The sequence below is a fragment of the Pelodiscus sinensis genome, chromosome 26 (assembly GCF_049634645.1).
Source record: "Pelodiscus sinensis isolate JC-2024 chromosome 26, ASM4963464v1, whole genome shotgun sequence".
Classification (NCBI taxonomy): Eukaryota; Metazoa; Chordata; order Testudines; family Trionychidae; genus Pelodiscus; species Pelodiscus sinensis.
In genome coordinates this window covers 21,454,293-21,578,730 of record NC_134736.1, presented here as the reverse complement: position 1 = coordinate 21,578,730, position 124,438 = coordinate 21,454,293, and the positions used below count along the sequence as shown (strand labels likewise).

Below are 124,438 nucleotides of genomic sequence, written 5' to 3'. Positions count from 1 at the left end.
CCCCTGGGAGTTGAACCCAGGATCGCCTGTTTATGAAGCAAGTGCTTTAGCCAGCTAAGCCATGGTGCCCTCCGCCAAAACATTTTTACAATGGTTCTGTATGTTTCCAGACAACACCTTTGACTCCCAAAATGCAGCCATTCCCCACTTCTCTCCTGCCTTCCAGCCCTGGTGGGATCTGGCCGCCTGGGCACAGAAAGCTACAGCTCAGTGGGCAGGTGGCTTTGGCTTCCTTGCCCATGGGATGCTGTTGCAGGAAGGGCTGCTCAGCAGGGTTGGGGTTCTCCTGTTGAGGAAGGGAAGAGGATTTGTATGCAGACTGGCTAACCTAGGCTATGTCTACACTCGCGGCTTGTTGCGCAAATAATATGCAAATGCGGCTAAGCGTGGAATATCACTGAGCCTCATTTGCATTTTTTCAGAAGAGGCTCTTGCGCAAGAAGGAGCGTCTACACTGCCCCTTCTTGCACAAGAAAAACCTCTTGCACAATGCCGTTCTTCCTGAAAAGTAATGTGTGTAACGGCATTGCGCAAGAGGGGTTTTCTTGCACAAGAAGGGGCAGTGTAGATGCTCCTTCTTGCTCAAGAGCCTCTTCTGAAAAAAATGGTGGCTCATTAGGTATGCAAATGAGGCTCGGTGATATTCCACTTGGCTGCATATTACTTGCGCAACAAGCCACGAGTGTACACATAGCCCTAGTGAGGAGGCTTTAAAGTAGGTTTGATGGGGGCAGGTGCCCAATGCCCACAGGTAAGGGAACAACATGGAAACCCGGGAGATTGGTTAGAAATGGGAGAGAGCAGGGGCTGTAACCTCAGAGATAAAGGAGGGACGCGGCACCACTGAAAAGTAAACTCTAATCTGTGTCTTAGACTCTGGTATAGACACACGGGAAGGATGGTTACAGACACCTCCCTAGGCAGAAGAGGTGCCTGAGGCTTTTTAAACAATTAACAAAATCATCCAAAGCGCAGCTGGTTTCACACACACTCAGCCTCACCCACAGCTGGGAGGCAGTTTGCAGGGAGCTGAAAAGAAACAGAAGAGGGGAAACTGGAGCCTGGCAGAACCAAGTCTTGGGATTCTTCTGTGTCCAGATGTGCTAAGCAGCTGGCAGCCAAGTTCCCAAGTGCTGGTCTGTTCCTGCCCTCCCCAGGCAGGTGAATCCCCTCCGCTGGGTGTTACAGGCTGGACTTTGCCTGCCTGACTTTTAGCCAGGGAACTGCTCACTGTGAGGCAAACGTGACACCCCCTGCCCTGTGGAAACCAGCCCGTTGCCTTATGGAAGAGGAAAGGAGCCCCGGGAAACACTTAGCCCCTGGCTGGCTCGGCCTGTGAAAAAGAGAAAGCAGCAAACATCTAGCGCTGGAGAATGTGGGTATCGATCCCACTGTCTCTCACATGCGAAGCGAGCGCTCTACCACTTGAGCTAATTCCCCTACCTGTGAAGAATATTTGTGCCCCATCCACCTTATTCCAGAGCTCACAACGTCCCTTCTGATAAACCCTCATCTAAAACTCAGCAAATATCCAGAGAAGTTGCAGTTCCCTTTACAAGACTCTGCACAGCTCAGTTCCAATCAGCCGGTCTTCCCTAGAGCCCGGAACATCGACCGCGGCAGCGTCGCTCTTACGCCCAGTGTAGACACGGCCTTAGAGTGTCACAAACCAGCCCCCGAAACATTCCTGGCTAGGACCAGTCACAGTCTGGGCTCAGTGAGGGTCCGTCCTACCTGAGACGTGTGTGACACAAAAGCCTCCTGTTCCCTGCCCAGTTCCCAACACTGGCTGCAGACCCAGCGATATTTGGTGCCTTGGCTGCTGTCCCTGCTGGCAGGGAGCTGTCCCGCACCTGCAGTTCATCCGCCTCCCGGAGAGGCAGCAGCTCTCTGAGGGGGAGAAGCTGGGGCATTTCCCTGCATATGTAAAAACCATCACTGCCGGCCCGGGCTGGGCCAGTGCGCTGGTATCCCTCATGTCTGGAGCATCCCGCCAGGGAAACCTGAAACCACATCAGGAGATAAGGGGTCAGGGTCCCCCCCAGCAGAAGCTATAGGAAATGGGCTACCTCTACTTCTCCATAGCAGGAAATACTGGACAAGGGGTCCCTCCACCCCTCCCCAGGAGGAGCTATGGCACCAGGGGACCCTCCACCCCCCTGCAGGAGCCAATGGGGGCTCACACACAAACAGGTGCACACGCCCTCAATAACGGTGCCCAGGACAAAACTCGCTCTGCTCCTAGAACAGGAACAGTGACTAGCAGTGAGGCCCCTCCTTGGCAGCACCATATCAGATGGTTTCTTCTCGGCCTGGTGCCTCCTGAATGCTGGGAGGAGCTGTCTGGCCCGAGGGGCTGCAGTTCCCTGGAGAGAGGGGCTGGCTACACCTACCCTGCAGACTTCTTGCTCAAGAACTGTTTTGTGCAAAAGGTCTTACACAACAGTGTGTCCACACTCCCATGTGCTTTTGCACAGGAGAAGTGCTTTTCTGTAAGAGCGCCCATGGCAGTGTGGACGTTCTCCTGCGCAGGAAAGCTCTGATGGGCATTTTAGCCATAGGGCTTTCTTGAGCAAGAAACCCCTCTTGGCTCTCCACACTGCCTCCTTGTGGATGAGTTATTGGGCAAGAGGGCTTATTCCTCGTGGGGAGAGGAATAACTCTTGTGCAAGAAGCCCTGTTTTCTGATGCTGTACTATAAATGTACACGTGCAAGAACGTACGTGCAGTGTAGACGCTGTGCAAGTTTTTGCGCAAGAACATCTGCTCCTGCACAAAAAGCCTGCAGTGTAGATGTAGCCCTGGAATGTAGACATAGTCTGAGAGACACGAGGAAAGGAAGTGGCCAGAGCCTCCCCCCAGCAGGCTGGTCCTCAACAGGACGGGCACGTCTACACAGCACCCTCACCTCGAAGTGAGCTGTGCAATGTGAGCGGCTGCCCGGGCCCCCAGGGGAAGGTCTGTGGGGAGTTTCCAAGGCAACAACTACAAAGTTTCATAATCTACACTCATGTGACTGATTTATTCCTCCACTAGCAAGTGTCTCTGAAGGGATGAGAAATGCAGGGCCCAGGTGCAGGGAGCCGGGTCACATTCTCCTGCCTGAGTCTCAGTCCTGGCTGAAGCCTGGCTACAGAGAAAAGAGGCCAATGCAAACAGCCCCATGGCAGCGAGGGAGTCAGTACGTGGGTGGGTGGAGCAGAGAGCTGGGGGCAGAGCTGGGCTCTAACTCACTAGGGGTGCGTCCCATAGCTCAAGATAAGTGATGCAACTGGGTAGCTTATTTCAAGTCAATTTTGAAATAGCTTATTTTGTAATTTGGCGCTGGTTACACAGCACTTAGTTCCAAATAAATCGCTGTTCCAAAATGCCCCTCACTCCTCGCGCCATGAGGTTTGCAGGGACGTCGGAATAGTGAGCCCGTTATGGTTTGAAATAAGGAGCTTGCTCTTAAGATGTGTCTGTGTGATATGAGCACCACGTCCCCTAAACCTCCAAACTAGCCGGCCCACGGGTGTCAGTCCCACAAGTGGCCCTTTCAGAAAGGAGCCTCAGGACGCCACAGAGACCTTGTCGGGTCTAGAAGAAGATGGGTGGAGCAGGGGATGTGTTCACATGCAGGGGAGTTAGCTCACATGGGAAACCCCTTACTTTGTGTGCAAAAAGTAGTGGGGTTGATGCCCATGTTCTCCAACTGCAGCTTTGTCCTGGTTCCTAGTTTTCACTGCTGGGGGCTCAGTGGCCCTCCTACCTGCTTTCCCAAAAGAGACAGACCTGGCTCCCCTTTCTTTTCCCCCAGCAATTGCCATGCTGCAAAGCAGAGAGTGGAGATATCAACAGCAACAGGCCATCTGGCTCTGTGGTGCAATGGAAAGCATGTTGGACTTCTAAGCTGCACTGGTTAATGTGAGCCCAGCTAGACATTCAAAGGCTGTGGGTTCAAGTCCCACCAGAGTCACTTTAGCTGCTTCCTCATTTCCAGGGTGCAGCTTTTACAGACCAGTCAGTCCTTGGGCTGACACTGGGGTGGGCTGGCATCCAGGCAATTCCCAGCAGACCCCATTAAGGGTGGAGGGAAGGGCTAGGACTTGGAGGTCGGGAAGGGGGTTGTTCTGAGAGGCTGCAGGTGCCAATAGACCCTCCATGTCTCCTACCAGTGCTGTGCAACACGCAGGCTTGGCGCTTTGCTGGAAAAAAGCACCAGTCTAGGCATGGATCTTTTGGAAAATAAAACCTTTTCCAAAAGATCCCTCAATCCTTATTTTAAGGGTTTATTTTCTGAAAGATCCGGCAAAGCTCCAAGCTGGAAAAAAGCGGAAGCCATTTTTATGCAAATGAAGCGAGGGGTATTTAAATCCCTGCATCATTAGCAATTGCGATGTGTCTAATTTGCATCCCTTTTATGGAAAAGGGATGCAGTCTAGACACAGCCTTAGTGTAGATGTAGCCTCTGTGAGTTACCAGCAGTGGGGCTGTTAGTGTCGCATCTAACTAATTGCACCATTAGGCCATGTCTTCACTCAGGTGGAGATCACTGCTGCAATCCATTTTCCAGAGCTTGATTTAGCAAGTCTAGCTAAGCCTCACTAAATCAAACCCTTAGGGCACCTCCTGCTCTTTGCTACTATCCTACTCCCACTGTGAGGGCACCACCAAGCTCAACTGAAGGTAAAACCAACTCCAGATACATGTTGAAGAATGGTGGGAAGAAAAAACCCATTGACCTGGCAACAAGGCACCACTGGGAGTTGAACCCAGGATCTCCTGCTTACGAGGCAGGCGCTTTAGCCAACTAAGCCATGGTGCCCTCCTTGTAAGCAGCCCTAAAACTGTTCTACTTTATGGTGCCAGACACCCCCTTCCCATTCCAAAGTGCAGCCGTTCCCCATTCCCCTCCAGCTCTTGCCATGACTCAAGGTCTGCGCAGCCCAAGACATTTGATTGGCAGCTGGTACCCAAAACCTTTGTGTCAATTGTAGCACCAGGCCCCAAAAGGCACAGACCCAAGGCAGCCGCCTGGTCCTAAGGCCGGGCCTGCAGCCAGGGGGAGGGAGAAGAATCTCTCCTTTCAGCTGGAGTTGAATCAGCCACCTAAGGGCACTTGCTGAGCACCCGCTACAGGCCTCTGCTCTGCCAGCTGAGCTATGGAAGGTGTCTGGGGCAGGCTGCTTTGCCCAGGTGGCCCTTGGACGAGTGCCAGGGCAAGAGCCCCCCGAAGGGGCCGGCCTCCCAGGGGAGGGGCAGAGGAACCCAGCAGCACAGGGGTGTCACAGGCGCTTCACCCGCAGAAGGACCCTTGAGTGATCCAGGCAGAAACGCCGCGTCTCGCTCCCTGCAGCTCCCCTTGCTGCCCTGGCAGGCGCTGCCCCTTCTCCCACCGGCCTGGGCCTGGCCTCCCTCCCCGCCCGGCACCACAGAAAGCCCCTTGGCGTGAGCCTGGGCAAGCCAGAGGCCTCAGGCCTGTCCCCTCTGAGGGGCTTGTGCCTCGGCCTCCTCTGCCCTTGGTGCCGGCTCTCCCGGCTGCCCCTGAGCGCTGCTGGCCAAAGGAGGCAGCAAGGCAGGAGAGGGGGGAGGAGCAAGTCTCGCTGAGGCCGACAGCTCGGGCTCAAGCCTCCAGCCCCAGCACAAAACCTTCAGCTGGGCCCGTGTGGCTCCCTCCTGCCCCCGCACACGCTCACAGGGGGAAACGTGCCCCATGTTCCATCCCCGCGCCAGGCCTGGGCGATGGGCTCAGCCCTCGAGCAGCCCACAGGGCCTGTGAGGGACGGACTGAGAGCAGGGCCCCACGGACACCCCCCGTCCTGCCCCACTGGCCTGCGTGCGGCGCTGGCACGGGACAGGCAGGAACGGCAGCCGGGGAGAAAGCAGCTTGGACTGACGGGCGAGTCTCACTTGCTGACCAGGCCCTGGGCTATGGGGCCAGCCTGGGCGGGGAGGAGACAGGGTGTGAAGAAATTCCAGGTGGGCATGAGGTGACCCAGCCCTCCCCCCATCATTTTTTTTCTTTTTTGCTCAACAAGTTTTGCTGCTATTTGGGGGGCAGGGGCATGAGGGTTTTTCACAAATCAAAAAGGGGGGTGAAGGATAAACTTAACTGTGGTCAGTATGACCCCTGCTGTTAAAGTCTGGTCTTTGTAAAGAGGTTCGTGCTTGAACACAGGGATACAAAAGGAGGGGACAGGTGAAACTGGTTTGAACCTGTTGTAAGGCCTGCAAAAGGACTGAGAGGGGACAAATGATGACTGGAGGGAATTTGGTGCAAAGGGGCCTGACCTGTATATGCAATTGTAAGTGGTCAGTCAAAGGGGGGTAATTACCATGTAAGAAAGTACAAAAGACCTTGCCTTTTGTTTGGGCAGTGGCAGAAACTTTGCAGAAACTTTTTTTCTCCTGAGTATCCTGGAGGTTTTTGCCCTGGAATGCATTCCTGAATAAAGCTGGTTGCTGAAGAAGGGTGTCTGGAATTGATTTGGTAGGGGTTTTGGGCCCCCTTCTGAACCCTCGGATTAAATTCTCCGTCAGGGGGCGTGATGCTGAAAAGTTTGGGAACCACTGCAAGGTGACGACCCAGCAGGGACTAAAAGTGAGTGCTCCAGGTGAGGCTTGAACTCACAAACTCAGCATGTCTCCTACAAGTACTGCCTTATAAGTACTGTGCACTGACCCATTGCACCACTGGAGCAGATATTTGAAATTCTTCTTCAAAGTCCTTAGATTGAAAAAGTCAAGACTCAGAAAGTGGAATTGAAGTTTCTGCCTGTGCCCTTGTTCTTTCTTTTCGCAGGCAGAGCCAGGGGGCTCCGCACATCCAGAGACCCCTCCCTCTTCCTCTCTGGTCTCTGAGATAACCCACCCTAGTGGGGCACAAAGCTGCTGGAGGCCAGAGCACTAGAGATGAGTTGTAAGTGGGTCAGTGCTGCCTTTGCACGTGAGAGGTAGCAGGATTCACTCCCATCTTCTCCCACCTGCTCGCTGGTGCTGAGGGGCCAGCCCCTTTCCTGCTGCCCCAACTCTCATTCCCACAATGCACTTTGTGCAGGAACCATTGGTCTTTGTTGCAAGGCATGTGGCTGGGAGCCAGGACCCTTCCCAAAGTATACAACTCCCCCGCCCCCCGTTCTGCTCACGCTCTCTGGCTGCTTCCAGCATGGGCTGAGCTCAGGGGTCAGATGGGCGAACTGCCCTGATGCTGTGATGGCATCAGGCACCTTAGCAGAAGTCTGCTCACAAAGCTCTAATGGGCCTCAGACAAGCAAAACCCCCCTTAGTGAACCTCAGGGCAAGGAAGCCAAAAAGCCTGGAGCACAAGGACCTCCCAGCAACTGCCGCAGCCTTCCGTTATTTCAGAGTTACTTCAAAATAACGGAATTGCTGTCTAGACTCTTGCATTGTTATTCTGGAATAACGGCCATTGTTTCAAAATAACTTTTCTGTGTGGACAGAACCTCTGTCCTGCCCCAGTTCTGATGCTTTCTGGACAAACTCCATGTTAGGACCAGTCACAATCTGGGGTCAGTGAGGGTCCGTCCCACCTGAGATGTGTGTTCTACAAAAGCCTCCTGTTCCCCACCCACTTCTCAATACTGGCTGCAGACACTTTTTTTCATATGGGCGTGTAGCTCAGTGGCAGAGTGATTGACTGCAGATCACATGGTCCTTGGTTCAAATCCATGTGCCCCCTGCAAGAGTGTCTATTTAACAGAGACATTTCCTTTGTATGTGAACTCTTTGAATGAATACAAACCTGAAGGCTACATCTATATGGCAGGGTTTTTGCTCAATGTTCTTGCACAAAAACGTGCAGAGCACAGCACGAGTGTTCTTGCATAAGTAAATTTGCACTACAGCGTTGGAAAACAGTGCTTCTTCCAGAAGAGTTATTCCTCTCCCCATGAGGAATAAGCCCTCTTGCACAAGAGCTCTTCCACAAGAGGGCAGTGTAGACAGGCAACATGAATTTCTTGTGCAATAAACCCATAAGGCTAAAATGCCCATCAGAGTTTTCTTGCACAAGAGAGCAACAACACTGCCATGGACGCTCTTGCACAAAAGCACATCTCTTGTGCAAAGCACTTGGCAGTGTGGACGTGCTCTTGTGGAAGATCTTTTGCACAAGAACGCTTACGTAAAACAGTTCTTACACAAGAAGGCTGCAGTGTAGACGTAGACATCGTGTTATGATGGTGTTTAGGTCAGTAACTGGGGCCACTAAATGCTGCTTGTGACCTGTAACCTAGGGATCCATGTTGGATCCCCTCAGGCACCGGCCACTCAGAGACTGGTCAGAACTGGATTTTTCTGCCAACTGGCACGAGGATTCCTGACAATAAGCGGTGGAACAGCTCTGCACAAGAGGGTTTTTTTGTGCAAGAAGGAGCAGTTTAGACAGCTTCTTCTTGCACAAAAGTCTCTGCTGCAAAAATGATGGCTCATTAGGTATGCAAATGAGGTGTGGCAATATTCATCCCCGCACCTCAATTGCGTATCTTATTGTACAACAATGTGTGGTGCAGACATAGCCAAGGAAGCCAAACCCTGGCATTACCAAGGATTTGCAGCAAACCAGTATTTCACCAGCGGGTCCCACTGAGGTCGTGGTGCAGAATTCAGACTCACTTGCCGAGGAAGGCTCTAGAATCTTCCTGCTTTGCACAAAATTTTTTAAACTTAGACAGAAAGCAGAGGGGCCATGTTTACACTGACGGGTTCTTGAGCAAGCAATATGCCAATGAGGCTAAGCGTGGACTATCACACTGCTCCTTCATGCACAAGAAACCCCCGTGACAATAAGCAGCGGAACGGCTCTGCACACGAAGGCTCTGTCTGCACTGGCGGCTTCTTGCACAAGAACACGGCCACACAGGGCTGCTGACGCAGGTGACCAGGTGGTTGGCAGCAGTGTTGTGGGCCGGGCACATGCCCCAGGCCTCCTGGACATATGGAGCCTCCCTCTGTGGCTTGGGCTGGAGGAACCTGCCCCCTGCAGGGAGCCTTGGGCCAGCCACTGCAGCAGCAGGAATTTGGGAATCATGTCACCCCACTGGGGCAATAGAGGGAAGAGAAGGGTTTTCCCTGCCATTAGGGAAAGCAGGCCAGGACAAGACCCTTTTAGCCACTGGGGCTGTGCAGGCTGGAGCCTCCTCCTATGAGCTCTCTGCTCTGCTTCCTGCAAAGGTCTTTTTGTGTGTCTCTGCTTCCCTGTCCATAGCAGGCAGCTAAAGGCAGGGTGAGGACAATCACCACAGCAAACATCTCAGTGGACAGCATGGGGCTTGAACCCATGACTTTGGTGTTATTAGCACCATGCTCTAACCAACTGAGCTAGCCAGCCTGCCAAGACTGAGCTCACAAATGGCCCTTTCAGAAAGGCACCTCCAGCAGTTGCCGGGATGACTGGAGCTGCCAATGGCTCTTCTCTGACAGGGCCACTAGTGACTCACTGTGACGTGGGCTGGCTAGTCCAGCTGGTTTGAGGTGTCACGGAAATCCAGACTCAGGGTTGGAAGGAGAAAAACACTTTTATTAAGAGCTGTGGGAAGTTTCAAAAGAAAGACTTCCAAAATCAAATGTCCATGGTAACCTTATATACGTTCATGGTTGCACACAAAATAGAATAGACATCACATAAGCTAGTGACAGCGTTACAATTGGCTTAATGCTTAAAGCTACTTTTATCTCAATATGCAGAGATAAACTTAGTTACATGGGTGTTAGTCTCATCCTTGCAGCAGAAAAGCTAGATCAGGCTGGTTTTTGTAGGTTCACTATCTCTCACACACAACGCAAGGTCACGTTCAGTCAGTTGCATACACACTTCACATTGTTCCTTTTAACAAAATACATTTTCCTTCTCAGAGGCTTGGTCACGGTGGCTGGCTGTCAGCATGGCATGTCACCCCTCCCGTCACACTTTGTGCCAGAAGAACAAAGCTTGCAAAGGAGTTTGAATTCCCTCCATCTCCCCTTGCTGCAGCAGTAAAAGAAATCCTGAAACTGGCCCCTTCTCCTGTCGCTGGAGAGATGGAAATGGGGCCGTTCCTTGTGGGGAAAGAAGTGGGTGTGTCTGGAGGGGGATTTGTGCTCAAACCTCCCCACAGACCAGAACCCCCCATTAGGGGCAAGGAAGAGCCTTGAGTCGGGCACTTGAGAACTCTCGTTTCCTGCTACCCTATGATGGCATATTAGGAAAGCTGTTGTACACAGCCTGGCTAGCTTAATTGGTAGCACATGAGACTCTTAGTCTCAGGGTCCTAGATTCAAGCCCTATGCTGGGTGATGCCCTTCTTTAACTCACATTCTCAGCTTTCAGGAGGCTTTTAGAAAGAAAAAGTCTAGTCCTAGGGCCCAGCTTTAGTAGAACCAGAGAGAGAACCAACTGCAATTTCCATCTTCTGAGGAGAAGGGAAGGGGATTTTCTTCTCCTCAGTTCTAGCCACATCAGCCCAGGGAGGAGAAAAAATAACCCTCCGCCCGCTGATTGTCCCCCGTCAGCTTCTGTAGCTTCACCTCCTGCCACAGCAGCTCCAGCTTTGAGCTGCAAATCTCAAGGGCCTGGTGAGGAAATGAGGAGCTGGCGGGTCGGGTTAGTGGCTTCCATGAGAACAAGAGATGGAGAGTTCACGAGGTGCATTCCCCTACCCCGCAGAGCAGGGTGTTAGAAAGAGCCAGGAACAGAACAGTCAGACAAGTTCCACCCCCACTAATGTGTGTTTCTGTGGTGTAGTGATTTTCACAGTTGCCTAACATGCAAAAGGTCCCTGTGTAGCCAGTGCCAAATTACACAAATTACAAAATAAGCTATTTCAAAATTGACTTGAAATAAGCTACCCAATTGCATCGCTTATTCTGAGCTATGGAACACACCCCTAGTGAGTTAGAGCCCAGCTCTGCCCCCAGCTCCCTGCCTCACCCACCCACATACTGACTCCCTCACCGCCATGGGGCTGTTTGCATTGTCCTCTTCTTTCTGTACCCTGGCATGTTTTTCTATGTGCCTCAGTGGCCTAATGGACAAGGCACTGGCCGGCTAAGTTGGGGATTGTGGGTTCAAGTCCTGTCTGTGATGACAAAGAGTTTACCTTCTTCTGCTTTCTGAAGTAATTGGCAAGGATGCTCCACAGTTGCTGTCTCCCTTTCTACAGGAGCTGTTCAGACCCCTCACTAGCAAATGCTGGTGTTGGGTGCAGATCTGAGCACTAAAAGCCCAGGTATTCAGAGTGAAGGGGAATGTTTTGCCCTAGAAGACCCAGGAGTAACAGGCAGAGAAAGGTGGTTGTGGCAGAGCAGGGTCTACCTGGAGACAAAGTGGAGCTGGGGGATAAGAAGGCACATGACAGACAGTGTGTAGTCAACCTGTGGAACTCCTTGCCAGAGGAGGCTGTGAAGGCTAGGACTATAATAGAGTTTAAAGAGAAGCTAGATAATTTCATGGAGGTTAGGTCCATAAAAGGCTATTAGCCAGCGGATAAAATGGTGTCCTTGGCCTCTGTTTGTCAGAGGCTGGAGAGAGATGGCAGGAGACAAATCGCTCGATCATTGTCTTCGGTCCACCCTCTCTGGGGCACCTGGTGCTGGCCACTGTCGATAGGATACTGGGCTAGAAGGACCCTTGGTTTGACCCAGTACAGCTGTTCTTATGAGACTCCGGGGGGGGGGGCGGGGGGCGGGGCTAGTTATTTGGTCTGGCAAACTGACAGAAAATCCCCAGGCCCTGAGCATGGTGCAGGCGAGGGCCATGGGGCAGTTTGCCTGGTGGGGTTTGGGGGGTGGAGAAGCTGTGAAGCTCTGTGAGTGGATAAGGTCCCTGGCTGAGCTGCGCCCCCTGCCGTGTGTGTGACTCAAACTGTCCCATGTCCCCTTTTGTGTGTCTGTTGCGCTTCTGTTGCACAGAAGAGGCCTCCCCTGGCCACCCATGGAACTGCTGGTTCAGGAAAAGGCTAATTGGGGAGGAGTGTTGGGAAGAAGGAAACCACAAGCGAGAAGCACCTGATGCCCACAGACACTGACTCTCCATGGCTGCAGGAGCTGTAGAGGTTGCACCCTCAGGCTCTCTGAGCACGGACACCCCCAGGGAATCACAAGGGCACTTGGCGCTGGCTCTCCTGTCCCAGCAAGTGCAGTCAGAGCCCTGCCTTGCCAGTGCCAGTCACAACAGCCTCTGCACCCGCTCCAGGCTTGTGGTTTCCTTCTTCCCAATGCTTTTTTGCGGAAAAGTGCGTCTAGATTGGCACGGACGCTTTTCTGCAAAAGTGCTTTTGTGGCAAAGCGTCCGTGCCAATCTAGACGCTCTGTTCCGAAAATGCTTTTAACGGAAAACTTTTCCGTTAAAAGCATTTCCGGAAAATCATGCCAATCTAGACGCAGCCTGGGTGAAGGGGGATGGTATTTTCCCCACCAGGCCTTTGTCCCTCGGAATCCTTGGGGATGCTGGGTTTTGTCTTGTTTGGTTTTCCTTCTTCCCTCCTCACTGGAGTGAGGGGGCGATTCTCTCGCCCTCACAGTGGAAAGTCCTGGCACAGAGATGGGATGGGTAGATGCTCTGAGAGCGAGTCCCTGGTCTGTTTGTGGAGAGAACTTTCACCCTTCCAGCCTTCTAGATTCCACCAGGATGGCCGAGTGGTTAAGGTGTTGCGCTTAAGCTCTAATAGATGTATGTCTGTGTGGGTTCAAACCCCATTCCTGGTAGCTTTGTATTTTGGAGAGACATTAGTCTGAATGGTGTTTTGTCCTGCTGTGAGGCAGGGGGCTGGACTTCATCTCTGAAGGTCCCTTTGGCTATGTCTGCACTGGCGGTATCTTGAGCAAGGGTTCTTATGCAAGAACACGTCCACCCTGCCATGTGCAAGATGTGCTTTTGGGCAACAGCATCCATGGCAGTGTGGATGCTCTCTTGTTCAAGAAAGATCTGATGGCCATTTTAGCCCTAGGGCTTTCTTGCACAAGAAACACCTGTCCTGTGTCCACACTGCCCTCTTATGCAAGAGCTCTTGAGCAAGGGGACTTACACCTGTTAGAAAAGAGCGAAGCTCTTGCACAAGAAGCCCTTTCTTACCACGCGTTACTGTAAAACTTCTTGGCTATGTCTAGACTACATCCCTTTTTCAGAAAAGGGATGTAAATTAGATGTATCGCAATTGCTAATGAAGCGGGGATTTAAATCTCCCGCGCTTCATTAGCATAAAAATGGCTGCCACTCTTTTTGTTGGAGAAAAGTTTCAGTCTAGACGCTGATCTTTCAAAAAATAAAGCCTTTCCCAAAAGTGCAACCTCTGCAGCTCCTGCAGTCGTGGAGAGTGACTCTCGTCCCCCCTCCCTTGGGATGGGCAATGGCAACAGGTGGCGGAGCTGGGAGAGAAGTCCCAGAGAGCAGCCCCATGACTAAGCTGGCCAAGCAGCTGCTGGGTGTGGGGGAGGTGAGGGAGGCAGCTCCCAGTGGTGCCTGGCCAATGTGTCTGCTCTCCCAGCCATCCCTCCCTACGTAGCTGGAGTTGGCCATGTCCCCACAGCAGGAAGCCGAAGGGGGCAAAGAGCAGAAGTGCTGGAAGCTGGTGGGGGTGGCCTCTGGGTCTGATTTAGTGAGTCTTAGTTGGACTTGCTAAATCAAACGCTGTAAGATCGATTGTGGCCATTCATCCCCAGCTGGACGTGGTCCTTGTTCTTCTGCAGGACACGGCCAAAGGAGAGTAAGGACGAGCCAATGGGCATCCAGATCAGATCATACCCTTGTTGAATGGATGGAAACAGAAACCAGACACACACACAGAGCCGGTTTGAATTGGTTCCAGCTGAGGGACGGGTTTGTCTGGTTTATGTGCATTGGCACTAGAGCACATTAGGGGTTTATGGTCATTTGAAGAATCCCTGTTCAATAGAAATCCAAAGTGTGACACAGCTGGAGATGTAAAAGTTTCATTTCAATTGATGAGCTTTTTAAGGGGGCACTTGTTACACCCCCAGAGCAACCATGTGTTTGCATCCAGTGTTGGGAACTGAGCAGGAAACGAGGCTTTTGTGTAACACACATCTTAGGTAGGAGGGGCCCTCACTGACCCCCAGAGTGTGACTGGTCCTAACAAGGGATTTGCCCTGAAAGCAGCAGAGCTGGGGCAGGACAGAGAGTCCTGGGAGACAAAGCAGCTGGAGGGAAGCCAGGAGAGCAGAGGCCAGCCTGAGAGCTGAGAGTCAGAGGTGCCCACTGCACTTTCACACCACAGGTCCTATGGTGTAAGGGGCAGCACTCAAGACTCTGAATCCTGCAATCTGAGTTCAAATCTCAGTGGGACCTGCTGGGGCTCAGCTGGTTGTGACAAGGTTCAGGTGCTTCAGCTTCCATGCACTGAGGTTCAGCAAAGAGAGTTTTGTTCCTCTTGCTGGGTGTCTGAGGCCCCCTGGAGCTCCATCTCCAGACTGAGCAGGCGGGCGGGAAGGGCCTGATGCCATCACAGCTGCAGGGCAGGTCACCCACCTGGCCCCTGAGCTCAGCCGGTGCTGGAGGCAGCCAGACAGTGTGAGGGGGGGAAGGGTCCTGAGTCCTGGCTCCCAGCCACACACCTTTTCACAAAGACCAAGGGCCCCTGCACAAAGTGCATTGTGGAAATAAGAGTTGGGGCAGCAGGAAAGGGGCCGGCCCCTCAGCACCAGGGCAGAGGCAGGAGAAGATGGGAGTGAATCCTGCTACCTCTGCCATGGCTTGGCCCAGGAGGGCTGGGGTCTAACAGCTTTTCACCCCAGCTTTGTGGGAAGCCAAGTAGGTGGGACCCAAGCAATCTGGATGAATTTGTTTTAGATGTTTTATTTTCTTTGTGCACTAAATAACCGTCTTGTTACCTTGTGACAGCAATATTTTATAACCGGGACCATGGTTATTTGTCTGTGTGGCACACGGGGATCTCACAGGGGTAGAACATTCTGACTGGAGGGTCCCAGTTTGTCACCATTTGCTGTCCTGAGCCAGGGGGTGGGGAAAGGAAACAGGCAGAAAATGTGGATGGGGCAGAACAAAACAGCCTGTAAAAAGGGGAGGAGAAAATCTGCCAGGCTCTGTCCCATGAGTGGGGACTCCAGTCACCCAGCCTGGGCCCATCCCTCACACAGCCCTGAGGCTAGGGCCCCCCTTCACCAGCTCACCCCTTCCCTCCCTACATTGTGTTGGGAACAGGTTCCCGACACAGGATAGTTCGCAGCACAGAGCAGCCCCTGCAACAAGGCCACAGACCTGGCACTCCTGCCCCTGTGACTGAGTCCCCTCCATGGGCGGAAATTCCCTCAGGGCAGGAGATGCCAGGGCACTGCCCTCTCGCACGGAACTCACTGGGCTCCTCCACTTTGGGGCTTCTCTCTTGCCCCTTCATTAATCCTCCATCCCCTTGTGATCTGGGCTCTTCCATTCCTGCTGCTGTACCCACTCCCTATCCCTGGCCACTGTAGTTACCCTGACATTGTATCCACACTTCTCTTGTCCCTGCACTCCACAGCCTGCACCCTACCGCCCCTGCCCCACACTTTGCATCCCCCCTGCCCTAGTCTGCACTCCTTCTGCCCTTTACCCCACAGCTTGCACCCCTCTTCCCAGCCCCACTGCACACAGCCCACACCTGCTGTACCCCTGACCTACAGTCCCCGCAGTCAGCAGCCTTCTCTTCCACTACCACTGCTGCTGACTCTCCCACCCTTATCTGACCCTCTCCCCTCCCACAGCTCATTGGCCTGGGGCCGGGAACAGAGAGGAAGGGCGGGGGGGGGGGGGGGGGGGGAAGCAGGTGATGTCTCTGGTCATCTCCATGGGAACAGGCCTAGGGTCGGTGCTGGGAGGGGACAGTCTGTACTGGGGGGGGGGAGGGGAGTCACTAGTTCCATCTACATGACAGCCTGGGCCCATGCTCTGAGATTAACCCCTCAGCAGTGGATTTAGGGGGTGCAGTGAAGACCCCTCCCACTGACCCCACATGGTGCAGCCCCTGCAATACCCCCTCCCAGGGCAGCTGGAGAGGAGTCCCAGCTCATTGTACCGCCATTCCCTCCGGCGTGGGCCGGGGCTGGGCAGATGGTCAGGGGAGCCGTGTTTGCACCATCATCGAGACCAGGACTGAAGAAAGGGCACAGCATCCCGGAGAAGGTGCCGGTGAAGGTGAAGAGATGGGACCTGTCAGTCACATTGTAAAACGAGACCTTGCCCGCCTCGTAGTCCAGGAAAACCCCCACCCGGCTGGGCCTGGCACTCACGGGGAGGGGGAGCAGGGGGGAGGTGCCAGCCTCGTATTCCCCATCCCTCAGCAACACAACCCAGTATCCATTCTCAGGTGTGTATGTGACCTCCCCCTTCCTGCTCACAGATTCCCTGCAGATCCCCAGGTCCCAGTCAGTCTTGTCTCCCACCTCCACCTCCCAGTAACGCCTCCCGCCCGTGACCCCCTCGGCACCCAGCACACAGACAGAAGTGTCAAATCTCTCCGGGTTGTCGGGCAGATCCTGGCGCGTGTCTCCATCTCTCACACGTTTCCGATCCTCAGAGAGGACGAGCCAGGGATTTGCTGTGTCTGGATCCAGAGTCATGTCCACTGGGAAGAGTCACAGAGTCAGAGTAGGACAGGGGCTGATCCCTGGGGTCAGAAGGAAAGTAACCTGCCCCCCCATTAATCACTGGGCGGAGTATTGTCTGAGGGAAGTGAGGCCCCCCTCTGCCTGTGAGGGGTCAATGAGCAGGGTCAGGGCAGGAGGGGGTGGAGCGGGAAGGAGACAGTGCGGGAGTGGAGGGAACAGGCTGCTGCTGGGAGAACAAAGAGGAGGGGCAGGTAATGGGGCAGAGGGGAGGGGCAGGCACAAGTACAATGAGGGACAAGAGCAGTCGGCTACATGAGGACAGAGGAGGATGAAGGGAGGGGACTGCGGGGGGTGAGGGGAGGGGCAGGCATTGAGGAGAAGGGGACAGACCCCACGGGCACAGGGAAGCCAGGGTAAGGTCAGGCACTGGGGAACTAAGGGGTGAGAGGCAATGGGGGAGTTCCAATGGGGCAGAGATAAGAGGGACAGGTGATAGGGCCCAGGAGATGAGCAGTGGGACAGGTGCCAGGACCATGCCGGGGAGGGGGGGGGGAGAAGAGAGTAGGTAGCCACAGGCAGCACAGAGTGAGGCAGGAGACCTGGGTAAGAGGGGCTGGCTGGGGCAAGGACAGGGAAAGAGAAGGGGCAGGTGCCAGACGGCTGCAGGGGGGTGAGGAAGGGGCAGATGCTGGGGGGCAAAACGGGGTAATGGGAGGGGTGGGCACAGGGGGAAGTTAAGAGGGAAAGGAAGGCCAGGCACCAAGGCCATGGGGGAGAGACAAAGGCGGAGGGGCATCAGAGATCAAAGAGGGGGAGGAGAAGGGGCGGGCAGCGAGGCACAGAGCAGGGAGAGAAGAGGGGCTGGCACCAGGGGAAGGTGCAGGTGACAAGGATACAAAGAGGGTTGAGGGGTAGGGCAGGTGCTAGTGGGTATGGGGGGGGGGTGAGGCAGACCCCAGAAGACACCAGGGCAGTGAGGGAAGGGGTAGTTATCAAGGAGGAGGGGCATGATAGGTGAGTGCCAGAAAGACAGAGACGGGCAAGGGAAGAAGCAGTCTCCAGGGGGTCTGGGTGGAGGGAGAGCTGCAAGGAGAGCAGAGAGGAGAGGGGCGGGCACCAGGAGGCAGAGGGGGAGGAAGGGAGCCAAGAGAGGGGATTGTGGAAGGGCAGGCCCTAGGGAGGCAGAGGGGTGAGGCAGAGATGGGGTGGGGAAAGGGCCTAAACCACAGGGCCCAAAGGGGGGCAGGGAAAGGACTCAGGCAGGCAGAAAGGCAGAAGAGGGGGCAGGCTCCAGAGAGGCAGGGAGCTCACACTAGGGGACTAGAGGGGCAGGAAGGGAAGGTGGCAAGGGGAAAGTTGCAAGGAAGGGGCAGGCACCAGTGGGTGGATGGAGGTGGGGAGGATAGGGAAGGGTCGTGTGCAGAGGGGACCAAGGCAGGAGAAGAGGGCAGAGTGGGGGATAGGTAGGGGAAGGGAGAGGGGCAGGCTGATGCTGGGGAGGAAAGGGGAGGGGCAAGTGACAGGAACAGGAGGCCATGGGAACAAGAGGAGCAGGCACCATGAGACTACAGGATGGGTGAAGGGAGGGGCAGGTTCCTAGACCCTTCCAGTAGGGTGTAACTGCCCTGAATTTCCTCAGCATGTTGTCTACAGGCAGCTCCCATTGGCCGGTGTCTGACTAATGGGATTGTGCTGGGGAGAGAAGGAGCACCTCGACCCCCCATACCCAGGCTCACAGCTGTTCAAATGGAGCCCCTTGTGGCGTAGTGGGGAGGCTGTCTGCTCTGTAACCCGGTGTCCCCTGCGTTGTGATGTGAGATTCCCACTGACTCACCCACGTGTGTATTAACCCAGACACCTAGGCTGAGCCTCCCAGGAGGAGAGACAAAGGGAGGGAGGCCCAGACCAACACCAGGTTTCCGGGGAAGGGGCAGTTTTTGGCTGGGAAACATGAAAGGACCAACCTAAGCTGAGGGCTAGGGGTGATAGACCCCTAACCCAAGGGGGCTGAGGCATCCTGGCCCTGGCTCCTGTAACCACATCACGTCTGTGCTGTATCCTGGAGAAGCAATAAACCCTCTATTCTACTGGCTGGCGGAGTCTGTTCTTGCTGCAGACGGGCTGCAGGATCAGGGGGTACTTGACACGCCGTCACACCCCTCAAGGTCACAATGGCTTCTTTTCTTGGCAGGGGCAGACAGGGAATCTGCCTGAGGCTCCCCGCTGTGTCCACAGGCCAGATCTGGCAGTCTCAGGGGTCGGAGGGCTCATCTGGCCGAAGGGCTGAGTAACATTGCAGGACCCTCCCCACTGCACACGGGGACAATGGGGTGCAGGGAGCCCTGGTTCCTGCCCCACAGTGGAGCAGCGGGAGTAGGATGAAGGGGCCTGAGCAACGCTCCCAGCCAGAGTTCTCTGACCTCTCCCAGCCCCCCTCTGCCTCCGCTGTAGTTTCCTCTCCCTGCCCCCCTCACTGCCACGTGTCTGCCTTTGCCCCTGGGCTCCGCGCTGGGCTCTTAGGGGAGGAAAGAGGGGGTTCAGCGGGGGAAGATCAGGGTCAGATGGTAATAGAGTCACACTCAGCAAATCACTAACCTAGCCTCACACTGGGCAGTCAAGGGGCCCCCAGTAACACACGGGCCAGGCCCCTCCCCAACCCAGAAAGCTCGGCTGGCCTGGGCTAACGGGGCTGTGTCAATGCTGAGGGAGGCCACCCACCACGTGCACCTGCAGAAAAGCACAGACCTATTCCCTGGGACCCATCTGTGCAGCCCCTAGAACATGGGCCCAGGCCAGGCCTCCCAGCACTTGCTCAGTGGCACCAGGCAGCAAGCGGTCATGGTGTTGGGGTGATGGGGCCGGGTCAGATCCCTGGCAAGAGCCAGCAGGTGGGTGTGAGCAGCAGGCAAACTCCCCAGCACTGAGTGCATCAGCCTCCAGCTCCCGCCCAGCTCCCAGCTGGGTCCACGTGTGACCTGGGGCCCCAGGCTCTGCCCAGAGCCCCCAGCCCCAAACAGCTGCACGTCCCAGGGGCTCCACTCACCTGCAAATCTGTTCAGAGCTTCCCTCAGATCAAGACAAATTTTATACCCTCGCTGCAGGTCAGTGCAAATGGCTTCAGGTCCCTGGAGTTTCATGTTTTCACTCCTAGGAAGCAAACGTCCCAGCATCATCAGCTGCCCTGCGCCGGCATTGCCGCAGGGCCCCAACCAGGAATACAAGGGCAGCAAAAATGGGACATGCACCTGCTCAATGTGCTTTTCACGTCCTGAAAGGAGAAAGAGAATCGATGCTCTGTGTGATCACCGGGGGGCAGAAGCAAGAGCAATTCCCGATCTGGGCAGCAGCCTTTCATCTAGAGAATGGATTCACCCTCCCAGGCTTCACTGTTCTGTGGCAAAACCTCCTGCACCGCTTTGCATTTACACTTAATTTATTGTTTGTAGGTCAGACGGGAATTTAGTTAAATGTTTCTTCCTCCTAGGGACCCCGCCCCCATATCCGTGTTTAGCGACTGGTTGAGGCCAATGCTCTGGAGTCACAGCAGGGATGGGCTTAGCCAGTATCATTTTTGCACCAAACATTTAATCTTGCAGGGCTCCCCTGGATGGTCTCCACGATTCCCCTCCCACCCAAACTGCAGCGTCTGGCACTGAGGGAGCCCTTGGCCCGATATTGTCAGTCAGGAGCCCACAGAACAAGTTTACTCTAAGTCCGGGGTGGGTAATAATTTTTGGCTGGGGCCCACTTCAAAAATATTTGAAGTGTCCTCAGGCTGCCCAGAAGGGACAGGGCCTAAACTGGAAGGGCAGGACCAGGCCATGATGCTTCTGGGCTTCCCACCCACAGACCATTATTGCTCCATGGGTAGGGGAGACCCTTTGCCTCCCTTTCCCACTAGGCACCCATGCCAGGGCGAGAAGAGGCTTCACACACTTCCCCACCTCCAGGCCTGATTGGCATGGGGGCGAAGGGAGCATGTGAAGCCTCCTCCTGCTCCACCCCTGCCCTGAAAGGAGCATGCAGCACTTTAAAGTGCCTCATGCTCCTTGCAGGGCAGGAGGAGGCTTCGCGCACTTCACTGCCCCCAGACCAGTCAGGGCCAGGGGGTGGGGTAGCTGTGCAAAGCTTCCTTCACTCTCCTCCCGCTCTGCGTGAGTATACGGCACTTTGAAGTGCCATGTGCTTGTCGCAGGATGGGGAGTGGAGAGGGTGGAGGAAACTTTGCACGCTCCCCTCGCCCCCAGGCTCTAAATGGCCTAGTATCAGGTGAGCAGCAGGGCCTCTGCAGGGCGGATCAACCCGCTTGGTGGGTCGAATCCGGCTCGCAGAGGCGCTTTTGCCCACCCCTGCTCTAACTCTTGGGTTCCAGGCCCATGGATCCGAGCTGTAATTCTGGCTGGAGGCAGAGTTTTGACGCCATCTCACCTTCAGCAGCTCAGCAACCAGCTGCTGACACTTCCCCTCGATCTCTGCGATCAGCTGCTGCAGGGAGGCACTTTGCTGGGAGAGTTTGGTGACATTTTCCTGTAGCCGCTGCAGAGTCTCCCGCTCCTCCTCCGCCAGCCTCTGCAGAAGCAGCTGCTCCTCCTCCCTCAGCAGCGTGTGCAGCTTGTTAAATTCACCCGCAATCATCTCCCGCTTCGCCTGCACTGTCCTCTGGAGAAAGGAAAGGAGAGAGGAACCCACAGGCCAGTCCCAAGTTACAAACGGGGCCTCTGCCCGTGAAGCAGGGACTGTGAGGTTAGTGTAAAGTCTGGGAAATGTACCATAAAGGGCTGGTTTTAGCTCAGAGTGAACAGGGCCAGTCCTGTGGGGAGGTTGTCCAGGGTGCTAGGTAAAGCTGCAGACTGTTATAGCAGGCGACATGGGATGGGCACAGGGGAGAGGAAAGAAATTGAGAGAAAAGGAGAGATGTACTGGGGGAGGGGGGGGGAACACAGGGCTGGACACTCTCTCCTCTGCCCCCCCGGGGTCCTGTCATAGCAAGATGTGGGCGATGCTCATTCTTGACAACCTGCTCCAAGGGCTGCATGTTCAGCATCGAGGGCTGGTGCCAACAGCCCCGTGGGTGCCGTCCTGGGGCTCACATGGGCATCGGGCCCTCGCAGCATTGCCAGGACTGGCTTTGGCCTCACCCAGCCTGACCATGAGCCCCATGCCCATGTGCCCAGCGACCAGCCAGTGTCCCTGTCACACCCTACACCCTCAGCAGGGATCTCACTGTAACAGGCAAGGGAACCAGAACGGACGTGTTGGCCCCTGGGTTCATCTCCCAGCAACAGACAAGCCCGGGACATAAGAACAACCAGGCTGGGCCAGACCTAAATTCCAACTAGCCCAGGGTCCTCTCTGCTGACAGGGGCCAATGCCAAGTGCCCCAGAGGGAGTCAACAGAACAGGGAACCATCCAGTGATCCCTCTCGTCACCCATTCCCAGCTCTGACAGAGGCTAGACACACCATTCCTACCCTTCCTGGCTAACAGCCATTGATGGACCTAACCTCCATGAATCGATCTAGTTCTTTTTTATACTCTATTAAAGTCCTGCTCTTCACAGCATCCTCTGGCAAGGAGTTCCACAGGTTAACTGTGTGCTGCATGAAGAAAAACTTCCTTTTGTTTGTTTTAAACCTGCTACCTATTCATTTATTTGGTGACACCAAGTTCCTACGTTATGGGAACAAGTAAATAACTATTCCTTACTCACTTTCTCCACATCATTCATGATTTTATAGACCTCTATCATATCCCGCCTTAGTCTCCTCTTTTCTAAGCTCAAAAGTCCCAGTCTTTTTCATCGCTCGATGCAGGACCTGTTTCAAACCCCTCATCATTTTTGTTGCCCCTTTTCTGAACCTCTTCCAGTGCCAAGAGATCTTTTTTGAGATAAGGCGACCACATCTGCATGCAGAATTCAAGCTGTGGGCGTCCCATGGTTTTATACAAAGGCCATAAGGCATTCTCTGTCTTATTGCCTCTGTATGTCTCATTGGGACAGTAACAGGAGCAGCAGAAGGTGACCAGGATGAGATGGCCATGTGGCAGCAGAGGCTATGAAGTGGCCGAGCTCTGCCTGGGTTTACTCTGACCTGACCCCAGCTCTGCTCACTCAGGGGGTGTCCCCGCTGCAGTGGGGTGCCGAGTGCACCATGTGCAGACATACCCCAGCTAGTTTTGATTTACCAGAGCAGGTTCATAACCTCATCCTGGACCTTTCAGCTACTTCATGCCTGGAAGTGCTGCAGGGGAAAAGGCTCAGAGACTATGTCTACGCTGCAGAGAGATTTTTTGTTTTTAAACGGCCATTTTTCTGAAAAACCTCCAGTTACATCCATGCTGCAATCGCATTCTTTCTAAATTAAATCGAACGAACAGAGGGTTTTTTCCCAGCACTGATAATCCTCATTCTACGAGGAAGAAGACTTTTTGCAAAAGAGCTTTCACAAAAACGTGTGTGTGGACGGGGAAGGTGGTGTTCTTTCAGAAGAAGAGGAAAGAGGAAAAAGCCCTGGTGGCCACTCCGTCCATAGCAATCACAGCTGACACACGAGAGAACATCCATTCAGTCTGGACATTCTCTTTTGAAAAAGCAGATCGCTTTTTCGATGTGCTTTTGTTTGCAGACGCTCTCTTTCAGAAGAGGATTTCTTGGAAGATCTCTTCCGAAAAATGGCTCTTCTAAAAGAAGCCTGAAGGGTAGATGTAGCCAGGGAGATTAACCCAGATACCCACCTGCCACTCTGCGGTTTTCTCCTCCTCTTCACTTCTCAGCCCCAGGGCCTCTTCCAGCTGCTCCCTGAGCAGGCCCAGGGCTCCCTGGAGTTTCTCCTGCAGGGCATCCGGGGCGACAAACAGCCGTTATCTGCTTGTCTGGCAGGCGGCGAGCGCTGTACACACCGGCCGTACACGCACGAGGGACCCAGCCTGGAAGGAGGCAGCCACTCGGCTCTGCCAGCCCCAAAGGCATCCTGGGAGCAGAGATGCCCAGCTCCGAGCAGGGGCTCTGCCTACTGCAGCCACTCAGTGCAACTCCGCCCTGGTATGTTAGTGCAGGTGTCATGTCCCTACACATGGGCCAGAAGGAAAATGGCTGGGGAGCCTCTGAATGATCCCTCCAGCTAGAGGTTGAAAGGAGCTGGGGCAGGAACCTCACTGCACCGTGCCCCAGATCCAACCCCAGCCCCAGCTCCCCACTCTGCTCTCCTGTGTGTGCCCAGGCTCCCAGGGGGCCTCCCTCACAGCAAAAGCCTCTCACCAGCGCAGCCTCATTACCTGTGCAGTAGGCTGTGACGTGGCTGGAGACCGGCGAGGGACAAGGGAGCCCTGGGTCTGGGGGAGCAGAGACCTGTAATTGTAACTGCTCCTGGGCAGAGGTAACCTGGTGTTCTCGCCCCCTTGAGCAGCCTGTGATTCATTCGCCCAGCGCAGCACCGTGCCGAGCGAGGGCTGCAAAATCCCTGCTAACCCGTCAAACATCCAGTTAACCTAACGCTTCGCCAGTTAACCGGACTACACGGGACTTCACTGCTGGCTCCAGCCCCTGCGCTTCTGGGCCCGCCGGGAACAGAGGCTGCTCCAGCCAGGATGCCGAGGAAGTCCATGCTCCAACTCTACTGCACCATCGTCTTCCAGATGGTGGTGCCCAACTTCGCTGTGGTAGCAGAGCGACCCGGGTCCAGGTTACTTCACTTCCCCGTACCATGGAGAAGGGCGGCGGGGCAGAGCAGGCTGCTGGGCCACTTCAGATCCCACCACCATACCAAGTGTGGGAATGGGGGCCAACCCCTACTGTTGCCCCACATCAGGCTACCCAGTGACACTGGTTCATGTCAGGGTACAATGGGGTGGAGCAGGAATTGGGATGGGGGGGAGGGGTGAAGCAGAGGTAGGGTGCAGCTGGGGGGTAGGGGAGGTTGCCCTAGATCCCATCCAGGAGGGGAGGGGGGGCTTGCTCTAGATCCTATACCCCCTTGGGGACAGCCCTGGCTGTAGCATCAGCACTTGACATAATTAGGTTGACGTGAGCTGCCCATGTCGCCCTAACACCACAGTGTGAACCAAGCCCCAGGACCTGCCCTACAGAGCCTGGTCCCTACCTTGTACTCCTGGGCAGCCTCCTCGATAGGCACCACCGTGTGTGCGCGGTGCTCCCGGGACCTGTCACACACCACACAGATGGGGGCTTGATCCTCCTGGCAGAAGAGCTTCAGGGCCTCCTGGTGCCTCTTGCACCCTGGCTGCCCCTCAGGAACAGGCCCGGCCGGGGGACGCAGGCATTTCACCAGCTCCACCAGGTTCCCCAGCTGGTAGTTGGGCCGCAGGTGTCTCTGCAGGATGGTGACTCTGCACTGGGGGCAGGAGAACTTGGGCTCTGACTCCCCCCAGCACTGGCTGAGGCAGGCCCGGCAGTAGTTGTGCCCACACTCAATAGACACTGGATCTGTGAAAAATTCCAGGCACATGGGACATGTCGCCTCATCCTGGAAGCTCCTGGCCAGGTCCCCGGCAGCCATGGCCTCTCTGCAACCCGTCCCTGAGGGTTGGTTTTGTTTCCCGATCAAATGGAGGAAGCAGCGTAGCCTGTTCCAGCTGTTTGGTTTTTGGTTTTTTTCCCCCCCTCTAAGCAAGATGCACAACTGGGAGCCAATCACACTTGCTGGACGGAAATGAAGAAAGAAAAAAACACCACAGAAGTCAGCCCCCAGAAATGCACCAAGCTACGCAAGAAAACTCCCAGGCAGTTAGAGACACACAGAACCTTGCTTGTTTAAAAGTCTCAGGGGGGAGCCGTGTTAGTCTGTAACTAAAAGAAGCTTAAAAATCAACAAGTTTTCATGGGCACCGCCCACTGCTCTGGGTTTGCCGTCTGAGGCAGTGGGCTGTGTCACAAAAGCTCATGACACTCTCCAGATTTTTTGCTAGTCTCTCAGATGCTACAGGGCCAGGGGTTTCTTAGGGCACCCAGAAGCCGGCGCTGCTCCCGTTTACAGGCGTAGGCAGGAGCTGAAGGACTGTGTCCCCTACAGCGAGCGGGGCCTGGGGAGGGACTCTGAAGGGGCAGTGGGATTAATCCCCCCCTATAACCCCTCATGTTTCACAATCAAATTCTGTTCCCCTTTGCCCCCAATCATACTGGGGGGCTGCTGAGGCACGTGACTCGCCCCCTCATTAATGATCATCAGAGCCAGGGTCCCAGCTAAGTCAGGGCTGCCCCCCCCCACAGGGTGTTCTACTGCCCCAGGTGGGGAGGAGAATGGGGGTGACAAGGGCCCCCCCACCCCAGGGCAGGACCCAGAGCGGCCACAGACCCTGCTCCAGGCCCTCGTGTTCCCCTCCCCTCGGGCCCCACAAGCTCAGGCCCATGGGCCCCAGGGGGCTCTGTGCCCCCCCCCAGCTGCTGTGCCCCCCCTTCTGACACGGGCTGTGACCCGCTTTGTGCCCCCCCGGTCAGACCAAGGTCCCGCCCCGCTCTCACCCCGGGGAAAGGCCCCGTCGGGCCGAACTCGCAGCAGCGCCCCCGCTCCGGCTCCGCGGCACGTGCGGAACCCCCCGCGTCGTGACACGCGGTGCCGGCCCCGCCCCCTGCATTCGCTGCTGCCGCCCGGACCCGGGCGCCCAATCGCGCGAGGCGGGGGCGGGTCCAGGCAGCTCCGGGTCAGAGCTAAACCCCGGCGCGGATCCCAGACCGGAGTCACTGACCCGCTGCGCACGCGCGGTCCGACTCCTCCCCCCCTTCCTCTGCCGCGCGCCGGCCGGGTTTTCAGAGCGTCCCGCCAGCCGCTCCCTGCCCCGCCCGCCTGGGCGTCTGATTCTTTGGCGCGAATTCTGAAGGAGCCGTTGGGGCCGTTACTCGTCGCGCGCCTGGTTCTGCTTCCGGTCAGCGCAGCGCGCGCGGGGCGGGGCAGGAGGACTCGGAGGCGCTGAGGTGAAGTGTCAGATGGGGGGTTACAGGCTGCACTTGGCCTAGGAGCTGCTGCATGTGAGGCAACGTGACACCCAGAGCCCAGCCCCCGGCCTGTTGGGAAGAGCCTCGGCCTCTGGCTGGCTCCGCCTGGGACCCTCTTGTGCAGGAGCGGCTCTTTCTCAGTTTTTCAAGAAAAAAAACCTCTTGTGCCAAAGTGGTCCCTAATTAATTATGCAAATGAAGCTGTGCTTCATTTGCATAAGCTTTTGTGGGAAAAGGGTGTAGTATAGACATAGCGTCTCTCTTTTTTTCCCTCCTTTTTTCTTCCCCTGCCTTATTTATTCTTGGATCTAGACTCTAATACTCCGGTCATCTGACGTTCACGATCCCATCGACATGTTCTCTTAGTGTTTAAGGTGCTACTAGAGCAGTGGTCTCCAACCTTATCACACCCAAGGTCGCTTTTTAAATCTCTGAACAGGTGAAGATCTACCGCCCCACCCCTGCCTTGAAGCCCCGCCCTCTCTGTTCTCCTCCTGTCCATCACTTGCTAGCCCCAGCCCTTACTTACACCCTCTGATAAACAGTTTATTTTTAAATTATGCAATGCATAAAATCATGTGTTTATAGTTCTGAAATAAATGGTCTGGTTTTTATTAATCTAATTATACATGTTGTGGGGACAGAGTTCTGCAGCTGGGGAGCCAGTGAGTCCCCTACATCTCCCTTCTGCCAGGATTCTCCCCCAAGAGAAACCAGGGCCTGCCTGCCCTGGGACCAACCCCTCAGCCACCAACCCCTCAGCACAGGGAAGCCTCCTGCAGGGCTGACTCACGCCTCCTGTGCAGTGCAGGGAGTCCATGCTCCCTCCTGCAGTACACCTAGTGCACTTCTGGAATCTCCCACAGTGGCACTGAGCTGTAGGATTTCTGTCCATCCCCAGGTTAGCCCACACTACCTCCATTTTCACTGGAGGTAAGTAGTGGAGCTTCTTGGGGGTGGGAGGGAAATGGGGGCAGGGCAGATAGGACACCTTGCAAGCCACTGCTCAAGGCCTTGCCATCAACCTGTTGGTGACCACAGATTTAAACAGTTCACATACAATGGAAATCCAAGACAGGTGAATGTCTTCATTGAATCAACACTCTCACAGGGGGCACTTGGATTTGAACCAAGGACCACTTGATCTGCAGTCAACACTCTGCCACTGATCTACACCCCCATGTGAGAGCACTGTCTACAGCCAGTATTGAGAAGTGGGTAGTGAACAAGAGACTTTTGTGTAACACACATCTCAGCTGGGATGGACCCTCACTGACCCCAGATTGTGACTGGTCCTAACAAGGAGTTTGTCCTGAAAGCAGCAGAACTGGGGCAGGACAGAGGTTCTGTCCACACGGAAAAGTCCTTTTGGAACAATGGCCGTTATTCCAAATAACAATGCAAGAGTCTACACAGCAATTCCGTTAGTTTGAAATAACTCCGAAATAACGGAAGGCTAATTCCAACTTCTGTAGACCTCACTGTATGCAGAAAAATGCCTATTCTGAAATAGCTATTTCAAAATGAGGCGTGTGTACATGCTCCACTTCTGCTATTTCAAAATATCCCCTCCCCATTCTAAGTTATTCAACCTGGGGTTCTAAATCAAGGTAGCACGTCTACATTAGGGAAGCCTCCTCGGACTCATTTTGAGGTTTCCCTGCAATGTAGACGTGCTATTTTCAAATAAACTGTTCCAGAAGAGCTTATTCCAAAATAAACATGCCGTGTAGACATAGCCAGACAGTCCTGAGAGATGAAGCAGCTGGAGGGAAGCCAGGAGAGCAGAGGCCAGTCTGAGACCTGAGTGTCCCAGGTGTCTACCCCAGACCTTCTGTCTAGGTCCCATGGTGTAAGGGGCAGCACTAATGACTCTGAATCCTCCAATCTGAGTTTAAATCTCAGTGGGACGGGCTGGGGTGGTTGCTGGGAGGTCCTTGTGCTCCAGGCTTTTTGTCTTCCTTGTCCTGAGGTTCACTAAGGGGGGGTTTTGCTTGTCTGAGGCCCAGTAGAGCTTTGTGAGCAGACTTGTGCTCAGGTGACTGATGTCATCACAGCTGCAAGGCAGGTCGCCCATCTGACCCCTGAGCTCAGCCCATGCTGGAGGCAGCCAGAGAGTGTGAGCAGAACGGGGGGCGGGGGAGTTGTATACTTTGGGAAGGGTCCTGGCTCCCAGCCACATGCCTTGGAACAAAGACCAATGGTCCCTGCACAAAGTGCATTGTGGGAATGAGAGTTGGGGCAGCAGGAAAGGGGCCGGCCCCTCAGCACCAGCGAGCAGGTGGGAGAAGATGGGAGTGAATCCTGCTACCTCTCACGTGCAAAGGGAGCACTAACCCACGTGCAACTCATCTCTAGCAGCTTTGTGCCCCACTAGGGTGGGTTATTTCAGAGACCAGGAAGGATGAGAGAGGGGGTCTCTGGATGCACGGAGCCCCCTGGCTCTGCCTGTGAAAAGAAAGAACAAGAGCACAAGCAGAAACTTCAATTCCACTTTGTGCTTCTGGAACCATAAGTAGAACAGTTTTAGAACTGCTTTCAAGGAGGGCACCATGGCTTAGTTGGCTAAAGTGCCTGCCTAGTAAACAGGAGATCCTGGGTTCGATTCCCAGTGGTGCCTTGTTGCCAGGTCAATGGGTCTTTTTTTCCCATCATTCTTCAACATGGATCTGGAGTTGATTTTACCTTCATTTGAGCTTGGTGGTGCCCTTACAGTGGGAGTAGGATAGTAGCAAACAGCAGGAGGTGCCCTAGGGGTTTGGTTTAGTGAGGCTTAGCTAGACTTGCTAAATCAAGTTCTGGAAGATGGATTGCAGCCAGGATCTCCACCTGAGTGAAGACATAGCCTAATGGTGCAATTAGTAAGATGCCGACACTAACAGCCCCACTGCTGGTGACTCGCAGAGGCTACATCTACACTAGAAGTTTGCTCTGTAAAAAATATGTTAATGAGGGACGCAATTGCATGAGTCATGATATCATTTGCATATTTTCTGCCAATGGGATTGCTGTGCAAAAACAAGCAGTGTGAACATTTTTTCACAAATTCCCCTTTTCCCACAAGATTCTTATGCTCCCAAAAAGAGGTATCCTGATCTTGCAGAAAAAGGGGGTTTTGCACAAAAAGAAAACTTCCATACTACTTGTTTTGCACAACAACCCCAGCGCAAAACCAGTTTGTCAGAAAATATGCAAATGAGATCATGACTCATGTAAAAGAGACCCTCATTAGCAGGGCTCAGCAAATAATGTAATCTACTCACCCATGAATGTAAATAATTACATCCTGGAAGAGCTGGAGCAGAGCGATCTGCACATGCGCAGAACGATCTGCGTGTGCGCTGAGCGCAGAACCATTGCAAACCACGTGCCTGGCGAGCAGAGCTCCCCGCTGCTTGGCAAGCCCTGCTCATTAGCACATCTTTTGCTGAGAAAACTCACAGTGTAGACACAACCGGAGACTCTGGTGCTGGTCATGCAATAGAAGCACATTATGTTTAAACAGCTGCCATGTGAATGTACCTGAAAGTCACAAGGATCAATGATCTGTGTGAAAGGCAGGTGGCCAGTAATTAGAGCCCCATGTATGTTGTGTGCACAAAGGAAGGTAGGAATGTGCACCGAGTAGTCTGATAATGGTGTTTAGTGAAAAGTAATAGGTGTAACGGCGTTGCGCAAGAGGGTTTTTCTTGCGCAAGAAGGGGCAGTGTAGACGCTCCTTCTGGTGCAAGAGTCTCTTTGGAAAAAAATGGTGGCTCATTAGCTATGCAAATGAGGCTCAGTAATATTCCAAACTTAGCTTCATTTGCATATTACTCATGGAAGAAGCTGTGAGTGTAGACATAGCCCAGGTGTCCCTTCTGATGGGACTGGCAGGTTCTTCTCCCGGGTCTCAGAGTTTGGGTACCTTGTTGGCCTAGGAAGGGGTGTGACCAAAATACAGACCTCGCTGTGAGCAGGATTTGAACCTGCGCAGGGGAGCCCTATTGGATTTCTAGTCCAACACCTTAACCACTCAGCCATCACAGCTCTGAGACTTAACAGCTCAGGGAAACTGGTAAATAATTCCAGTGCCCAGGCCTGACGTCACCTGACAGAATTCACACAGCAAACCATTTCAACAATCATGCAGAGGAGTCCTGGCTGCTCTGGTCTGAGGCTGCCTCGGAGGTGAGTTCTGCTTCCACGTCTTCCCTCCTCCTTCTTGGTCTTCTCCCTTCCTTTCCCTTTTCCTCCTTCTTCCTCTTCTCTTTTCCCCTTTTCCTTCTTCTCCCTGGTCTCCTTCTTGGACCCCAGTTTATAGAGTGAAAATTGAGTCCTGCTTAACCAATTATTTTAGTTTAATGTTACTAACCAAAGCTAACATACTATTATGATTTACCTAACCAATCATACTGCACCACCTTTGTTGATTTCCCCCCAGCAACATTAATGATACAGCAGAGAGAAACAGTTACAATGCAGACAGCGATCACACAGACAAACAATAGGAAAGTGAGGAGAATAATCATAGAATGCCAATTGCACAAACACTGGTAAGCAGTTTTTTGCCAGACAAAATGCTGTTAACTAAGTTTTCTCTACCCATCCTGAGATCTGTTTCTTACTTGGTGACAGTGGGTGTCCTTAGGATCCAAGCCCCTTCTCACAGCCTAGTGTGACCCTATTGAAATGCTATTTAGATGGAATGTGAGCCCAGGCTTTACAGTTAATTGCTGCCTTTCTGCAGAATGGTAAAGGTTAGATTTGCTGAATAGCTAGAGGCCTTCCAATGGATACATATCGTTACGAAGAACCTTTCCAAGCACGAGGTACCAGAACCCACAAGCACAGTCAACACAACTGCAAAGGGACTCAAACCCTGTAGTTTTCCAACCCAAAGTCAGATGCTTTATCTTTTAGGCCACACGGTCTTGGCCTGTTTACAAATGGACTTTTTGAAGTGTGTAAGAAGGGAGCGGTCTAGCTAGGCCCCCCTCCCTTTGTTCTGCCAAAGCCGGTTGGGTGGGGTGGGGCTGGTTATGGGGAGGCAGAGTCCTGTGCCTGTCTCAGGGCTTCCCAGGGAGGCTCCTTGCAGCCCAGGAGAAGAAGGGGGCTCTGGGTGGAAGGAAACAAGCAAAGCTGGTCCCAGTGGGCATGAGCTGAGGCTCCAGTTCAGCGTAATTGAGTCACTGCTGGCTCACGTAGGTCCCATGGTGTAAGGGGCAGCACTCAGACTCTGAATCCTGTGATCTGAGTTCAACTGTCAGTGGGACTCGCTGGGGCTGGGTTGGTTGCTGCAAAACCCTCCGGCTTTATGAGCTTTGGGCTCCTTATTTACAAGCTCCCCAGAGAGAGAGTTTTGTGTCCAATGCCCCCTGGAGCTCAGTCTGATGCTGTGATCTGCCTGGCTGAGATGGGCTGGGCCCTAAAACTTAACCTGCCTGGAGCTTGCTGCTTACCCTTGTGGTCTCTTGTGTGGTCCCCAGGAGCTGCCAGGCTCTGACTCTTGCCCGCCTGGCGCTAGCAGGTACCCCCCCCAAACAATCTTTTAAATGGGTCTTTCTGGTCCCTCTCAGGGTGTTTTTCTCCTCAGCAGCGCACAAGAGAGAAGCTGTTGCCACTGGCCCTGCAAGGCAAGATGAGCTTTGCCTGCCCCCCTCAGCCTGACTCGCTACTTGGCCCCATTCCTGCTTCTCTTCCCAGTGGCCAAAAGGGGCTGAGGCTGCTGCTGACAGGGAAGAAGCTGGGAGGCAAGGTGCTGGCAGCAAGAGATTCCTGCTGCCTCTTTGCCCTGGGTCTGCCGGCCACCAGCCACCTTGACCAAACCTCAAACCAGCTGGACTAGTGAGCCCACATCACAGTGAGTCGCTAGTGGCCCTGTCAGAGAAGAGCCATTGGAAGCTTCAGAGACGTCCCTGCAGCTGCCGGAGGTGCCTTTCTTGAAAGGGCCACTGGTGAACTTCCCTTTCGTAGGCCGGCTAGCTCAGTTGGTTAGAGTGTGGTGCTAATAATGCCAAGGTGAGGGGTTCAAGCCCCATGCTGGCCACAGTGGTGTTTGGTTTGGTAACTTCCCTTCCTTTAGCTGCCTGCTATGGACAGGGAAGCAGAAAAAAGCAAAAATGTGAGCTTTGCAGGAAGCAGGGCAGAGATCTGGTAGGGGGAGGCTCCAGCCTGTACAGCTCCAGTGGCTAAAAGGGCCTTGGCCTGGCTTCCTGTCCCCAAAAGCAGGGCAACTGATGCCCAAATTCCTGCTGCTGCTTTGGCTACCTCAAGGCACCAGCTGGGGGGCAGGCTCTGGAGCCCAAGCCACATGGGGAGACTCAATATGACTGGGAGGCCTGGAGCGTGTGAGCCCTGCACAGAGGCTGCTGCTGGGGTCCTGCTTCAGTGGCCCAGCAGCTCAAGTTCCCCTGAACCAGCTTCTCCCCCTGGAGCCACCCCCCAGCGCTGCTGAGGCCCCTGATATGAAGCAGTGGGACCATCAGAGGAAGGTGCCAGCCTTAGCCCTTCCTTCCAGCCTCCACCCCCCTCCCAGGGTCTTTCCCCAGCCCCTCCCCAGTTCTACATTCCCCACATAAAAACCAGAGAGTTTGTTCTTTCAAGGGAAAAGTCCTGATTGTGTTACCGGGGGGGGAGACACAGAGGGCAAAAAATGAGGAGTAAAGTTAGTTGGAACCAAGGGGCTGGGTTTGAGCTACTGCAGAAAAAAGGACTCTGCCCCTGAAGCTGCCCTGTCCTCTCCAGAGCCCTTAGGCTGGCACTGGGGAGGCCTCAGTCCAGACAGTGCCCAGCCAAGGGGGAGGGAAGGGCTGGGGGATGTTCTGAAAGGCTGCTGGCACCATTAGACCCTTTTTTTAGCAGTGAGGGAGAGGTGGGAAAGGGGCCCTGAGTTAACCTCTTGGGTCACAGCTGCTGTAACATGTGGCAAGAAAGTTGACTAAGGCCATGAAAGTTGACTATGGAGTTGTTTGGTAAAAGTTGCCAGGGGCTTCCCTGGCTGGGAATTGAACCCAGACCAGAGCAATGATAGTACTGGATCCTAACCACTACACCATCAGAGACACATAAAGCACATCTCCTTGCTCACCTACACTAGCCTTTCACAGGCCATTTAATGTCCACTTCAGGATGCGGGGAGGGTCCATTCTCCCTTGCCCAGAGGGGACAAGAACAGCCAAATAGAACATCAAAGCAGCCAGACTGGGCCATGTCAGTTTGCCAGACCAAATAACTAGCCCCCCCGCTCTGGAGTCTTTGCCTCTCATGGGCCTTCTCATCCTCAGGCTCCTCTTTGTCTCCAGAAAGACCCTGCTCTGCTGCAGCCACCTCCCCCCGGCTGTCACTTCTAGAGCAAAATGCATCCCCTTCATTCTGACTTTGCACACCTGGGATTTTAGCACTCAGAGCTGCACCTGACACCAGCATTGGCTAGTGAGGGGTCTGAACAGCTTCTGCAGAGAGGGAGAGAGAGAGACAGCCACTGTGGAGCATCCTTGCCAACTGTCTCAGAAAGCAGAGGAATGTAAATTCTTTGTCAGGTGGGACAGTGCCAGAGACAGAAATTCTCCCTTCTAAATGTCCCTTCTTCAACTTTTAGCTCCTGATTAAGCCCCTTTGAAGAAGCCAGATACAAGGAAGGGCTGATCACACCCCTCTGAAAATCAGCTTTCCATGGGTATCGGTAGCTGGCTCCAAGTCATGGGACTTGACGTCTCGTCTAGCTCCCGAAACCAGGGAAGTGTCTCCCACCGCTGCAGCCTCCTGAGGCTCTATGGCCCTGTCTGTACAGCAGGGACAGCAACACTCACAGCCCCACAGGAGGGCCTCTGGCCTAGCAATGTGGCCCCCTGAGCAGCCTCTGATGTTCCCTGCGTGAGCCCCAGAACCAGCCCTGAGTGACAGTGGGGGAGGGAGAGCAGCTCCCACATGCCAAGGGGCTGGCCAGGGGCAGGACATGAGCCTACAAGGCAGCAGTGACATCACAAGAAACTTTTGCAGAACCTCAGCTCATTGGCTGGGAGGCAGTGACCTCACAGAGGGACCATGGCAACAGCCAGGTGGGACATCTCAGAGACCCCCCCCACTGCCTGGCTGCCTGGAATCTCCTTTGTGAGGTTTCCCCTTGAGGGCAGAAGGGATTGAGGGTCCCAGCTGGGAGTGTCTCTGTGGAGATTTCCCCTGTGGGGCAGGCAGGGTTGCAGGAGAGGCTGGCACTGAACCTCTGGGAGAGGCAAGAGAAAGGGCTGCAAACACCCGATGAGGATGGGACTCAAACCCATGCGTGCAGAGCACAATGGATTAGCAGTCCATCGCCTTAACCACTCGGCCACCTCATCTGAGCTGTTACAATTTGCTTCAAATCACCTGAAGTCAGCACTTCAGGGAACCTTTCTGCCACTTGCTGACTGGCCAAGGACACCCAGGGCGGGAAGGTTTTGGCTTTTCACAATGTTCCCTGGGCTGTTGTACAAAGCTCAGTGCTCGTAACAAACCCAAACACCCCCTGGCTACATCTACCCTGTTTTGTGCTGTTGCACAAGAGAAGTGCTTTTCTGTAAAAGCAGCCATGGCAGTGTGGACGCTTTCCTGTGCAGGAAAGCTCTGACGGGCATTTTAGATATTTGGCTTTCTTGAGCAAGAAACCCCTGTTGCCCGTCCACACTGCCACCTTGTGGACGAGTTCTTGCACAAGAGGGCTTATTACTCGTGGGGAGAGCAATAACTTCTGTGCAAGAAGCCCTGTTGTCTGATGCTGCACTATAAATTTACTTGCGCAAAAATGTGCCTTCAGTGTAGACGCTCTGCAAGATTTTACACAAGAGCAGTTGCTCTTGCACAAAAAGCCTGCAGTGTAGACGTAGCCCTGCAGTGTAGACACAGCCTGAGAGAGACAAGGAAAGGAAGTGGCCAGAGCCTCCCCCCAGCAGGCTGGCCCTCAACAGGACGGGCACGTCTACACAGCACCCTCACCTCGAAGAAAGCTGTGCAGTGTGAGTGGGCTGCCCGGGACCCCAGGGGAAGGTCTGTGGGGAGTTTCCAAGGCAACAATAGCTACAAAGTTTCATAATCTACACTCACGTGACTGTGATTTATTCCTCCACTAGCAAGTGTCTCTGAAGGGATGAGAAATGCAGGGCCCAGGTGCAGGGAGCCGGGTCACATTCTCCTGCCTGAGTCTCAGTCCTGGCTGAAGCCTGGCTACAGAGAGAAAAGGCCAGTGCAAACAGCCCCATGGCAGCGAGGGAGTCAGTAGGTAGGTGGGTGGGTGGAGCAGGGAGCTGGGGGCAGAGTTCAGCTCTAACTCACTAGGGGTGCATCCCATAGTTCAAAATAATCAATGCGCCTACAGGCAGTCCCTGAGTTACGTACAAGATAGGGACTGTAGGTTTGTTCTTAAGTTGAATCTGTATGTAAGTCGGAACTGGCGTCCAGATTCAGCTGCTGCTGATCAGTTTCAACAGTGGCTGAATCTGGACGCCAGTTCTGACTTACATACAGATTCAACATAAGAACCCCAGGCATCCCCAAGTCAGCTGCTGCTGAAACTGATCAGCGGCTGATTCTAGGAAGCCCGGGGCAGGGGCTTCCTGTAGTCAGCCACTGGTCATTTTCAGCAGCTGCTGACTTGGAGACACCTGGGGCAGAGCAGCTGGGGTGCTGCTGGGTTGGTCCAGTGGCCCAGAGCGGCGCTACGGGACCAACCGGCAGCGCCCCAGCTGCTGTACCACAGGCGTCCAGAGCAAAGCCGCGGAGCACGGGGGCAGCGGGACAGCCCAGACGCGCTGTGGCTATCCTGCTGCCCTTGGGCTCCGTGGCTTTGCTCTGCTTTGCTCCCCGTCCCCCTGGTCTGCAGACCGGAGGGAGGGGGAGCAGAGCAGAGCAGAGCAGAGCAAAGCCGCGGAACACGCGGCCAGCTGACAGCCCAGACGCATCTGCTTTGCTCTGCTCTGCATCTGCTGGGCTGTCAGCTGGCCGCGTGTTCCGCCGCTTTGCTTCCTCTCCCTGGAGACCAGGGAGAGGAAGGGCCCCATTCGTAACTGCGGATCCGACATAAGTCGGATCCGCGTAATTCGGGGACTGCCTGTATTTTGAAATAGCTTATTTTGTAATTTGGGGCTGGCTACACAGCACTTCGAAATAAATCCGCATGCAGGGACGTCGGAAGAGCGAGCCTGTTATAGCTTGAAATAAGGGGCTTGCTCTTAAGACGCGTCAGTGTGATATGAGCACCACGTCCTAAACCTCCGAGCTAGCCGACCCACAGGTGTGAGTCTCACAAGTAGCACTCGCAGGGATGTTGTGGGCTCTGGAACAAGGTGGGTGAGGCAGCAAAGCCTTTTGCAGGCTGGGGAATTAGCTCAAGTGGTAGAGTGCTTGCTTAGCATGCGAGAGGCAGTGGGATCGATGCCCACATTCTCCAATTACAGCTCTATCCTTTAATTTCAGTGGCCCCCTCCCTCTTCCTACCTCCTCTCCCAAAAGAGACAGACCCTCCAGCAATTGCCATGCTGCAAATCAGAGAGTGGAGATATCCAACTCACCAGCCCATGAGGCTCTGGGGTGCAATGGAAAGCATGTTGGACTTCTAAGCTGTAGTGGTTAATGTGAGTCCAGCAAGACATTCAAAGGTTGTGTGTTTAAGTCCTACCAGAGTCACTTTTACAGACCAGTCAATCCTTAGGCTGACACTGGGGTGGGCTGGCATCCAGGCAATTCCCAGAAGACCCCAGTAAGGATGGAGGGAAGGGCTGGTCCTTGGGGTTAGGGCTGGGGGTTGTTCTGAAAGGACCAGTTTGTCCCTCCCTGTCTCCTACTAGTGCTGAGCAACACTCAGGCTGTGACACGGCTGCCAAACATCCTGGACAGTTAATAATGAGCCAGACGGGTTTGTTGGCAGCTCAGTGTGCGGAGCCTTAGATGAAACATTTAAAGGTCCCTGGCTCAATCCCAGGCTTTGGCATGTCTCTCGGTGCAGCAGGGCCCTCTCGGGTCCCCTTATCATGCTCGTGCCCTGTGACATCCCCTCATCCATCCTTGCAGCAGCCCATCTTTGCTTCTAAACCTCCCTCAGAGTGGCTGCTTCTGCTTCCTTGGCTAAAGTCCCTCCCCCTGTGCGTGTGGCTGGCAGGGATTGCTAGAGGGATCCATTTACATGTAGCTTCACTGAAACCCCCTCATTGGCCTGCACCCAGGTCAGTCCATGTGTGTTAAAGGGCCTCAGGGAGCACAGAGCAGAGGGATCCCCTCGACACACACACACAGTCCCAGCCCCAAGCCTCCCCCATATCCCAGATCCTGTGCCCTGACTTCTCTACCCTCCCACATCCTCACCCCTGCCCTGAGTCCCCCCCCCAACTCTCACACACTCCCAAAATCCCTGCCATGAGCCTCCCACACTCCACATTTTAATTCTTACAGGTACTGTCCTATCACAACCCCTCCCCCAACTTCCTGCCTTGAGCCTCCCCCTCCCTCCTGCCCAGCCCAAAGGGTGGTGCCCAATAGAACAGTCCCTGTAAGAAATGTGTCACTTTCACCGCTGGGAGCAGCTCAGCCATGCAAAGGGGCTGCTTGGGGCAGGACATTAGCCCTGGAGGGCAGGGGTGGGTGTGGCAGTGACATCACAAGGGCCTTTTGCAGCCCCTCAGCTTATTGGCTAAAGGAGGTTGGGAGGTGATGACTTCACAGAGAGTCCATGACAATGGCCAGGTGGGACAGGCTGCAGGGCAGGGGCCATCTCAGAGACCCCCCATGGCTTTGCTGCAGGGAGTCTCCTTGAGATCTGCCCTTGAGGCCTTTTCGGAGCCTTCTCCTTTCCCACGACTAACTGACCTAGAAGGCCGACGTCTCTGTGGAGAAGGGAAGAGCTTCCAAGAAGACCATTATTCATGAAGCAGGGGAATTAGCTCAAGTGGTAGAGCGCTCGCTTCGCATGTGAGAGGTAGTGGGATCAATGCCCACATTCTTCAATGGGGGTAGAAATTTCCAATTTTTCTTTTACCAGCAGAGCCAGCCAGGGGGCTAAGTGGCTCCAGTAGCCCCCCCGCCCCGGCCCTCACTTCCTACTTGCTTTCCCCCAAACCAGCCACGTTGGGGCAGAGAGCTGCTGGACACCAGCCCTCCTGGGCCAGACAGTGGCAGGAGCACTGGAGGCAGGTTGCAGGTGGGGCAGAATTAGCTCCATTGGAAAAGTGCTGCCTTTGTGCATGAGAGGTAGCAGGATTCACTCCCATCTTCTCCCACCGGCTCGCTGGTGCTGAGGGGCCAGCCCCTTTCCTGCCGCCCCAACTCTTATTCCCACAATGCTCTTTGTGCAGGGACCGCTGGTCTTTCTGCCAAGGTGCGTGGCTGGGAGCCCGGACTCAGGACCCTTCCTAAAATATACAAATCCCCGCCCCCCACGACCCTCTGTTCCACTCACACTGTCTGGCTGCTGCCCACATGGAGCTGAGGGGCCAGGTGGGTGACTTGCCTTGCAGCTGTGACAGCATCAGACCCCTGCTACCCACCTGCTCAGTGTGGAGACCAAGCCCAAGGGTGGCACCTGGGATGTGAGTTACACAAAAGCCTCTTGTCTCTTGTTCCTTGTCCAGTTCCCAACATTAGCTGCAGATGCCAATTTCTGTGGGGGTGTAGCTCAGTGGTAGAGTGTTTTACTGCAGATCAAGTGGTCCTTGGTTCAAATACAAGTGCCCCCTTGGAAAATTTCCTTCTAGTGGAAATATTTTCCTTTCCAGTTCCATCACAATCTGGCTTTACATTGTTTGAGGTTGAACCCTTAAAGCAGAGCTACTCAACTTTTGAAGCCCTGGTGGCCACAATGAATGGCATTTAACCAGGATGGACAGGGCAGGTGTCCCTAGTTAGTGTATTCCAGGAGCTGGGAATGGGCGACGGGAGGGATCACTTAACAAGTGTCTGTCCTGAGGATTCCCTCAGGACAATGAAATTGGCTGCTGTTGTGAGACAGGATCCTGGGCTAGTTGGGCAACTGGCATGGCCCAGTCTGGCTGCTTTGATGTTCTGTTTGGTTTCTGTTCTTGTCCCCTCTGGGCAATGGAAAATGGACCCATGTCCTGAAGGGGACAGAAAGTGGCCTGTGAAAGGCTAGTGTAGGTAAGGAAAACCTTGCTTGTGTGTCCCTGATGGTCTAGTGGTTAGGATTCAGCCTTTTCACTGCTGAGGCCTGGGTTCAATTCTCAGTCAGGGAAACCAACCTCAGTTTTCATCTGCCACGTCATTCATCTTACCTCATTGTTACAGCAGCTGTGACCCAAGAGGTTCACTCAGGGCCCCTTTCCAGCCTCTCCCTCACTGCCAAGACAGCACCTGCCATTTTCACAAGCCCTTCAGAAGGGGCAGAGCTGGGTGACTCAAACTGCCCCTCCCCTCTCCCATGTGGGCAGCCCTGCAGGAAGCTCCGTGGCGCACACAGCACTAGCCCAGCGCAGTGTCAGGTCGGCACAAGATCCATTGGTTCAGTTTGGCTGTTGAAGGAGACAACCCAGAACTGGCTCCAGCCCCCACTCAGTAACCTGGGGAAATGACCCACCAGGCCTGGGCCCCTCGGAGAGGCAACGATTCCCCACTGGCCAGGGCAGAGCCTCCCTCTGACACAGTCATGGAGCCTTCTCCCCCTGGGCCTGCCTCCCCCTTTACTCAGCTCTCACTGCTCGGTGCTGCCAGGGAGGGGCCTCACTGCGAGAGCCTCCTGGGCAGGTTCCTGCCACAGAGACACGTCCCAGAGCAGGACGGATGCTCAGACCGACACTGAGTGTTGCTCAGCGCTGGGGTGAGACAGGGAAGGACAAAAGGGTTTAACGGCACCTGCAGCCTTTCAGAACAGCTCCCAGCCCCACCCCAAGTACCAACCCTGCTCAGAATCACTAAGGGCACTGACACAGATTTCCTGGCACAGGACAATCCCAGGCTTCCATTCTGCCGGCCAGAGTTTTCCTCTCTTCTGTTTCCTGTCAGGTCCCTGTAAAACACCTCACAACGGTAGATGAGGGTGAGTGGGGATAAACCCAGCTGTGCTGTAGAGCGGCTGTTAGGTGGGGAAAGAGAGGTGCTCCCTTTGCCTCCCCGAGCAACTCACACATGTAAGAAAACTTTGGTTGAATGCTTTTGCACAGCTGTCAGGATGGCTGAGTGGTCTAAGGCGCCAGACTCAAGGTTCTGTCTTTCCCTCAGTTTGGGTGTTCTGGTCTCTGAATGGAGGCATGGGTTCAAATCCCACTCCTGACATTGCTTCATTTTTATATCTAGAGAAGTGACCTCATTTCAATGGCTCCCCTGGCATTGCAGGAGCCCTTGCTCAGCATTTCTCAGAGGCTGCATCTACACAGCAGCGTTCCTTGGGAATAGCGGCCATTATACTGCAATGACAATGGGAGCGTCAACACAGCGATTCCATTATTCCGACTTCTGTAACCCTCCATCCAGACCAGTGGCCTGAGGAGCCAGGAGGTTTCCAGGCTGCAGACAGACAAGCCCGCAGGCAAAGACAAAGTGGAGTCGTTGGGACTTCAGCCCAGCAGGGTCTCCGTGTGGCTCCCAGACCTTTTGTTTCCCATTTCCAGGGGCAAACATTCAGCAACACTCACAGGCCCCACAGGAGGGGGCTGGTTTGATGCTTCACCCCACGGCCCAGCAACGGGCCCCCAAACTTCGCCTGTTCTAAGAGCCCAGTTTGCTGTGTGAATTTTGTGTAGCAGGTGACATCAGGCCTGGGCATTGGGATTATCTGCCAGTTCCCCTGGCCCTAGGACTTTGCTGTCTTCACATCTGTGGTGGCCAAGTGGTCATGGTGTTGGACTAGAAATCCAATAGGGTTTCCCTGAAGAAGTTCTAAGCCTGCTTATAGCGAGGCCTTTGCTTTGGTCAGTCCCCCTGCTAGTGTATCTCTTCTGCCAGCTAGTGCTGGCAGCAGCCAGGGCTGGGTTCGATGTCTAGGGGTTTCTCTTCATTCATCTCACACAAAAGTGGCTTGAGCCCCCACCCAGCTGCCTGGGAAATCCACCCCCCCATCTGAGTACCTCAGGGAGGTGATGCTTCCCCACTTGCCAGCACAGAGTCTGAATGTAGAAAAGAAACTCTTAATGAAAGAGGGTGAGAAGTAACGTGGCATTCGCCTGGGGTTCAGAACCAACCCACAAATAAGTCTCGGCTCAAGTGGCTTGAGCAGTGTCCTTTGCCAGCAATGTAAGTCCAGCCATATAAGTGTCCCATTCACATGCCCAAACTTTCTCTGTACCTCACTCCCAGTTGCTGCCCTTCCTCAGGGCAGATAAGAGCTCAGGCGTGATTTTCAGAGCTCACCTCCCACTCTTGGAGGGAGTGGGCATAGGAGGCATCTCACCCTCTCCCCATGAGGAATAAGCCCTCTTGTGCAAGAGCTCTTGCACAAGAAGGTAGTATGAATGGGCAACAGGGTTTTTTTCATGCAAGAAACCCCTATGGCTAAAATGGCCATCAGAGCTTTCCAGCACAAGAGAGCGTGGACACTGCCACGGACATTCTTGCCCAAAAGCACATGGCAGTATGAACGTACTCTTGCACAAGATGTTTTGCACAAGAACTCCTGCACAAAACAGTTCTTGTGTAAGAAGCCTGCAGGGTAGATGTAGCCAGGGGGTGTTTGGGTTTGTTACCAGCACTGAGCTTTGTACAACAGCCCAGGGAACATTGTGAAAAGCCAAAACCTTCCAGCCCTGGGTGTCCTTGGCCAGCCTGCGAGTGGCACAAATGTTCCTGGCCGTGCTAGCTTTGGGTAGTTTGAAACTAACCTCCCTAGCTCCGTAGGTGAGATGGCCTAGTGGTTAAGGTGATGGACTGCTAATCCATTGTGCTCTGCATGCAGGGGTTCAAATCCCATTCTCATCGGGTGTTAGCAGCCTTCACTCTTGCCTCTCCCAGATTTCTCTTCAGTACAGTGCCAGTCCCTCCTGTACCCCTGCCTGCCCCAGCCCCTCCCACTGCAGCCTGGGGAAAGGGGAAATCTCCACAGAGACACTCCCAGCTGGGACCCTCAATCCCTTCTGCCCTCAAGGGGAAACCTCACAAAGGAGATTCCAGGCAGCCTGGCCATGGGGGTCTCTGAGATGCCCCAGCCCTGCAGCCTGTCCCACCTGGCTGTTGCCATGGACCCTCTGTGAGGTCACTGCCTCCCAGCCAATGAGCTGAGGTGCTGCAAAAGTTGCAAAAGTTCCTTGTGATGTCACTGCTGCCTCCCAGGGCTCATGTCCTGCCCTTGGCATGTGTGAGCTGCTCCCCCTCCCCCCGTCACTCAGGGCTGGTTCTGGGGCTCATGCAGGGAACATCAGAGGCTGCTCAGGGGGCCACATGCCCCCAAGGTCACCTTTTAAATGTCAGGGCAAGCCAGGATCTATCCCATCCCTTCCCCAAGACCCCACCCCTTTGCTGAGCCCCTGCCCTCCCCAAACCTTTCCATGGACTCTTGGTTACTAATGGACACTCGCCACTAATGACATAATCACACCCCAGCCATTTTGCTAGGGCTGCAGCTGGGGAGAAAAGTTTAATTTAAATCATTAAATGATTAAGCGTTTGAACTGTCTCATGTTAGTTGATCAAACTTCATTTTAAATAAAGGAAAACATTACGGCCAACACAAAAGGTTTCGGTGCCGCACCCCTAGAGACTCTGCAACAAAAACGACACATGAGAAGAACCCAACTTTCTGCCCCTCCCAGATCAGCAATGTCATCTACTTGGGGGAGAAGTTGGCCTGGACAAAGTAAAGTTTTGCAGGCACCCTTTGATAGCTCAGCTGGCAAAGCAGAGGACTATAGTGTATGTTTGGCAAGTGATCTTTAGGTTGCTGGTTCAACTCTAGCTTGACAAACCTTTCTTTTCCCTCCAGCGTGGCCTTAGCAGAAGGCAACCAAGGTCTTCAGAACCCTGCACTTCAATTGACAAAACGATTGTGGGGAGGAGCTGCCAATCACATTTCTTGGGCTGTGCAGGTTTTGTCCACACACAAAAGTTATTTTGGAGCAATGGCCGTTATTCCACAATAACAATGCAAGAGTCTGCACCGGAACCAGCAGTTTCCCACCACGTCTCACTTGAGAAGATGCAACTTGTTCCCCTTCCTCTCATCTCACGTCTCCCTTGTTTCTGTTCCCTTCAAAGGTCTCCTCTGCCTCAGGACCTGTCTCCTCAGGACGCTGCCCCTCTGCCCCTGGGCTGGGAGTGGGAGACTCCACAGTCTCTGCACTTGGGCTGAGAAGTCTCACTGGGACTCGTCTGTTGATGGCGTTAGTCAGCCCGATGGCCAGCCGGATCCATTCCGTAGCACTGCCTGAGAGGGAGCTTTCCAAATCTCCATTGGTATTTCCTGGGGCTTTGTGTAGGGGATTGGGCTTGGCCATCTTCTATTTTGGAAATGCCTCTTCCTTGGAAAGCAGCTCCCAGGAGTTCATGGAAGTTGTTCTTCTCAGCGTGGGAAGGGGCAAGCAAGGGGCGACGGGACAGGGGTTTATGTGATGATGACAGGGGTGCAGAAAGCAAATAAGAAATTATTTTTTTGCCTACTTAAGAACCAGGGTGACAGAATGAAACTGGTAAGTAACCAAGTTAAAAAGGAAGCATTTTTGTGCTCAGTGGAACTCCTTGCCAGAGGATGTTGCAAAGGTGAAAACTACAAGGTGTAAGATCCACGTCTCCAAACCCCACCAGGCAAACTGCCCCATGGGCTTCGCCTAAACCATGCTCAGGGCCCGGGGATTTTCTGTCAGTTTGCTAGACCAAATAACTAGCCCCCCGCCCACCCTGCTCTGGAATTGCTGCCTCTCATGGGCCTTCTTATCCTCAGGCTCCGCTTTGTCTCCAGACAGACCCTGCTCTGCTACAGCCTCCTCCCTCTGTCTGTCACTCCTGGGCCTTCTGGAGCAAAATGTTCCCCTTCATTCTGACTTTGGATACCTGGGCTTTTAGCACTCACACCAGCATTGGCTCGTGAGGGGCCTGAACAGGTTTTGTGGAGCAAGGGAGAGAGCCACTTGGGAGCATTCTTACCAGCTGTCTCAGAGAGCAGAAGAAGGTAAGCTCTTTGGCAGTGAGAGAAAACTGTCACCCCAGGTGGGACTTGAACCCACAATCCCTGGCTTAGGAGGCCAGTGCCTTATCCATTAGGCCACTGGGGCACACAGAAGGCACCCCCAGAGACAGAAATTCACCCTTCTAAATGGCCCTTTTTCAACTTTTTGCTCCTGATGAAACCCCTTTGAAGAAGCCAGATACACAGGAAGGGCTGATCACACCCCTCTGAAAATCAGCTTTCCATGGGTATCTGTAGCTGGCTCCGAGTCATGGGCCTTGACGTCTCGTCTCCCTCCCGAAACCAGGGAAGTGTCTCATCAGGGAGCCGCGCTGGTGCTCACACTGTTCCTGGGGAAGGGAATGGGTCCCACAGTGGCTGGGGCTGGGTGGGGAATGGCTGGTTGTTACTGAAGGGGAAGGATAAAACACAGCTATATTGCCGAGGGCGCGGGAGGCTGGCCTGGTGACGCCCTGGGGGAGCTCTGCAATGTGACCCTGGCTCCCAAGGCAGCAAGTGCAGAATCTCCCTCGGCAAGTGCAAGAGGCTCCGAGTGGCCCGGTCTGAATCGGGCTGGACGGCCCCACTGCTGGAGTGTCTGAGCCAGACACTAGAGTTACAGGCACGTCTCTCGCACCCAGAGAGGTCCTGTCACAAGCTCCCTGCCACTCCCATCATGCAACAGGGGCAGGTCCAGCCTGTTCTGTGAAAGCTGCTCTGGAAATCAGAGAGCAGCTAAGAGCGACTGCAGTGGGATTCAAACCCAGAACTGTTGAATGATTGGCCTAACGCACACAAAACACCACTGCTTAGACACCCAACATGCTTTCTGCTATGCCACGGAGCCCCAAAGTTGTGGGCTCTGGAACAAGGTGAGTGGGGCAAGCAAGTCTTTTGCAAGCAGCGGAATTAGCTCAAGTGGTAGAGTGCTTGCTTAGTATATGAGTGGCAGTGGGGTTGATACCCATGTTCTCCAAATGCAGCTCAGTTCTTATGCCATATTTTAAGTGTTAGGGTCTCAGTGGCCCCCTCCCTCTTCCTACCTGCTTTCCCAAAAGAGACAGACCTGGCTCCCTTTTCTTTTCCCCCAGCAATTGCCATGTTGCAAAGCAGAGAGTGGTGATATCCAGCTCCACAAGGCATCAGGCTCTGTGGTGCAATGGAAAGCATGTTGGACTTTTAAGCTGTAGTGAATAATATGAGCCTAGCTAGTTATTCAAAAGTTGTGGGTTCAAGTTCCATGAGTGTCACTTTAGCTCATTTCCAGGGCACCTTTTACAGGCCAGGCAATCCTTAGGCTGACATGGGGGTGGGCTTGAGTCCAGATAGTTCCCAGCAGACCCCAGTGAGGGCGGAGGGAAGGGCTGGTCCTTGGGGCTGAGGCTGGGGGTGGTTCTGAAAGGCTGCAGGTGCCGTTAGACCATTTTGTCCTTCCCTGTCTCCTACTAGTGCTGAGCAACACTCAGGCTGTGTCTGCACTACACTGCTCTTCTGGAAAAACCTACACAAATTTCAAAACCCAATTGGTGTAGCTTTTTCTTCTGCTTTTTTTGGAAGAGGCTTTTCTGACATTTGGCCTGTGGACACTGGGCAAGTCACACAAGGGAGGCAGCAGGCAGAGCCGGCCCAATGCACCAGCCTCCCAGGGCAGGGGAGGCCAAGGCACAAGCCTCCAGCAGCTGCCTGGCCTGATTCATCTCCCTTCCCCAGGCTGGCACCCAGGGGCATTCTCAGCTGATGTCACCCCACTCTGTCACGTGGGAGTTGGGCTCATCAACAGGTTGGTCAGCAGCAGCTGCACGTACCTGGGCACCCAGGGGAGCAGCAATAAGAGCAGAACCTGTGTTTCAAATCAGGGACCTTTTGCATGTTAGGCAACTGTGATAACCACAGAAACAGAAACACTCTTTGGCTCTGGTGGAACTTGGCTGACTATTCTGTTCCTAGCTCTTTCTAACACCCCGCTCTGCAGGGGAGGGGAATGCACCTTGTGAACACTCCACCTCTTGTTCTCAGAGAAGCCACTAACCAGAGCTGCCAGCTCCTCATTTCCTCACCAGCCCCTTGAGATTTGTAGCTCAAAGCTGGAGCTGCTGTGGCAGGAGGTGAAGCTACAGAAGCTGACAGGGACAATCAGCAGGCAGAGGGTTACTTTTTCTCCTCCCTGGGCTGATGTGGCTAGAACTGAGGAGAAGAAAATCCTCTTCCCTTCTCCTCAGAAGATGGAAATTGCAGTTGGTTCTCTCTATGGTTCTACTCAAGCTGGACCCCAGGACTAGACTTTTTTTTTCCTAAAGCCCTTGTGAAAGCTGAGAGCCAATTGCTTGCAGACTGAGAATGTGAGTTGAAAAAGAGCATCGCCCAGCATGGGGCTTGAACTCATGACCCTGAGATTAAGAGTCTCACACTCTACCAACTGAGCTAGCGAGGATGCATGCAATAAACCTTCTCACACCCCCATCACAGCATAGAACAAGCCAAGTGTTCTCAAGTGCCTGACTCAAGGCTCTTCCTTGCCCCTAATGGGGGGTTCTGGTCTTTGAGGAGGTTTAAGCTCAAATCCCCCTCCTGACACACCCACTTCTTTCCCCACAAGGAACGGCCCCATTTCCATCTCTCCTGTAACAGGAGAAGGGGCCGGTTTCAGGATTTCTTTTAGTGCAGCAGCAAGGGGAGATGGAGGGAATTCAAGTCCCTTTGCAAGCTTTGTTCTTCTGGCACCAAGTGTGACAGGAGGGGTGTGAGCTGGGGATCCTGCCCCCCAGAAGGGGCATTTGGTTGCACCCAGGGGCAGCAAGAATTCAGACCCTCAGGCCAATGTTTGGGGACGTGTGAGCCCTTCCATGAGCATTTTCTGCTCCCACTGGGGAAGGCAGCTGGGCAGGACCAGTCTGCAGCCCACGTCCCTTTCAGCCCCAGGTGCAGGACGTAACAGAGAGGGGAGGAAAGTCCATGGCCAGAGCCTCCTCCCAGCAGTCTGGCCCTGCGCAGAGTCTGTGCATGATGGAGCCTCTCCCATCAGGGTGATGGCCTGTTCTCTGCAAAATGCTCAGCCTGTTTCATTTACTGCAGGAACGAGTGGGATCCATGCGCCCTGTTCCCCAGTGACAAGTGTGTGTCCTCTTGTCCCCTTTCCATAGACACAGTAGGCCAGGGGGCTAAGCACAGTAGGCCAGGGGGGTAACACCCTTCCTGTTTGACCTCCTATGAAGTTGTGGTGAAAAGCGACTGGGCCCCAGCCCTCCTGGGCCTGGCCGTGGCAGAAGCACTGACTGGAGACAAGTTGCAGGTGGAGCAGAATTAGCTTAACTGGAAAAGTGTAGCTGGCCCAGGGATCTGGACCAAGAGCTGTCCTCGTGTTTTTTGCTGTAAAACGTTGCTTCTTGGCTGTTTGGCTAAGACTGAGTGATTCCTGCGTCTCAGAGAGGATAAAAAGCAGTGAGAGGGAGACCTTGGCTGCAGGATCCACTTGTGCCCATTTTCCGAGAGCAAAGTAGAACCTTGCTGCTTCCTCCCCACATCGCATTGGCTGGGAATTAAAGCCAGATCAACTTGTTGGAAAGCAGCTATGTTCACCACTACACGACCAATGCATGCGGCTGCAGCTTGTGGGAAAATTAGGGAGGTGGGAAAGTGGCTGCTCTGCATCACCCGGGGATCCGGCCCAAGAGCTGTCCTCATGTTTTTTGCCGTAAAGCGTTGCTTCTTGGCCATTTGGCTAAGCCTGAGCATTTCCTGCCTCTCAGAGAGCCATGTCACAGGCACACGCCCCCTCTGGCCCTCCAGGAACACGTCCCAGGACCAAGAAAAGAGCAGCAAACGCCAGGCACTGTCAAGGTCTGGGCCACAGATAAAGTCCCTCTTGGAGCTGTGGTCGAAGGAGGAGTCTCTGCAGGCCCTGAAGTGCAGGTGGTGGAATGTGGACATTTATGGCCCAGTGGCTGATGGCCATATGTGCGAGGTACCACCTGCTCCTGCAGACAGTGCTGCCAGGGGCTAAGTTCCCAAAACTGGGCTGAACCATACAACCACTGCTGGGTGTAACGCAGTGGTAGTGTTTGAGTGCTGATTGTAGAGGTCCTTGGTCCAATGTCAAGTGCCCCCTTAATAAGCTGATTATCCTAAGTGAAACATTTGCACCTCCAGGTGTGTCAGTCATGGATTTCTATTGCACAGGGATTCTTAAAATGTCAGCAAACCCCTCATGTGTTCTTGTGCCAATGCACATAAACCAGGCAGACGGGTCCCTCAACTGAAACAAGTTCAAACCTGCTGGGTGTCTGGTTTCTATTCCCATCAGTTGAGCAAGGCTGAGATCTGAACGCCCATTGGCTGTTCTGTACAGAAGAACAAGAACCACGTCCAGCTGGAGAGGAATTGCTGTGATCAATCTTCTGGAACTTGATTCAGCCAGTCTAACTAAGGGTACGTCTAGACTACCGCGTTTTGTCGACGGAAGTTTTGTCGACAGATACTGTCGACAAAACTTCCGTTGACAAAGAGCGTCCAGACACATTGAGTTCTGTCGACAAAGCAAGCTGCTTTGTCGACAGAACTCCGTAGTCTGGACGCAGTGTTATAGGCAATAACACCTTCTGTCGACAGAGTTCTGTCAACAGAAGGTGTTATGCCTCGTAAAATGAGGTATACCAGCGTCGACAAAACTGCTGAGTTCTGTCAACGTTATGTCGACAGAACTCAGCAGTAGTGTAGACGCTGGTATAGTTTTGTTGACAAAAGTCTACTTTTGTCAACAAAACTAGGTAGTCTAGACAAACCCTAAGACCCACTAAATCAAACCCAGAGGGCACTCCCACCAGCATCCTTCACTTCTGCTCTTTGCTCCCTTTGGCTTCCTGCTGTGGGGACATGGCCAAGCTCAGCTGAAGGAAGCCGACTCCAGGTACATATTGAGGATGGTAGGAAAAGCAGGCACATTGGTCAGGCACCGCTGGTTTCAAACACACTCAGCCTCACCTACAGCTGGGAGGCAGTTTGCAGTGAGCTGAAAAGAAACTGGCTAACAGAACCAAGGCTCAGGATATTTCTGGTTCCAGATGTGCAAACAGCTGGCAGCCAAGCTTGTTGCCATTGTTAGGAGTGTGATCAAAACACAGGCCTTACTGTGAGCAGGATTCATGCCTGCACGATGAAACACTTTTGGATTTCTAAGCCAACTGCTTAACCACTTGGCCATCATTACTACGGGAAAGCTTCACCTATATTTATCTGTGAACAAAAAAATTGTTACTTGATCTATAGCCAACTCAGATGGCTACAAGGCAAAGGAATTCTCTCTTAATTCTGTGCCCTCAGGAAGGGACCAACCTAAAGGAGGCCGGGCCCCCACCTGGGTTCTCCAACCCAAACTGTGAGACCCAAGGGCTTACAATCCAGATGATCAGTGTTGGCTGCACTTTTCCCTCCCCTGAGCAACGCTAAATCTCAAGGCCAACTCCACAGTCCCAGCGGCTAGGGGAGATGAGTATGTTAGAGCCTCTGCCCACTGAGCTGTAGCCTTCTGTGCCTAGGGAGCCAGACACCGCCAGGGGAAATGGGAAATGGCTGCACTTTGGGAGTCAAAGGTGTTGTCTGGGACCATAGAATAGATCAGTTTTAGGTTCTGTCCTGTAGAAGGCACCATGGCTTAGCTGGCTAAAGTATCTCTTTTGTAAACGGGATCCTGGGTTCAACTCCCAGTGGTGCCTTGCTGTGGCCTTCACTCACATTTTCCTATGTCCTCTTGGGACACAGAAGAGGCCTCCCCAGGCCACGCATGGAACTGCTGATTCAGGAAAAGGCTGATTTGAGAGGCTTGTTAGGGAGAAGGAAACCAGAGACCTGGAGCGGGTGCAGAGGTGACTGGCACTGGCCAGGCAGGGCTCTGACTCCCACTGTAAGTCCCTGGGTACCACACACTGGCCAGTGAGTCCTGCTCCATGGTCGTCCCAGTGCTCTGTCTGTGAGAGACACGCCTGTAACTCCCTGCTGGGAGCGTGGACCCTGCCCTGCCTGGTGGGAGAGGGGACAAACACAGGCCGGTTGACAGGGGCTCTGACACTCCAGCATCGGGGTTGTCCAGCCTGTCAGCCGGATTCAGACCAGGCCGGTCGGAGCCTCTCGCGCTCACCAAGGGGAATTCTGCACTTGCTGCCTTGGGAGCCAGGGTCACATTGCAGAGCTCCCCCAGGGCTGTCCCACAATGTCTCCTGCCCTCGGCAACGTGGCTGCATTTTATCCTTCCCCTTCAGTGACAACTGCCCATTCCCCGCCAGCCCCAGATCCTGTGGGACCCGCTCCCTTCCCCACGAGCAGTGAGCGCCAGTGCGGCTCCCTGCTGAGGCTGCGGCTGTGGGAACAAGCCCCTGGCTTTGGGAGGGAGACGAGATGTCAAGGTGTTGAGTTTCACCCATGGCTAGTGTGGGGGTGACTCACACTCTCGGGGCAGTTGGAGGTGCCTCCTGAGAGCTGATTTTCAGAGGGGTGTGATCAGCCCTCCCTGTGTTTCTGGCTCCTTCCAAGGGCTTGAATCTGGCACCTAAAATTGAGGAATGTGCATTTGGAAGAGCGAATTTCTGTCTCTTTCTCATCCTTGGTGTCCCCCAGTAGCCTAATGGAAAAAGCAGTGGGTTCAAGTCCTATTTGGCTTGACAGTTTTGATGTTTCCCTGTAGATGTAGAGTCTATTTGGCTTCCTCTTTGCCATATTATCTGTGAGATGTTTCAACACAGGGCCAGTGTCCTCAGGAATTCCCATTTTCCCCGGGCCAGGACCCCTCAGGAGCAGACAGTGACTCTGGTGTTAGGCGCAGACAGGAGGAGAGTGTTTCCTAAAAGCTGAGCTGTGCACAGTGAGGTCACTTGCAGAGATGCTGACGCTGGCGTCTCTGTATGCGCCTTGGCACCTGTTACCCATTGGTACCTGCTACGTCTCAACCCCCTGCCAGCACCCAGACAGAAGGCCAGTGCACATGGAGCCAGCAACAGTAGCGAGGGAGGCGGCTGCAGCACAATTCCAGGCCTGGGGCACATTGAACAACTGTTTGAAATATTTTTAAAACAAAAAATATGAAAAACTTTAGGCTCCATCTACACTGCAGGGTTCTTGCCCAAGAACTTTTTTGGGCAAAAGTTTTTGTCCAAGAGCACATCCACACTGCTATACACTTCATCACCAAAGCAAGGCAAGATAGCTTAGTTGTTTGAATGTTAGTTTACTAAATCCAGGGTAATGAGCTCAATCCATGAGGTAACCATTTAAAGATCTGGGGCAAATTTGTCAGGGATGGTTCTTGGACCTTCCAGGAGCACAGGGACAGGACTAGCTGACCTCTCAAGGCTCCTTCCAGCTCTATGAGGTGGTTTATCTCCTTATAAAGAGCATGCATGGACAATCTCTTGTGCAAGAAAGCTCTAATGGCTGTTTTAGCCATCTTTTCCAATGGTTTACTGCACATTTTCTTGCACATGAATGCACATGCAGGGTAAACACTTGGCTAGTTTTTGCACAAGAACAGCCATTCTTGTGCAAAAAGCCCACAGCAGAGACCATAGACATGCAGTGCAAAAAACCTCACAACAACAAGCCCACCCCAGCATGTTCTATTGAGATTTGAACTCAGATTGCAGAATACAAAATCAGGAGAGCTGCCCCTTACGCCATGGGGCCAACATGGTACAACACGTGTGGGTACCTGGGATACTCAGTTTTCTGGCTGGCCTCTGCACTTCTGGTTTCCCTCTTGCTACTTCATCTCTCTGGCTACAACTACATGGCTCATTTATTTTGGAATAAGCTGGTCTCGAATAGTGATTCCAAAATAGCTTATTTCGAACTAGCACGTCTACACTGCAGGGAAACCTCAGAGTAGTCCGAGGCAGGCTCCCCAGTGTGGACGAGCTGTCTCGATTTAGAGCCCTGGGAAGAATAACTTAGAATGCCCTGGGGAGGGACTAGTTCAAACTAGCAGCAGTGGCGCAGCTATACAGGCCTTATTTCGAAATAGCTAATTTGGAACAGGAGTTATTCTTCATAGAATGAGGTTTGCAGAAGTGGGAATAAGCCGTCTGATACTTCAGAATTATTTCAAAATAACAGAATTGCTGTGTAGACTCTTGCATTGTTATTGTGGAATAACGGCCATTGTTCCAAAAGAACTTTTGTGTGTTGCTTTCTGCTAAGGCCAGGCTGGAGGGAAAAGAATCCCTCCTTCGATCCAGCAACCTAAGGATCACTGGCCAAACACACGCTATAGTCCTCCACTCTGCCAGCTGAGCTATTGAAGGTGCCTGAGCAGTGTAAGTTTGTCCAGGTTGTCCCTTCTGTAAGTCCCAGAACAACTTTTCCTCCAAGTAGATGGCATTGCTGATGAGGGGCAGAGGAGCACAGGGGCTGTCACAGGTACTTCACATGCAGACAGACCCCCTGAGTGAAACCTGAGCTAGATCCATCCATGTCTCAGCAAAAGGAAGAAAGTTGGGTTCTTCTCATGTGTCTTCATTGTTCCAGAGTCTCTAGGGGTGTGGCATCGAAACCTTTTGTGCTGGCCGTAATGTTTTTCCTTTATTTAAAATGAAGTTTGATCAACTAACATGAGACAGTTCAAACGCTTAATCATTTAATGATTTAAGTTAAAATTTTCTCCCCAGCTGCAGCCCTAGCAAAATGGCTGGGGTGTAATTATGTCATTAGTGGCGAGTATCCATTAGTAACCAAGAGTCCATGGAAAGGTTTGGGGCGGGCAGGGGCTCAGCAAAGAGGTGGGGTTTTGGGGAAGGGACGGGATAGATCCTGGCTTGCCCTGACATTTAAAAGGTTCCCTTGGGGGCATGTGGCACCCTGAGCAGCCTCTGATGTTCCCTGTGTGAGCCCCAGAACCAGCCCTGAGTGACGGGGGCAGAGGGGGAGCAGCTCACACATGCCAAGGGGCTGGCCAGGGGCAGGACATGAGCCTGCAAGGCAGCAGTGACATCATAAGGAACTTTTGCAGCTCCTCAGCTCATTGGCTGGGAGACAGTGATCTCACAGAGGGTCCACGGCAACAGCCAGGTGGGACAGGCTGCAGGGCTGGGGCATGTCAGAGACCCCCATGGCCTGGCTGCCTGGAATCTCCTTTGTGAGGTTTCCCCTTGAGGGCAGAAGGGATGGACGGTCCCAGCTGGGAGTGTCTCTGGAGATTTCCCATTTCCCCAGGCTGCAGTGGGAGGGGCTGGCACTGAACTGAAGAGAGGTCTGGGAGAAGCAAGAGGAAGGGCTGCAAACACCCGATGAGGATGGGATTTGAACCCACGCATGCAGAGCACAATGGATTAGCAGTCCATCGCCTTAACCACTCGGCCACCTCACCTGAGCTGTTGGGCTTTGTTACCAATTACCCAAAGGCATCACTTCCAGGAACCTTTGTGCCACTCGCTGGCTGGCCAGGGACACCCAGGGTTGGAAGGTTTTGGATTTTCACAATGTTCCCTGGCTGTTGTACAAAGCTCAGTGCTCGTAACAAACCCAAACAACCCTTGACTACATCTACGCTGCAGGATTCTTACACAAGAACTGTTTTGTAAAAGAGTTCCTGCGCAAAATGTCTTGTGCAAGAGCACGTCCACACTGCCATGTGCTTTTGTGCAAGAATGTCCGTGGCAGTGTGCACGCTTTCTTGTGCTGGAAAGCTCTGATGGCCATTTTAGCCATAGGGATTTCTTGCACAAAAAAACCCTGTTGCCCATTCATACTACCTTCTTGTGCAAGAGCTCTTGCACAAGAGGGCTTATTCCTCATGGGGAGAGGGTGAGATGCCTCCTATGCCCACTCCCTCCAAGAGTGGGAGGTGAGCTCTGAAAATCACGCCTGAGCTCTTATCTGCCCTGAGGAAGGGCAGCAACTGGGAGTGAGGTACAGAGAAAGTTTGGGCATGTGAATGGGACACTTATATGGCTGGACTTACATTGCTTGCACAAGAGGGTTGATTCCTCATGGGGAGAGGAATAACTCTTGCCCAAGAAGCCCTTTTCCTTCATTTTGCTGTAATTTACTTGCACAAGAACGCGCGTACAGTGTAGATGTTCCTCAAGTTTTTGCACAAGAACGGCCATTCTTGAGGAAGAAGCCTGCAGTGTAGACATAGCCCCTGGGTGCCCAGAGAGGGGCTGTCTAGTCACAGTCTGGCTCGGCGCGGGCTCTGCAATGGGAAGATGTCCACGGAGCAGGCAGATGGCAGCGGCACACGGCTCTGGTGGGCCCAGCATCCAGAGGAGCGTTTCCGATATGAGTGTTTACTGACAGCGTCCGTCTCTGGTCTGATTTCACAGTGTGGTGAGACACTGGCACCCACAGCAGCATGGATGGGGTGGCTGGAGGGAGTGGCTGGCGGGCGGCCGGTAGGAGCAGTGGCAAGTGGCCAAGGGAGAGGGTGAGCCTCATTTGCATTTCTAATGAGCCACCATTGTTGTGGAAGAGGCTCTTGCGACAGAAGGTGCAGGGGACAATCAGCGGGCGGAGGGTTATTTTTTCTCCCCCCTGGGCTGATGTGGCTAGAACTGAGGAGAAGAAAATCCTCTTCCCTTCTCCTCAGAAGATGGAAATTGCAGTTGGTTCTCTCTCTGGTTCTACTAAAACTGAACCCCAAGACTAGACTACCAACTGAGCTAGCCAGGCTCTCTGTGAAGCATTTCCTACTATCCCGTCACAGCATAACAGGAGCCAAGTGTTCTCCACTGGCTGACTCAAGGCTCTTTCTTGCCCCTAATGTGGGGTTCTGGTCTGTGGAGAGGTTTGAACTCGATCCCCACTCCCAACACACCCACTTCTTTCCCCACTAGGAACAGACCCATTTCCATCTCTCCAGGGACAGGAGAAGGGCTCTGGCCTGTTCTCTGAAAAATGTTTCATTTTCTGCAGGAACAAGTGGGATCCATGCGCCCTGTTCCCCAGTGACAAGTGTGTGTCCTCTTCTCCCCTTTCCACAGACACAGCAGGCCAGGGGGCTAAGCCTCCAGAGGCCCCTTCCTACTTGGCCTCCCACAAATCTAGGGTGAAAAGCTGCTAGACCCCAGCCCTCCTGGGCCAAGCCATGGCAGAGGTAGCAGGATTCACTCCCATCTTCTCCTGCCTGCGCCCTGGTGCTGAGGGGCCAGCCCCTTTCCTGCTGCCCCAACTCTTATTCCCACAATGCACTTTGTGCAGGGGCCCTTGGTCTTTCTGCCAGGGTGTGTGGCTGGCAGCCAGGACTCAGGACCCTTCCCCCAATGCCCCCTCTGACCCGCTCACACTGTCTGGCTGCCTCCAGCACGGGCTGAGCTCAGGTGACCTGTCCTGCCGCTGTGATGGCATCAGGCCCTTCCCGCCGACCTGCTCCGTCTGGAGATGGAGCTCCAGTGGCCTCAGACACCCAGCAAGAGGAACAAAACTCTCTTTGTTGAACCTCAGGGCATGGAAGCTGAAGCACCTGAACCTTGTAACAACCACCTGAGTCTCAGTAGGTCCCACTCTGAAATTTGAATGCACATTGCAGGACTCAGAGTCCTGAGTGCTGCCCCTTACACCATAGGACCAGTGGTGTGAAAGTGCAGTGGGCACCTCTGACTCTCAGCTCTCAGGCTGGCCTCTGCTCTCCTGGCTTCCCTCCAGCTGCTTCATCTCCCAGGACTCCCCACTTTCACCCCTGGGAGCAGCTTAGCCATGCAAAGGGGCTGCCTGGGGCAGGACATTAGCCCTGGAGGGCAGGGGTGAGTGTGGCAGTGACATCACAAGGGCCTTTTGCAGCCCCTCAGCTTATTGGCTAATGGAGGTTGGGAGGTGATGACCTCACAGAGAGTCCATGACAGTGGCCAGGTGGGACAGGCTGCAGGGCAGGGGCCATCTCAGAGCCCCCCCATGGCTTTGCTGCAGGGAGTCTCCTTGAGAGTTGCCCTTGAGGCCTTTTCGGAGCCTTCTCCTTTCCCACGATTAACTGACCTAGATGACAGACGTCCCTGTGGAGAAGGTAAGAGCCTCCAAGAAGGCCTCTGTAAATGCCGCAGGGGGATTAGCTCAAGTGGTAGAGCGCTTACTTACCATGCGAGAGGCAGCGGGATCAATACCCACATTCTCCAACTGTAGCTCAGCTTTTATCCCTTATTTTCACTGTCAGGGGCTCAGTGGCCCCCTCCCTTTTCCTACCTGCTCTCCCAAAAGAGACAGACCTGGCTCCCCTTTCTTTGCCACCAGCAATTGCCATGCTGCAAAGCAGAGAGTGGAGATATCAGGCTCTGTGGTGCAATGGAAAGCATGTTGGACTTTTAAGCTGCAACAAAATACAGGACTATGTAGCACTTTAAAGACTGACTAACAAGATGGTATATTAGATGATGAGTTTTCGTGGGCCAGACCCACTTCCTCAGATCAAATAGTGGAAGAAAATTGTCACAACCATATATATCAAAGGATACAACTAAAAAAAAATGAACACATATGAAAAGGACAAATCAAATTTCAGAACAGAACGGGGATGCGGGGGGGAAGGTAAATGTCTGTGACCTAATGATATTAGAGGTGATAATTGGGGAAGCTATCTTTGTAATGGGTAAGATAACTAGAGTCTTTGTTAGGACCCCGCCGTAAAGTGTCGAATTTTAGCATGAATAACAGTTCAGAGGATTCCCTTTAAAGTGCAGTTTTAAAAGGCTTTTGAAGCAGGATGCAGGTAATTAAGTCATTGAGATAATGTCCTTTCTGGTTGAAATGGTAAGAAACTGGTTTTTTTCTGTATTTTGTTTCAGCTACCCTAGACTAACATGACTACTTTTCTATCACTATTTTAAGCTGCAGTGATTCATGTGAGCCCAGCTAGACATTCAAAGTTTGTGGGTTCAAGTCCCACAAGCGTCACTTTAGCTGCTTTCTCATTTCCAGGGCGCAGCTTTTACAGAACAGGCAATCCTTAGGGTGAAACTAGGGTGGGCTTGAGTCCAGACAGTTCCCAGCAGACCCCAGTGAGGATGGAGGGAAGGGCTGCTTCTTGCGTTTGGGGCTGGGAGTTGTTCTAAAAGGCTTCAGGTGCCATTATATCATTTTGTCCCTCCCTGTCTCCTACCAGTGCTGAGCAACACTCAGGCTGTGTCTGCCCTACACTGCTCTTCTGCGAGAAGCTACGCAAATTTCAAAACCCAATTTGTGCAGCTTTTTCTTCTGCTTTTTCTGGGGAGAGGGGGGGAGAGGCTTTTCCGACATTTGGCCTGTTACACTGGGCAAGTCACACAAGGGAGGCAGCAGGCAGAGCCGGCCCAATGCACCAGCCTCCCAGGGCAGGGGAGGCCAAGGCACAAGCAGCTGCCTGGCCTAATTTATCTGGCTTCCCCAGGTTGGCACCCAGGGGCATTATCAGCTGATGTTGCTCTCCCGCCCCCCTCTGTCACATGAGCATTGGGCTCATCAACAGGCTAGTCAGCAGCAGCTGCAGTTACCTGGGCACCGCAATAAGAGAAGACCCTGTGTTTCTGCCTGGCTTTGAACCAGGGACCTTTTGCGTGTTAGGCAAACATGATAACCACTACACCACAGAAACACATTTCAAGGGATGGAACTTGTCTGACTGTTCTGTTCCTGGCTCTTTATAACACCCTGGTCTGGAGGGGAGGGGGATGCTCCTTGTGAACACTCCACCTCTTGTTCTCAGGGAAGCACCTAATTTCCTCACCAGCCCCTTGAGATTTGTAGCTCAAAGCTGGAGCTGCTGTAGAAGGAGGTGAAGCTACAGAAGCTGACTGGGGACAATCAGCGGGCGGAGGATTATTTTTTCTCCCCCCTGGGCTGATGTGGCTAGAACTGAGGAGAAGAAAATCCTCGTCTCTTCTCCTCAGAAGATGGAAATTGCAGTTGGTTCTCTCTTTGGTTCTACTAAAGCTGGACCCCAGGACTAGACTTTTTCTTTCTAAAACCCTGGTGAAAACTGAGAGCCAATTGCTCATAGGCTGAGAATGTGAGTTAAGGAAGGGCACCACCGAGCATGGGGCTTGAACCCATAACCCTGAGATTAAGAGTCGCATGCTCTACCAACTGAGCTAGCCAGGCTGCCTGCAAAAAAGTTCCTAATATCCCATTTCAGGGTAACAGGAGCCAAGCGTTCTCCACTGCCTGACTCAAGGCTCTTTCTTGCCCCTAATGTGGGGTTCTGGTCTGTGGAGAGGTTTGAACTCGAACCCCACTCCCAACACACCCACTTCTTTCCCCACAAGGAACGGACCCATTTCCATCTCTCCAGGGACTGGTCCGTTCTCTGCAAAATGCTCAGCCTGTTTCATTTTCTGCAGGAACGAGGGATCCATGCGCCCTGTTCCCCAGTGAGAGGTATGTGTCCTCTTCCCCCCTTTCCACAGACACAGCAGGACAGGGGACTATGAGCCTCCAGAGGCCCCTTCCTACTTGGCCTCCCACAAAGCTGGGGTGAAAAGCTGCTAGACTCCAGCCCTCCTGGGCCAAGCCATGGCAGAGGTAGCAGGATTCACTCCCATCTTCTCCTGCCTGTGCCCTGGTATCCCCCAGGTGTCCATGTTGTTCACTTACCTCTGGGCTTTGGGCACCTGCCCCCATCAAACCTAGTTTAAAGCCTCCTCACTAGGTTAGCCAGTCTGCACCCAAATACTCTTCCCTTCCTCGACAGGTGAACCCCAACCCTGCTGAGCAGCCCTTCCTGCAACAGCATCCCATGGGCAAGGAAGCCAAAGCCCCCTGCCCACGGAGCTTTCTGTAGCTTTCTGTGCCCAGGGCGCCAGACACCGCCTGGGCTCAATGGCTGGAGGGAAGTGGGGAATGGCTGCACTTTGGGAGTCAAAAGTGTTGTCTGGAAACATAAAGAGCCATTTTAAAGATACTTTGAAGGAGGGCACCATGGCTTAGCTGGCTAAAGCACCTGCCTCATAAACAGGAGATCCTGGGTTCAACTCCCAGTGGTGCCTTGTTGTAACCTTTGCTCACATTTACTTATGCCCTTCTGCGACACAGAAGAGGCCTCCCCTTGCCACCCATGGAACTGCTGGTTCAGGAAAAGGCTGATTGGGGAGGGGTATTGGGAAGAAGGAAACCACAAACCTGGAGCCCCTGCAGAAGCTGCTGGCACTGGCAAGGCAGGGCTCTGACTGCAATTGCTGGGACAGGAGAGCCAGCACCACACACCCTTGTGATTCCCTCAGGGGGTCAGGTCAGGGCCTAGAGAGCCTGAGGGACCAACTGCTGCAGGAGCTGCAGTCATAGAGAGTCAGGGTCTGTGGGCATCAGGTGCTTCTCACTTGTTTCCTTCTTCCAAACACTTCTCCCCAATCAGCCTTTTCCTGAGCCAGCAGTTCCATGGGTGGCCAGGGGAGGCCTCTTCCGTGTCCCAGAAGGACATAAGTAAATGTGAGCAAAGGCTACAATAAGGCACAACTGGGGGTTGAACCCAAGCTCTCCTGTTTATAAGTCAGGTACTTTAGCTTTAGCCAGCTAAGCCATGGCGCCCTCCTTGAAAAGGATTTTGAAACTGTTCTACTTTATGGTGCCAAACACCCCTTCCCATTCCAAAGTGCAGCCGTTCCCCATTCCCCTCCAGCTCTTGCCATGACTCAAGGCCTGCGCAGCCCAAGACATTTGATCCAAAACGGAACTGGATAATTTAATGCAGGGAAGGTCAATCAATGGCATTGAACCAGGATGGACAGGGCAGGTGTCCCTAGCTGGTGTATTCTAGAAGCTGGGAATGGGCAACAGGAGGGATCACTTAACAATTGTCTGTCCTGAGGATTCCCACTGGGCAATGAAATTGGCTGCTGTTGTGAGACAGGATCCTGGGCTAGTTTGGCAACTGGCATGGCCCAGTCTGGCTGTTCTGATGTTCTGTTTGGTTTCTGTTCTTGTCCCCTCTGGGCAATGGAAAATGGACCCGTGTCCTGAAGGGGGACAGAAAGTGGCCTGTGAAAGGCTAGTGTAGGTAGTTAAGGAGAGACCCATGTTTATGTGTCCCTGACGGTCTAGTGGTTAGGATTCAGCACTTTCACTAGTGAGGCCTGGGTTCAATTCCCAGTCAGGGAAACCAGCCTCATCTGTATTAATGAAATCTGCCAAGTCTTTGCCCTTTTCCATCACAGGGAGAGCCAGTGGGCTGAGGGTAGGGAGGGGCTGGGGTGCCAGAGGCAGGCTCTGGCTGGGAGACACTCCCAGCAGCCAAGCACATTTCTCAGGCAGCCCCTTCCCTGCGCAGGGGGCACAGGTCACACGCCTGGGTGAATAAGAGCTTGTGGGGACTGGCCAGGGCTTCAAGCAGGCAGCTCCCATTGGCCACAAACAAGCCTGGAGCAGGAACCAGGCCTGAAGCCTTTTCCTCTACAGCTGAGAGACACAAAGGGCCCAGCAGCCCCTTCTCTCAGCTGTGCGTGGGGGCAGGGCGAGCAGGGAATCTGCCTGAGGCTCCTTCCTGCCATGTTGGGTGGCTTCATGGGCTGGATCCAGCCCGCTGGCCTGTATTGCCCAGGCCTGGCTTAGAGGGAACCTTGGCTCTGGGCTGGGGGGGAGGGGCGCTGTGGAAAGGCCAGTCTGGCCTTCCTGGGCAGGGCATGACGACATGCGGCCAAACATCCTGGACAGAGAATTACAGGCCACACAGGGCTCTTATCACAGCCAAAGTAGCTCAGTGGGGAGAGCGTTAGACTGAAGATCTAAAGGTCCCTGGTTCAATTCCAGGCTTTGGCATGCTCCAATAGGGGCTAATTACTTCACGTTGATGGTTTTGCTTAGAGCTGTTATCACAACCTGCACTGCAGGAGAAAAGGGGAGATGAGCTGCATCCTGGGGCTCTTCCTGCTTTCTCTTGGCCCTGGGTCTCTATCCTGCCACAGGGCAGGTACATGGGCTACAGTTGGGGGGAATCAGGTGACACCACAAAAAACACTCCCTGTTGGCAGTGCTGGAACATGGCACCACATGAGCATGTTGCTAACACCCATGTCTCCCCCCCTCAGGACCACTAGAGACGTCCAGCAGCTCTGTCCTTGCACCCTGGGGCTGTCTGTCTGGGCCATGCACTCACACACACTGGCCCCTCCCTTTCTAGGACAGGGCTCCTGCTGTTCTTTCCTTTACTCAGCCTGGGAGTTGGGCTTATCCCCAAGCAGCAGGAGCTGTGTTTACCTGGGGAGCCACAAATAGGAGCAGAACCCCCTGTTCCCACTTTCTGCTTGGCTTTGAACCAGGAGCCTTTTGCACATTAAGCAAACACGATAACCACGATAGCCACCACCCCACAGAAACATGCTTGTCAGTTTTTTTCTGTACATAAACTTGGACAAATATTCTGTTACTAATTCTTTGCCCAAGGCAGAGCAAGAGCAGGGAACAAGACCCCTCCCCCCCCCCCCCCCCCCCCAATACTTCTCTAGACCCTTTGCTCCCAACACAGGGCGGGGGGGGGGGGGGGGGCTGTGTGCCTCGGGAGGAGTGACCCACATCATATCCCCAACATTTCTGCCCTTCATGGATGGATCTATGGGGGCAGGCCCAGATGTTTCATCCTCTCACTCAACTCCTATCACACTCTAGAGCAGGGCAGCCCCCGGGGTAGGACTGAGCCATGGGGTGCTGAGCAAGGGGCAGAGGCTGCAGGAGCTGAGAGTTTCCCTAGAGTTCAGGGACCCATCATGAGGCACCATGGCCCGTGTCTCTCTCGGAAGGCACAGGAAGGGATTGACTGGGGACAGGGAGAGTGGCTCAGGGGTTGTGCAGCTTGTTGCCCTGGTTAGCGACGTGGCCAAAACACAGGCCTCGCTGTGAGCAGGATTTGAACCTGTGCAGGGAAACCCTAGTGGATTTCTAGTCCAACGCCTTAACCACTCGGCCATCACAGCTGTGAGCTTAGCAATGCCCCAGGGCCAGAGAAACTGGTAACTAATCCCAGTGCCTAGGCCTCACCTCACCTGCCCCACAGAATTCACAAGGCAAACCTGGCTCCCAGAACACAGGGGGAGCCTGGGGTGAAGCATCAAACCAGCCTCCTCCTGCGGGGCCTGTGAGTGTTGCTGTCCCTGCTGTACAGACAGGGCCATGGAGACAAGGAGAGATTCACTGAATGGGCCAAGGGCACCCATTGAGTTAGAGCCCAGCTCTGCCCCCAGCTCCCTGCCCCACCCACCGACGTGCTGACTCCCTGGCTGCCAGGGGGCTGTTTGCATTGGCCTCTTTTGTTTTCTTTTCTGCTGTGAGACATTGGGACAGTTGGCCAGGGCGTCCCGCAGTTGCCATCTCCCTCTGTGCAGGTGCTGTCCAGAGCCCCGACTAGCAAATGCTGACACTGCTGTTAGGTCCAGACCAGAGGGGAGTGTTTAAGGGTTATTTCAGAAGAAGGGGTTTTCTCCCAAAATAACTGCATCTAAACAGTGTTTTTTATTTCATAATAAAGTATTTTGAAACAGCACCCGGACACGATTATGCAAATGGACCTTGGGTCTGACTTGATCTAGGATGCAGGAGGGGGGAGGTGGCCTTTCTCTGCAAGGCCATCAGCCATTGGGCCATATGCTAGATAATTTCATGGAGGTTAGGTCCATAAAAGGCTAGTAGCCAGGGGATAAAATGGTGTCCCTGGCCTCTGTTTGTCAGAGGCTGGAGACGGATGGCAGGAGACAAATCGCTTGATCATTGTCTTCGGTCCACCCCCTCCGGGGCACCTGGTGCTGGCCACTGTCGGCAGACAGGACACTGGGCTAGACGGACATTTGGTCTGACTCAGTACGGCCGTTTTTATGTTTATAGATGTCTGCATTCATCCCCCTGGACTGCCGGGCCTGCAGAGACTCCCCCTCGGATCACAGCTCCAAGAGGGTCTTTATCTCTGGCCCAGACACTGACAGTGCCCAGTGTTTCTGCCCCTTGCTTGGTCCTGTGATGTGTCCCTGGAGGGGTCTCTGGGGGCTTGTGCCTGTGACATGGGTCTCCGGAAGGCAGACGTGCTCGATCTTAGGCAAAGGACCCAGAAACAACACTTTATGGCAAAAAACACAAGGACGGCTCTTGGTCCGCATCCCCGGGCCACACAGAGTATCCAGAAGTCACTTCCCCACCTCTCCCTTGGCTGCTCTAGAGCTCAGCCCAAAGTCTGATAAACTCTACTCACCCACCCAGCAACCTCTGGGACTCCTCTCCTGCCCGGCTCCTCACACCATGGAGAGTGCAGGGCAGCCACTACCCCAGCGTCACCCCTTCTGGTTTTTGCCTAATGGCCCCTTTCAGGCCCTGGGTCAACCAAGCAGTTCCATGGGTGGCCAGGGGAGGCCTCTTCTGTGTCCCAGAAGGACATGGGAAAATGTGAGCAAAGGAAGCAACAAGGCACCACTGGGAGTTGAACCCAGGCTCTTCTGTTTAGAAGGAGCAAGCTAAGCCATGGTGCCCCCTCAAGCTGTTGGGTAAAACTGCTCTATGGTCCCAGACAACACCTTTGACTCCCAAAGTGCAGCAATTTCCTTCCAGCCCTGGCTGTGTCTGCGGCTGAGCCGCACAAAGGAAGATACAAGGTCCCTGGGGGGGGGGGGGGGTCTTTGCCGGATGAACGTGCCTGAGGAAAGACGCTGGAAGTGCAACAGACACAGAAAAGGGGATGAGGGACAGTTTGAGTCACACACACGGCAGGTGGCGCAGCTCAGCCAGGGACCTTATCCACTCACAGAGCTTCACAGCTTCTCCACCCCCCAAACCCCACCTGGCAAACTGCCCCATAAGCCTCGCCCGCACCATGCTCAGGGCCTGAGGATTGTCTGTCCGTTTGCCAGACCAAATAACTAACCACCCCACTGCTCTGGAGTCTCTGCCTCTCATGGGCCTTCTCATCCTCATGCTCCTCTTTGTCTCCAGGCAGACCCTGCTCTGCTATAGCCACCTCCCTCTGGCTGTCACTCCTGGGCCTTCTAGAGTAAAATGTGCCTCTTCATTCTGACTTTGAATACCTGGGGTTTTAGCAACCAGATCTGCACCTAACACAAGCTAGTGAGGAGTCTGGACAGCTTCTGCAGCAAGGGAGACAGTAACTGCAGGGCATCCTTGCCAGCTATTTCAGAGAGCAAAGGAATGCAAACTATTTGTCAGTGAACAACAAGGAAACTGTCACCGCAAGTGGGACTTGAACCCACAATCCCTGGCTTAGGAGGCCAGTGCCTTGTCCATTAGGCCACTGGGGGACACAGAAAAGCCTGCCAGGGAAAGAAATTCAGCTTTCTAAATGGCCCTTCTTCAACTTTTAGCTCCTAATGAAGCCCCTTTGAAGAAGCCAGATACACAGGAAGGGCTGATCACACCCCTCTGAAAATCAGCTTTCCATGGGTATAGGCAGCTGGCTCCAAGTCATGGGTCTTGACATCTCGTCTCCCTCCCGAATCCAGGGAAGTGTCTCCCACCGCTGCAGTCTCCTGATGCTCTATGGCCCTGTCTGTACAGCAGGGACAGCAACACTCACAGCCCCACAGGAGGGCCCCTGGCAGCCTCTGATGTTCCGTGTGTGAGCCCCAGAACCAGGCCTGAGTGAGGGAGGCAGGGGGAGCAGCTCACACATGCCAAGGGGCTGGCCAGGGGCAGGACATGAGCCTGCCAAGCAGCAGTGACATCACAAGGAACTTTTACAGCACCTCAGCTTATTGGCTGGGAGGCAGTGACCTCACAGAGCAACCTTGGCAACAGCCAGGTGGGACAGGGGCAATGTCAGAGACCCCCATGGCCTGGCTGCCTGGAATCTCCTTTGTGAGGTTTCGCCTTGAACTCACCTCTAAGGCAGCCTCAGAGCAGAGCACCCAGGACCCCTCTGCATGACCGGTGAAATGGTTTGCAGTGTGAATTCTGTGGGTCAGGTGACGTCAGGCCTTGGCACTGAGATTATTTACCAGTTTCCCTGGCCTATTGTTACTTAGACCTGTGATGGCCAAGTGGTTAAGGTGTTGGATTAGAAATCCAATAGGGTTTCCCTGCGCAGGTTCAAATCCTGATCACAGCGACGCCTGTGTTTTGGCCACAAGCCTTTCTAGAGCAACATGGTACCCAAACCCTGAGAAGAACATGGCCTGTCCCATCAGAAAGGACACCTGGGGCTCGTCTACACTGGCCCCTTTTCCGAAAGGGGCATGCTAATTTTACAGGTCGTAATAGGGAAATCCGCGGGGGATTTAAATATCCCCCGCGGCAATTAAATAAAAATGTCCGCCGCTTTTTTCCGGCTTTTAGAAAAGCCGGAAAAGAGCGTCTACACTGGTCCCGATCCTCTGGAAAAAAGCCCTTTTCCGGAGGATCACTTATTCCTACTTCAAACTTTTTCCGGAATAAGTGGCCAGTGTGGACACAGCCCCAGGCTACGTCTAGACTGGCATGATTTTCCAGAAATGCTTTTAACGGAAAAGTTTTCTGTTAAAAGCATTTTCGGAAAAGCGCGTCTAGATTGGCAGGATGCTTTTCCGCAAAAGCACTTTTTGCGGAAAAGTGTCTGTGGCCAATCTAGATGCGCTTTTCCGCAAAAAAGCCCCGATCGCCATTTTCGCAGTCGGGGCTTTTTTGCGGAAAACAAATCTCTGCTGTCTACACTGGCCCTTTTGCGCAATAGTTTTTCGGAAAAAAACTTTTGCCCAAAAGGGAGCAGCATAGTATTTCTGCAAAAACACTGACAATCTTACATGAGATCGTCAGTGCTTTTGTGAACATTCAAGCAGCCAGTGTAGACAGCTGGCAAGTTTTTCCGGAAAAGTGGCTGATTTTCCAGAAAAACTGGCCAGTCTAGACACAGCCCCAGGCACTAACACTGGATGCAAAGAAGCAAGTGTAATGGGGGTGTAGCTCAGTGGTAAAGTGTTTGACTATAGGCAAAAGGGTCCCTGTTTCAACTCCAAGTGCCCCCTGAAAGGTTGATCAACTTCTTTGAAACCTTCGCATCTCACTCTGCATTTCTGATGTGCAGAGATTACTACAAACCCCTGGGCTGTGTCTACGCTGGGTCACTTATTCCGGAAAAGCAGCCGCTTTTCCAGAATAACTTGCCAGCTGTCTACACTGGCCGCTTGCTTTTCCGGAAAAGCAATGACGATCTAATGTAAAATCGTCAGTGTTTTTCCGGAAAAACTATGCTGCTCCCATTCGGGCAAATGTCCTTTTCCAGAAAAACTGTTCTGGAAAAGGGCCAGTGTAGACAGCCCAGTAGTCTTTTCCGCAAAAGAGCCCCGATCGCGAAAATGACAATCGGGGCTTTTTTGCGGAAAAGCGTGGCTACATTGGCCACGGACGCTTTTTCGGAAAAAGTGCTTTTCCAGAAAAGCATTCTGCCAATGTAGACGCGCTTTTTCCAGAAATACTTATAACAGAAAACTGTTCCATTTTAAGCATTTCCGGAAAAGGGTGACAGTGTAGACGTAGCCCCAGTAATCTGTTTCCCGGCAGCCGCTGAGTTGGGCCCCCCCCCGTACTCAAGAAGCTGACTGGGGTGACATCTGAGATATGGAGGATTATTTCAGAAAACTCGCGGCAGGTGGGAGAGATTCCCGAAGAGGGGGAAGGGGCAACCTATCAAAAGGGTATATCTGCTGTCTTCAGGAAAGCTGTGGGTACCGTCTCACGTGACTTGCGCACGAACGCGCTCGCTAGCCAAACGCAAGCTAGACGGAGCTACCGTCAGGGTGCTGCTAAAGGGTCAGAGATACCGTTCTCAGGGAATAGTTATCGCCGAAGTGCCCAGCCTCGCTGGAAGAGTGTAATGAGCGGGGGTCCGGCAGGGATTCCTTGTGGGCCTGGTTCCCTTCCTCAGCCATTCGGATGGGCGGCGTAGAGAGTACGCTTATCAAGACTGCGGAGGACCCCGAGCTGGGAGGGGTTGCAGGTGCTGTGGAGGATGGGTTCCTCACAATTCGGAATGATCTGGACAAAGCAGAGAAATGGTTTGGAGAGACTACAATGAAGTTCAATAAGGCCAAATGCAAAGTACTCCGCTTACGAATGATCGATCCGTTGCTTGCGCCCACGTGCACGGTGGCAGAGAGAGAGAGAAAGAGAGAATGGGAAATGGCTGTCTAGGAAGGAACACTGTGGACAAGAATCGGCGCAGCAGGGGAGAGGGCCAGGGAGACGCTGGCTGTCACAGCGGACCACGAGATAAACGGGAGTCGAGAGCGGTAAACGGGTTGCCAGAGCAGCGAACATCGTTCTGAGGAGCGTTAGCGGAAGCAGCAACGTCGTGCGCAAGACAGGAAAAGTAATTCTTCCGCTCTACACGGTGAGGATTAGGCCTAGCTGGGGCATTGTACCCTGTGGGCGGGAAGGGAGGCAGACTCATACAAATCAGAGACAGGGAATGCAGAAAAATGCGAGAGAAACTGACTGTGCGGGGCGTAGAAGATTGGAAGGGAGTCTGCTAGAGGGGAGCTGCTAAGAGTTTTCAGGGCCATAAAAGACTGCTAGGCAGAGAAGGGAGAACTTCTGGTTCTTCTGAAGCTCGGGGGGGGGGGGGGGGGGGGGGGAGGCCAGGACGAGAAGCAAGGGGCTGGGGCTGCAGCGAAGGCCAGCAGGCCATTAGGGGAAACTTCCTGTAAGGCAAGCAGGGTGGCTGAAGAGGGGCATCAATGGCCTAGGAAAGCAATGTGCTTTCCAGGAAATGGCAGAAGAAGCAGAAAAAAGAGCCCCCCCCAGGGACCAGCCAAGCCTTAGCACAGAACAGGGACCAAGCAGAGAAAAATGCAAAAACCTAGCAATGCTCGCCACAGAGAGAAAAAAGAGCAAAAACAGAAGCAGCAACATTTCTTCTCTGTTTGTCTTGGTCATCTGTCAGTCTATTGTTCACAGCGAGCACCAGGGGAAAGCACGAATGCAGCCCCCCACTACCACAAATTATGCAGCTGAGTTTCCCACATTTGGGGAAATCACAGGGGTCAGCACACCCGCAGTGCAATGGATGAGCCTCACCCTGGGAAAACCACCTTCATGATCATGGTATCTCCCCTGCCAGGTAAGTATGATTTCCACTTGCACAACCACCGCCTGCCCCCCACCGCCCAAAGCCTCTCACATCACAGGGGACGCCGCCTCGCGCACCCACACCGCTGCGCCCCAAACGCTCCCCTACTGCCCGCACCCGCCCCCAAGCCGCCCCCAACACCCACACCGAGCCCCGCTTGCCCAAGGCGGGCCCCGCTCGCCAGCCCGCTCCCGCTCCCACAAGCCTCCACTTGCGCCCACATCTGCATACGTACTCACGCCCCTCCGCCTCTCCCCCCGGGACACGCCCCTGCCTGCCTGTCTTCCCCGGGCCCGGAGCTCTCTCTCCTCTCCGGCCTGAGCCCTGCTTTGGCGGTGCTGCTGCACCCCGACTCCCGACCCCACCGGCACTCTCCCCGGCTGCGGCCCGCACACCCAGCAGGAGCTGGCTCGGACAGGAGCCGCCACTCAGGAGGCTGTGCGGCTGTGCGGCTTCCACTCTCGCCCCGATACCCCCGGTCCAGCTGGGCCCGTCGCCCTGCGTAGCTGGGCGCATCCGGGCTGTGTCTACACTGGCCACTTATTCCGGAAAATCAGCCACTTTTCCGGAATAACTTGCCAGCTGTCTACACTGGCCCCTTGAATTTCCAGAAAAGCACTGAGGATCTACTGTAAGAAATCAGCCACTTTACCGGAAATACTGTGCTGCTCCCGTTCAGGCAAAAGTCCTTTTTCCGGAAAACTGTTCCAGAAAAGGGCCAGTGTAGACAGTACAGTAGTGTTTTCTGCAAAAAAGCCCCGATCGCGAAAATGACGATCGGGGCTTTTTTGCGGAAAAGCACATCTACATTGGGACGGACGCTTTTCCAGAAAAAGTGCTTTTCCGGAAAAGCATCCTGCCAATGTAGACGCGCTTTTTCCGGAAATACTTATAACGGAAAACTGTTCCGTTTTAAGCATTTCTGGAAAATCATGCCAGTGTAGACGAAGCCCCAGAGCACACTAGGGGGGCAAGAAGAAAGCGGGTGTGGGGTGGGGGGGAGAAGGCAGGAGCCTTCCGGGGAGGCACAGGAATCTTTTCCCCTCCCACTAGGAGCAGCATCCACCCTTTCTGCTCCCCCTCCCCTCCCCCTCCCGCACACACACACGCCCCACTCCTCCAGCCCTCCTGGCTAACCCCGGGCACGTCACCCCTGCTCTTCTGGGCCTCTCTTCTCCCTTTGGCAAAACGGGGCTGATCAGGTTCCCTCCCTGGCAGCAGGGGCGGATGAGAGTTTTGCGGGGCCCAGGGCAGCACGATATCGCGGGGCCCCCTCTTGGGAGAAAAATAGAAAAAAGGGGTCATCCCACCCCCGTGCTCACTCCTCCAGTAGCCCCACACTGATCATGTGAGCTACCACTCCTCATCCCCTCTCCTAACACTTCCCTCTACACACCTGCCCTGCCTCTCTCCTCTGGTGCTGGTCCCTCCCCTGCAGAGCTGTGTCTAGACTGGCCAGTTTTTCTGGAAAATCAGTCGCTTTTTTGGAAAAACTTGCCAGCTGTCTATACTGACCGCTGAAATTCTGCAAAAGCACTGACTCCCTATTGTAAGAAATCAGTGCTTTTTGCGGAAATACTATGCTGCTCTCGTTTGGGCAAAAGTCTCTTTTGCGCAAAAGGGCCAGTGTAGACAGCGGAGGTTTGTTTTGTTTTGTGCAAAAGCACGTCTAGATTGGCCACAGACGCTTTTCCACAAAAAGTGCTTTTACAGAAAAGCGTCTGTGCCAATCTAGACGCTCTGTTCCGAAAATGCTTTTAAAGGAAAACTTTTTCGTTAAAAGCATTTCCAGAAAATCATGCCAATCTAAACGCAGCCTGGGTGTAAAGCGTCAAATTTAAGCATGAATGACAATTCAGAGGTTTCTCTTTCAAGTCTGGTGGTAAAATGTCTTTGAAGGGCTGTGTCTAGACTGGCAAGTTTTTCCGCAAAATCAGATGATTTTGTGGAAAAACTTGCCAGCTGTCTACACTGGCCGCTTGAATTTCCGCAAGAACACTGACGATCTCATATAAGATCGTCAGTGTTCTTGCGGAAATACTGTGCTGCTCCCGTTCGTGCAAAAGCCCTCTTGCACAAATCATTTGCGCAAGAGGGCCAGTGTAGACAGCACAGTACTGTTTTCCGCAAAAAAGCCCCAGTCGCGAAAATGGCGATCGGGGCTTTTTTGTGGAAAACCGCGTCTAGATTGGCACGGACGCTTTTCTGCAAAAAGAGCTTTTGCGGAAAAGCATCCTGCCAATCTAGATGTGCTTTTCCGAAAATGCTTTTAAAGGAAAACTTTTCCGTTAAAAGCATTTTCGGAAAATCATGCCAGCGTAGATGTAGTCAAGCAGAATGCAGGTGATCAGTCATTGAGACAATGCCATTAATGGTTGAAATGGCAAGACACTGTTTTTCTTTGTGATACTGTCTGATATCCCTTTTGTGTGCATTGATTCTTTGGCGAAGCATCTGAGACATTTGTCCAGTTATATACATTATCTTTCCCATTGCAAAGATAGCTTCCCCAATTATCACCTCTAATATCATTAGCTCACAGACATTTACTTCCCCCGTCCCATCTCTCCTCTGTTCTGAAATTTGATTTGTCTTTTTTATAGGTGTTCACTTTTTTTGATTGTATCCCTTGGCTACGTCTAGACTGGCATGATTTTCCACAAATGCTTTTAACGGAAGGCTGTGTCTAGACTGGCCAGTTTTTCTGGAAAATCAGCCACTATTCCAGAAAAACTTGCTAGCTGTCTACACTGGCAGCTTAAATTTAGGCAAAAGCACTGACGATCTCGCGTAAGATTGTCAGTGTTCTGGCGGAAATACTATGCTGCGCCGGTTCGGGCAAAAGTCCTTTTGCGCAAAACTTTTGAGCAAAAGGGCCAGTGTAGACAGCTCAGATTTGTTTTCCCCAAAAAGCCCCGATCGCGAAAATGGCGATCAGGGCTTTTTTGCGGAAAAGCGTGCCTAGATTGGCACCGACGATTTTCCGCCAAAAGTTCTTTTCCACCAAAAACATTCTGGAAAATCATGCCAGTCTAGACATAGCCCCTCTTGTTAGCACTGCATAGCTCTATTTTTTGTTTTAGCTGGACTAGACTAACACAACAACTACTATTATAAAAGGTAGCGCACCATAAGGTACAACAACATTTTCAAATAAACACAGGTACCTACAGGCCTCACTACAAAAACTAATAGTTCAGTTCTGTTTTTTTACACCATTGGGTAGCTTCACTGGAGTGAAGCCTCAAAAAATTGAGTACAAACTCATAAATGTTCCTTTCCACAGAAATCTTTAGTAAAAGGCAAAAGATTTATACAATCTGAAGAAAAACCAGAGTATACCGCAGTTGCTGCAGAGGCGCTGCCAGAAAAACGGCGTCTGTTTCTCAACTCACGGTGGCTACACCGGACCGTCTGCAAATCCCCACCCCTTCTGCAGCCTATTGCTCTACCCGCTGATACCCCGAGTTTTGTGTGGGAGCCAAGGGCTTTAGGAGCAAACTCTGCCCCATGGACGTGGGTGGCGAATCACTGTGCACAATGCATCGTGGGTATGTAAATGAGCACCCCTGGGTACACCCGAGTGCGAGGAGGAGCCCAGATCTCCGAGCTGCCACTGCATCCCCTAGCTCACTGCCGCGGGCCGGGCTGGGCAGCTGCTGCCAGTCCCACCGCTGTTCCGGGCGCAGGCCGCGTGCTGGTTCCCGGCGGGCCCTCGGGCTGGTAGCTTGGGGGTGCTGGGCTCCGCGCTTCCCTCGGGAGGGGCAGGCGGGCTTGGGGCTCTGGTCGCTGCCGCTGAACTGCTCTGGGGGAGGGTGGGTCAGCCACGGAGCCTTCAGAGGATCCAGCCCACCCCGCGACAGCAAAGTCGGTGGCTTGTCCCCAGCCTCCAACGCTGCAGCTTGCACCTGCGACCCTTCTCGGTAGCCCACCCGCTACCTGGTGATCGAGCCAGACCCCGGGACACCTGAGTGCGATTCTCCCGTCTGGGCTGGCTGGTGCTGCCCCTGGTTTGCTCGCGCTGTTTAAACACCTCAGTCTCCGCCCCTAGGAGCTTCCACTCCCTAAAGGAGCCGGGTTGGTTCCAACCTTCTAAGGAACGTTCACAGCGCGGAACAGAACAGGAACAGCCGTGCAGGTGACGAAACCCTGGCACGGGGTCTAGCGTGGGGTTTGTAACCCCCTCGTCTGGGAGCGTCACTGGAACAATTCTTTGACATGCTGTGCTTCTATTGCATTATCTACACAACGAGTTTTCTCAGCAAAAGAAGGTGCTAATTAGGGTCTCATTTGCATGAGTCATGATCTTATTTGCATATTTTCTGGCAAACTGATTTTGCGCTGGGGTTGTTGTGCAGAAACAAGCAGTATGGAAGTTTTCTTTTTGCACAAAACCCCCTTTTTCTGAAAGATCAATATACCTCTTTTGGGGGGGCATAAGAATCTTTTGGGAAAAGGGGGTTTTGTGCCAAAAAAGTGTTCACACTGCTTGTTTTTGCACAAAAATCCCATTGGCAGAAAATATGCAAATGAGATGGTGACTCATGCAATTGAGTCCCTCATTAACATATTTTTTAAGGAGAAAACTTTAAGTGTAGATGTCTTAAACTTTAAGTGTAGATGTCTCTGTGGCTACGTCTAGATTGGCATGATTTTCCACAAGTGATTTTAAGGAAAACTTTTTCCGTTAAAAGCATTTGCGGAAAAGAGCATCTAGATTGGCACGGACGCTTTTGCGCAAAAGCACCTTTTGCAGAAAAGCGTCCGTGCCAATCTAGATGCGGTTTTGCACAAGAAAGACCCGATCGCCATTTTCGCCATCGGGGCTCTTTTGCACAAAACAGTCCTGAGCTGTCTACACTGGCCCTCTTGTGCAAATACATTTGCACAAGAGGGCTTTTTCCCCAACGGAAACAGCATAGTATTTGTGCAAGAACACTGACAATCTTACATTAGATCGTCAGTGTTCTTGCGCAAATTCAAGTGGCCAGTGTAGACAGCTGGCAAGTTTTTCCGCAAAAGTGGCCGCTTTTGCAGAAAAACTTGCCAGTCTAGACATAGCCAGTGAGTTACCAGCAGTGGGGTTATTAGTGTTGGCATCTAACTAATTGCACCATTAGGCCATGTCTTCACTCTGGTGGAGATCGCTGCTGCAATCCATCTTCCACAGCTTGATTTAGCAAGTCTAGCTTAGCCTCACAAAATCAAACCCCTAGGCCACCTCCTGCTCTTTGCTATTATCCTACTCCCACTGTGAGGGCACCACCAAGCTCAGCTGAAGGTAAAACCAACTCCAGGTACATGTTGAAGAATGGTGGGAAGAAAAGACCCATTGACCTGGCAACAAGGCACCACTGGGAGTTGAACCCAGGATCCCCTGCTTACGAGGCAGGTGCTTTAGCCAACTAAGTCATGGTGCCCTCCTTGAAGCAACCTTAAAACTGTTCTACTTTATGGTGCCAGACACCCCCTTCCCATTCCAAAGTGCAGCCGTTCCCCATTCCCCTCCAGCTCTTGCCATGACTCAAGGCCTGTGCAGCCCAAGACATTTCATCAGCAGCTGGAACCCAAAACCTTTTTGTCAATTGTAGCACCAGGCCCCAAAGGGACAGACCCAAGGCAGCCGCGTGGTCCTAAGGCCGGGCCTGCAGCCAGGGGGAGGGAGAAGAATCTCTCCTTTCAGCTGGAGTTGAATCAGCCACCTAAGGGCACTTGCTGAGCACCCGCTACAGGCCTCTGCTCTGCCAGCTGAGCTATGGAAGGTGCCTGGGGCAGGCTGCTTTGCCCAGTTTGCCCTTGGACGAGTGCCAGGGCAAGATCCCCCGAAGGGGACGGCCTCCCAGGGGAGGGGCAGGAGAACCCAGCAGCACAGGGGTGTCACAGGCGCTTCACCCGCAGCAGGACCCTTGAGTGATCCAGACAGAAACGCCGCGTCTCGCTCCCTGCAGCTCCCCTTGCTGCCCTGGCAGGCGCTGCCCCTTCTCCCACTGGCCTGGGCCTGGCCTCCCTCCCCCGCCCGGCACCACAGAAAGCCCCTTGGCGTGAGCCTGGGCAAGCCAGAGGCCTCAGGCCTGTCCCCTCTGAGGGGCTTGTGCCTCGGCCTCCTCTGCCCTTGGTGCCGGCTCTCCCGGCTGCCCCTGAGCGCTGCTGGCCAAAGGAGGCAGCAAGGCAGGAGAGGGGGGAGGAGCAAGTCCCTCTGAGGCCGACAGCTCGGGCTCAAGCCTCCAGCCCCAGCACAAAACCTTCAGCCGGGCCCGTGTGGCTCCCTCCTGCCCCCGCACACGCTCACAGGGGGAAACGTGCCCCATGTTCCATCCCCGCGCCAGGCCTGGGTGATGGACTCAGCCCTCGAGCAGCCCACAGGGCCTGTGAGGGACGGACTGAGAGCAGGGCCCTACGGACACCCCCGTCCTGCCCCACTGGCCTGCGTGCGGCGCTGGCACGGGACAGGCAGGAACGGCAGCCGGGGAGAAAGCAGCTTGGACTGACGGGCGAGTCTCACTTGCTGACCAGCCTCCCGGGCCCTGGGCTCTGGGGCCAGCCCCCCTGTGGGTCAGAGCCCCTTGGCCACAATGCTACTCCAGGGGGCCTGGTTCCAGGGCCTCCTAATCCCAGGACCTGGCGGGCTGGAGGCCTTTGCCCTGGAGTCTCAGAGCTCCCCCAGTGTCGGCTGCCAGGAGGGGGAAAGCTTCTCCTCAGGAACCTCTCCCAGGGCAGTGCCCCCATCCCAGTCCCTGCCCATTGCGGGGGCAGGTAAGAGAGACCCCCCCTTCTCCAGAGAGCAGCCGCCCCGGGGCTGTAGGAGGAGAATCTGGCCCAGGGCTGTTCCCAGCAGAGGGGGTTTGCTCCCAGCCTGGGTCCAGGGAAACTGCTCCCAGCACGTGCGAGGTTGGGGGAGCGAGCAGATCAGTGTTTGCAGATATCTACACTTATTTGCATAATGCGTATGCAGATATGCAGGGCTCGGCACTTAGGGCAATCTGCCCGTGGTGAGTAGACTTTAGCCCGGTGCGGTGCTCAGTGCAGTCTGCGCATGCGCAGTGTGCGATTCTGCCCGGCTGGCGAGCGGGGTTCGCAGCCCCTTGGCAAGCCCTGCAGACATGGAACTGTAATGCTACTGGTCTGGCAAAAGTTTGTGAATGGGTTTGACTGTCCATGCTGTAAAAACAAAGGCTGGAAATATTGGCTTGATCCATGGGGGGCTGGCCCAATGCAAGGTGGGGAAAATACTGGGTGAAAGTCTGCGTGTGTGTGTGTGTGGGGGGGGATTTTTCCCACCAGGACTTTGTCCCTCGGAATCCCCGCAGAGGTTGGGTTTTGTCTTGTTTGGTTTCCCTTTTCCCTGCTTCCCTCCTCACTGGCACGGAGGGGGCGGCTCTCTCAGCCTCTCAGTGGGAAGCCCTGGCACAGAGTTGGGATGGGCAGATGCTCTGAGAGGCAGTCCCTGGGCTGTTTGGAGAGAGAACTTTCACCCTTCTGGATGACTTCATTCCACTAGGATGGCCGAGTGGTTAAGGTGTTGGACTTAAAATCTAATAGATGTTTGTCTGGGTGGGTTCAAACCCTGCTCCAGGTAGATACTTGATTTGGAGAAACAGTAATGTGGGTGGGTTTTGTCCTGCTGTTAGGAGGGGGACTGGATTTCAGCTCCAAAGGTCCCTTTGGCTATGTCTGCAGTGGCAGCTTCTTGTGCAAGAAACATCCATGCTGCCATGTGTGAGCTGTGCTTCTGAGCAAGAGCATCCATGGCAGTGCTGATACTCTCTTGTGCAAGAAACCCCTGTCCCATGTCCACACTGCCTTGACTCACAGCTGCTGTAACAATAAGGTAAGATGAATTAATAGACACATGTCATGTGAAAGCCAAGGTGCCCCTGACTGGGAATTGAACCCAGGCCTCAGCAGTGAAAGTGCTGAATTATAGCCACTAGACCGTCAGGGACACATGACACAGGAATAAGCCTTCAAAGTAGGAATAAGAGATCCTCCAGAATAGGGCTTTATTCCGGAGGATCGTGCAAGTCTAGACGTTTTTTTCCGGCTTTTCCCCAAGCTGGAAAAAAGTGGCAGCCATGTTTATTTAAATCCCGTGGGGGATATTTAAATCCCCCATGGATTTCCCTATTCTGAAGTTGAAAATTAGCATGCCCCTTTCGGAAAAGGGGCCAGTGTAGACGTAGCCAAGGTGTTGGAGCAGCTAATAAAAGGCTTCTTCCTTGGCAGGGGCATTGTGCTTGTGGATTGGCTGTTTTTTGGATGACTGGTGCTTGCACATGCAGCTGGGCTTTAGCAAATCAGAAGGATGCAAGTCGTGAGCAACCCAGCGCCTCTGGAAATGGGAGTGGAGTAAAAAGTACAATATTGTCTAAAAAACCCAACTTGATTAAAAGTCAAAGTGTGACAAAAATAAATAACTTGAGTAAAGTACAAATACCCAAAAAAGGTCTTGAGTAGCGTAATCAAGTATTTCTACTTAGTCACTTTCCACCTCAGCCCGGCAGGCAAAGCTTCCTGGACCCAGCTGGTCCACAGACTTACCCCTGACTTAAAGGAGCCCCAGGAACTGCAGTTTCAGGAAGAAACAGCAAGAGATTTTGATTGGGTGCCAGGTGCTCCACATGCTAATCAAGAGGCATATTTCTATAAAATGGGACATGGAGCATATTCTAATATGCAGATTTCTAAACCTGGTGGAGCGTGTTTGAATGGGACAAATACTTTGCTGAGATTATTTCTGTTCTTTAGTTTTCTAAGTGTTGTGTGAAAACATTCCCCATGAGGAGAAAGTGAATGCACATGAGGGTGGGTGTGTAGCGAGCAGGGCCCGCCTAAGACTGTACTTTCAGGGATCATTTCTATAGTCGGTAACTAGAAAAATGCAGCTGAAAGTGGTTGGTCTTGGTAACCATGAGGATGAGTGATAATGTTTTCTTCTGAACATGAAACAAGCAGACAGTGTTGCTTTAATGTTATTGCTGTCTGCTATTGATGATTGTTCCTTTTTTCCTGTTAAAAAGCTGGAGGAAGAGAGCACAGGCTGAGTGGTTGGTTACTGTCAAAAAGTTCAAAATTAGTTTTGAAGTAGAGAGGAGGGATTTCCCTTTATCATCCTGTCCTGGCTTTTCTTGAGTTCCTGGTTTTACTTCTACTACTCTGGTCCTGATCCTGGGCTATGTGGACATTGGAGTGATCTTGCACAAAAGTGGCTGCTTTTTTGTGCAAAAGCGCATCTAGAGTGGCACAGACACTTTTCTGCAAATGCTTTTAACAGAAAACTTTTCTGTTAAAAGCATTTGCGGAAAATCATGCCAGTCTAGACGAGGCCTAGGGGTGCGTCCTACAGCTCAAAATAAGTGATGCAAATTATGTAGCTTATTTCGAGTCAATTTTGAAATAACTTATTTTGTAATTCGGTGCTGACTACACAGCGCTTATTTCAAAATAAATCGCTATTCCGAAACGCCCCTCCCTCCTTGTGCCATGAGGTTTACAGGGACGTCTGAATAGCGAGCCCGTTATGGTTTGAAATAAGGGGCTTGCTCTTAAGACACGTCTGTGTGATATGAGCACCACGTCCTAAACCTTCGAGCTAGCCGGCCCACGGGTGTCAGTCTCACAAGTGGCCCTTTCAGAAAGGAGCCTTGGGCAGCCACAGGGATGTTGTGGGCTCTGGAACAAGGTAGGTGGGGCAGGAGAGGCTTTTGCAAGCAGGGGAATTAGCTCAAGTGGTAGAGCGCTCGCTTAGCATGCGAGAGGTAGTGGGATCAATGCCCACATTCTCCAACTGCAGCTTAGTTCTCACCCCTTACTTTCAGTGGCCCTGTTCTCCTGAAAAAGAAAGATTTGGGTCCCCTTTCTTTCCACCCAGCAATTGCCATGCTGCAGAGATAGCAAGACTACCACTCTGTGGTGCAATAGAAAGCCTGTTGGACTTTTAAGCTACAGTGGTTAATATAAACCAAGCTGATCATTCAAAACTTATAGGTTCAAATCCCACCAGAGTCATTTTAGGTGCTTACTGATTCCCAGGGTTCAGCTTTTACAGAACAGGCAATCCTTAGGCTCACACCAGAGTGGGCTTGAGTCCAGACAGTTCCCAGTAGATCCCAACGGCGGTGGAGGGAAGGGCTTGTACTTGGGGTTGGGCTGGGGGTTGTTCTGAAAGGCTGCAGGTGCCTTTAGATACTTTTGTCCCTCCCTGTCTCCTACGAGCACTGACCAACACTCAGGCTATGTCCACACCTCACTGTTCTTCTGAAAAAAAACTACGCAAATTGCAAACCCCAATTTGCGTAGCTTTTTCTGCTTCTTTTTTCAGAAGAGGCTTTTCCAACATTTGGCCTGTCTACACTGGGCCAAATGTCAGAAAAAAAACAACCTTTTTTTTTGGAACATCTCTTCATAAAATTCAGAAGAGCAGATGTGTTCTCTGGACTAAAGGGTTGTGTTTCCGGAAAAGGGTGCCAGTGTAGACGTAGCCCAGGAGATTTTGATTGGCTGCCAGGTGCTCCACATGCTAATCAGGAGGCGTGTTTCTGTAAACAGGGACATGGAGCATATTCTAATATGCAGATTTCTAAACCTGGTGGAGCGTGTTTGAATGGGACAAGCACTTTGCTGAGATTATTTCTGTTCTTTAGTTTTCTAAGTGTTGTGTGAAAACATTCCTCATGAGGAGAAAGTGAATGCACACAAGTGTGGGTGTGTGGGGAAGCAGGTGTTAATAAGATTGTACTTTCAGGGATCATTTCTATAGTTGGTAACTCGAGAAATGCAGCTGAAAGTGGTTGGTCTTGCTATCCATGAGGATGAGTGACAGTGTTCTCTTCTGAGCATGAAGCAAGCAGACAGTGTTGCTTTAGTGTAATTGCTGTCTGTTGTTGATGATTGTTCTTTCTTTCCTGTTGGGAAACTGGAGGAAGAGAGCACAGGCTGAGTGGTTAGCTACTGTCAAAAAGTTCAACATTAGTTTTGCAGTAGAGAGGATTGGGGATTTCACTTTGTTTTGTCTTGGTTTTTGTTTAATTCCTGGATTTACTTGTAGGCTACATCTACACTGGTATGACTTTGTGCAAGTATTTTTAATGCAAAAATTTTTGCATTAAAGCATTTGTACAGGAGAGCATCTCTACTGGCATGTGCTTTTGCGCAAAAGAATTCGTGCCAATGCAGATGCTCTCTTGTTTAAGAAAGATTCGATGGCCATTTTAGCCATTGGGCTTTGTTGTGCAAGAAATTAACGTTGCTGTCTACACTGGCCCTCTTGTGCAAGAATACTTGACAAGAGGGCTTATCCGTGAGTGGGCGCGTCAGAGTATTTGCGCAAGAACCACTGATTTTGTACATTACAAACTCAGTGTTCTTGCATAAATACTCGCGGCCAGTGTAGACAGGCGGCAAGATTTTGCACAAAATCTTGCCAATGTAGACATAGCCGAACTGCTCTGGTCCTGATCCTGATGTCTTCATGCTGTTCTCTCACCTGCTGCTGGGTCTTTTTCATGTGCTTCTCACTCTGGATTTAGCCAGCCCCTTGGATCTGCCTCATGCCTTGTCCCCCATCTGTTCCCTAGTGGCCCTGCGGGAGGCAGAGACTAGCTGCAGCCCAGAGTTAATTATCCCTTGGGTTAGTGTCTTTCTCCCATAATGTGTAGCTAAGATATTTGTTAGTAACTGGCAGGCGCCGCGGGGGCTCACCCCCGAACAGAGACACACGACCTCAATATTGGTTCACAAGACAAAACTCACCTGCTCCTGGAACAGGAACACTGACGAGCAGTGAGAGCTGAGTTGTGGGGGAGAGGTAAAAACAGGGGGAGAAGGCTCCATGACTGTGTGAGAGGGAGGCTTTGCCCTGGCCAGTGGGGAATCGTTGCCTCTCCGAGGGGCCCAGGCCTGGTGGGTCATTTCCCCAGGTTACTGAGCGGGGGCTGGAGCCAGTTCTGTGTTGTCTCCTTCAACAACCAAACTGAACCAATGGACTAGTGCTGTGTGTGCCACAGAGCTTCCTCCAGTGCTGCCCACATGGGAGAGGAAGTTTGAGTGACCCAACTCTGCCCCTTCTGAAAATGACAAGTGTTGTCTTAGCAGTGCCAGAGAAGTGGGAAGGAGCCTGATATAACCTTGTGCATCACAGCTGCTGTCACATGTGACACTGAGGTGAGAAAAGTGACTAGGCAGTTGTCACATGAAGTTGCATGCTGGTTTCCCTGACTGGGAATCGAACCCAGGCCACAGCAGTGAGAGTGCTGGATCCTAACCACTAGACCATCAGGGACACATGAAACTTGCCTTTTTGCTCACCTACACTAGCCTTTCATAGGCCATTTTCTGTCCAGTTCAGGATGGGGTGGCAGGTCCATTCTCCCTTGCCCAGAGGCGACAAGAACAGAAACCAAACAGAACATCAAAGCAGCCAGACTGAGTCATGTGAGTTGTCCAGCTAGCCCAGGATCCTGTCTCATGACAGCAGCCAATTTCATTGTCCCGAGGGAATCCTCAGAACAGACAATTGTTAAGTGATCCCTCCTGTTGCCCATTTCCAGCTTCTGTTATACACCAGCTAGGGACACCTGCCCTGTCCATCCTGCTTAAATGCCATTGATTGACCTTTCCCACATTAAATTGTCCAGTTCTGTTTTGGACCTTCTTGTAGATTTCACCTTCACAACATCCTATGGCAAGACGTTCCACTGGGCACAAAAATATTTCCTTTTGGTTTATTTTTAACTTGGTTTCTGGGCTCCGTGAGGCCCTTTCACACACCAGGGCTTTCTCTGCAGCGTGCTGGGGGGAGAAACCCCTGAGCCAGTGACATGGACTGACCTGGGCACAGGCCAACAAGGGGGGTTTCAGTGAAGCTACATGTAAATGGATCCATCTAGTAACCCCTGCCAGCCACACGCACAAGGGAGGGGACTTTAGCCAAGGAAGCAAGGACTCTGAGGCAGGGTTGGAAGAAAGGGGGTTAATCAGATGGACGGGAGTTTCCAGTGCTGGGCTGTGGCTAAGATGGATGAGGGGATGTCACAGGGCACTAGCACAGCAAGGGGAGCAGAGAGGGCCCTGCTGCACCGAGAGACATGGCAAAGCCTGGGATTGAACCAGGGACCTTTAAATATTTCATCTTAGGCTCCCCACACTGAGCTCCCCATAAACCCCTCCAGCTGGTTATTAACTGTCCGGGATGTCTGGCAGCCGTGTCACTAACATGATGCCGTCATGCCCGGCCCAGGAAGGCGCGACTGGTGTTTCCTGCCACCTGCAGTTTGACTGGCTCCTTCCCCCCATTCCTGCCTTAGCTCCCGGGCTGACCTGGCAGCTGAAGTGGTCGGGGGCCCAGCAGCCTGGGCAGGGAGTCGGGTGGCCAGACCCTGGTGGCAAGAGTCTTGGTGCTACTTGTTTCCCTGCCCCCTCTGGTGCCCTCACTCCCCACCCGCAGCCCCTGCTGCCTGCCTGGGTCCCTGCGCTGTGTCAGATGCTCAATGAACCCTCCTGTTTCACACGGGCTGGGAGTGGCTCTGGGCGAGGGCACAGGGCTGTGTCATTCCCTGTGGGAGCGGGAGGCCCCGGAGCCCAGAGCGAGTGGACTCCCCAAGGGGCGCACGGTGAGAGACAGGGGGCTGGGGGCTCAGGGAGGGGCGGTCCCAGGAGGCAGAGGGCACCTATGACTCTCGGCTGGCAGCTGACACTCTGCTCCTCGCTTCCCTCCCGCTGCTTCACCTCCCAGGGCTTCTTTCTCCTTCCCTGTCCATAGCAGGCAGCTACACAAAGGCAAGTCACCAAACCAGACACCCCTGTGGCCAGCATGGGGCTTGAACCCACGACCTGGGCGTTATCAGCGTCAAGCTCTAAACAGCTGAGCCAGCAGCCCATGAGGGGCCCTTTGGGAAAGACCCCACAGGCAGCTGCAGGGACGTCTCTGCCGCTGCCCAGAGCTCGTCTCTGATGGGGCCACGGGCGACTCACTGAGATGTGGGCTGGCTAGTGCAGAAGTCAGAGGAGCAGGAGCCTGGGTGGGTTCAGGGGGGCCTTGAGCAGGAGCAGGTTTTGGGGGAGGGGCTGCTGGGCCACTGAAGCAGGTGACCAGGTGGTTGGCAGCAGCTCTGTGGGCTGGGCACATGGTCCCATCACCTGGACATATGGAGCCTCCCTCTGTGGCTTGGGCTGGAGGAGCCATGGGCCAGCCACTGCAGCAGCAGGAATTTGGGATCAGGTCACCCCACTGGGGACAATGGAGGGAAGAGAAGAGTTTTCCCTGCCATTAGGGGAAAGCTGGCCAGACCCTTTTAGCCACTGGGTCTGTGCAGGCTGGATCTTCCTCCTACCAGCTCTCTGGCCTGAGTCCTGCAAAGCTCTCAGCCTTTTGCCTGTTTCTGCTTCCCTGTCCATAGCAGGCAGCTAAAGTGTGCGCCTGCAGGGGAGGGAGAGTAGTCACAACAGCAAACAACTATGTGGCCAACATGGGGCTTGAACCCACGACCTTGGTGTTATTAGCACCACACTCTAACCAACTGAGCTAGCTGGCCTTCAGGAGCTAAGCTCACAAATGGGCCTTTCAGAAAGGTGCCTCTTCTCTGACAGGGCCACTAGCAACACATTGTGATGTGGGCTCACTAGTCCAGATGCTTTGAGGTTTGGTCAAGGTGGCTGGTGGCCGGCATGGCGCACTGATGTTACCTCAGCTTGTATGTTTATTGGTTGTGTGGATGGGAAATGGTGAAGTAGTGTGTTATGAGTCCTGATTAAACCAGACTCAGGCAGTTGGTTCGAACCATCTATCTTAGTTCGAACCAAGGAAGTTTGCCAGTTGGAAGTTTCCTGCCTTTCCAAATTGCACATGGTACTAGTGCTCTGCACCCCATTCTAATTTTTTGCACTTGGTACCAAATTGTTCTGCACTCGGCTCAAAACAGTTGTACACGATTCAAAATGTTATGCACCTCACCCCCAAAAGAGTGCACTCAGCACCTTTGGAATCTTCCCGCCGGAGAGTGCTTAAATACCCCAGTTCAGTAGCGGTTCAGGTTTCCTTTTTCTTGCTGGGTTCCTGATTGCGTTTGGTTCTGTAGAATGTCTCTCTGTGGTAGCGTAAATGGTAGAATGAGTGAGAGAGTGTGAGCTTAGTCAGTGTAGTGTTTGTGTGAGTGTGGTGGGTTCTATTTTTGGTTTTTTTATGCCTGTGGAGACTTCCTGGGTGACAACCATTTGGACCCCATTGGATTATTACCGGAGAGCGGAAGGCCTTCGACTTTATAGTCCATATCCCATCCATCATCAAACCAGAGGGTCTGATCCTGAAGTGACATCGAGGGATCCCCTCACTGTTCCTCTGCCTCGGCTTGCAACTAGTCAAGGCATAGAGGTCGTGAGCGCCTCAGCTGTTCTAGGCCACGTGAATGTAATGTATAGTCGGAGGCTACGTCTACACTGGCCCCTTTTCCGGAAGGGGCATGTAAATTTCACTAGTCGTCGTAGGGAAATCCGCGGGGGATTTAAATATCCCCCGCGGCATTTAAATAAAAATGTCCGCCGCTTTTTTCCGGCTTTTAAAAAAGCTGGAAAAGAGCGTCTAGACTGGCTCCGATCCTCCGGAAAAAGTGCCCTTTTCCGGAGGCTCTTATTCTTACTTCAAAGTAGACGTAGCCCTATTGTTTAGGGGTCTTTACTATCTACTTTGTCTTCAGGGATAGGGAGGATTATAGAGTTATTGTTACATGCTGTTCTGTATCTTAAATTTATAATATATGGTTTGGCCCCAAACTGTGACTCGGAGTTTTATTTGGAAAACCACGCGCCGGTGATAGATACGGCCACGAGTCATCGGCAATACCGTCTTCTAGGACTTGGGATATTTACCATCTGCACTACAAGTCAGGGCGCATCTAATATTAGATTTAAATTAATCGTTACTGCGTCCCAGGGCAACAGGAGAGCTGGTACCCTTGGGTGCATTGTCCTGCTGCTCCTGCCTGTGGGAGGTGTTGGGGGTGGGGTGGGACTGGTTCTGTGCATTGGGCAGCTGGTGTCCAGGGAAGGCCCAGGCCCCCTCTTATGGCTCTCCCTTAGCCTGAGGGAGTAATCATGGAGCCTCCCTCTGTGGCTTGGGCTGGGGAACTGGCCCCCCACAGGGCGCACTGGGGTAGAGACAGCAGGAGCATGAATTTGGGCCATCAGGTCACCCCACTGGGGACAGTGGAGGCAGGACAAGAGTTGTGCCTGCTACTGGGGAAGGCAGCTGGCCAGCCCCCACTGAAAAAAGTAGCTGAGAGAGGGAGGAAAGGAGGAGGCCAGAGCCCCCTCCTCACAGGCTGGCCCTGCACATCCTAGGCCCTAGTCCCACCCATACTGCTCTCTACAAACCACTTAACCTGTCTCTGTTTGGGGCCAGCTGGCCATGGCAGTCAGCTGAATGAAGACAGGCTGGGTTGCTGAGAGTGTCCAGTGGCCAGCACTCAAACCCACCACCCTGACATGATAAACACCACGCTCAAGCTCGCCGGCCCACAGCAAACAGCTCCGCAAGTGGCCGTCTCAGAAAGGAACATGGGGCAGCTGCAGGGACATTGTGGGCTCTGGAACAAGGTGGGTGGGACAGGAGCACTGCTCACAGGGGGAGGAATTAGCTCAAGTGGCAGAGTGCTTGCTTAGAAGGCCGGGGGATTGATACCCGTGTTCTCCAGTGATGGAGGATCCCCTCTTTCCCTTTTCCCCAAGGGGCTAAGGGCCCTCCCTCCCCGCCTATTTGCTCTCCCCAAAAGCCAGCCCTGCTGGGGCAGAAAGCTGCTGGGCCCCAGCCCTCATTTCCCTTCAAGATTTGTGTTTTAAAAACAAAGGTGAATTTGGGTAACTTTCTCCTCGATTGCTCACCGTGAGCTGGATCAAGATTCACGCAAGTGGTTTGTTTTTTGTGGCTCTGCACCTCCTGCTCCCCTAGAGACGCTGGGACAAAAAAGCACATGGGAAGAACCCAATTCTTTCTTTCTTTCTTCATTAGCACATTGAGAATTAAAACCAGATTCACATTTCATCTGTCTAGCTTCACATTCAAGAATGATACAGGCACACACAGAGGACACACTGATTCCGCAGGTCGCAAGTGTCAGATCGATCTGTAACAGGAGGCACCGAGTCTAAAGCATCTTTGGGTTATGCATGTTCATAGTCAGAAGCTGATTTTCATAAAGCCTGGGGAGGCCACAGGAGAGAGCACCTTGTAACTGTTGCTGCTGTGTGATGCACCACACAACTCACCACCACACTAAGGCAGGCCTGGGCAAAATACGAACTGCAGGCCAGATACAGCCCGCCAAGGCACTGGATCCAGCCTGCGGAAGCAGCAGGGAGCCCCAGGCAGACTCCCCAGCTTGCCCCTTGCTGTGCAGGGCTCTGTTTCTATTTAAAACTGGAGGAGAGGGGGGAAGTTTTAGGAGTTGGCCTGCCCCCCAGCACATTCCCATTGACCAGTTTCAGGCAGAAACCGGCCAATGGGAGCTGTTTGTTGGAGTAACAGGCAGCCAAGCAGAAGTGTGCCCCTTTTCCTGGGCTCAGTTATTTATGAAGCACATGGCCAGGCAGGCCAGCCAGCTGGCTGGGAAGCATTTTAAGCTCTGCAGGCTGGCAGGCCAGTTTGGCAGCTGGCAAGTAAGTCTCTTGGCCACAGCCTGCATCTGGGACCCCCGCCCTTTCCTGCCCCAACTCTCTGCCCCCCCAACATACCCAAACCCTCTGTCCCCCTCTTACACCCACACCCCCTCCCAGATCTGGTCTGGTACTCCAATCTCCTGTCCCAGTCACAATCCCCTTCGACCCAGGTCACATCCCAAACCCCTGCACTCCAGTCCCTTGTCCTAGATCACAACTAGTCTCATCCCAACTCCCTCCCAGAATCGTCTCCCTCCTGCATCCCAATCCCTCACCCCAAGTTCCCTTGTGCACCGCACCTCCATCCCGGACCCTGCACCTCCTCCATTAATAGCATGGAAAAGTGCAGCCCTCGACCACTTTCCAAAATCTTAGAGTGCCCCCCCCCCATCAAAAATGATTGCCCACCCCTGTACTAAGGGCAGATCTGCACAGCAGGACTAGAGCCGAATTCAGCGACACAACTTGAGCTATGTCAATTGTGTTGCTGCAGTCTCAATCGCTTCACTCAGCTTTTGGCGCTGTCTGCACAGCAGGAGGAAGTTTGAGAAAGAGCTCTCTTCCTCTGACTTCCCTTATGCCTCCTAAAACGAAGGTTACAGGAGTTGGAGTAGGAAGTCCTCCAGCTCACCAGCATTTCGACATGTCAAAATAACACTGCGGTGTAGACATACTCTAAACGTATGGTATGACAGCAAAAGTATCATCCTTTCCATTGATTTATGGCTGGGAAGAAAGCCAGCTTCACCAAATTCCATGTTATGTGTCATTATGTGCCAGTGTCTTCAATACAATTAAGTTAATTTGTGATGACTCAGTAAAAGGATCCCTTCTCTGTTTCTTTACCGAACTACATTTGTTGTGTCTTTATAACCAAGGACATGAAGAGCCCAACACTTCACTGAAATCAACAGCGGACACTGACAGTACATCGACTGTGAATAAAATAAACTAAAAAGAGGTTATTGCAGCAGAGATTTCTATGGAGAGGAAGACAGGATGTGAGGTTGGGGACTGTGTGGTGTTAATTGATGCAGGAGCAGGCAGGGAGGGGTCATATCTCAATTACTAATGATATGTATTAGAAAGTTGAAAATCGCATGAATTAATGCAGCCAAAAGCCCAAAGAATGTTATGAAATCACGTGGATCTAATTAGACTGGTTAATTCATTCTGTGGTTTTTTTCACCTATGAATGTTTGAAGGCACAGCGCAGGAGGGGGTGTATGAGCCCTGCTTTCTAGAGAAAGCCAGTCAAGACAAGAGAGCGAGGGAGCAGCTGCACACACATGTCGCTGTGCTGGTTATGACACATGGACATTGTCACTGAACAGTCTGACAATGCCATAATGAATTGGGTGCGGAGAAATGTTTTGGATTTCTCAAAGTGCCGCAGCTGAAATACACACGATGTATACAAATGTAAACACGTCAAACGTTGATATCGACATGAGGGAAGAATAAAGGTCAATCATTCCATTTCTAAAAATAGATTTTTAATAAAAAGCTGCTGAAATGTAAAAGAAAAGGTTCCTGCATCCATTTTTTCCCTTCATATTTGACATTGAGATGTCACAGCGTTAGAAAATTCGGACAAGAGTGAAAGTCCCCTTCTCCCTCCCCCACCATCTGCTCCCTCTGGGGTAGGGGATGGGGCAAGGTGAGGGCAGCACTGTCTGACCACATTTCGCAGCAGTTTCACCCTGTGCTGGGGTGGAGCAAAGCCAGGGCGGGGGGAAAGGCAGCCTGGGTTCTTTCCAGCCAGGGGGTCCTATTCACCCAGCCTGGGCTGGGCTGCCAGGTGTCCGGTTTTCCACTGGAGGCTCCAGTTACAAAGGGAAAGGGGCAGCGACCGGTTGGCACAAAACATCCAGGTACCTGCAGTATCCAGCTCCCATTACTGGAGGGAGGAACAGCAGCGCTGGGAGGGGCCAGTCGGTGCCGCAGGGTCAGTATCAGGGGCAAGGATTCCCTCTGGCCTGGGCTGGCACCGGGCAGATGGTCAGGGGAGCCGCGTTGGTGCCCCCAGGGTAGAAATACGGGCGGAGCGTCCCAGAGAAGGTGTCGATGAAGGTGAAGAGATGGGACCTGTCAGTCACATTGTAAAACGAGACCTCGCCAGCCTCATAGTCCAGGAAAACCCCCACCCGGCTGGGCCTGGTGCTCATGGGGAGGGTAGTAGGAGAGACAGAGTATTGATTCCCATTCCTCAGCGTGAGTCTCCAGTAGTCTTTGTGGGTGAACTCCCCCTTCCTGCTCGTAGATTCCCTGCAGACCCCCAAGTCCCACTTAGTCTTGTCTCCCACCTCCACCTCCCAGTAACGCCTCCCGCCCACAAACCCCTCGGCGCCCAGCACAATGGGATATTTCTCAAATCTCTCCGGGTTGTCGGGCAGATCCTGGTGCGTGTCTCCGAGTCTCACACTTTTCCGATCCTCAGACAGGACGAGGTTGGGATGAGCCGTGTCTGGATCCAGCTTCACGTCCACTGGGGAGAGAGTCACAGAGTCAGGGCCGGGGGCAGGGGCGGATCCCTGGGGTCAGTGGGAAATTAACCTGCCCCCCCGTTAATCGCTGTGTGTGGGGGGGGTGTTATTGTCTGAGGGGAGTCAGGGCCCCTCTGCCGGTGAGGAAAAGAGCGGGAAAAAAGCAGGAGGAGCGGGGGAGCGGTGGGAAGCTGTCACTGGGGGGAGGGGCAGGATAATGCTGGGAGAGGAAAGGGGAGGGGCAGATGATGGGGCAGAGGGGGAGGGCTGGAGGGGAGGGAGCAACCGGAGGGCCAATGTGGGGCAAGAGGAGCAGGCACAAGGGGACAGAAGGCTGAGGGAAGGGGCGGTCCCCAGGAGGGCTGGGTGGAGGGGCAGATGCAAGGAGGGCAGAGGGGGAGGAAGGGAGCAGAGGGGTGTGGACAGAGGGGTGTGGGGAAGGGCAGGCCCTAGGAAGGCAGAGGGGGGAGGAGATGTGGGCACCAGTGCGGCAGAGATGGGGTGGGGCCCAGAGGACCCAAAGGGGGGCCCAGGGAGGAGACCCCAGGCAGGCCGAGGGGCAAAGGGAAGAGCAGGCACCAGGGAGGCAGATTCCCAGGAGTGCTGTGAGCGAGACACGAGGAATCATCCTTCCGCTCTGCTCTGCGCTGATCAGGCCTCAGCTGGAGTCTTGTGTCCAGTTCTGGGCCCCACATTTCAGGAGAGAGGTGGAGAAATTGGAGAAGGTCCAGAGAAGAGCAACAAGAACGATGAAAGGTCAAGAGAACATGAGCTAGGAGGGGAGGCTGAAGGAATTGGGCTTGTTCTGTTTAGGAGAGAGAAGACTGAGAGGGGACATGAGAGCGGTTTTCAAGTATCTAAAAGGGCGTCACAAAGAGGAGGGGGGGAAGTTGTTCTACTTGACATCTGAGAACAGGACAAGCTGCAATGGGCTGAAACTGCAGCAAGGGAGATTGAGTTTGGACATTAGGAAAAACTTCCTGCCTGTTGGGGGTGAGACACTGGAATAAGTTGCCTGGGGGGTTGTGGAGTCTCCATCCCTGGGGCTATTGAAGAGCAGGTTGGACACACACCTGGCAGGGATGGTCTAGATGGTGCTTGGTCCTGCCGTGAGGGCCGGGGACTGGACTCGATGACTCTCGAGTTCCCTACCAGTTCTGTGGTTCTGATGGAGGTGAAGGCAGAGAGGGGCCTCAGGGAGCTGGAGAAGTGACCAGAGGGGCTGGTACCAGGGGCTACAGGGGATGAGATGCAGGATCAGGGAGGCAGAGGGCAAGGGGCAGGGGAGAACAAAGCAGAAGGAGGAGGGAATGTGAGGTACCAGAGTGGGGATGGGGGAGGGGAAAGGAGTTTGTGCTGAGGGGAGAGGGGTGGGGCAGGAGGAGAAAGGGGAAGCAAGAAGGGGCAGAGTGGAAGAGGGGAGACAAATGCTGGGGGACAGGGATGGGGAAGGCACCAGAGCAGATGGGGGTGGTGGTGGCAGGTTTGATCCTCAGTGGGTGGGAAGGCGGGGGAAGGGTGAGTGCCAGGGGGCTAGAGAGGTACCGGGGGAGGGGTGAAAGGCAGAGGGCAGAGGAGGAGCAGGCAGATGGGCAGCAGTGGGGCAGGAGGAGGGGCAGGTACCAGGGCTAATAGGAGCCAAGGGGAGACAGTGAGGGGAAAGGGCAGGAGGAGCGGGGGAAGGCTGGGAAGGTGTTGGTGGGGTGGGGTGGGCGGTAGGGGACAGGATGATGCTCAGAGAGGGAAAGGGAGGGGCAGATGAGAGGAGCAGAAGGGGGGCCATGAGGGCAAGAGAAGCAGGCACCATGAGAACAGAGGGGGGGTGAAGGGAGGGGCAGGTTCCAGCTGGGGTTTCCCTAGGACACCCAGGGGGGTGTACACCAGTGCTCCCTCCAACTGTTCCTAGCTGTGTGCGGAATACATTTTATGACGTGCACTGAGGCGCACCCAGGAGACACATGGGCTGTGGCCACGTGAACGCTCTGCTGGTCCACTGGGTGGCTCCTGACTCTTCCGAGCGCGCAGAGCGGGTGTGACAGCAGGGCCCAGACGAGCTCTCCCGGCTGCTCTCTGTGCTGGTGTCAACGGGGCTGGTCCGGCTGCTCTGGCCAACCCACTAGTGTGTAAACCGGGTCTGAAGGAGCACCCCCCCCCAACAGCTCGTGAGGAGATGAGTGGGGGAGGCACCAGGCCCAGCCTGTATTGCCAGGGACACGCCTGCCCTGCCTGGGGCCCGGCCTACAGAGCCCGGGATCCGTTCTGTCTGGGGCTGGGCACAAACCACTGAGGTGCCATGTGGGGTCATGAAATGCCGGGACCCTTTTAGTGTCTGAGTGACGGGCAGCAGCAGAGCTGGGCTGGGCCTGCCTGGGGGAGGCACCCTCAGCACCGAATCCGGGCTCGTCCCAGCCCTGGCACCTCTGGGCTCACAAATTCCTGCAGCGCCTACAGACGAACAGAGAGACGACTAGAGTTGTTGTTGGTTTCTCAGGTGCTACAGGACCACTTGTTGGTTTTTGAGGCTTTTTAAAGATACTAACTCATGCGGCCCCCTCTGAGACCACTGGGCCCGGCGGCTCCCAGCCCTGGCACCTCTGGGCTTGACTCATCAGCTGGGAAAGTAACAAACGTGCTGGAGCCCAGCCCCTCTCCGGTGACAGGTAAAGCCCTGGCCACCCCCAGCCGCTCTGTGCTGGGGAGCAGTGTGGGGCTGCCGGGTGCTGGTGAGGAGAGGGCAGGTGGCCCAGGGGTTTGCTAGCGCCACAGGCCCGGTTTGCTGGCCCCTCTCTCCCGTGCAGAGACAGAGCTGCCTGGGACAGATAACAGAGTTTGTGCTGGATCTGCAAAAGAGTCAAGAAGTCCTGTGGCACCTTATAGACTAACATGTATTGGAGCATAAGCATAAGATTTCGTGGGCCTTCGCTTATGCTCCAATACATCTGTTTAGTCTATAAGGTGCCACAGGACTCCTTGTCACCTGGGCCAGATAGAGACTTTGGCTTGGTTCAGTTATGACTGGAGGTGCAGTCACAGAGCTCTCAGAGCTGAGCACTTCTGGGGACAGTGTGTGGGGGGGAGGAGGGGGAAGGAAGAGAGGGGTAAGCCTGGCCTGCACTAGCCACATGGTTCCCCACTCAGAGCTGCCCTCTCAGAGCTGGTGGGACCTTGAGGGATGGGCTGAGGGCATCGGGGGGAGGGAGGTGAGCAGAAGGTGCCGGGGCCGGGCGATTGGGGACGGAGCAGTAGAGGGAACGGTGGCTTAGAAACAGCAGCAGCCAGAACATGGGTCTGTGGGACTGTGTGTCAAAGACTTTTCTCCAGACCTCCCCCACTATCCAACCTGTCGCCCACTCCCAGTGTCCGGTCCCCAGAGACTGGGGACACTCAGATCAGGCTGGCACATCCCTGCCCATCCTGGCTCAGAGCCACTGACAGAGCGACCCTCCGTGAACGGATCTTGCCCTTTCTGACCATGCTGTGACTTTGGCCTTCACCCCACCCCCGGCAGAGCCCCGCCGGCCGACTGCGCTGCCTGACGAAACGCTGCCTTTATGTGGGTCAGTCTTGTTGCCTGGTCACGTCATTGGGTGCCCCTGGCTCCTGTGTGCGGTGAAGGGGAAATGACACTTCCTGACTCACGGTCTCTCCTGCCCACATTCTCCAGGCCTCACGTGGCCCCAGGGGCAAGGAGGGGGTGGGAGATGGGGCAGGTGACAAAGGGAAAGAGAGAGGTGAGAAGGGGTTGGGGGGCAGACCCCAAGGGGCAAAAGGGTGGCAAGGGGAGGGCTGTTATCAAGGGGGAGGGTCATGAGGGGCAGGTGCCAGGAGAACAGAGATGGGCAAGGGAAGGAGCAGTCTCTCATGAGGGAGGGGGCTGAGCAGAGGGGCAGAGACAAGCAGGGCAGAGAGCAGAGGGGCAGGCACCAGGGGGCAGAGTGGGGACAAGGGAGCAGGGCAGCACGGGGGGGAGAGTTGGTGTGGAGAAGGCAGGGCACAAGGGGGGCAGAGGAAAGTGAATAGAGGGGTGGGACCCAGAGGTTGGGAGGTGAGAAGGGGAGGGGAGGACACCAATGGGCTAGAGGAGGAGGGAAGGGAAGGAGCAAACATCTGGGGGCACAAAGGGGTCAAGGGCAGGGACTTGCACCAGGCTGGCAGATGGGAGAGGTGGGCCCAGGAGGCCAGGGGAAGGGAGCACAAAAGGGCTGGCACCAGTGGTTTGGGGACGGTGCAGGTGTCCGGAGGCAGGGAGGAGGGGAGGGGCAGAACTAAGGGGAAGGTGGAGGGGGGTAGGCAGGAGTGTGAGGCAAGGGGCAGTGTGAGGGAAGGGCTCATGCTGAGGCCTAGGTGGGGCAGATGCCTGGGGCTAGCGGGCACAAGGAGCAGGAGAAAGGGCAGGTGCCGGGGCTCAGGGGTGCAGTCTGGAGTGGGACAGGCCCCAGGGCCAACAAGGAGACAGCTATTGGAGGTTGAAGGGGGCAAGGGAAGGGAGGGCACCAGAGGGCAGGGGGAGGGGCAGGTGCCAGGAGACAGAAGGGGGAAGGGAGGGGCAGACAAAAGGAAAGGGGAGGGGAGGGAGAGGTGGGTGCCAGGACAGAGGGGGTGAAAGGAGGGGGGCATGAGGAAGGTGGGGGGTGGGGCCAGTCACATGTGAGGTGGCAGAGGGGCATGAGGAGAACCGGGGCAGAGGGCGGTGAGGGGCTGGGCACAGAAGAAGGAGGTGGGGGCAGGCATTGGAGGGCAGTGAGGGAAGGGGGAGGCAGCAGGAGGCTGTGGGGAGGGGAAGGGGAAGGGCAGGTGCCAGGGAGATCGAGGGGGTGGAGCGTAAGGACGGACATAGGAAGAGGAGGGTAGACGCGGGACAGGCCGTCATTTCCCTCTCCCAGCCCCTTCCCTAGGGATCCTAGGAGGGGCAGGGCAGTGGAGGATGGGAGGGGGGTGCAACTGCAAACCAATGGGCTGTTGCCAATGAGGGTGGTACGGGGGAGGGGAGGGGCAATTTCCCACTTCCTGCCCCCTCCTCCTTGGAGAAGCTGCACTGGGGCCAGTCCCAGTTCACACCCACATGGCTGCACTGGGGGTTTGCACGGGGGCAGCTGCATCGGTGCAAGGGAACCCGGCTCCCTCAGACACTGCTGTGCCGGGGCCGCGCCCCTCCCCTCACTGAGTTATGGGTCAGTAACTGCAGGTCACTGGGGTGGACTCTGGGCTCCCAGGTGGGGCTGCCCCACTGTGCTGCAGAGCCAGTGTCACCCCCACGCTCTGCCCAGGGCCCTGGGCCGTGTTTAGACCCAGGGGAGCATCTGCAGCAGCAGAGACTGAGGGACCCCACGTCAGACCCCCAGAGCCCAGCGGTTCCAGCCCCCACCTGAGGGGGGACCCACATTCCCATCCCTGCCCCGCCCCACACAGGGATGGGACCTGGGGCTCCCAGCTGGGTCCCAGCCCCTGGGCTACAGGCTGGAAGGGAAGCGGCGGCACCTGGCTCTGTCCATGGACACTCGCCAGCAAACTCAGCCTGGGGCCGGGAGCAGTTTCACTGGACCCCAAATCGAATTGTTCTGCCGATGAACCATTAGCACCCGATTGCCCAGCCCCTCTGCAAACCTGCCTGAGCAGCTGACAGTGACAGGCCCCAGTGACTGTCCCCAGCCCCAGCCCCAGGCGGTGATGGGCAGGCCAGGCTCAGGGCACCAGCTGGACACTCCAGAGCGGCTGTGAAATGTGCCCTGGCCAGGAAAATCCCCCCAGCCCTGATCTCAGCCCACAGACCCGGCTGCCAGTGGAGACTCGGCTCCAGCCTGAACTCTCTGCCCAGAGCGACGTGTCCCCTGGGCCCTGCGAGCGGCACAGACCCTCTGCCGCTGCCCCGGCGTCTCCCAGCACTGGCACTGGCCACAGAGCCCCTCCCAGAGCCCAGGGGCGCAGGTGTCCCCAGCTAGCAACTGCCCCAGCCTCTCCCGGCTCCTCCTGCCCAGCCCTGGAGCAGACACACTGGGGGTCTCACACCCGGCTCTGCAGGCACAGCAGGTTCGGCTACACAGCCAGGCAGCACCTCCCAGAGCCGGAGGGGGCGGGCAGACCAAGGTTTGTGGGGCTCCTGCTACAGCACAAAACCAGCCGTAAAGACCTTCCGGCTCAGGCTGGAGCGGGGGCTCGGAAGCCCGGGGACTGCAGGGGAAGTTCAAACCCAGGCTCCGGCCCTAACCCCAGCATCTATCCAGCTGTGTTTAATGCTGCAGGACAAACCCCACCAGCTGGTGTCCATCTTGCCGGCTCTGTGGCTCGCCAAGGAGGCTGACGGCAGCACGGCCCAGACACACTCCAGCTCGTGGGACATTCGCTCTCCCAAATGGGTGTCTGGCCATGAACCCAGCACACTGCACAGAGGAGGGTCAGAGGGAGAGACCAGCCAGGGGTTTCAGACGCCCCACGGCTTATCTGTGATACCTGAGCCGCACCCCCAGACTCATAGCTTGGCAGTTGGGGCGCTGGAGCGGCTCCCTGCGGGACCCTGAAAGGACGCCCCAGGGAAATGATACAGCCAGCGGCACTAGGGCACAGCCGGCTCTGGGCCAGGGCGCTGGGGCAGACGCTAAATGGGATTCAGCATTTCTGGGGGTTCCCAGGAGGGGATGTGAGAAGCGCTTGGACTGGGCTAGTGAACAGCTCTGCCATTTGTAGGCCCAGGTGCGGGGTTCTTAACAACCCTGCCCAAGCAAGTAGAGTAGCCCAGTGACCGTCTACAGGGGCCACTGGCAGAGCAGGACAGAAGCCCCCAGCGTGTGGCTCTGGAGAGCAGTCAGGCCAAGACACTGACAAAGGCCCAGGGGGTCAGCAGAAGAAATTCTGCTCCAGCGCCCCAGAGGCCCGGCAGCCACGGCAACAAAGCTCCAGCACCTGTGTGAGCCGGGGTCTGGTGAGATCACCCACACGCAGGAGACACCCACGGCTCCCACACGGACCAGGTGCCTGGCACCGCCCCACACGGAGCAAGCGGCAGCTGGAACGGCCAAGACCCCTGGCCAAGGAGCCTGACCCTGGAGGAGCAGCAGCAGGTGGAGACCAGAATCGCTCCCAGCTGCTTCCCCCACAGCCTGGGCTTCCTGCTCCCCAGAGCTCCTGGCCCTGCAGCCGGCATCGACTGTGCAGCCTCCATCAACCTGGACACACAAACCTGGCGGGGCCCCTTCCATTGCCCCTGCTGGAGGGCGGTGGGGAGGGCAAAGCAGCAGGGGTAGGATGAAGGGGCCTGAGCATCACTCCCAGCCAGAGCTCTCTGACCCCTCCCAGCTCCCCTCCCTCTGCTGGAGCTTCCTCTCTGCCCCCCTCGCTGCCATGTGTCTGCCTTTGCCCTGGGTCTCTGTGCTGGGCTCTGGGGGGTCTGGACGGGGGCAGCTCAGGCTCAGACAGCAACAGGGTCGCACTGGAGAGGGAGTCTCACCCACCGAGCAGCAAATCACTGAGCAGCAAATCGCCCAGGCCAGGGCGCAGCAGCTAGACCGGCCCCTCCCCGGACCAAGGAGCTCGGCCAGCCCTCACCATGTGCCAGGAGAGAGGCACAGACACGCCCTGGGACCCATCTGTGCAGCCCTCAGCACATGGGGCCAGGCCAGGCCTCACAGCACCTGCTCAGTGGCAGCAATGACCCCCAGCCATGGAGGGTCAGGATGTTAGGGTAATGGGGCCAGTACCGGTCCCTGGGCAAGAGCCAGCAGGTGGGTGTGAGCAGCAGAAAAACTCCCCAGCACTGAGCCCATCAGCCTCCAGCTACTGCACAGCTCACAGCCTGCCAGCTGGGTCCACACATGTCCTGGGGCCCCAGGCTCTGCCCAGAGCCCCCCGCACCAAACAGCTCAATGTCCCAGGGGCTCCACTCACCTGCAAATCTGTTCAGAGCTTCCCTCATATCAAGACAAATTTTATACCCGCGCTGCAGGTCGGCAGAAATGGCTTCAGGTCCCTGGAGTTTCATGTTTTCACTCCTAGGAAGCAAACGTCTCAGCATCATCAGCTGCTCTGTGCCGGCATCACCACAGGGCCCCCACCAAGAATAGGAGGGCAGTGAAAACGGGACACGCACCTGCTCAATGTGCTTTTCGCATCCTGAAAGGAGAAAGAGAATCGATGCTCTGTATTAGCACTGGGGGCATGAAATGGAGCATTTTCCATTCTGGGCACCAACTTTTCATGTAGAAAATAGATTAACACTTTGGGGCTTCATTGTTTTGATGGTAAAATCTCCTCCACCATTTTGCATTAGCACTTGTTCCACTTCCATAAGTGAGGCAGGAATGTAGCTCAGTAGCTTTCCTTCCTAGGGACCCAGCCCATCCGTATCTGTGTTTAGCGACTGTGCTGAGCTCATTGTTCTGGACTCACAGAAGGGATGGGTTTAGCCCCGTATCATTTTGCATCATCCATTTAATTTCCCATCACCTCCCTGGATCTCCATAATCAGAATTCCCCTCCTACACGAGCTGTAATGTTTGGAGCTGATGGAGCCCTTGGCCGGATATCGCCTGTGAGCACCGCACATAGCACATTTACTCTCACTCCTGGGCTCCAAACCCATGGATCCGAGCTGTGATTCTGGCTGGAGGCAGAGTTTTGACGCCTTCTCACCTTCAGCAGCTCAGTAACCGGCTGCTGACACTTCCCCTCGATCTCTGAGATCAGCTGCTGCAGGGAGGCACTTTGCTGGGAGAGTTTGGAGACATTTTCCTGTAGCCGCTGCAGAGTCTCCCGCTCCTCCTCCGCCAGCCTCTGCAGAAGCAGCTGCTCCTCCTCCCTCAGCAGCGTGTGCAGATTGTTAAATTCAGCGGCAATTGTCTCCCGTTTCGCCTGCACTTTCCTCTGGAGAAAGGAAAACAGGTCAGATGCTGAGTTACAGATACAGACGGGGCCTCAGTCCATGGCACAGGGAATGTTAGATGAGTGTCTGGTTTGTAGGTATATTTCCTTCTTTGGGAAACGTACCATAACGTTTTTGGGTTTGGTCAATGGGGTTATCCAGGGTGCTAGGGAAAGCTGCAGTGTGTTATTGCAGGTGCCATGGGATGCACACAGGGGAATGGGAAGAAATGGGGGGAACAGGAGAGATTTACAGGGGGCTCCAGGTGCAGGCCACAGGAATGCCTGTGGGTCAGTCGTCTACAAATCAGTCTCCAGCCGCAGGGCTCTGAATACAGCATCAGATGCAGAACCAGAGGCACCCAGCTCTGCGCATTTCAGCCCTTGTAAAAAGCCATTTCTACCTGGCTAGTGAGACACCCTTTTCTCCTCTCACCCCGGCTGCTGGTGTGTCTCACACACACCCATTTTGCCCCAGGGGTTCATCCCCGGGATACAGACAAGGCCAAGGACGGTCACAGGAGCAGCAGCAGGTGACTGGGATGAGGTGGCCACATGATGGCAGCAGAGGTTGTGAGGTGACCACGCTCTGCCTGGCTTCACACTAACCCGCCACCCAGCTCTGCTCCTTCAGCGGTGTCCTGGCTGCAGTGGAGGTGTGATAGCACCATGTGCAGATACACCCCAGCTAGCCTTGATCTAGCTAGCTCGGGTGCTGGTAGCAGGGGAGTTGCAGCAGCAGTGGCTGGATAAGCCCACCCAGGCCCCTGGGCAATGATTCAGGTGCTAGGCCCAGCTGGCTGTGGGTGCCCTGCACAGACGCACCCTGAGGCAGATGTTAGGATTTAAAGTTTTATTCTTTCTATATTTGTATGTTAGGTTTAATAACGTAGCAATGTAAGGTAACCAATTATCATTTTATTAAATTAAGCCCTTTAGTAAGATATATATCCCTTGGTTTTAAAGTGTAGTGAGTTTAGAAAGTAGAGAGAAGGAGTGTTGGTATTATGTCTATGTTAATAAGATCAGAGAAATGTTGAAGGTTGAAGTCTTAATTGTTTGATTTACAATGTCCTTTGCTTTGCCCAATATGAGATGCTTTGTTCATATTGATGTATTATGCTTTTCTTTGCAAGGGCTTGTAAAAGTTTGTTTGTGTGTGGAAGAGTTATGTATGTATCGGGATAAAGATGTGAAAGTTGTGGCTCAGAACCAGATGGCCAACCAAAGAGGGATGGAGCCTGGGTGAAAACAGACTCACTGGCGTCAGAAGGACCATTCCTAACCATCCGTGCGCACCCCTAGTCACAGAATGATTGGGTTATTGGCAGATGGACAGCATCAAAGCAGAGCTAGCACCCCTGAAAGACGATTGATTACAGGATGAGCCTTTGGAGATGTTTTGGGAACTACTGACATAACCAAGAGAACACCAGAGAACACTCTCTGACACAGCAGAATTCCAGACTTCAACAGAGAAAAGGGTTATAAACGCAGGGTGCTTTGCTATGGAACCTTGGGTTCATCTTGCTACCACCTCCAGAGGAGCATCGGATCGATCGACCAACAAAGGCCCTGCTCTCCCTCTGTGATCGATCTAACTGGCCATTACATTGATCCAGACTCTGGACTGATAACTATGACATCGTCTGGCGGGAGTGTGAGTGACTGAAAAGCATATGCAATTGTTGTGTTCTCACTCAATGCGGCGTACTGCCTTTTCCCCTATAAAAGATCTTGTGTGCTTTCTTGAAGCATAACACAGATTTCACAAAGAGCAGCTGGTTCAATGCTCAGAAGAGCTCAGCTCCCAGCATGCCCCAGCCAACTGGCCGAGTGATTCTGAACCTCTCTCAGGGGGGTGAATCCTCTGCCCAGCTCTAGTGTCTGGCCCAGGCCCTGGACAGATGCACTGCAGGCTTTGTGGGTGGAGGAGGGGAAAGGAACAACCCCTGTGTCCTCCAGGCTGCAAAGACACCGTGGAGCTATTTCATGGAGGCCCCTGAATCCCACGGGCTGAAACAGCCTCTGTGCCCCCCGCACCTGCGGGAGTGAAGTGAGATCCGTGATATAATGAAAACACTGCGCCCACTATTGCTAGTGTGACCCTATCAGAGCGCACAGGAGTGGGTCTGCATCACCCCACCAGGGTCAGGAGCTGCTGTGCTGAGACCCCCACCAGCGACACAGCCTGATGCTGCTGGCACCACTCCTGTGTTACAGGGCAAGGAACCAGAGAAGCTTCACACCCGCGCCCTAGAGCTTTACGGCCTCTCACCCCTGGGAGAGAAACCCAGACACCCACCTGCCACTCTGTCGTTTTCTCCTCCTCTTTAGACGTCAGCGCCTGGGCCTCCTCCAGCTGCTTCCTCAGCGGGCCCAGGGCCCCCTGGAGTTTCTCCTGCAGGGCATCGTGGATGACAAACAGCTGTTATCTGCCTGTCCGAGGGATGGCGAGCACCTCACACACCAGCCTTCCCCGCGCACGCAGGGAGCCAGCCTGGAAGGAGGCAACCGCTCAGCTCTGCCAGCCCCAAAGGCACCGTGGAGGCAGAGATGCCCGGCTCCGAGCAGGGGCTCTGCCTCCCGCAGCCACTCAGGGCAACTCCACCCAGCGTGTTAGCTCAGGTGTCACGTCCCTCCAGCCGGTGGGTCAGAGGAGCTGGGGCGGGAACATTGCTACACCGCACTCTAGACCCGGACACCAGATCCACACTCTCCTCTCCCGCAGCCCCTGGGGGCCTCCCTCACAGCAAAGGGAGGGACAAGGGAGCCCTGGGTCTGGGGGAGCAGACACCTGTAATTGTAACCGCTCCTGGGCTGTGGAAACCCGGCGTTCTCATCTTCTTGGGCAGAGATTCATTCGCCCAGCGCAGCACCGTGCCGTGCGAGGGCTGCAAAATCCCCACTAACCAGACAAACATCCAGTTAACCTAACGCTTGGCCAGTTAACCGGACTACGTGGGACCTCACTGCTGGCTCCTGCCTCTGCGCTCCCAGGCCCGCCAGGGACAGAGGCTGCTCCAGCCGGGACGCTGAGGACGTCCCTGCTCCAACTCTGCTGAGCCATGGTCTTCTGGATAGCTGTGCCCAATGTCACCGCGGTAGCAGAGCGTCCCCAGCCACGGTTACTTCACTTCGCTGTACCATGGAGAAGGGGGGGGGCCCAGCTGAGAGGGTGGCAGGGCAGAGCAGGCTGCCGGTCCACTTCAGATCCCGCCACCACAGGAAGAGCAGGAATGGCGGCCGACCCCTGCTGTTGCCCCACATCAGACCACCCAGTGACACCTGGTTCATGTCAGGGGACAATGGGGTGGAGCAGGAATTGGAATTGGGGGAAGGGGTGGAGCAGAGGCTGGATGCAGCTGAGGGTGGGGAGGGTGCCCTAGATCTCATGTCCTTTTGGGGACAGCACTGGCTGTAGAGTCAGCACCGATATAATTAAGTTTATGTGAGCTGCCCATGTCACCCTAACACCACAGTGAGCGCCAAGGCCCAGAACCCGCCCTGCAGAGCCTGGTCCCTACCTTGTACTCCTGGGCAGCCTCCTCGATGGGCAACACCTTGTGCGCTTGGTGCGCCCAGGACTCTCTGTAGATCACGCAGATGGGAGCTTGATCCTCCCGGCAGAAGAGCTTCAGGGCCTCCTGGTGCTTCTCGCACCCTGGCTGCCCCTCAAGTGCTGGCCCCATCGGGAGCCGCAGGCATTTCACCAGCTCCACCAGGTTCCCCAGCTGGTAGTTGGGCCGCAGGTGTCTCTGTGTGATGGTCTCTCTGCACTGGGGGCAGGAGAAGTTGGGCTCCGACTCCCCCCAGCACTGGCTGAGGCAGGCCTGACAGAAGTTGTGCCCACACTCGATAGACACTGGGTCTGTGAAATACTCCAGGCAGATGGGACACGTCACCTCCTCCTGGAAGCTCCTGGCCAGGTGGCTGGCAGCCATGACCCCTCCGCAACCCGGCCCTGAAAGAAAAAAACCCGCCAAAGTCAGAGCCCCAGAAATGCCCCAAACAAGTACCAAGGTACCTAAGACAACTTAGGCAGTTACAGACACACAGAACCTTGCCAGTTTAAAAGTCTCTGGGGGGAGCCGTGTTAGTCTGTAACTAAAAGAAGCTTAAAAACCAATGAGTTTTAGTGGGTACCGCCCACTGCTCCGTGTTTGCCATCTGAGGCAGTGGGTTGTGCCACAGAAGCTCATGACATTCTCCAGATTTTTTGCTAGTCTCTCTGATGCTACAGGGCCAGGTGTTTCTTAAGGCACCCAGAAGCTGGCACTGGTCCAGTTAATAGGCCTAGGCAGAAGCTGAAGTACTGCGTCCCTTACAGCGAGCTGGGACTGGAGAGGGATCCTGGGGCATCTATACAAATTGTTTGCTCCTACTTTGCTTAGGTGTGTCACTGTCTGGCGGATGCAGTGGGATTTTGCTCAGTGTCATCAACGGGCTGGTCCCACGGCCACTGTCAGTTACTGAGCAAAAATCCTCTCAGGTCTGGGGCTTTTCCTCACAGCTTTTAATTGCAGCATCATCTCCTTTCTGGAAGGAAGATGCTGCCCTGAGTCTCTCTCCTTGTTGGGAGCCTGAAGGGGCAGTGGGATTAATCACCCCCATTTACCCCTCATGTTTCACAATCAAATTCTGTTCCCCTTTGCACTCAATCATACTGGGGTGCTGCTGAGGCACGTGACTCATCCCATCATTAATGATCATCAGAGACAGGGTCCCATTTGGGGACCAGTGTCCCCCAGCAGCTAAGGCAGGGGTGCCCCCCCCAACAGGGTGTTCTACTGCCCCAGGTGGGGAGGAGAATGGGGGTGATAAGGGCCCCCACCACCCCAGGGCAGGACCCAGAGTGGCCACAGACACCTGCTCCAGGCCCTCGTGTTCCCCTCCCCTCGGGCCCCACAAGCTCAGGACCATGGGCTCTAGGGGGCTGCCCCCCTTGCTCAGACACAGCCAGGGCCTGGGCGGGTACGTGGCTGTTCTGTGCCAGCGACAGGGCATGGCTGGGTCACTGGGGTCGAGGGCAGAGTCACCCCCCGAGACTCAGCCCCACTCTACCCATCCCAGCTGCTGCCCCTCCCCCGCTGCGGTTCCCCCAACTGCCCTGGAGACTTCTGGCTCCATCTCCCCCCCCCCCACCGTGACAGTGTCCCCCCGGGGCACCCTGCTGCCTGGGTCAGAGGCTGATCCGACTCCCCGTTTTCCCTTTTCTGTCCGACCCGCCCTACCCCCCCAGGTACCAGAGTCGCTCTGTGCTTCCCCCCCAGTTTCCCCCTTCTGACACGGGCTGTGACCCGCTTTGGGGCCCCCCCCCCGGTCAGACCAAGGTCCCGCCCCGCTCTCACCCCGGGGAAAGGCCCCGTCGGGCCGAACTCGCAGCAGCACCCCCGCTCCGGCTCCGCGGCACGTGCGGAACCCCCCGCGTCGTGACACGCGGTGCCGGCTCCGCCCCCTGCATTCGCTGCTGCCGCCCGGCCCGGGCGCCCAATCGCGCGAGGCGGGGGCGGGGCCAGGCAGCTCCGGGTCAGAGCTAAGCCCGGGCGCGGATCCCAGACCGGAGTCACTGACCCGCTGCGCACGCGCAGTCCGACCCCTCCCCCCTTCTTCTGCCGCGCGCCGGCCGGGTTTTCAGTGCGTCCTTCCCCGCCAGTCACTCCCTGCCCCGCCCATGTGGGCGGGGCCTGCTGCAGCGTCTGACTCTGTGGCGCGAATTCTGAAGGAGCCGTTGGGGCCGTTACTCGCTGCGCGCCTGGTTCGACATCCGGTCAGTGGCGTGCAGGGCAAGAGGAATCGGAGGCGCTGAGGTGAAGTGGGCGGGCGGATGCGGGCAGAGCAGATGACATATCAGATGGGGGCGGGGCAGATAAATAGCTTTTGCCCCCCTCCCCCCAAATCAGGGACTTGGGGGGGGGGTGGAAGGTAGAGATCACGTGACAGCGACACCGGTGGTGTGTGGCGAGCTGCTCCCCAGGATAAAACTGACAAGGTGGGGGCGGGGCAGCCGGTGGGTTGTTCCCTCTGCTGCCCCCATCAGCCCTTTCCCTGCCCCCTTGCTGCCTCCTCCCTGCCTCTTCGGATCCCGCAAGTCCCCCCGCAAGTCCCCCTGTCATGATTATGGGGGTTATCCAGCAGCCTGGGGATTAAGGGGTTAACTACACCTAGCCAGGTGGAGTGACCAATAGGAATGTAGGTGGGACTTTCAACCTGGGACAAAGGAATTTGGGTTTTTTCCTTTCTCCTTTTGTCTCGGGGAGAGAGTTCTCTGCAGCTACAGAGAGGGACAAGCATGTCTCTCTCTCTCTCCAAGACACCATTCTTCATTTTCTGTAAGTAGGGTAAAGTTTAGGTAGTCTCGTTAGGTTTTATTGTTTTAAGGATTGGGTATGGGATCTGAGATCTGGCACTGGTTAAAAGATGGTTTGGCTTTTCTTTGTAACTAAGTTCTAGGCCCATGGAGTTTCTCCATGAGTATATTTTGTTACCTTCCTATCTAGTCATTATGCTTACAACAGGAATATTGTTGTAATAATAAAAGTTCTTTCCTTTCTTTTTATTAACCTGGCAGTGGTTAATAGTGTGCCCTGATTTTTATTTTAGGGGTGAGATTTCCCAAATGATCTTTCCCCTGGTTTCTTTAGCAACATTTGGATGGTGGCAGCGGAAGTTTTATTCCCAAGATCTAGGTTTTTAAGATTTTGGGGGAAGTTTTATACCAAAGACTGGTAGATAAGGCTTTGGGGTACACTTGCTGGCCCCCACTTCTGCATTCATCATGCCATGACACCCCCCTTCCACGCAGGTCATCTGGCAAGAAACTGCTGATCCAAAGCTGAGGTTGTGGAACCCCCATTCTGTGATTCTTGTCCTCGCTTTCCTGTTGTTGTGAGTCCTACTCCATAGTTGACGCAGTGCTGTGGGTGTGAGAGATGTGCCTGTAAGTCCCTGCTGAGAGTGTGGGCCCTGCTCTGCCTGGTTCGGAAGGGAACAAACACAAGTCCAATTAACAGGGGCTCTGACACTCCAGCAGTTGGGCCGTCCAGCCCTTCAGCTATATTCAGACCAGGCCGGGCAGAGCCTGTTGCACTTGCTGAGGGGGATTCTGCAATGGCAGCCTTGGGAGCCAGGTCACATGCCAAAGCTGTCCCATGATGCTGCCAGGCTTCCCCTTCACTGACAACCGGTGTTTTATCCTTCCCCTTCAGTAACAACCGGCCATTCCCCCCCCCCCCCAGCCCCTGTGGGACTTGCTCCTTTCCCCAGGAGCAGCATGAGCACAGCTCCCTGCTAAAGCTGCAGCTGTGGGAGACGAGACATCAAGGCATGAATTTTCACCCATGGCTAGTGTGCGGTGACCCACACTCTGGGGCAGCTGGAGGTGCCTCCTGAGAGCTGATTTTTGGAGGGGTGTGATCAATCCTTCTTGTGTTTCTGTCTCTTTGCAAGGGCTTGAATCTGGCAGCTAAAAGTAGAGGAATATGCATTTGTAAAAGGGAATTTGTGGCTTTTTACTGCCCCTAGTGTGCTCCAGTGGCCTGATTGACAAGGCATTGGCTTCCTAAGTCAGGGACTGTGGGTTCAAGTCTCATCTGGGGTGACAATTGAGATGTTTCCTAGCAGATGCAAAGTCTCTTTGGCTTCCTTTTTGCCATGGCAGCTGTGAAGTGTTTGAGCCCCTGGAATTGCCAGTTCTTGCTGCTGCCTAAGGCACCTTTTTGAAAGGGTCACATGTGAGGAAGGCTCTGATAGGCCAGCTAGATCAGTTGGTTAGAGTGTTTATGAAATCTGCTACGTCTGTGCTCTTTCATAATCATGTCAGAGCTCACAGGTCAAGCCCACGCTTGGCTTCTGGGTGGAACCTGCCTCGCTAGTGTGGCAGCCCCTTCTCAGGGAGTCTCCTCTAGTGTGGTCCCCCTGTCATGAGGGAGGCCCACTCTCACCTTAGGGATCTGCCCCTCCACCTCCAGGACAGTGCCTCTCAGGACCTTTGATCGCCTGCCTCCACTGTGAGGTCCTTCGGGGGGTCCACTCCCTCTGGACCCCCAGGGCCTCCGCTCCCAGAAGGAATAGCGCTATCCTGTTCTCTAGACCAGAGCAACTCTCAGCCAGCACCAAATAGGAGGGTCTATTGAGCTTTGAACACAGCAAAGGATTTATCAGACCAGTAGACCTGGGCCCTCAGCCCTGCCTGCTCTGCTCTGAGTCCCCAGAGAAACAGGTCCCAGTCTCCCAGCAGAGCCTCCAATATCCCCAGCAACAAACCTCCCCAGTTCATTGTCTTCTCCCCAGGTGAGAGGGTCGCCTGGCCCCTCTTTCCTCCACCGCCTCTTGTCGGTCCAATGTTCTCCCCTTGCTGGGCTCAGCTGCGCCGGTTGCCAGGGTCCCTCTCTGCAGCCCATTGTCTGTCATCTGGCCAGAACCCGCTGTGTCCTCTGAGCAGGGTTGGGGTTACCAGGGTCCCAGACACCACGGCTCCAACTCTGGGCTGTTCTCTGAAACAACAAACTCCCCACCTTTGTCACATTCATCCAGTAACTTCCAGGCACTGAGTGCCCCCCTGTATGCAACACCCCCTTCTGAACCCCCAAAAGTCCCCACTTCCTCACACATGAGGAGTGCCAGTGGGTGGAGGAAGGGAAGGGCTGGGGTGACACAGGCAGGCTCTGATTGGGAGACTTAGGAGCAGGGACAGCACATGAAGCCCCTTCCCTACCGCTATGAAACCCTTTTCTCACTGGTGTATGGGGATGGGGGAAGCAGGGAATCTGCCTGAGGCTTCTTGCTGCGTTTGCAGGCCAGATCCGATGGCTTGATGGGCTAGATCCAGACCTTTGGCCTGTATTGTCCAGGCCTGGCTTAGAGGGAACCGTGGCTCTGGGCTGTGGGGGAGGGGTGCTGTGGAAAGGCCAGTCTTGCCTTCCTGGGCAGGGTATGACGACGGTCATTTTGTGCGGCACGGCTGCCAAACATCCCAGACAGAGAATTAGAGTCCAGACGCACCCCTTCTCCCCCCCCCCCCCCCCCCCACAGCCTTTTGCAGCAGCCAAAGTAGCTCAGTTGGGAGAACATTAGACTGAAAATGTAACGGTCCTGTGTTCAATCCCAGGCTATAGCAGGGATCTCTCTGCCAACCCAGACTTGCTCTTGTGTTTGATCATCATCTCACTGTTTGCCAGCTGTCTACACTAGCGGCTTGAATTTCCGGAAAAGCACTGACGATCTCATGTAAAATCATCAGTGCTTTTCTGGAAATATTATGCTGCTCCCGTTTGGGCAAAAGTCTTTTTCCGAAAAACTTTTGCGCAAAAGGGCCACTGTAGACAGCAGAGATTTGTTTTCCACAAAAAGCCCTGATCGCGAAAATGGCGATCGGGGCTTATTTGTGGAAAAGCGCGTCTAGATTGGCCACGGACGCTTTTCCGCAAAAAAGTGCTTTTTCGTTAAAAGCATTTCCGGAAAATCATGCCAGTGTAGACGTAGCCCAGATGTTTATTTAACAGAGATGGAGAGATGCCAAAACAGACTAAGCCACACGGGCAAAGGCTTCTGCCAAAACATGGGATTGAATCAGGGATCTTTAGACAAATATTGGCCCAAACAAGCTACTTTGGCAACTGTCTTAGTGTTTTTGAGACAACCACTTCTCTCAGGCATGTTTTTCTCCGCAGCAGCGCACAAGAGAGAAGCTGTTGCCAGTGGCCCTGAAAGGCAAGATGAGCTTTGCCTGTCCCCACCCCCAACCTGACTCTCTACTTGGCTCCATTCCTGCTGCTTTTCCTGGGGTGTCCCAGTGGCTGAAAGGGGCTGTGGCTGCAAATGGAGGAGAAGAAGATGGGCAGACAGCTGTGCTGCCTCTGAGATTTTCTATCCATGGGTGTTGTAAGTTTCATAATGTGAACTCCTAGTGAGGTCGTGTGTGCTTGTGCGGATGTGCACCATCCTGGCTCGGTGCCCACTGATTGCTAACAAACAGCTAAGCTGTTTAGTGTAGAGATATTTTTAGATTGTTTTTGAAGAAAAAATACTGAAACAAGGGATAATTAACAAGGTTCGTGACTTTATTTATTATGAAATCAAATACTAAGAACATTAACATTGCAATTTCTTCAGTTGCCATTTGCTTCTTATACGTATCTGTTCCTTTGAGGCATAAAAGAAAATTGTCCATCTTCTTGATTTAGCAAATAAAATATGATGATTTGTATGGATACATGACATGAAATGGTTGTTACACTTTATGCTTGAAATTTAATACTATGTTATTTAATGGGCTCGGTGCGGAGCACTGTTTGAGCCCATACAGATGTGGTCTCCTTACCTCAAAAAAGATATTTTGGCCTTGGAAAGGGTTCAGAAAAGGACAACTAAAATGATTAGGGGTTTGGAATGGGTCCCATATGAGGAGAGGTTAAAGCGACTGGGACTTTTCAGTTTAGAAAAGAGGAGACGGAGGGGGGATATGATAGAGGTCTATAAAATCATGAGTGGTATGGAGAGGGCCGATAAAGAAAAGTTATTTATTAGTTTCCTAAATAGAAGAACTAGAGGACACCAAATGAAATTAATGGGTAGCAGGTTTAAAACCAATAAAAGAAAGTTCTTCTTCACACAGCGTGTAGTAAACCTGTGGAACTCCTTGCCAGAGGAGGCTGTGAAGGCTAGGACTATAATAGAGTTTAAAGAGAAGCTAGATAATTTCATGGAGGTTAGGTCCATAAAAGACTATTAGCCAGGGGATAAAATGGTGTCCTTGGCCTCTGTTTGTCAGAGGCTGGAGAGAGATGGCAGGAGACAAATTGCTTGATCGTTGTCTTTGGTCCATCCTCTCTGGGGCACCTGGTGCTGGCCACTGTCGGCAGACAGGATACTGGGCTAGAAGGACCTTTGGTCTGACCCAGTATGGCCATTCTTATGTTCTTATACTGTTCCCTGTTATCTAGGAAACAGGGTTTTAAATCTTTCAGTTGTTTCCATATCTCAAATCTTTCCTTCTTCAAAGGTGGGGCAGGTTCAGCTCTGTGGGAAGGCTGACGGATGAAATCCTTCTGCAGATTTTATTCATTTATTTGTATTTGTGCAGCTCAGCAATGTCTGAGGGTGCATCTACACAGCACTCTAAACTAGAAATAAGGTGTATAATTTGCCTGTCTCCTGTGTAGCAGGCACTTTCCCAGCAGGGCCACTCTGCCCCTCTGGAGCCTGTCTTCATCGCTTCTGTCACTGCTAGGCAATGAGAGCTTCAGACCCAGCAGCATGCTGCCCCACTATGGTTGGCTTTTGGGCAGAGGAAGTAGGAAGAGGCTACTGGAGATGTTTAGCCCCCTGGCTGGCTCTGCCTCTGAAAAGGAAGAGGTGGATTCCCCCACCAGTGTAGAGTGTGGTTATCAATCCTCCTGCCTCTTGCATACTAATCAAGCATTCTACTACTTGAGCTAATTCCCCTACTATAGTAGAGGGGTGGTTCTCTTGGAGGCTCTTATCTTCTCCCTAGGGACATCTGTCTTCTAGGTCATAAGGGTTATTTTGAGGGAAGGGTTTTCTCTTAAAATAACCCCAAGGGGACTGAATTTGAGGTCCCAAAATAGCTCTATTATGGAAATGAAGAAGTCCGATTATGCAAATGAAGCATGAGATATTTAAATCCCCGTTTCATTTGCAATTTCAGATGTCTACATTTGCATCCCTCCCTTGAAGGAGGAATCAAGTGTAGACACACCCTATTCCAAAACCAGAGGGCACCCCCACCAGCTTCCAGTACTTCTGCTCTTTGCTCTCTTTGGGTTCCTGCTGGGGGGAAAAGCACGGGGGTCATTTCAGAGTTTGGTTGGGGGCAGCGACCTGTGCTTGCCATGATGGGGGAGGGGAGAGTGTCACACGGCTTCTACTAGAGCTGGGTATTAAATAAAACACAAAAGATAAACAAGCAGCTGGGATGGGGCAGCTGGAGGGAAGCCAGGAGGAGAGCCGCGGCAGCCTGAGAGCTGAGATCACAGCACTCAAGGCTCTGAATTCTACAGCGTGAGGTCTCTTCTCAGTGGGATCTGCCTGTGCTCGTTGTTGCAAAACTCTCCCGCTTCATGTGCTTTGGCTTCTTTGTCCTCAGGCTGGTAAAAATATAATAATTTTGTGCCCCCTGCTGGGTGTCTAATGCCCACTGGAGCTTGGTCTTTGGCCTGGGAGGCTGGGCCCATGGAACCTACCAGCCTGGCTAGAGATGCAGGGGGATGAGTTTGTGTTTATCGCTGCTTCCCCTGATGGTCTCACATCTAGTCCCAGCAGCTGCCAGGCTCTGCCTATTGGCCGCTGGTGTTAAAGGAAGGGAGTCTCAGGAGCAGGCACAAGTGAGAGACTAGACCAAGATTCACTTAAGTGGTTTGTTTTTTGTGGACCTGCACCTCCTACGCCCCTAGAAACTCTGGAACAAAGAAGACACATGAGAAGAACCCAACTTTCTTCCTTTTGCTGTGACATGGATGGATCTAGTTCAGGTTTCACTCAGGGGTCCTTCTGCATGTGAAGTACCTGTGACAACCCCTGTGCTTCTGGGTTCTTCTGCCCTTCACCTGCGATGTCATCCACATGGGGGAGCACTTGCCCTGACACTAGTGGAAGGGCCAACCTGGACAAACCAGCATCACTCAGGCACCCTTCAATGACGCAGCTGGTAGAGCGGCAAACTGTCGTGTGTGTTTGGTAAATGATTCTTTGATCGCTGGTTTAACTCAAGCTTGAAAAAGAAGTTCTTTTTCTTCCAGCTGAGCTTTAGCTCAAGGTTACCTTGGGTCTATGTCTTCAGAGTCCTGCACTGCAATTGACAAAAAGTTTGTGGGTACCAGCTGCCAATCACATTTCTTGGGCCACACAGGCCTTGAGACCCACCCCCATGGCTGAAAGGAAATGAGAAATGGCTTCACTTTGGAAATCAAAGGTGTGGTCTGGGACCATAAAGTAGAACAGTGTTAGAGACACTTTTCATTTTTCAGAAGAGGCTTTTCTGACATTTGGCCCATCTACATGAGCCCAAATGTGGAAAAAACCTCCTCTTTCAGAAAAGCCCTTATTCCTAATAAAATGAAGAATACAGGGCTTCTGAAATAACATGCCCACTTTTTTGAAAACTGATCCAAAAAAGTGGACCTGTTCCCTGGACATGGTGGAGTTTTTCAGGGATACAAGAGGTATCTCAGAAAACCTCTGTATTATAGCCCTAACTAAAAAGGGCACCATGGCTTAGCTGACTAAAGTACTTGCCTTGGTTCAACTCCCAGTGGTGCCTTGCTGTAGCCTTGGCTCACATTTTCCTAAGTTCTTCTGGGACACAGGAGAGGCCTCCCCTGGCCACCCATGGAACTGCTGGTTTAGGAAAAGGCTGGTTGGAGAAGAGCATTGGGATGAAGGAAACCACAAGCCTGGAGCAGGCGCAGAAGCTGCTGTGACTGGCACTGGCAAGGCAGGGCTCTGACTGCAATTGCTGGGACAGGAGAGCCAGCGGGACACTCCCTTGTGATTCCCTGGGGGTGTCAGTGTCCAGAGCTCCTGAGATGAACTGCAGGTAGGGGACAGCTCTCTCCCAGCAGGGACAGCAGACAATGTAGCAAATGTTATTGTGTCTGATCCAGCGTTAGAAACTGATAGGGAATAAGAGGCTTTTGTACAACAGACATCTCAGGTGGGATGGACCTCACTGCCCCCAGATTTTGAGTGGTCCTAACAAGGAATTTGTTGTGCAAGCAGCAGAGCTGGGGCAGGACAAAGATGCCTGAGAGATGAAGCAGCTGGAGGGAAGCCACGAGAGCAGAGGCCAGCCTGAGAGCTGAGAGTGAGAGGTGCCCACCCTACTTTCACACCACAGGTCCAATGGTGTAGTGTTACCAGATTTGCCCAATACCCTGGGGTATGCTCATTTATCAGGGTTACCCTTATGGGACTGAGGGAAGGTTAACAGTTCTATCAGTGTGCTGTTGGTGCTTACTTGGGCTCTCATATGGAGCTGAATTCTCCCTGCTGCCAATTCCCCCTCCCACTGGAGCTCTCCTGCAGGAACTAGGTTCCTCAGGATGGGGTTCTTACCACCTTGGCAACACACACAGACACTCACACCCACTAATCAGAGCACGTCTGAGAGGACTGGGTACTCAGCACTCACAAGCTGACCCCCTCATATGTCCCTGGACTCAGCTGGCTGGGTTTCACAGCAATGCCACACTGCACCCTCATGTGCCTTTGGACTCCGTGGGCTGGATTAAACAGCACTTTAAGCTGCCATCCTCATAAGCCCCCAGGTTCAGCACCCCTTATCCCCACTTTCACACCACAGTCATTCACAGGTAAACCACACGATGAGCAAACCCCACAGGATTTTGGGCACTACAGGGATCTTTTGCTTGGGTACAAGAAGCGTTGTTGCAGAGCGAATGGGGAAGCCAAAACAACACCCCTTAAGGAAGAGTGAGCAAAAGAGAAAGAAAGAGAGAGAAGCAACCAGTTTAACAATGAAAGTGATTTATTTCTGAGTAGTGAATAGATATCAAACAGTTACAATATTAAATCTAACAATTACAATATTAAATCTAAATTGAAGCTGATTACACATGTTAGGTAACCATATAACAGTTTACACAGGGCAGGGTCAGGAGGCTATGCTTAGAGAGATAGTTGAGAGAGAGAAAGAGAGAGAGAGAGAGAGAGACCTCACCACTCCACGGAGCTTGCACTGATCGGGGTTCCCAGATGATGATGGTAGCCGGGGGTCCAGAGGGCAGGAGAAAAGCAGGACAGAGCCCCCAGCACGATCAGACAGGAGATGAAGAAGTCTCAATGGAACTGATGCAGTTTAAGTCCAGGTATCAGAACAGTTTTCTTGGGGCAAGGATAGGAGTTTTTATACGGATAGTTCAAAGAGAAAGAGGAGAGACAATAGAGACTGATCACACCTGGTTATGGGTGATGTTCCTTGAACGAGCTCACAATGCAACTTGGCAGTTTCAGTATTTTAGATGTCAATAGGATCGTTACTAGAATTGGTCTGATAATGACTAATTTGGGTGTGAGCAGGCCTAGGTTCATTAGCATCTGGAGCAGGGATTTCCCATCAGGCAGTGCTTCTCTGCTTTCGGTGTCCCATAGTTCACTGCGGTTCCTGCCTTGGAAGAGCTGCTCTCCATTCTGTATGCTAATGAGATGTCCCTCTGTTCCATCTTTAATGTAAATGAGGCTGGGGTGTTTCCTTAATTGTATCACCCTTGTCTGAAGCAGTTTAGGTGTGTCTTCCCCGGCCTTTTCTTTGCTTTGTCTTTGATTCTAGCAGAGGCCTGGGGGGGGGGGGGGGGGGATGGTTTTCCATGAATGTCACTCCCTGACTCCCCAAGAGCACAAGGCTGACAGGCGACCATGTTCTGGTTCCCCAAGAATCACAGAGGTGGTGGGTAACAAGTCCCCCCGTTGATGGGGTGCTTGTGCTGAGCAAGTATCCCCATCACATCCTTAGTCCATGGTAGTGAGTCTGGTCTTCAATCCATTGTAGTTGTCGCATCAGTCGTTGGATCCAGCAAACCAGTAGAATCAGACCAATTACTAGTATAATTTGGAAACCAATGATCACCACAATGGGGTGAAGCATAATATTTAAAAGACCAGTTGCACTGGGGCTGCACCCAAGCAATGTCTCCCACCAGGAGTGATGGCCTGTGTCTGCAGCTGTAGCTGCTAGCCTAGAGATCTCCAGAGTTTGGAGCTTCTGAAGCTTGTGTTGTAAGGAGAGATGATTTAATAGTCCCTTAATAACATTGAGACCCATTCCCAGTGCAATGGGAGAGATCTCCTTGTATAACTCAGGGTAGGCTTTGAGATGCTATACATTCCATATAGGCACAGTCGCAGCTAACAATTGTGGTTATATCTAACAATTGTAGTTATATCACAGAAATGGTGATTAATGTAAGGCACCATGAGTTGGATCCAATGTCCATTAATTAATACAATAGTACAATACTTACAAATGTAATTAGTACAATCTTGTTTTTACACGCACACATGCTTTCACAATAGACAGTAACAAACCCATCTTTCTAGATAACATCAAAGGAACAGTGAGATTTTATTTCCCAGTTGTGGGAAGAAACAATCATGTTCCTCCAATGCTTGGTCTCCACAACCCCGTTTGGGGCACCTTGCTGAATCAGGTCATGCCCCGCTACAGTCCAGTTCAGTGGTTCCCAGTTTACAAGGGACCGTGTGATATTCTTGCCAGTGGGTGTGATTAGAGACCGCTGCAGCTCCATTGCGGGTAATGGAGGTGTCTGGATGCCAGTGACAATGATGACATGCAAGGGCATGGCTGGTACCCAAACTTCTGAAGAAACCAGGATTATTCAGTACCTTTCACCACCTGGAAGGCTGTCATTAGTGGCATCAGATGGTAGGTGTCCCTTTCAAGACCACAACAATTTACAAAGTAAGGGGATGGAGTCCGGTGTGGTCTTAGTTTCATAGCAGAACTTGAGTGACTCTCCGGTGGCAACCTGTGTACAATTGGCCACTTTCCCAGGAGTACTCTGAGGAGTTGCCAATAGCATGGAATTGATAGTGACACTGCAGGGCCAGGGGGTTGCTCCCATTTCAGCAAGCAGGCACCTCCATAGGTTCAGGGGGATCACAGGTCCAGCTGAGAGCTTGGGTAGCATCGGACTCCAGATACTTAGGGCCAGCAGAGTGCTGGGGCAACAGTGGGCTGTCATGGCTCTTGTTCAGGATCTGTGAAAGGGCAGAAAAGAGAAAACAAACTCCACACTCCCCCCGTATATACGGGGAGAATCGGGAATTATTATTACAGAGTGAACATGGAATAGTGGCCTATATAAGAATGGCCATAATAAGTCCAGTACTTCTTTGGCCTGTTCCTGCTTCAGCATCAGGGTAGGCACTGACAAGCCTAGCTGACATGTATTTTTTTTTTTAACAGCCCCAAGCTGTTCCTTCTTGCTAGTCAAGAAGGGTGGCTGGCAGGATGGAGAAGTCAGTTATGCTATTCCTTGCAGGTCAGGTGGTTTATCTTTCCACTCTTTGATTTGTGAAGAATGAAACCATTTCTGCCAGAGTTTCCCATTTTTCCTATTCAGGATTTCTACCTGGTCAACACTGGGGCTAGCCCAATTCACAATCATGCAGAGGGTGTGTGTCAGAGAATGCTGTTTTGCTGAAAACTTTCTGTACATGACTACTGGTTGGCCTAATTCCCATACTACCAGAGGTTTTCCCCAATGTACTTTTTTGTCTTGTTTCCCTTTATGTCCCTGATCATGCACAAATTGAATCAGGTCCCCCTGTATCTGGTTGGGGACTATCCAGTGCCTTTCACTGCCTGCACCCTCTGCCCACCAGACATCTTCAACCTGCTCCATCCTGGATTTTCCTGTGTGACCTTTCCTTTTCCTGGCTAAGGACTGAATTTCTGTATCCCCATCTTGAAAAGTACCTAACTCTAAGGCATCTATTCCGTGGCCTAAAGGTTTTCCCTGAGTAGTTATTGCCTCTGTTTGTTCTACCTGGTCTGTGTCTTTGGTATGGTCACTGATAGCAGCAGCTTTGGCTAAGGCATCAGCTCTGTTGTTCCAGTGTGCTTCCTCTGAGGGATTTTTCTGATGCCCCTTGGTGTGAATCACCCAAGTGTCTCCAGTTCTTTCCATGTCAATTCCCTCCTGAGCACAGCATTCTACTTGTCCCTGTAGTCTGTCTACTAGCAAGGGACCATCCTGCCAAACAGGTGCTTCCTGGATTTCTCCCCCACACCCACTGAGCTGAGCCTGTTTAATGGTGGGTCTCCCTCCCGAGATCCACCGAGGACTCAGAATGTTTACTGAGGCTCCTGTGTCCACTAGCAGCTGGGCTAACGTCCCTGGATTCCCCACTGTAGCCCTTACAGTTGGTCTCCCCCACCTGTCACAATGAAGTCTTGCAATCAGCTGGGGAGGCCCACGGGGAACAGGGCACCCCTATTGATCAGCTGACTCCCTTGAAAGCCTGCACTCAGAAGAGGAGGCAGGATTCTGGTTTTGACAGGGAGTGAGTGTTGGGGACTCACTCCTCACTGGAGCAGTGGGCCGAGGTGGGGCTCCCTCCATCAACTCTGTTCTCCGCGTAACCTGAGACAAAGCATTAATTAGAGTGCTGAGGGGCTGGCGATGATATTTCCTCATGTCTTCCCCTAACTTTACTAGCTCCATCCAGATCACATTCCTAAGGGTCTCCTTGGGTCGGCGCTGCCCAATACGGTGGGAAGTAGGGAGACTACCACTGGGAGTGCGACTGGCAGAATGGGGACCATTATTTGCAAAAGTAATAGCCTGTACAGGCTCACAGTTAGTCTTTTTGCTGATCTGTTTTTTTAAAACACCAGTCTCTCTTAACAAATCTCCCACCTGTTTAATTTTTGCCACTAGCTCATTCCATGTGAGGTGTTCCAAATCCACAGCCCCCATGGTCATTTTTGTCTGGGAATTCAGACCTGCATATGTGCTCTGTACCAATTCATGTCCCTGATACTGGTAAGTGATAATTCCGTTCTCTTCTGTCTGGAGCAATGAATCAGAGAGAGCTGCCAGCATCTTTTTGCGAATTAGGTAAGCTTCAGGGGCCTCTCCAGGTTTCTGCTCTTCCAGAATATAGAGTTTAAGGGAAGAAGCAGGCAGTAATATTTTGAGAGCACTTATCATCCATTCCCGGGGCCCAGGGGCAGTCCGCTCCCATGAACCTATGTCTATGTCCAGAGCACCTGCATCACCAGGAGAAGCACATAACTGAGCCAACTGGGTAAGGTCCATGCCATCAGCAGAGGGGTACATTTGCCAAATGCGAGCCATCCATGCCACAGCTGTGTCACCGTTCAGTGGTCCCAGCCTCTCAGCAATAGCCTTGGCCTGGCTAGGAGACCACCTTGTTACATCGGTGACTAGCTCTGTTGTGGGAAGGTCAGTTCCCGCAACTATGTGTTTAACTTCCCTTGTGGAAACAGGGGCAACATTGTGCCTGTGAGACCACTGGGGGTTAAATGGGGCTTGGGGTTCAGTATCAGGGAGTATTTCTATTTTTGTAGGGGGTTCCCAATCACAGTCCTCTCTTAACCTTACAGCTGCTACCACCCCCTTATGGGCACTAAGTTGGGCATGTAGTTTACTGATCTCTGCCTCACACTTCTGATGGCTGGCTGCTGCCTTAGCTGCCTTGTTTTCATCTGCTAGAAAGCGAGTTGCTGCTCGTGCTTCCTCTAACAACATTTTAGTGTGAGACAACTCTTTTCTGTACTGTTCTGCAGCCATATTGGCCTTGCCCCTTTCCTCTTGCATATTTCTAAGTAAAGTCACCATTTTAAGCTTTTCTGCTATAAATTCACATCCATCCATCTCACATTTGTCCAAACACTGTTGTAACTGCTTTTTCTCCAGCTCCAGTTCCTGCCTTCCCTTTACCATTTCAGCCATGTCTAGACATGCATAAAACAATGCCCATGCAGCAGCTGCATCTTTTGCACTACCTCGTGGTTTAATGGTTGTGCAGTATTGTTCAAAGCTCAAACTTGCTTCAAGCAGGGGATCCACACCCTTAAAACATCCTCTTTCCCAGGGACATTTCCCCTTCTTCATTACCCATCTCTCTAACCTATTGGTTTTCTCCTGTCTCAAGCGAGTAGCCAAAGGGATTCTCTCAGACATCTCTACTTTCCTTACTGCACTAGTTATCTTTTACCTGCAGTCAATATAACTCTAAAACATTTACTTTCAAGCCCAATATTTAACTTTCAATTGCACAGTCCCACAATAATTCCAAGAACAATTCAGAACTTTACCACATTAATGCCTATTCGCACAGTTCTACAAAAATTCCAAGCACAATTCAGAACTGTTACCACATTAATTCCTAGTTCCAGTTCTACAATAATTCCTAAATGCACAGTACTACAATAATTCCAAGCATAGTTCAGCTACAAAAATTCCAAGCACAATTCAGAACTGTTACCACATTAATTCCTAGTTCCAGTTCTACAATAATTCCAAGCACATTTCAGAAACTTTACCACATTAATTCCTATTTGCACAACTCTGCAATAATTCTACAATAATTCCAAGCATAATTCTGACCAGTTACCACATTAATTCCAAGCACAGTTCAGCTACAATAATTCCAAGCATAGTTCAGAACTTTTTCAAGTATTCTATGTGAATAATACAAGGAGCTCAATAAAAGGATTAAAAAAAAAATAGAAAAAAAAAAACTGACTCAGGCCGCTGCCTCAGTTTCCCCACTCTGGAGCAACTACTCAGAACTTCACCAAGTAGTCTATAGAAATGATAGAAGCAGCTCACTAAAAGACAACAACAACAAAAAGAAAAGAGAAAAGGGGAAACAAAAAAACCCCCTGTGCCTCAGTTTCCCCACTCTGCAGCAACTACTCAACAAGTACCCCGTGATCAGGATCACGTGCTGCCCACGTTCCTCCACCAATTTGTTACCAGATTTGCCCAATACCCTGGGGTATGCTCATTTATCAGGGTTACCCTTATGGGACTGGGGGAAGGTTAACAGTTCTATCAGTGTGCTGTTGGTGCTTACTTGGGCTCTCATATGGAGCTGAATTCTCCCTGCTGCCAATTCCCCCTCCCACTGGAGCTCTCCTGCAGGAACTAGGTTCCTCAGGATGGGGTTCTTCCCACCTTGGCAACACACACAGACACTCACACCCACTAATCAGAGCACGTCTGAGAGGACTGGGTACTCAGCACTCACAAGCTGACCCCCTCATATGTCCCTGGACTCAGCTGGCTGGGTTTCACAGCAATGCCACACTGCACCCTCATGTGCCTTTGGACTCCGTGGGCTGGATTAAACAGCACTTTAAGCTGCCATCCTCATAAGCCCCCAGGTTCAGCACCCCTTATCCCCACTTTCACACCACAGTCATTCACAGGTAAACCACACGATGAGCAAACCCCACAGGATTTTGGGCACTACAGGGATCTTTTGCTTGGGTACAAGAAGCGTTGTTGCAGAGCGAATGGGGAAGCCAAAACAACACCCCTTAAGGAAGAGTGAGCAAAAGAGAAAGAAAGAGAGAGAAGCAACCAGCTTAACAATGAAAGTGATTTATTTCTGAGTAGTGAATAGATATCAAACAGTTACAATATTAAATCTAACAATTACAATATTAAATCTAAATTGAAGCTGATTACACATGTTAGGTAACCATATAACAGTTTACACAGGGCAGGGTCAGGAGGCTATGCTTAGAGAGATAGTTGAGAGAGAGAAAGAGAGAGAGAGAGAGAGAGACCTCACCACTCCACGGAGCTTGCACTGATCGGGGTTCCCAGATGATGATGGTAGCCGGGGGTCCAGAGGGCAGGAGAAAAGCAGGACAGAGCCCCCAGCACGATCAGACAGGAGATGAAGAAGTCTCAATGGAACTGATGCAGTTTAAGTCCAGGTATCAGAACAGTTTTCTTGGGGCAAGGATAGGAGTTTTTATACGGATAGTTCAAAGAGAAAGAGGAGAGACAATAGAGACTGATCACACCTGGTTATGGGTGATGTTCCTTGAACGAGCTCACAATGCAACTTGGCAGTTTCAGTATTTTAGATGTCAATAGGATCGTTACTAGAATTGGTCTGATAATGACTAATTTGGGTGTGAGCAGGACTAGGTTCATTAGCATCTGGAGCAGGGATTTCCCATCAGGCAGTGCTTCTCTGCTTTCGGTGTCCCATAGTTCACTGCGGTTCCTGCCTTGGAAGAGCTGCTCTCCATTCTGTATGCTAATGAGATGTCCCTCTGTTCCATCTTTAATGTAAATGAGGCTGGGGTGTTTCCTTAATTGTATCACCCTTGTCTGAAGCAGTTTAGGTGTGTCTTCCCCGGCCTTTTCTTTGCTTTGTCTTTGATTCTAGCAGAGGCCTGAGGGGGGGGGGGGATGGTTTTCCATGAGTGTCACTCCCTGACTCCCCAAGAGCACAAGGCTGACAGGCGACCATGTTCTGGTTCCCCAAGAATCACAGAGGTGGTGGGTAACAGTAGTGGGCAGCACTCTGAATCCCACAATCTGAGTTGAAATCTCAGTGGCTGTGTCTACACTGGCATGAATTTCCAGAACTGCTTAAAACGGAATACTAGTCCGTTTTCAGTGTTTCCGGAAAAGGAGCATCTACATTGGCAGGCTGCTTTTCCGGAAAAGCCCTTTTTCCGGAAAAGCGTCTGTGGCCAACGCGATTTTCCGGAAAAGAGCCCCGAGCATCATTTTCGCGATCGGGGCTTTTTTCCGGAAAAGACTACTGGGCTGTCTACACTGGCCCTTTTCTAGAACAGTGTTCCGGAATAAGGACTTATGCCCGAGCGGGAGCAGAATAGCTTTTCTGGAATAGCGGCTGATTTTGTACAGTAGAGCATCGTTGCTTTTCCGGAAATTCAAGGGCCAGTGTAGACAGCTCGCAGCTTATTCCGGAAAAGCGGCTGATTTTCCGGAATAAGTGGCCCAGTGTAGACACAGCCAGTGGGACCTGCTAGGGTGGGTCTGGTAGCTCCTGGATTTTCACCCTCCATGCGCTTTGGCTTCCTTTTACTTCTGCAGGAAAAGGCCTCCAAATCACAGAGGATGCGATCCCAAACTAGCAGAAAATGTTTTAATTTCTCAAAGTGAAGGCTTCTTGTCAGGAGAATAGCAGAAGCAGAGAGCTGTTCAATGACACAGCCCTCAGCTCCAAACAAACACTGCACAGTCTGTAGATCTCGTTCATAGCACTTTTGGGCTTGGTCTACAGACCAGGAAGGTCAGACTGATCCTGCATGAAATCAGTTGGGCTATGTCTACACTGCACATTGTTGTGCAATAAGATATGCAAATGAGGTGCAGAGATGACTATCATCATGCCTCATTTGCATACCTAATGAGACACCATTTTTGCAGCATGGGCTTTTGTGCAAAAAGGAGCTATCTACACTGCTGTCTACACTGCTCCTTCTTGAGCAAAAACACCCCCCTTGTGCAGAGCCGTTCTGCCTGAAAATAAGCAGCAGAACGGATCTGCGCAAGAGGGGATTTGTTGCGCAAGAATGAGCAGTATAGTCTTTATTCCCTCCCTGCTCAGTGACTGGGGCCCACTAGAATTAGGGTCTGGCCTGGCTGGGTCAGTGGGGAGGCTGCTGCAAGCTGGGGCCTAGAAGGTAAAAGCCTGGCTAGAGATGGAGGGGGGCTGAGGTTGTGTATTGTGCTGCTTCACCCAACACCCACATTTGGTCCCTGTATCAGCCACTGCCAGGTTGCTCCTCTTGCCTCCAGGGAAGAGTAGCAGGGCCAGGCTCAATAGTCAAGGCCCCCAACCCACCTTCCCTCCTCTGGGCACTTGGAGTAAGGGCAGCTATGCAGGTGCAGTGCGGTTATTTCATGAGAAAACCCTTCTGAAATAATCTGTAAACCACCTTCCTGCTCCTCTCAGCTCCCTCCTTCTCCTGGAAGCTGAAAGGGACTTAGGCCCTTGGCCCAACTACCTTCCCCTGTGGCAGGAGAAGAGGTTCATGTCTTGTGACCAATTCACTGATTTAATTGATGACCCAAATTCTTGCTACCTGTGGTCTCCAGCTGAGACAAGTGAGTGAGTTTCTCTGTTCTCCAGCCCCACCTGACCTGGCTGCTGAGTTTCCCTCTTGCCTAGGTGCCTGACCCCAGGGAAGTTCCCATGAGACTATCCAAATGTGCCCTCATCAGCACATCACCCTGACCCACAGCCCTTGTTCCCATATCTAGAGCCTGCACTGGTTGGGTGTTAGCTAAGGAAGCAGCAACACCAAAGAAAAGTTGGGAAGGAGGAGGGGCTAATCAGATTAATATGATTTGTCAGTAAAAAGCAGTGGTTGAAAAAGCATAACACACTGGTCAAACACAGGAGCAATTCCAGGTTACTAGAGAAGTCCTTGCCACGTGCTGCTATATGCCAAAGCCTGGGATTGAACCAGGGAACCAGTCTAACGCTATCCTAACTGAGCTACTTTAGCTGTTGCAAAAGGCCTCTCTGTCCTCTAATTCTCTGTCTGGAAGTTGGCGGCTTTGCCACTCAAAATGGATGTTGTCATGCACTGCTCGGGAAGGCAGGACTGGCCTTTCCACAGCGCCCTTCCCCCAGAGCCAAGGTTCCTTCTACGCCAGGCCTGGGCAATATAGGCCAGTGGGTTGGATCCAGCCCATCAAGTCATGCCTTGCCCCACCCTCACACGCTGCTGAGAATAGGGACTGCTGGGCCGTTAGTGTCCCTGCTCCCAGCCAGGAGTGGCTTGAGGCCGGCTGTGGTAGCTGGCACCCCAGGCGGAAGGCACGATCAGTGCCCCCACCTGCATGGCCGTCAATGGCTGTGACGTGCACCCTAGGGGACCGCCTAGTCTGCATAAGCTCATGAGCCGCCCCTGCTCCCAGCACAATCCCATTGGCTGGTTTCTGGCTGCGTGAAGCACCATCCCTGCTCCACCCAGGCACTTATTTATGGCCCCTGTAGCCTGTGTGGGGGCAGGGCAGGCTGCCAGAGAAATGTGCTGGGCTGTTGGCAAGGAGTGATCCAGGTAAGTCTCCCAACCAGAGCCTGCATCTGACACCCCAACCCCTCCCTTCCCTCAACCCACTGGTACCCCACGTAAACCAAACCCTCTGCCCCCCTAAACCCACACCCCTCCCAGATCCTGCACCCCAATCTCCTGCCCCAGGTCACAACGCAAACCCCTGCACCCATTCCTGCATGCCAATCCCCTGCCCCAAGCTCCTGGCTACACCTAACCTCCATCCCAGACCCCCACCTCCTCCATTAATAGCATGGAAACATGCAGCCCTGGGAGCTGTTCCCCACCAAAAGTCATAGCCCAGTCCCACAGCTGCTTAATGAGCCCTGCCCAGCCAGGGGCTCAGGACTCTGCCCACGGAGCTGCCATGTCTTCCCTAGAGCCCTTAGGCCGGCACCGAAGAGGCCTGAGTCCAGGAAACACCCAGTGGAGCCCAGCAAGGGCTGAGTGAAGGGCTGGTACGTAGGGGTGGGGCCGGGGGCTGTTCTGAAATGCTGCAGGCGCCATTTGACCCTTTTGTCCTTCCCTGTCTCACCCCAGCGCTGAGCAACACTCAGTGTCGGTCAGAGCATCCCTCCTGCTCTGGGACGTGTCTCTGTGGCAACAACCTGCCCAGGCAGCTCTTGCAGTGAGGCCCCTCCCTGGCAGCATGAAGCAGTGAGAGCTGAGTGAAGGGGGAGGCAGGACCAGGGGGAGAAGGCTCCATGACTGTGTCAGAGGGAGGCTCTGTCCTGGCCAGTGGGGAATCGTTGCCTCTCCAAGGGGCCCAGGCCTGGTGGGTCATTTCCCCAGGTTACTGAGTGGGAGCTGGAACCAGTTCTGTGTTGTCTCCTTCAACAACCAAACTGAACCAATGGATCTTGTGCTGAGCTAGTGCTGTGCTAGGACTGTGTATGGGCGAATGCTGTTTGTGCCACAGAGCTTTCTGCAGCACTGCCCATGTGAGAGAGGGGAGGGGCAGTTTGAGTCACCCAGCTCTGGCCCTTCTGAAAAGTTTGTGAAAATGACAGGTGCTGTCTTGGCAGAGAGAGGTGGGAAGGGGCCTTGAAATAACCTCTTGGGTCACAGCTGTTACCACGAGGTAAGAGAACTGGCTAAGCAGTTGTCATGGGAAACCCTCAGGCAGGTTTCCCTGACTGGGAATCAAACCCAGCCCTCAACAGTGAAAGTGCTGAATCTTAACCACTAGACCACCAGGGATGGCTAAAAGCTGTTTCTTTGCTCACTTACACTAGCCTTTCGCAGACTTTCTGTCCCCTTCAAGATGGGGGTCCATTCTCCCTTTCCCTGAGGGGGCAAGAACAGAAACCAGACAAAACAGCCAGACTGGGCCATGCCAGGTGTCCATCTAGCCCAGGATCCTGTCCCACCACAGCAGCCAATTTCTCTGTTCCTAGGGAATCCTCAGGACAGACAATTATTACATGATCCCTCCCATCACCCATTCCTAACTTCTGGAATACACTAGCTAGGGACACCTGCCTTGTCCATCCTCGTTAAATGCCATTGATTGACCTTTCCTGCATTAAATTATCCAGTTCTTTTTTGGACCTTCAGGTAGATTTCACCTTCAAGGAGTTTCATTGGGTGCAAAAATGCTTCCTTTTGGTTTATTTTTAACTTGATTACTTACAAGTTTCATTCTGTCACCCTGGTTTTTGAGTAAGAGAAAAAAATCTTATTTACTTTCTGCACCCCTCTTCTCATTACATAAGCCTCTGTCCCAATGCCCCTTAGTCAACCCTTTCCCAATCTGAGAAGAAGTTACATGAACTCCTGGGAGCTGCTGTACCTAAGAAGAGGCATTTCCTGCAGAAAAGATGGCCAAGCCCAATCCCCCTACACAAAGCCTCAGGAAAGACCAATGGACACTGGGAAAGCTACTTCTCGGGCAGCACAGGCCAACTAACACCATGAATGGAAGAGTCTGATGAGACTTCTCAGCCCAATAGCAGAAACTGTGGTCGCCCATTCCCAGCCCAGTGGCAGAGGGGCAGCACCCTAAGGAGACAGATACTGACCTTTGAAGGGAGTGGAGATGTAAGGTAAGAAGTAAGGGGAATAAGTCACCTCTTCTCAGGCAAGATGTGGTGGGAAACTGCCATTTCCAGTGCAAGCTGAGCTCCAAGAGCTGGTTCCTGGACCAGTGGTTACCTGTGGGTTACCAGTGGTTACCCTGGCTTGAGAAGTGCCAAAGAGCTGTATGTGGCCAGGAGAGAGGGTGCAAAAGAAACATGGATAAAGGAGCAGGTGAGGAGAGAGGGAGGGTGTCAGAGCAAACTGGGGGTGCAGGGTGTTGGGGGAGAGCAAAGCGAGAGGATTGGAGTGGGTGGGGTCTGGGCATAAGGCAGGACCTTATGTGGATTAGTGT

At 53.4% G+C, this 124,438-nt stretch overlaps 2 protein-coding genes, 1 long non-coding RNA gene and 30 other non-coding genes across 38 annotated transcripts; 15 read left to right on the top strand and 18 right to left on the bottom strand.

The window, feature by feature from the left end:
• The first annotated feature begins 3,853 nt into the window (after positions 1 to 3,853).
• Positions 3,854 to 3,958, top strand: TRNAR-UCU (transfer RNA arginine (anticodon UCU)). The gene is made up of 2 exons: positions 3,854 to 3,890; positions 3,923 to 3,958. It is a non-coding gene; the product is annotated as a tRNA-Arg (tRNA).
• Positions 3,959 to 4,733: 775 nt separating this feature from the next.
• On the bottom strand, positions 4,734 to 4,807 carry TRNAT-CGU (transfer RNA threonine (anticodon CGU)). Its single transcript has one exon. It is a non-coding gene; the product is annotated as a tRNA-Thr (tRNA).
• A 4,450-nt stretch (positions 4,808 to 9,257) lies between these two features.
• TRNAI-AAU (transfer RNA isoleucine (anticodon AAU)) lies at positions 9,258 to 9,331 on the bottom strand. The gene has a single exon. It is a non-coding gene; the product is annotated as a tRNA-Ile (tRNA).
• A 5,421-nt stretch (positions 9,332 to 14,752) lies between these two features.
• LOC102450800 (E3 ubiquitin-protein ligase TRIM11-like) lies at positions 14,753 to 26,249 on the bottom strand. Of its 5 annotated transcripts, XM_075909479.1 has the most exons (8): positions 26,018 to 26,249; positions 24,639 to 25,198; positions 23,815 to 23,871; positions 23,275 to 23,370; positions 20,968 to 21,198; positions 19,785 to 19,894; positions 19,583 to 19,686; positions 14,753 to 16,556 (listed from the first exon to the last, which is right to left on the bottom strand). In XM_075909479.1, exons 2-8 carry the CDS (start codon positions 25,053 to 25,055, stop codon positions 15,907 to 15,909), a joined length of 1,665 nt encoding a protein of 554 aa, XP_075765594.1. In that variant the 5' UTR covers positions 25,056 to 25,198; positions 26,018 to 26,249; the 3' UTR covers positions 14,753 to 15,906. The 5 variants fall into 5 exon arrangements, with proteins under 5 accessions (XP_075765594.1, XP_075765596.1, XP_075765592.1 ...); XM_075909481.1 differs by lacking the exon at positions 23,815 to 23,871 and having other exon boundaries at positions 26,018 to 26,243; XM_075909477.1 differs by lacking the exon at positions 26,018 to 26,249 and having other exon boundaries at positions 19,785 to 19,807; positions 24,639 to 25,189.
• Positions 26,250 to 29,034: 2,785 nt separating this feature from the next.
• TRNAT-AGU (transfer RNA threonine (anticodon AGU)) lies at positions 29,035 to 29,108 on the top strand. The gene has a single exon. It is a non-coding gene; the product is annotated as a tRNA-Thr (tRNA).
• Positions 29,109 to 30,435: 1,327 nt separating this feature from the next.
• Positions 30,436 to 30,517, bottom strand: TRNAS-AGA (transfer RNA serine (anticodon AGA)). Its single transcript has one exon. It is a non-coding gene; the product is annotated as a tRNA-Ser (tRNA).
• A 1,925-nt stretch (positions 30,518 to 32,442) lies between these two features.
• On the top strand, positions 32,443 to 32,516 carry TRNAI-AAU (transfer RNA isoleucine (anticodon AAU)). Its single transcript has one exon. It is a non-coding gene; the product is annotated as a tRNA-Ile (tRNA).
• Positions 32,517 to 34,724: 2,208 nt separating this feature from the next.
• Positions 34,725 to 34,806, bottom strand: TRNAS-GCU (transfer RNA serine (anticodon GCU)). The gene has a single exon. It is a non-coding gene; the product is annotated as a tRNA-Ser (tRNA).
• A 4,290-nt stretch (positions 34,807 to 39,096) lies between these two features.
• TRNAC-GCA (transfer RNA cysteine (anticodon GCA)) lies at positions 39,097 to 39,168 on the top strand. Its single transcript has one exon. It is a non-coding gene; the product is annotated as a tRNA-Cys (tRNA).
• Positions 39,169 to 39,609: 441 nt separating this feature from the next.
• Positions 39,610 to 39,681, top strand: TRNAE-UUC (transfer RNA glutamic acid (anticodon UUC)). Its single transcript has one exon. It is a non-coding gene; the product is annotated as a tRNA-Glu (tRNA).
• A 926-nt stretch (positions 39,682 to 40,607) lies between these two features.
• Positions 40,608 to 40,717, top strand: TRNAL-CAA (transfer RNA leucine (anticodon CAA)). The gene is made up of 2 exons: positions 40,608 to 40,645; positions 40,672 to 40,717. It is a non-coding gene; the product is annotated as a tRNA-Leu (tRNA).
• A 1,556-nt stretch (positions 40,718 to 42,273) lies between these two features.
• TRNAS-GCU (transfer RNA serine (anticodon GCU)) lies at positions 42,274 to 42,355 on the top strand. Its single transcript has one exon. It is a non-coding gene; the product is annotated as a tRNA-Ser (tRNA).
• Positions 42,356 to 44,567: 2,212 nt separating this feature from the next.
• Positions 44,568 to 44,640, bottom strand: TRNAR-CCU (transfer RNA arginine (anticodon CCU)). Its single transcript has one exon. It is a non-coding gene; the product is annotated as a tRNA-Arg (tRNA).
• A 2,252-nt stretch (positions 44,641 to 46,892) lies between these two features.
• TRNAK-CUU (transfer RNA lysine (anticodon CUU)) lies at positions 46,893 to 46,965 on the bottom strand. Its single transcript has one exon. It is a non-coding gene; the product is annotated as a tRNA-Lys (tRNA).
• A 6,833-nt stretch (positions 46,966 to 53,798) lies between these two features.
• TRNAS-GCU (transfer RNA serine (anticodon GCU)) lies at positions 53,799 to 53,880 on the bottom strand. Its single transcript has one exon. It is a non-coding gene; the product is annotated as a tRNA-Ser (tRNA).
• A 4,118-nt stretch (positions 53,881 to 57,998) lies between these two features.
• On the bottom strand, positions 57,999 to 58,071 carry TRNAV-AAC (transfer RNA valine (anticodon AAC)). Its single transcript has one exon. It is a non-coding gene; the product is annotated as a tRNA-Val (tRNA).
• Positions 58,072 to 58,504: 433 nt separating this feature from the next.
• Positions 58,505 to 58,577, bottom strand: TRNAK-CUU (transfer RNA lysine (anticodon CUU)). Its single transcript has one exon. It is a non-coding gene; the product is annotated as a tRNA-Lys (tRNA).
• An 810-nt stretch (positions 58,578 to 59,387) lies between these two features.
• TRNAM-CAU (transfer RNA methionine (anticodon CAU)) lies at positions 59,388 to 59,461 on the top strand. Its single transcript has one exon. It is a non-coding gene; the product is annotated as a tRNA-Met (tRNA).
• A 1,036-nt stretch (positions 59,462 to 60,497) lies between these two features.
• Positions 60,498 to 60,569, top strand: TRNAE-UUC (transfer RNA glutamic acid (anticodon UUC)). Its single transcript has one exon. It is a non-coding gene; the product is annotated as a tRNA-Glu (tRNA).
• A 584-nt stretch (positions 60,570 to 61,153) lies between these two features.
• On the top strand, positions 61,154 to 61,226 carry TRNAF-GAA (transfer RNA phenylalanine (anticodon GAA)). Its single transcript has one exon. It is a non-coding gene; the product is annotated as a tRNA-Phe (tRNA).
• A 1,069-nt stretch (positions 61,227 to 62,295) lies between these two features.
• TRNAS-AGA (transfer RNA serine (anticodon AGA)) lies at positions 62,296 to 62,377 on the bottom strand. Its single transcript has one exon. It is a non-coding gene; the product is annotated as a tRNA-Ser (tRNA).
• Positions 62,378 to 65,423: 3,046 nt separating this feature from the next.
• Positions 65,424 to 65,505, top strand: TRNAS-AGA (transfer RNA serine (anticodon AGA)). The gene has a single exon. It is a non-coding gene; the product is annotated as a tRNA-Ser (tRNA).
• Positions 65,506 to 68,334: 2,829 nt separating this feature from the next.
• LOC142820569 (U1 spliceosomal RNA) lies at positions 68,335 to 68,498 on the bottom strand. Its single transcript, XR_012897796.1, has one exon. It is a non-coding gene; the product is annotated as a U1 spliceosomal RNA (small nuclear RNA).
• Positions 68,499 to 71,723: 3,225 nt separating this feature from the next.
• LOC142820575 (U5 spliceosomal RNA) lies at positions 71,724 to 71,839 on the bottom strand. The gene has a single exon (XR_012897801.1). It is a non-coding gene; the product is annotated as a U5 spliceosomal RNA (small nuclear RNA).
• A 2,006-nt stretch (positions 71,840 to 73,845) lies between these two features.
• TRNAT-CGU (transfer RNA threonine (anticodon CGU)) lies at positions 73,846 to 73,919 on the bottom strand. Its single transcript has one exon. It is a non-coding gene; the product is annotated as a tRNA-Thr (tRNA).
• Positions 73,920 to 77,329: 3,410 nt separating this feature from the next.
• LOC142820563 (small nucleolar RNA U3) lies at positions 77,330 to 77,545 on the top strand. Its single transcript, XR_012897790.1, has one exon. It is a non-coding gene; the product is annotated as a small nucleolar RNA U3 (small nucleolar RNA).
• Positions 77,546 to 78,209: 664 nt separating this feature from the next.
• Positions 78,210 to 78,282, top strand: TRNAA-AGC (transfer RNA alanine (anticodon AGC)). Its single transcript has one exon. It is a non-coding gene; the product is annotated as a tRNA-Ala (tRNA).
• Positions 78,283 to 79,224: 942 nt separating this feature from the next.
• LOC142820577 (small nucleolar RNA U3) lies at positions 79,225 to 79,440 on the top strand. Its single transcript, XR_012897803.1, has one exon. It is a non-coding gene; the product is annotated as a small nucleolar RNA U3 (small nucleolar RNA).
• A 1,264-nt stretch (positions 79,441 to 80,704) lies between these two features.
• TRNAE-CUC (transfer RNA glutamic acid (anticodon CUC)) lies at positions 80,705 to 80,776 on the bottom strand. Its single transcript has one exon. It is a non-coding gene; the product is annotated as a tRNA-Glu (tRNA).
• A 2,177-nt stretch (positions 80,777 to 82,953) lies between these two features.
• TRNAI-AAU (transfer RNA isoleucine (anticodon AAU)) lies at positions 82,954 to 83,027 on the bottom strand. The gene has a single exon. It is a non-coding gene; the product is annotated as a tRNA-Ile (tRNA).
• Positions 83,028 to 86,508: 3,481 nt separating this feature from the next.
• On the bottom strand, positions 86,509 to 102,960 carry LOC102454163 (E3 ubiquitin-protein ligase TRIM39-like). Of its 2 annotated transcripts, none has more exons than XM_075909486.1 (7): positions 102,830 to 102,960; positions 101,006 to 101,442; positions 99,784 to 99,879; positions 97,251 to 97,481; positions 96,709 to 96,731; positions 96,507 to 96,610; positions 86,509 to 88,630 (listed from the first exon to the last, which is right to left on the bottom strand). In XM_075909486.1, the coding sequence occupies exons 2-7, from the start codon at positions 101,420 to 101,422 to the stop codon at positions 88,098 to 88,100; spliced, it is 1,404 nt and encodes a 467-aa protein (XP_075765601.1). In that variant the 5' UTR covers positions 101,423 to 101,442; positions 102,830 to 102,960; the 3' UTR covers positions 86,509 to 88,097. The 2 variants fall into 2 exon arrangements, with proteins under 2 accessions (XP_075765601.1, XP_075765602.1); XM_075909487.1 differs by lacking the exon at positions 86,509 to 88,630 and adding an exon at positions 90,266 to 91,073.
• A 200-nt stretch (positions 102,961 to 103,160) lies between these two features.
• Positions 103,161 to 107,696, top strand: LOC142820497 (uncharacterized). Its single transcript, XR_012897716.1, has 3 exons — positions 103,161 to 103,288; positions 104,284 to 104,418; positions 107,150 to 107,696. It is a non-coding gene; the product is annotated as an uncharacterized LOC142820497 (long non-coding RNA).
• A 15,499-nt stretch (positions 107,697 to 123,195) lies between these two features.
• On the bottom strand, positions 123,196 to 123,267 carry TRNAE-UUC (transfer RNA glutamic acid (anticodon UUC)). Its single transcript has one exon. It is a non-coding gene; the product is annotated as a tRNA-Glu (tRNA).
• Positions 123,268 to 124,438: the final 1,171 nt, after the last annotated feature.

Excerpts from the sequence above, each read along its gene's own strand:
- LOC102450800 (XM_075909479.1), bottom strand. The coding sequence starts at position 25,055 with ATGGCTGCCGGGGACCTGGCCAGGAGCTTCCAGGATGAGGCGACATGT. Across the intron at positions 19,895-20,967 it reads TGGTTGCTGAGCTGCTGAAG|ATGAAAGGCTGCTGCCCAGA; the intron begins GTGAGATGGCGT and ends TCCATTCTCTAG. Across the intron at positions 16,557-19,582 it reads AGCTCTGAACAGATTTGCAG|TGGACATGACTCTGGATCCA; the intron begins GTGAGTGGAGCC and ends GACTCTTCCCAG.
- LOC102454163 (XM_075909486.1), bottom strand. The coding sequence starts at position 101,422 with ATGGCTGCCAGCCACCTGGCCAGGAGCTTCCAGGAGGAGGTGACGTGT. Across the intron at positions 96,732-97,250 it reads CGGTTACTGAGCTGCTGAAG|GATGCGAAAAGCACATTGAG; the intron begins GTGAGAAGGCGT and ends TTCTCCTTTCAG. Across the intron at positions 88,631-96,506 it reads AGCTCTGAACAGATTTGCAG|TGGACGTGAAGCTGGATCCA; the intron begins GTGAGTGGAGCC and ends CTCTCTCCCCAG.